General features: G+C 32.4%; 5 protein-coding genes across 6 annotated transcripts; 3 read left to right on the plus strand and 2 right to left on the minus strand.

Annotated features, from left to right (window-relative positions):
- Positions 1-8,184: 8,184 nt before the first annotated feature.
- On the plus strand, positions 8,185-17,226 carry LOC139516299 (putative uncharacterized protein DDB_G0282133). 2 transcript variants are annotated; one of them, XM_071306335.1, is made up of 4 exons: positions 8,185-8,276; positions 12,194-12,332; positions 13,705-13,783; positions 16,089-17,226. In XM_071306335.1, exons 2-4 carry the CDS (start codon positions 12,312-12,314, stop codon positions 17,162-17,164), a joined length of 1,176 nt encoding a protein of 391 aa, XP_071162436.1. In that variant the 5' UTR covers positions 8,185-8,276; positions 12,194-12,311; the 3' UTR covers positions 17,165-17,226. The 2 variants fall into 2 exon arrangements, with proteins under 2 accessions (XP_071162436.1, XP_071162435.1); XM_071306334.1 differs by lacking the exon at positions 8,185-8,276 and adding an exon at positions 9,848-9,969.
- A 7,041-nt stretch (positions 17,227-24,267) lies between these two features.
- LOC139516300 (uncharacterized) lies at positions 24,268-34,311 on the plus strand. Its single transcript, XM_071306336.1, has 5 exons — positions 24,268-24,661; positions 24,914-24,966; positions 31,952-32,107; positions 32,922-33,029; positions 33,713-34,311. The coding sequence occupies exons 1-5, from the start codon at positions 24,543-24,545 to the stop codon at positions 34,180-34,182; spliced, it is 906 nt and encodes a 301-aa protein (XP_071162437.1). The 5' UTR covers positions 24,268-24,542; the 3' UTR covers positions 34,183-34,311.
- An 11,725-nt stretch (positions 34,312-46,036) lies between these two features.
- Positions 46,037-66,990, plus strand: LOC139516301 (leucine-rich repeat-containing protein 74A-like). Its single transcript, XM_071306337.1, has 13 exons — positions 46,037-46,168; positions 50,518-50,579; positions 51,890-52,277; positions 53,360-53,550; positions 56,168-56,275; positions 56,780-56,923; positions 57,656-57,823; positions 58,883-59,077; positions 60,151-60,246; positions 60,928-61,197; positions 62,206-62,291; positions 66,046-66,421; positions 66,627-66,990. Exons 3-12 carry the CDS (start codon positions 51,890-51,892, stop codon positions 66,134-66,136), a joined length of 1,737 nt encoding a protein of 578 aa, XP_071162438.1. The 5' UTR covers positions 46,037-46,168; positions 50,518-50,579; the 3' UTR covers positions 66,137-66,421; positions 66,627-66,990.
- Positions 66,991-69,705: 2,715 nt separating this feature from the next.
- On the minus strand, positions 69,706-92,132 carry LOC139516302 (techylectin-5B-like). Its single transcript, XM_071306338.1, has 9 exons — positions 91,685-92,132; positions 88,276-88,365; positions 87,484-87,573; positions 86,318-86,407; positions 83,881-83,970; positions 78,036-78,166; positions 76,449-76,545; positions 75,415-75,579; positions 69,706-69,989 (listed from the first exon to the last, which is right to left on the minus strand). The coding sequence occupies exons 1-9, from the start codon at positions 92,052-92,054 to the stop codon at positions 69,745-69,747; spliced, it is 1,368 nt and encodes a 455-aa protein (XP_071162439.1). The 5' UTR covers positions 92,055-92,132; the 3' UTR covers positions 69,706-69,744.
- A 7,449-nt stretch (positions 92,133-99,581) lies between these two features.
- On the minus strand, positions 99,582-108,877 carry LOC139516303 (ryncolin-1-like). Its single transcript, XM_071306339.1, has 4 exons — positions 108,777-108,877; positions 102,396-102,492; positions 101,409-101,573; positions 99,582-100,504 (listed from the first exon to the last, which is right to left on the minus strand). The coding sequence occupies exons 1-4, from the start codon at positions 108,801-108,803 to the stop codon at positions 100,263-100,265; spliced, it is 531 nt and encodes a 176-aa protein (XP_071162440.1). The 5' UTR covers positions 108,804-108,877; the 3' UTR covers positions 99,582-100,262.
- Between the last annotated feature and the right edge of the window lie 13,653 nt (positions 108,878-122,530).

Below are 122,530 nucleotides of genomic sequence, written 5' to 3' on the forward strand. Positions count from 1 at the left end.
CATACTCTAGGTTTATCTTCTTTTCATAAAAAAACATTTATATGCTTTTATGACAGATATACATTTTTGATAAGTAAAAATATGATATGGGAAGGGTTGGGTACATGCTGGATCCAAATTCTCATGGAAATAATGTTGTACGTCATATATAATTATATAAACGGCCGCCCGTGTAGTCCAAATAATTACGACTACTTGGAAGGCTATTTTAAATTTTGCTTTGACGCCTTCCGTCAATAAAAGGCGTAAAAGAAAAAAATACAATAGCCTTTCAAGACGTCATAGTTATTAGGACTAATATACACGGGTAAACCTACAAAAATGTAGTTTTTAATCAGTAATATGTTAGGACTAAGCTTTTAGATACGCTTCTCTTGGTTACGACTGCATATTGTATAAACATGTATTACTGAGTAAATCCTGGAATTCCAGAAAATTTTGGCAATAGTGAAAATATATCCATGGAATTTTTATTCTTCCATAAGGGGGTGGCTTATTTCTGGAATAGCATTGTTTTCTCGATAATAATAAAATCACTAATCGGTCATTAATCAATCACTAATCCATCAGTAATCGGTCTTAAATCGATCAGTAATCGGTCTTAAATCGATCAGTAATCTAATCGATCACTAATCGATCAAACTCCTGAGAGAGTTTGATCGATTACTGATCGATGACTTCAAGTCATCAATCGATTACTGATCAAATATGATCGATTAGTGTTCGATTACCGATCTGATCGATTAGTTAAGTCTGGTATATATTAGGTTTATTGAACTGAGTTGTCAAATGTTTATTGTTAGTAATGTTACAAAACAGTTAAAGAACGAGGGGCTCCCTTGCGAAGTTCATATCCTATCATTATTGTTAATTATGTTAGAAAATAGTAAAGTAACAGTAGGTTCCCGTGCGAAATCTTATTTGTTGAAGTATAATTTGAATCATATAGTTGCGGTATTTGGTACCGGTACTAATTACCCAAATTCTAAAGGTGTAATCAAAACTAAAATCACAAAATAACGAACGCTACAAAAATTCAAAACGGAAATCCTTTAACAAATGTCAAAATCAACAGGTCGAAAATAAACTCATCATAGATACCAGGACTAAATTCTATATATAAGCCAAACGCGCGTTTCGTCGACAAAGGACTCATCAGTGACGCTCGAATCCCAAAAAGTTAAAAAGGTCAAATAAAGTACGAAGTTGAAGAGCATTCCCAAAAGTTTTGCCAAATACAGCTAAGGTAATCGAATGGAACACAACTGTCATATTCTTGACTTAGTACAGGCATTTTCTTGTGTAGAAAATGGAGGATTAAATCTGTTTTTTTGGGGCTAGCTGAAACTCACACTTGTATGACAGTCTCATTAAATTCCTTCATATTGACAAACGATGTTCAAAAAAGTCATCTTCGCTTGAGAAGACAATTCAATCTAAGAATAAATCAATCAATTAGGCACAATTTCAAATTGTTTGCCAAAAGATATTTTACATTTAATGACAGACTTTTATAAATACAAATCATAGAGATCGAAATTATTATTAGAAGAAGAACAAAAACACATATACTTTACTAGTCAACAAAAGTAACGATACACAACTATGAAATCCAATTTAACATATACTATAATAATTATAGATTATCGTTGATCATCTCAACGAGATTGATTTTCTCGCTTGAGCTGGTACAGCGAAAGTGAGAAAAGCAATCGAGTTGAGATGACCAATGATAATCTGTTTATCACTATTTTACCTATGATGACGTTGTCAATTTCATGTCAATTTTGTTAGCAACGCCACGTGGCCTCCTTAGTTACTAGCGATAATTTTTCCATCTCAAGCGAGAAGCATGATATGAAAATTATCACAAAAAAAGATCAAAGGAAAAATGCACAAAATAGCGATAATACGAAATATTGATAAATTATAAAATGAAAAACAAACATTTACAAAGCAAATCCTTATGATTAAAAGAATCTGACCAAAGTGGAAAGTGAAAAAAACGTGTTATTGAACACAGGGGTTGAATTTATTTTGAGAAACTGATAATAAATGTCGACACTTAATTTTAAAGTTGAGAATTGTGTATTCAAACATCTGCAAAGGCATTCTATTTTTCTTTAGAAAAAATATGTTTCAGTTTATAGTGTTGAATTCTGATTTATTTATTTTTTGTTTAAATACCAATTTTGAATGATCAAATATTTCAAACGGAAAGAATCGCGTATTTACCATATACAATGGTGTCGATAAGAAATTAACGCTCTATAAATATTAAAACAATTGAGTAATTTTTTACCTAGGTATAGAGATTTCATTTCATTATATATGAAAAATACAGTGCCTTGTATCGTTTCTTTTGTTGAAAAGTAGATATGGTGAGGAGATAGAGATCTGACAAATTTAAAGAAAAGGTAAGATTATTAATTAGACATCTGGAGGAAAAATAAATTCAAGATCTGTCGTTAACTTTCCAAATAAATATCAACAACGAGACGATGATGAACCGTTTAGTATTCTTTGATAACACCATGATATGATATTATTGCTAATATGTTTGTCAAAATTCAAAAGTCATAATGCGATAAAGCAAAAACAAACCCGGATAACAAACTGAAACTGAGAGAAACACATCAACTATAAGAGGACAACGACGGAAAAACATCAACTTTCAACTACAACAAAAGCAAACGCCAACATACATAGAAACGGATTGTAGACATCAAATGCCATATACCTTACTTAGTACAGGACTTTTTAGAAGAAACAAAAAATGGTGGATTGAACCTAGTTTATATAAATTTAAACCGCCTGCTTAAATGGCTATGTAAAGATACCGCTAAAATGACAGCACTTACACTTAAATTACACTTCATTGCAATTATAGTTTAAAAATATCTTAAGGTTAAAATGACAAATGGATCAGACACAATTATGAAAATGTCACTAAAAAATATAAATTTATTGTTATTGTAAAGAGTCATTCGAAACAACAAATGTCATGTCACCTGTGTACTGTGTTCTATATATCGTTTGACGCTTCCTGTTTTCCCCTTTTTATAATGTATGTGGGTCTAGATATAGAGACCATAAGGGTCTTCTTTTCTGAATTCTTTTTTCTTTTGTGCCATTTTATCTATACATTTAAAGTGGAATATCTCTCATTTAGCTCGAATTTAAAAGGGGATCGAGATTTTGCACTAAAACTGTAAATATCTTTCTGTATTAAGTAGAAATTGGCTCAGATAATTTTTTCAGAGGGTAAACATCTGAGATAAATATGATCGGATAAGTAAAATATAATGTGCACATATATGTTGAATACCAGTAAAATAATAATAATAATAATAATAATAATAATAATAATAATAATAATAATAATAATAATAATAATAATAATAATAATAATAATAATAATAATAATAATAATAATAATAATAATAAAAATAATAAAAATAATAACAATGAATACTTCATTTAAGGTATCACTTCAGTCTAACAGTGATTTTTTAAGATATTTTGTTTATCACATAATTTTGAAGTAAATATTTAAAAAAAATCAGAAATACCAAAGTCATTATCACATCAAAACCGGGAGTTATTGGATAATGAACTTATGTAAATAAAAGCACATGGTAGTTAATCTAAATATATAGTCATTTAGGAGGGGCTAATATGTCAATCATCTGTTGATACCAGTGTCCAACTGTTAATCCCTGACCACAAGATAGATAGTATGGTCTTATCTCATTGTATAATGTGTATTGCAACAAAAGACATGTATATTACATGGAAGTAAACAGAGAAAAGGAAAAGATATGAAAAGGGGAAAATCTAAATGGAAAAAATCTAACCAAAATGAACAAAAGTATATGTATGGATAAGATAGTGAAAGTATCTTTGAAAGCCTCTGACAAACTTTTAAATAATGTTCTTACTATAAACAAGAAGAATATGTCCTAGAACCATCTGTTAAGATTTTAGACATTTTAACCAAATTAAAGTTTATGTGAAATTTATTGATTCCATAAAACTCAAAAGTTATGTGGAACAGTCTATTTTTAGGAAGGGTATGTCTTGATTTTTTTTCTGAACATGTCTTTTATTGCATAATTTTAATGTTCTAGGTAATTTCATAGTATATTTCTTTTAAGAATACAAATGAAAATCATTCTTTATAGTGATAAGCCTCGGTCACATCTTACCGGAAAGCACGAATGGACGCCTAACGGATGGAAATAAAAATTGTCCATTGACAAAATTGGTATCTGCTGGGAGTCCGTTGATGTACTGACCGAATTAAACGGATGTGTAATAGATGGATAGCGGACACACACCAGATATGCAACGTACGAGAAACGGACAAGTACCGGACAGAACGGATGTCGAACGTACATCCAACGGACGAGTACCGCATAAAGTGGACACATAACGGAAGCGTAAACCGGATGAACAAAATATACGGAAAAATCAAAGGCGACACTAATGATACATGTAAATCGCTTAAATATTCAAAACGTGTCTGTGTAACCGGTTTTTGGTTTGTTCTTCTTCAAACTTCCGCCAACGGGCAGTGTCTGGCCTGAAAAAGAACTGTTTGATTGTGTTGACGTGCCTATACTCTAAGATCGATTATGAATAATAAGAATTCATGAACCTTAAGAAATCTGACATACCAAGAATTGGCATTTCTGACGCGAAATTTTCAATTGCCATTTATCCGTTTCAGATCCGTTCATCATCCGTTTTATCCGTTATACGTCGGGAAGACGTCCGTTTCTTATTTGTTCAACATCCGTTTTTTCCGTTAAACGTCCGGTAGAAGTCCGTTGGTGAATTTATCTTCCAGACCTCCAACGGATGTATAACGGACACGTAACGGATACAAAACGGAAACGAAACGGACGAGTACCGTAGAAAACGGACGCCTAACGGACGCCTAACGGACGCCTAACGGACGTTCAACGGACGTTCAACGGACAATTTATCCGTTGGACGTCCGTTCAAAGTTTTGAACATGCTCAAAATCTTTCACCGGAAAGAACAGACGACGACGGATAAAACGTACGCTTAACGGACATGCAACGGATATTGACGGACGTCTAACAGATAAGAACGGACGTCTAACGGACATGAACGGATTGAAAAAAATTTGTTCGTTAGGCGTCCGTTCGAGCTATCCGGTAAGGTGTAACCGAGGCTATAATAACGATGTTAAATATTAATTATATGCAGCTGGTGATTCTTGTTATTCTCTTATCTTAGATTGTCTGGAAAACGGCAGAGTTTTGTCTATATTTAATCACTACATCACAGACGTTGGTTAAATCTGTGACGTTAAACTCCCGCCAAATGCCAAGTTAGTGATGGTCATTTTACACATAATGCGAAATTTACAGTATTAGAGCATCAAAGACGCTATGTGTTCTATTGGTTCTATTGATAAAATAATGGTGTCAGAACATTCCTGGGGTGTTCTCAGTGGGATATTTGTATTTATGTAGCATTTATAGGGGTTCTAAGGGGGAAATTCAGTTAGTAGGTCATTTCTCAGAACAATTTTTCATGATAATTGTAAGCAAAAAATTGAAATATAAACTGTATGGGTACCCCTTTTGGTTTGACTTTGATATATGTGATTAAAGGGAGTATTTAATTTATCTACTATACTGTGTCCCAGTTTTTGGATAATTTGTTTCTAAATGAATTTATAGTTGTCAAAAGATGAAAGATGAAATGAAGTTTGGCACCCAGCAGTTAAATCAATATATCTTCTTACTGGAGGCATATATCAAAAATCTGAGAAATGGTTTCGTAGTTTGTGAATGGTTGATTAAAGTGATGAAAACAAATTTTTACTACCATTTGACCTGAATGTGTCATTTTCATCCAAGTTGGAAGACCTTTTTTTTGGCAATTAATGAGCTATATTTTGAGATTTATCATACCAAAAAAAAATGTATCTACAGTTTAAAAGTAGCTTTAAAATGAGTTAAAGAATTTAAAAATCCATTGAGTAGTTTTGGAGAAATTAATCTTTAAAGACTGTTGGTTGGAGTCAGAAAAATCTGACTGTAGTGCTACCTTAAAGAAGGTAACATCAGTTAGTACAATTATACTTATTTCCCCTGATGCCCCCTGACTAATTCATTATAACAATATATTATAAATAAATTCAGCAGAGATAGTAAATATATGTATTTACATACATACAACTTTTTACGCAAAACAAATGGCAAACAACATACAGATTTGTTTCATGAACATATTTTGTTATAAATATCAGATATGCAAGACAAATATTTGGATTAAAAAAATATATAGTAGATAAATTTCATCTGATAATTACATTACACATGTTATACATATTTTGTTTGTGCAACAGTGTGCAATATATAATAGATATTTTGTATTTAGAATTTCCCTATAAAACATTTTTTTTAAATGTCACGATTGGCTTTTTAAAAAAGTAAATTTTGTTTAATATATAAATTTTAGGAAATTATCGAGATACACTATTATAAATTTTGTAAAGTTACTTCCGTTTAGGTGTGACTGAAAGGAAATAATTTGTAACATTTATTGACAAATCAATCCAACGACTTGAACAATCGGTTTAAATAGGTGTTTGATTTTTGACCTTTGACCAAAAACTAAAGTAGACAAGATCATTTCAATAGTAATTTGACAGGTGTTCCTTTTTCAGAAAACAAAAGAAAACAGTGTAATGATGTTATGTTGGGAAAAGCATTATTTCAATTTTTAAGAATATAAAAAAAATTACCTTGTTAAAATATTTATGAAATTGAGATTTACTAGAATGGAAACGTGGAAAGTGTCAAAGAGCCATAACTCCACCTCAAATAATTGGTATATTTTTTATACAAATTGTATTGACTTCTATATATGTTTGTTTTGTGTCAATGAATTGGTTTGCTGCCTCGTATACACATTTTCTGTTATACATGTATACATTTCAGAATGTCCAAACTCTTCAAAAATACATAATACAAAAGGTCAAATAAGTTTGACAGAAACTGGACGTACCTGTCAGAATTAGGAAAAGCAATATCAACAAAAACCCAGGTTGATCAAGCTTAAATTGGAACAGAATTTTTGTAGAAATCCAGACAAAGCGGAAAACCATGGTGTATGGTTTGGTGGTGTGATTTTATGCCTCACCTACGATAGTAGAGGGGCATTATCTTTTCTGGTCTATGCGTCCGTCTGTCTGTTCATCCGTTCGTCGTACCGTTCATCCGTCCGTCCGTTCCTCCGTCCGTTCGTTCCGCTTCAGGTTGAAGTTTTTGGTCAAGGTAGTTTTTAATGAAGCTGAAGTCCAATCAATTTGAAACTTAGTACACATGTTGCTTATAATATGATCTTTCTGATTTTAAAGCCAAATTAGACTTTTAACTCCAATTTCACGGTCCACTGAACATAGAAAATGAAAAAGCGAGTTTCAGGTTAAAGTTTTTGGTCAAAATAGTTTTTGAAACTTAGTACAGCATGTACAGATGTTCCCTATGGTATAATCATTCTAATTTTAAATCCAAATTACATTTTTTACCCAATTTCACGGTCCATTGAAGATGGAAAATGATAGTGCGAGTGATGCATCCGTGTACTTTTGACACATTCTTGTTTGAAAATCTTACTTGACACACAAAAAAATTAAATAGAACAATTAAAATTACGGCATATGTGAGATAACTTAAACAGGGCGAGAGTCACGAAATTTGCACTGCACATACATATAATAAAAGTTAATTTTGTTTAATAGGACATAAACGCTTTTTAAAGTCTCTCATGTGCTATTTTGGTTCTTTACTATGCAGATAGCACGCAACTCTCCAACACGGACAAATGGTCCATCCTTTACATTCTGTAACCAGTGTGTATGTATACATTCCAAAAGGCCAAACAACCAAGCCTTAACATGAATGGGTTTTACTAGCGGATGAAAGAAGTCCATATATAGACGTATTAAAAAGTGTATATCAATAAAATTTAACAGCCCCCCTTCCTTTTATATTTAGCAAAATCTATTATCAAATCGTTATGCTATAATACTACTTTATTCGCAAAGTGATGTACTATATCAAAATATTTTGCTACATTAATATGCAAAAACATTATGATTTCATAAATAATTATCACAATTGACTTAGAATCTGACCTTTCATTTTCAGTTTAAATTTAATTTCCTTGTTTGAAATTATATGTAATTCATTCCGTTTCCGTTCAAAATGTTGTTTCAGAGTTTAATGATGGTAAGTGCAGATATTTTTTGTACATTATTTTTAATCTTTGTTGATGATTATAAGTACATAGCATTTAAATTCTAAAAATTAGTGAAAATTGAACATTATGCATGATGCAGTATATTCAGTCTGTATGTCAAGTCGATGACGACAATTGTGCTTGCAATACAATACAATGTATATGTATAAGTGGAGGGTTGACTTATCATTACAACACAATTGGAATATCATTAATCTAACAAATGTGTTTATAAGGAGGGATAAAACACTTACATATATGTTTACAAACAATGTTTATTCAAATTCATACATGTATACACGACTGAAAGACTCGTATCTGTAATACACCGAAACGGATAATTCTATATACCAGTAAAGTCATGTAAGAGGTAGAATCACAAACACATGTGCAAGCGCCTCCCAAACGTTAACGTTGGTACCTCTTTGATTGTTTTAGATCGAGTGATTAAAAGGTTCCAATAATTCAAATTTCATTAAACACAGATGTTTACCTCTATATTGTGTTTGGGCTCCTCTTGTCCTGGGCTGTTTCCTTATTGACGACGCAGAAACAAATTTGTTTTTATTTATCCGGTGCGTATAATGATCAGACCCTTGTGCATCTCCTTTATATCATTTTGTCATTGTTTTTAGTTAATGGAATATCATATATATAACTGAAGACAACATTAACTAAATATTTTGTATATCGTTGGACTAAAATGACCAAGCAACAGACCATACACTGTATATGGATATACGCAAATACGGGTTTACGCCTATTTTCTTTAACTTATCATGTATAATGTTTCGAAGGCTAATTGTGACTGTTTGATTAACATAAATATCGCCGAGTTAAATCTGAAAGACGTCATTAGGTCGAATTTCGTTATTCATGTATTCTTAATACCTAAAAAAAACGCCAAATTCTGAATAGCAGAAAACATCAAATTCTTAGAACCTAATTCGTCCAATTTAGAAAAGCTTAAACGTCACATTCTGCTAGCTAACACATCATATTCTGAATACTTGTAGCTATAACGTCCAATTCTAATTAGCCCTAGGAAGTCATATAATTCTGAAAAACTAAACGTCATCAAATGAAAACATGTAGCTAAATCGTCGATACGTACGTCATACCAGTTATCTGAATTGTTAAAAAGACAAAAAAAAATGTAGGGAACTGACCAATTGTGTTCGCATTTACCTATCCCATACCTTTTAAATATCAAAAGGTAAAACAAATGATCAAGCAAAAAATTCTCTAGTCACACGTCTCAGTGCAATTGATCATCGAATATCAGCTCACTTTCAGGAAAAAAAAACAATCATCAATTTAAATCTATAATTTTTAAATTGTTTTAATGAAATAAAGTAAAATTTTGATTGGTATCTTTACAAGATTGCCCTTATTGCAACACCAACAATATTCAACCTTGAATGATTAACACTTGAAAAACAATGACGGTGACCCTTATTTATCTATGTCACTAGAACGGAAATTTATCTGGCACCAACATATCATTTTTTCAAAAAGTCTATGGATAGGTATAGGTGAGCAACAGAATTAATATTGATGACTTGTATCGAGTTTACGTACAATCTAAACTAATTCATATACATGTATGTTCAAAGGTTGTGTTAAGTTGACATTCCTCTAAGCAATGGGAACCAAGAACGTGAGGTTATTTTCATTTTTGGGGTATGTACAATGAATTTACTATTGTCCTTACATTCTGAAACGATGATTTGGTTTGCAAAACCGGCAAAACATATCTGAAACCTCATTAGAATAAATACAATTGTTTCGGTGACTCTTTCCCTGAAATCAATTCAATCCATTTCGACGATTCTTTAATAGTATCATTGCAACCGTCTTCTATGTTAATCAATGGGTTTAAGTTTTATATAAAACAGAGACATGAAGGGTGTAATGAAAACTAGTAAAATTAAGACATGTTACATCCTGCCCAATAGAAAGAGACGGACAGACAGTTCGTTAGACATAACAAAAAAATAAACTAAATACATGTAGATACAGATGTAGAATAAAATTTGCATTAAAACCGGAAGATATTATAGGGAGCAGTAATTGACCTTGACTTCCCATGAAGTTCTTGCACGGTCGCTAATCGAAGAAACAATCATTACAAGTACTTTCCTTTTGACAACCACTTGTTACATCAGTATTCGAAATAGACTATATATTTCTTTTCATGAGTAAGTGCATATCAAAGGTTGTGTGATACACTTAATTTTTTAAATGAATGACTTGTTACTTTTGAAGAACTGCTTACATCAAATCCTGTTTACAACTTACTTGTTGAAATATTAGATAAATAAAATTTCTTTATATATGATCTGTTATTATTCATGTACATCTTATCATTCAATTTGGCTGTAGTTAAATTTTACTAGAAATAGTTCAGGCTTTTGATCATGTCTGTCCGGAGTGGTATTGTAAGTAGCTTCATTTACTTATAATTGATTTTAGATGTAACAGGTCTTTTAAATGGCAAAAAAAATGTTTTGTCTTTAAGCCCATAGACATAAATTTGTCTTTTGATCGTGACGTTATCAAGTTTTTGTCTCACGATTTACTCTTTAAAACATGGAATTTCGAATTGATTTTTTTAGGAAATATTAATATTTTTTTCGTCTCTCGGAAATAACAACACACACAAACATTTTCAAATCAACCGTGTAAGTGTGCACCACATTGTTGATGTTATTTCTTCATAGAAAAAAAAATATTACAGTCATTCTTTAATGAATATACATTCACAAACCTAATCCCAATGGAATAAAAGGAGTTGTTGGATATATTTCCATGAGACACACTAACCTTTTTGTGTTTATTTCATACATATAACGTGTGTCTGTACTTATACATCCTGTTTTTTTATGCTATTGTAAAACAATTTGTACTCATATTTTTTTTTTCATTTTTCATTTTTGCTAATGTGCTTTGTCTATTTGCCTTTTGTGTGTCCTTGATACTTATGACATGGCTCTGTACTTTAACATCCCGCCATCGTGTTATTGTGCTATAGTATATTATTCGTATTATTGTCTTTAATTTTTGCTAATGTCCTTTAACTTGTCTTTATATCTTGAATGCGTCTTTGTTACATATTTGTTTGTTTTATAGTGATTAAGATTATAAGACCATGTTGACTGCTGCAAAATTTTTGAAATGTTTACCTTTTATGTCTGTTTTGTTGTCAATATCATGGAATTTGGTGCAACTTTTAATCAAGTGAGAGGTTTAGCTAGCTATAAAACCAGGTTTAATTCATCATAAGCAACTGTCAGTATCAAGTCAAGAATATGACAGTTGTTATTAATTCGTTTGGTGTGTTTGAGCTTTTGATATTGCCATCTGATAATTGGACTTTCCTTATAGAATAATCCTCGGAGTTCAGTATTATTACTTTTTACTGTGATTTTACTTTTTTGCATGATTTTCTCCTAAAATATGGAATACAGAATTAAATTATAAGGAAAGACTGTATTTTTTTTTTTTTGTGTATCCAAAATGACCACACAAATGTGGTGTACACTTTATTTAAGCGTGGTACACATTTTTTTTTAAAAACACTGGTTGGTCTAGTGGTCCAAATAGTTTAATACATGTATCACTAGCCTGTCAACCCCGAGATTTGAAATTCGATGCCTGCACGTGAAAGGTGCACTCTGCTCAAACATGAATTGACCAAGGTAGGGTTTTTTTCCTGTTGAAGGTCGTTGGTTATTTCTGAGCACACCGGGAACCTCCTTCAATACTTAAAATGGTAAATCCTTCTAAAAGTGCCCTTTACGCACCAAACAATCAATCAATCACATTGCATCTCTGTCGCTTTATGTTTGAAGGTTTTTCTTGATATTATGGTGTTGCTTATAGAATGTTTTTTTTTTAATTTCAGATAAGCACTACTAACGAAATACCGGTTGTTTGATATTGACTACTAATATCATAAGAATGTATAGGACCAAACAAGTCAGTCAACAATAATTACATTGCTATATGGATAATACTTCGAGATGAAACCTAATAATATACATTTCAAGCACCTTAAGCTTTTTTCAGTCAATTTTAAGCGCTAATTTGGCGCTGTCCAAAGTTTGAAACCTCGTCATATATATTTCGTTAGAAATTGTGTGTAGGTCTGTTTGAATTTGAGTCATTTGTGTTGTGTGTAATGAAATATGTTTACAGATATTTACCTGCTCGATCAAAATTATTGATACATTAACCTAATTTGTTTGTTTGGGTTGCTCACCCAAATTCTCCAATACAAAATAACTATCAACTACTGTCATACAAGCAGGAGGTAACGCTATCTACGAAGCAATGTTTTATTCACTATACTTTTCGGAAAGTTACCTGTAGCAAGTTCGGGAAATGGCAGTTGAATTCAATTCATTCAACTTTTTAATCAAGTTTCACGTTTTATTTTGTCTGTTTTTATGGACTACTGTAAGTGTTCCTTCCTTTTTGTTTGCTTTGGAGTTAGGTACTTTTGGTATATCATCTTTTTTTAAAGTGTATGATATAATTGGTTAAGACACTTGTCTTATTTTGAAAATTTCTTTAGTTTAAAACTACCTATTTGTTCAAAGTGACATAGATATATGATGACATAAGTTTAACAAACTTATCACTTCTGCTTTTCAAAATACAAACATTACTATAAGTATGCAGAGCATGCGAATTGCTTAAAACCCTTAACGGTTTTATTGATTAGGAAATGTAACACACAGTGTAAAGGGGTAAAACTCACCAAATTATAAAAGAAGAAAACAAAAAAAACAAAAACGAAAACAAAAACAAAAACAAAACATGAATAAATGAATGAAATAGCGTGGACCCTAAAATGTTGTTTGTTTGTATTTGATTTTATCAAAATTATGTTGGTCTGTAGATTCTTGTCTGTCTCATTGATGCAGAAGCGGATTAAGAGAGAACATCGGGCCCGGGCTCTCCATATGATGCAACATATATAATGAATGCATAGACGATGACTTGCCAAGGTCACCATTTTCAAAATAGGGATCATCACATGTGTTAAATTTCCGTATATATATATCTTTTGAACCTTATAAGAAATATTGACTGAAAATCTACACATTTGATGCAGCTTTTTAATTGTTTTAATTGAATATAACAGAACTGATTTATATTAATTCAACTGAAAGAAAATATTCATTAAATGTAACAAAATAGGTGCCGAAAAAAAATAATTCCCTGAAAGCAAGGACATTATAACCATATTTAATACTTTTAAAATATAATTTAAGTTCTAGGAAATTATTGAATTAATTGCGTCAAGTACTATTTCCTGTCAATATTTAACATTTAACATTTGCATGTATGTTAATATTAAATTATATATTCATGATATTTAAATCGTAATTGTCATTTTTCATTTTTCAGGTAGCCATGGAAACATTGAAATCAGGAGATGACATCACAAATTTTTCCTCAATATCTACCAGCACAGACTCTAATATAAGTAGGCTAATAGTATTATTAGATCAGTTAAGAAATATTTAACAACTTACTTACTTATTGATTGATGACTGCATGATGTCACGATGTAGATATTCCGTACTTACATAGAATTCAACCGACATTTTACCACACTCAGGTCAAGGACGCCAAACCAAGTCGGTTAAAACCACTTCAAGACAAGCGTTTCTCGTTTGTCCGTGTTATACATCACATTAAAGTGACTTTTAAAAGAGTCATATTCCTGTGCAGTTAACATTATTGTGTATATTTAAATAATGTATCCTTTGACTATTATATATATTTTTTTTAAATTGTTTATCCACTGTTTTATTTCTAAGAGAATGTATGATAAGCGCTTTAGATCTCCATCCAGAGCGAACCATGCTCTCTTTTCCAAGTTTTTGGTTTTCAATGTTCATCTGTTAGAAAAGTTTTGCATTCTTAAACAACATTCATGTATTGCATTTCCCAATTGTTTCTTTTTCTAACTAAAGGTTTGGCATTGTTCAAGATGGTATGTAGATCGAAGTTTTCGTTCCAGTTTGTGCTTCATTATACAACTTTTTGGAATTTTGAGTCCTCAATGCTCTTCAACTTTGTATTTGTTTGGCTTTTTAACTATTTTGATCTGAGCGTCACTGATGAGTCTTATGTAGACGAAACGCGCGTCTGGCGTATAAAATTATAATCCTGGTACTTTTGATAACTAATTATACACCTCTCCAAATACCAAAAATTAAGTCTTCATATTTTTGTAATTTCGCTTCTTTAATTTTCGTCCATCTGTCGACACGTGTTTATTTATTTATTTATTTATTGATAGCGCTGTCCTTTTTGGGGGTTACTACGCCTCGCGAAACAATTATTATTTTAATATCAAAAAATTTAAATATGTATAAGAAAATGCCTGTACCAAATCAGAATTATAACAGTCGTTTTCCAATCGTGATGTGTTAAGTTTTCGGTTTTACCATTTAATAAGGGAATTTCCGAATTTCGAATTAAATTTTCCTTGACGTTCGGTATTTTTGTTATTTTACTTTAATGTTATATATGCGCCAAACATTGGTGATTCATTACAACATTGATATCTCCAATGTCTCCTAGACGTCTGTATTGTGATGATTTAAAAAAAAATGTGCTATTTGACAACAAATGGTATATTCAAGATTACAAGATTACAAATCAGAAGAAGAAACAGGTAAAACATCGGTAAAACAAAAAGACCAGCAACAAAAAATAAATAGTCTTAGAAATACTACACAGAAACCTAAATAATATTTTACACGTTCGATCCCCCACCTCCCTTTCTAAAAAAAAAAAGAACAATAAACAAAACAAACCAAGGAATGATCTTAAGTTCAACGGAAGGTGTACTAGTTCCTACTACACTAATGGTACCAGTCGTGTTATTCAGGCCAAGTTTATAAGTTAGGTTATAATTCGCATTTAGTGATTTCGTTATCTTGAAAATTGAAAAATATTCATGGTTATATGTGCCCATGATACAAACATATTCCATATCTCTTAATCAAGTATTGATGGCGTTGGTACAATGTTAAAAGGATTAATTCATTTTTACCATTGCGAACCCGTGGTTTCAATAAAAGATGCAATAAATATTTAGTATGAAATTCAAAACAGTGTAGCTGTGGCCATTGATTGACACATTAAAATCATTCATTGACTGGGACAATTTAGGTGAACGTTTGTATGTAACGACCAATGCTCACTATGTACTTTTTAAAGACACTTAAACTATGGGGTCACCAAAGGTTCTCAACACCTAAATAAAGTAATTCGAAAAATTAATCAGAAATAACACGATATTTTGATTTATATCAATTATATAAATCAAAACACAAAGGTTATTCCTGATTAATTTTTCGAATTATTTTATAATTAAAGGCGTTAAGAAACCTTTGTTGACCCCACAGTTTAAATGTCTATCGTAGGTACGTCATGAACAGTGGTTGTTACATACAAACGTTCACGTAAATTGTCCCAGTCAATGGATGATTTTGATGGGTCAATCAATGGCCACAGCTACACTGTTTTGAATTTCATACTATTTATAAGAAAAACAGATAACACCATTGCAAAAAAAAAAGACACAGCATAAATCGGTGACAGATTTTGAAATAGAAGTGCAAAACTACATGCTTATCTGTGTTAAAGAAACGACAATAATTCAAAAAGAAATATACAATACACATGTTATTAAAAAAAAAAAAAATCAAACAATTATATATATATATAAATATTTATCTCCGGCATTCTTATCATTTAGCTTATTCTCCTTTCAGGTACAGCGTCTTCCAACTATGTTTACTCAATCACCATATATTACATAGGTGCATTGGCCTTTACGATGCTCGTTGTCATGACAGTAGCCTTTATAATCATGTGCCATGTCTTACGTAGACTGCGATATAAGACCCGACCTCCAGAACCGGTTAGAATGACTAGTAATAATGATTTCAACATAAGAATTTCTGATGTATTTGATGGCGGAAACAAACGGAGGATGTCACGTGCCCCAGGACAGTCGAGGAATACAGCGTACTTCAGACAAGATTCGCAAGAAGCAAGTCGATTTGATCGAATGTCGGTGGTCCCATACGCTGTTTCTGTTGTAAATGATAATTTGAATCCACCGCCTATCATTGGCGAAACGCCAAAATCTGAACACTTGGTAACACAAACAATGGCTGAAACAACAAATCACAGTGTTACGCAGGTCACAGACTCGACCGGTGTTAATTTGATGCATTCAACACAATCATTGCCAAACTCAAAAAGTATTCCCGCCAATGGATACTTGACAAAACAAAACCAATTTATTTCCCCGCCAACATTACCAAATAGTATTCTTGTGAATGAAAGCACGACGCAACAGAACAATTTTATTGTGTCGTCAACACTGCGAAATAGCAATAAAAATGGGGTGCATGGGAATGAAAACATGACACAACATGTGAATGATAACATGACACAACATGTGAATGAAGACATGACGCACCAAACCAGAGTTATTCTGTCATCAACACTACCAAATCACAATACAAACAATATTACTGTGGATAAAAACATTGCGACGCAACAAAACAAAATTGTTTTGCCCTCAACACTGCCAAATAACGCTACTCAACACAACCCTGCAAATGAATTGATAGTACAAGAAAAAATGGCCAGAACAGATCGGCCAATTCGTACAACCAATGAGTATCAAGTACCTACGTCAGCAAAAGTGGTAAAAGACAAAGATAAAACTCATTACCAGATTCCTGGAAACCATTATCAAACTCCTAAAAGTCCTATAATGTCTAAAAATCCGAATTATCAAACACCTAAAGCCCCTCGGAAAGTGATAGTAGTATAATACATATTGACATATAATTTAACCATGATTTCAGTTATTTATTAAAGTGAGAAATTAACAATTTCATGTTCTTTCATTGGAATATATTTGAGTCAAAGCCCAAAAAAAACACAGAAAGCAGGGAAAATTTGAGGTGTGGGAAGGATTTCTTTTGTGTTTCAAATTTATTTCCAATTCCTCAATCATTAATGTAAAAAAGAATTCTTTAACAAATGCGACTGTATATGTTTACTTGAAATAAACAACAAGACGCATGCCATCAGGGGAATAAGGTCCGCTTACCTTTCGTTCACATCTGAAATTATTCTCGGTTTTTCGATGGAGTTATATAGTACAGTTGCTCAATTCAATATAGTTTCAATAATAGTTCGAACAGCGGTATACTACTGTTGAGTTTATTTCTGTGTATTGTTTAGTCAGAATGTTGTTTGTCTATATATATAGGTCGGCGCATTACGTTTGCGCGGATTGGTCCTACAATTGCGCGGAAAAAATCCACGTTTGCGCGAAATTCACCTTTTGAAAAGTAACTACATTTGCGCGGATTTATACCAAAACATATTAAAACAAAATCCATAACTTTTAATAAAAAAAATACTTAATATTGTTAAAATGATCTGAAATAAATTTGAACAAATTCACTTAATGAAAAAAAAAAATTAAAATTAATTAATTAATTTGAACTATTTAATTCGTTCACCGTTCATCAATTTCACAAATTTCAAACTGGTGACATTTCCCGTCAATGCTATGTATCTCAAATCGCTAGGATACAAATACCAGGCACCGACTGATCTATAGACGATCTCCGTATAGATATCATCCGCATGTATACTTATAGATTATCGTTGATAATCTCAACGAGATTGATTTTCTCGCTTGAACCGGGACGGCTTAAGCGAGAAAATATGTTTATCGCTATTTTACTTTTGACGACGTTGTCAATTTCATGTCAATTTCGTTAGCAACGCCACGTGCCTCCTTAAATTTTAGCGATAATTTTCCATCTCAAGCGAGTAGCATAATATGAATAATTATCACAAAAAAAGATAAAAGGAAAAATGCACAAAATATCGATAATGCGTTTTATTGACATGACTATATACTATAAATGTTCTCTTCCATGATAGTCTCTGTATTTTATTTAGAACTTTTCTTTTACATAAATGTAGTGCCTTTTAATGTTTATATAAACAAATAAATACTTGCCTTGTATATGTTTATCATTCAATGTATGAAATAACAAGATGTGGTATGATCGCTAATATATGTTCAAAACAATAATCGAAAAGCAGATTACAGGTAAAAATAACCTCAGGTAAACTACAGGTAAATTCGCGCAAATGTAATACCATTTCTCCGCGCAAATGTAATGCGTGTCATTTAAAAATCCGCGCAAATGTTGGTCGCCCATATAGGTAACAGGTAAGTGTCATTTTTCTGTTTGTCCATGGTATCGCCTGTTTTTCCTTCGACTTAAAGATTTAAGAAGATGTGGTACGAGTGCTAATGAGGCAACTCTTCATCCTAGTCACAATTTGTAGAAGTAAACCATGATAATAGATTAAAGTACGGCCTTCAACACGGAGCCTTGGCTGACATCTGACAGCTAGCTATAAAGGGCCCCAAAAATGACTAGTGTAAAACTATTCGATAGGAAAACGATTGGTCTTATCTATTTAAAAAAAAACGTGAAAAGATATACACATATGAACCACATAAAAAAAAAGACAACCACTAAACACCAGGTTTCTGACTTCGGACAGGTGCAAACAAATGCAGTAGGTTTAAACGTCTTTATATGCGCCAACCTTCACCCTTACCTGAAACAATAGTGTAACATCACAACATAGAAAGACACACTATAAAATATCAATTGAAATGGATTAGCTCAATCAAAAGACATAATATATATGTACAAAAACAATTGAACATACACTGAACGAAAAGATTTGATTTATGACACAATGTAAATACAAAATTGATAAAATAAGGGGTTTAAATGTAAAACAGCATCAGAAAGACAACTGTAACCTTGGACAAGATCCTGCCCAAAAGAATAACGTACACTGGTAAATAAAAGTATTGTTGTTGTAAGGTATACATGGAGTATGGAAATATTTTTACAAATCAATAATTTTGTTGTTCGTAGTACGAGAACAGAAGTGAAAATTTATTATCATACCAAACACAAGTCTTATCAAATGTGGTATATATTTTAAATAGCGAGACTCGTTATAACACTAATTATGATTATTTAACATTAAATTACAAAAATGCACTATTACAAATTGTATGAATTGTCAAATTAACATGAAAGTACGATTTGAGAGTACTCGCAGCAACTGAAAGCTAGTTAAAAGCCAAAACAATTATAATTAATAATTTAAAAAAAAAAACGCATCAGAGACTAAATTAACTAATTTAAAAACACATTCCAGGGATTTATTATTTTAAAGTAATAAACAGTCAAAGAAGACAGAACTTGTGCAATGTTAAAATAAAAGAATCGTCAGGCAGCAGGATAGTTATATAAAAAAAAAGTAAAATCACAAAAATACCAAACTCCAAGGAAATTTCAATACGGAAAGTCTCTAATCAAATGGCAAAATCAAAAAATCAAACACATCGAACGAATGGACAAAAACTGTCATATTCCTGACTTGGTAGAGGCATTTTCTAGTGTAGAAAATGGTGGATGAAACCTGGTTTTATAGCTTACTAATAGCCTATATAAACCTATCACTTGTACGACAGTCGCATCAAATTCCATAATATTAACAACGATGTTATTATTTTAATCACTATAAAAACAAACAAATATATGTAAACATTATATAATGTATAATGTTATATATAATCTCTAGATATAAGATGAACTTGGATGTGTATTTACACATTCCAAAAACCCGTTTGATAGGAAAACAAATTTAGTCATGTCTTAATTTGGTGATGACAAAATCGATTGTCAGTGTCAATGTAAACTATAATCAAAGATCTAATTACAATATTACCAAGTTAACTTTTGCTAAGAAGTTTGTTTAGAGATGAGTTTACATGGATCACATATCAGTTCCGCTCTAAGTACAATATAACTGTAAAATTTAGGATTTGAATTACATTTTTTAATGAAATAAATTACAAACACGACCAAATTTACTAATCAAATATCCTATCTGTATCTATGAAAAAATTTAGTAAAAGTTTTAAGAAATTAACGGTCGCGAAATCCCTGTTATTATGTATGTTAAAATTTATGACATTACTAACGAGCATAACGAACGAGTTGGGATATATAAACACTATATGATGGAGCAAAAGGAACATCGTCGTCTAAAAAGAAAAAAATGAATTTTAGTACGGAGGTAGTACCCTTGAGACATTGCAATGTCTTAATATAGAAAAGGACAAATACAGTACGAAATATATATATTTATGCATAAACAACAATAAATGAATATATATAAGTAAAACATGAACATAAAAAACAATTTGAAAACTACTTTGTGAGTGTTTGAATCAGAATAATGAAACACAAACGTTCTGTGTTACAGTTAACTATGATCGTTTTACATACATGAAGCAAAGGGACAAATTGTATGTAATCTCCGACCTCCGACCCATGCTCACACTTCAGGCTAATAAAAAACGTTAAATAAACAAGGTTTCCCCAGTACACAGATGCCCCATTAGCACTATCATTTTCTATGTTCAGTGGACCGTGAAAATGGGGGGGGGGACTCTAATTTGGCAATAAAATTAGAAAGATCATATTTTTAGGAACATGTGTACAAAGTTTCAAGTTAATTCGACTTCAACTTCATCAAAAACTACCTCGATTAAAACGTAAACCTGAAGCGGGACAAACGGACGGACGAACGTACGAATGGACGGACGAACGGACGCACTGACAAGAAAACATAATGCCCATAAATGGGGCATAAAAGAATGTTTAACATTACACCGGGATCGGGTATACACATCGAAAATAGGAGAAGGCAGTATAACAATTATAATTCTACTGTAACATCATAATTCTAATCGGGTGTTGCTAAACGGCGGAAACGGAAAACGGAAACAGAAAAAAATAACATCTTTATTTTTTGGTTATTTTATCTACATAGGCATGTTTGATATAGTATACTATATGTTTACAAGAAAGAAAAACAGAAGAATAAATTTATAAAATAAAATATTTAAATAATTAGCAGGAAAATTAAAGATGAGACTATGTTTTTGAAATATTTGATAATGTCATGCGTACGTCGTTCATGCGATTTAGTACAGTCTGATAGACTTTTCTTATTTCAAAAAAATGTCAAAAAGATAGTAACCAAACAACACTATACAAATGTACATACAGCAAAATAGATAGATTGAAGTAATACAATTTCGGGGTACCTTTTCATCGTTTTTTCTTTGTTTCTTTTTTTAATTGCATTGAAACTGGATTAGTGATTTAGTGTATCTTGTTTCGTTATTCTGAATTGGAACAGAGAAATTTTTAGTTGTCTTGATGACATACCATCAATATCTTTTATTTTATCTTGTCTCCTTGGTGACTTTCGTTGTATGTCCTTAGGCCACACCAATTTGATTCCTTGTTCGACGGACCCGCCCGCACCTATTTTTTTTCAAAACAGATTTTTTTTAAATTTTTTATATTCCCGCTTCCCGCATCCGGAAATGTAATCATGTCCATTTCCCGCACCGTTGTTTTTTTTTGTAAATATTATAAAAAGATATCAACATTTGTTTTTAAAATCACAGTCTAGCCTGTATATAACGATTTTGAACATAAAAGCACCCCACCACACTGTGTAAATATATTTGAGAATATTTGTTTCAGCATGAAACCTATTTATCCAAAGAGGGAGTGCTCCGATATATAAAATTTATAACAGGAGCGGAAATACCTGTAAAGAACAAAAAAATGTTTTTTCCCCCTTACTTATATTCCCTATCAAAATATGTTCGTTGTTAGAATAAAGTACAAAGAACTTCTGAAGGATTTGCCTTCAACTGCAATTATATTGTATGCTGGCGAAACAAAACTATCCATAGCCGCTGCATGTTTATGCACCCGTCCTGATTGATTCAGGGGCCTGTCGTTCAGCAGTTATCGTTTGTTGATGTTTTTCATTGGTATTTTCCCGTTTGGATATATAAATTAGATCGTTGGTTTTCCTGTTCGAATTGTGTACGCTAATAATTTTGGGGTCATTTATAGCTTGCTGTTTGGTCTGTATCAAAGCCCTGTGTAAAAGGCCGTACTTTGACCTGTGTTTGTTATTATCAGGTTGAGAACAACCCTCCCTCAGACAAGGGGTCATTTTACTGATGTAGAAATGAAAAGGGTATAGAAATACCAAGGATTTGTATAGCTCTTCTATACAAAAGATTTGAAAACTTGGAATTTTGTACTCAAAAAGAGGAGAGTTACATCATATTTTAAACAACTTTTTCTAAAAAAGGGGTTCACTTATTTTGAATAATTTAAACTGTTAAAGTAAATGAGTTAACATGGTTAAAGTCCAGGAATATTACAAAATTCTTGGACATGTTTTGACCATTTAATACCAGATAGATATATATATATAGTTCTTTGAGAAAATATGAGCCCTTTTGTACAAACAAATATATTATAACTTAATATATTGATCCCTCATAAAACTTGTAAAAGGGATATTTATAACATTAAGGGGTTGCCCCCAAACTGATTATGACTTGGATGGAGAATTGTCTCATTGTCAATCACACATACATAGACAAGATTTAATTATTTCTTGGTGAACAGGGAACAAATACTTCAGAAATTAAAGAAAATTAATGTCAAAGTACAAGTGATAAATCAAGTTTTAATATTGTCAAAACCTAGTATTTTATGTTAACAAAAAAAAATATAATCGCTCGCCTTTACTTTTTCAGCTTCGCCTGAAAAATTTGTAAATTAAATATTTTTTTGTTAAAATTTTCAAATCGCTCGCTCGCCACAAATTTTGGAGTCCACAAATCCGTAGAACAAGAAATTAAATTGGTGTGGCCTTATCAATAATTTTAGGCGCAGTTTTTCATGACAGCAAATAGTTGCAACTGAGCTATTTACGAAAAGCATTGATGATAAGTTATATCGTAATAATCTATCCGGTTATGAATTATGTTGGAGCATACTATAATTATGTTAGAGCATCTTGCAGAGAATACATGTTTGAGATATTTTAGCGCAAATACACAAATGTCTGCTGTTGTCCATTTATCAGGTATGAAGCTGGTATTAATGATAACTACGATAGCTGCTTATTCATTTTTTTCTTATCCCTACTTACTCGGTTAATGTCATTTCCCCCCTTAAATTCCGTCGATATAAAAATTTTCTTCCCGTCCGTTTACGTTCCGTTTTCCGTTGTTTTAGCAACACCCAATTCTAAACATAACTTTGTTACAAAATAAGAACGTTTCATAATGTTTTTCCTATTTTATTTTATTTTTTGACGTGAATACGTCATTATTAAGGCAGATTAATTAAAACATGGGTTGCATCAAATTAAAAAAAAAACATTAATAATATTTTTTTCTTAATTTAGAGTCGGCGTCAATTCATAACATCAAGATCGTAAATTATTTTTGTCGAATGAATGAATTAGAAATTTTAAATACTAAATGTTAATTATTGATTGATAGTTTTAATAACACTTGTTTCATTTAATCCATATTGGTGTAGGAAGTTTGTAATTCTTTTTTTTTTTCTTAAACATTTTTATTGGCTCAAAATTTCAAACTCGAACAGGCTCAGATCCAAGATGAACAAAATTTGCTTACAAAAAGCACTTATCAAGATATTATACACATTACATCATTGTTCTATATTTATTTCATGACTAAGCTTATACGCGGAAGTAGAGTGTGGGTTTTTTTTAACAAAGAATTCCGTTCTATATATAGAATATCACAATCAATACTGGCAACAATTCGTACAATATAATTTATTTTTAATTCTGATTGAATAGAATATAAAATCACATTTCATGGGTTTTAAAATACCAATAGTATTTCCCTCTGTGTGTCCCTTTGAAGACAAACAATATAATATGATACATGATATAGTGTATGAAGTAATTTATTTAAGTAGTCTAATCCGGCAACTTCAAGTATATCAGGAAGTTCACAAGTCATATTTGTTTTGTAAATGTTAACGTCATAATATATATATGATTTATAGTTATATATTTGTTTCTGATTATTCCAATACAGTTATAGTATGTAGAAATCAATTTTCACTTTCGTTTTGAAGAATTTCCAGAGATTTTATGCACGATTGATAATGATATATGTGTCTGATACACGGACATAATATTAATCAGCAATTTAAGAAAAGAGTATGGGTATAAAGTATGGACACTCCTTCATCATGTTCATATTACTCTTCATATACGGAAACGTAAAAGTTTCTTATCAATTATCTACAAATGACAAGAATGCTTGTAAATCTGACACAGGGTAAGTTATATTTTTTTGAAATGGGCGTTGCATGAACAAAAATCTAATTTTAACAAATACAGGCGGATATTATACATATTATTTCATTATTATCTCTTTTATCAGACTACCATAGAATTGCCGTGATTAGAATATATAAAGATGATGTGTTAACTATAATATCAACTTTCTCTTTCAATTTATAATTACTCGTTTACGGTAATGATAATTATGACGTCATTATATATTGATCAGTTGTATTTTTTTTTTCAGGATAGAATGTTGTTATGGATTTATATTATCACAGGATCAATCAAAATGTGAAGGTTTGGGATTTTTTTTTGAATTTTACTTATCATTTCATACAAAGATTGCATTGCATCCTATTTACGATACTTACATTTCTATAAACGTCAAATCTACCTTTTGTATTTGATTTTTCGTCCAGTTTATCTAAATATAGCAATGTCTTAGATATCAAGTTTGATTGCCAATGAGACAACTCTCCACAAGAGACCAATCAGGGCCGTAAATTGCCTCACCTGGAAGGGGAGGCACCCAGTTATGCGAAGCAAGGCGAAAACAAATTTGGACCCTTTTTAGACAAAAAATGATATTTTTTAACGGTTTTTTTCCCTGTATGCAATGCACAAAAAATGTACCTCCCCAGAATCCACCACTTGTTAGAATTTTGTTACATTTCAATAATTAAGCGCCTAAAAATATTGAATACAGTTGTCTGCTCTATGGTCGGGTTGTTGTCTCATTGACACATTCCCCATTTTCATTCTCAATTTTATAATTCAGAGTAAAAGATTAGGTGTAAAGTAATATTTTTTTTACGCTTTATACTGCTTTAATTATGACTTCACAAGCCATTTTTACTCAGTTTTAGTGAAACAATTTGCGAACTTAAAATGAAAGACTCCCTGACATTGCCAACTTGAGCATTTTTTGTGGTTTATCCTGCTTTTGTCTGTTTAAATCGAGCTATTTTAACTTCGCTTCACAGACACAATTTACAAACCTTAAACTGAAAATTCACATGTAATTTTACTCATAATTTTGATCATAAAATTCAAATTAATATAAAGTAACACTGTTTCTTCTTCTTCTTCTTCTTCTTCCGAATACGGGAGTAGCTAGACTCCTAGGTAGAAGTGTAAAACTTCCCGGAACTTGTGTGCTATGTACATAATTATGGACTTAATTTAAAAATAAATGACAAAGAAAAATCGTTAACAATAACATATGTACATTATGTACAGTGGCTTTGTAGTTTAATAAGTTGTTGTGGATCCTTCAAGTGTTAGATTGGATATGCCACTTTTGAAGGATTCCAGGGTGTCAGACATACCTATTGCTTCAGGTAGTGAGTTCCAGTCCGAAATAGTGCGAGGGTAGAATGAAAATTTATAGAAATCTTTATTTGTTGATATTTGCCTAAATTTATGTCCCCCCCCCCCCTAGTACGTCTATCAGATATTATTAAATTGTCCTCATGAACTTCAACTAACTCCCAATTTATTTTATACAGCATAGTTAATCTAGCTTTTTTCCTTCTTTTTTCTAAATTTTTACATTCCAAAGATTTAATTAAATTTGAAACTGTTTGTTTATACTGAAAGTTTTATTTGGTTATTAAGCTTTATCAAATGCCAAGGTGATTTTTCTGTTACCGGATGAATCCCATCTCTTGAGCACTTCTATACATTCAATATTGCCAACATTGTCACTTCTATACATGTATGTGTAGCATAGCAAGACCACACAATCTGTTTTCCGTCTTTGTTGGCCTATTCCATGTTTTAAGGCACCGTACCGCAGAAAACAATCTTTCACAACTGCAAGACCCAACTAGCAAGGCTAACAGAAGCAGTAGTATTTGCCTTATATTTGGGTAAAACTGCGTGTGTTTGATTGCTTGCTCTATTGTACATTTTGACCCAATCTCCTTAATCGACGTGAAAGTTTCCCATAGATGTGAAATTCTTGTGGCAAGTCATCAGGGTAATGGAATAAACTCATTAGCAATAGAGCCTATAATGTCTTCCGTTAACTTACAAAAGTACGGTGGTACATGTAGCAAGTAAAATCCGTAAAGCATTGGCTTAATATCGTCCGGAAATCTGTCATTGAGATGTTTAATGATGTGATCAATCAGAGGTATAAAAATGTTGATCCGTTAATGCTGTTCTAGTTTCAGCTGCTGCATTTGCCCTATGGCGTTGGCGTCCAGATGTTCGCGGTTTGTTGATCGTAATGTCGTTCTTATTTGCGATTGTAGATTCTCTTTTAAAAAGCCCATCAAAAGCTTCTTCTGCGTATTCCCGTATCTCGAGAAAAGATGCAGCTAGTGAACGAGCTTGAACGTGTGCTTCCACAAGATCACAGTTTTCAGATTAAAGTTCTATGGATAAGGGTCTTAGGTATTCTAGTAGGAACTGGGTTACGACCGCTACTACTAATATTTCAAAGTTAAGAAGAGTCATTTGGTAAGATGTAGCATCTGAGTTGCCGACGGTTTTGTTTTGAATTTCATCAAGAATATCAATCACCTTGTCATAGTGTTTCAACAGCCAAGTTAATGTTACAGTATCAGTTCGTGATGTCCATCGAGTTTCTGCTAGTGTTGGTAGTAGTTGTTTTTCCTGGCTGAATAAACCTTCTTCTTGATCATACATCAAATCAAATTGAATCGCGATTTGACATTCGTCTTTCATTACAGATTTCATAATATTTTTGCGTTTACTGGATGCACTGATAAACCATGTGATTTCCCCGACAACTGCGACTGACTGACAACTGTTAACAGCGACAAGACGACAAGATTAATACAGTGCTATCGACAGTGCACGAAATACTTCGCATTTGAAAGCTCTTGAGTAATACTCGTTTTGACACCAAATACTTCTCCAGTCATCGTAGAATATCAGTCACAGATAACCTTGTCCTCTTAAACGGGTCAGGTCGAATCCACATTCACGAAGTTTATTTAGTATGCATGTTGATATAGTCTCTGCGTTTGTTTTAACTAGCTCTACAAAACCACAGAAATCTTCCGTTACATACATTTTTTGTACCAAGCATCGTTTTCTGTATAACAATACCGAATACAGATAGAAAGCTACGCTTGGTTCGAGCAGTCTGCGTATTCGTCTGCCATCACACTGAAGAAATTAGATTGATTAAATCTGCTTACAATTTTACTTCTAATTTCCAATTCGCAACAATGTATGAATTCATTCTGAGCCAATGGTGACAAGTATTTCCCATCAGAATATTTCTGTTCAATATGTTCCTTAAGGACCAAGTCAAAAGAAGATTTCCAATTCCCCCGTAATGCTTTATTCCGTTTACCTAGGGTGATTATTACGTCTATCAGAGATGAAAGACTAGCTCTATTTTTTTCAACCTTGTCACTGTATGCTTTGCTAATAGACTGGACTATAGATGGCCTTCTCTTATCCGAAACCGATAGTGTAGTGAGAGACCACCTTTTTCAAGTGCTTTCAGGTGACGCTTGCTATTGGAATTGAGCGCAAGACGACTTCTCTTCTCTCCTAATGCGTTTTTCCAGTCATTGTAAGGTATGGTAACAAATTGTATCGTGGATTTTTACTAGGGTGATCCTGAAAAGCAATACATAGAGAACAGTAAGCACCATCTTGTGAAGGAAAATATCGTAGCAAGGAATAGTCATTTTCCCATGATTTGTTGTAGCGACGATTTTTGGTTATTTTTAGGATATATATATAAGAATTAGACGATGGTATCCATTTTGTCTTTAGTAGTTTCAGTCGATCTTCATCTGATAGAGAGCGCTTGTTGAATTGGACGGGATCAATGTAATCGATTGGCGATAATAGTATCTCAGAATATGTCGAAGGCGTGTTTTCACTGCATGCTAGCGCAGGTTCTGCTTCGGTATCTGATTCATTTGGGGATGGATTAATAGCTACTGAATTTTCATCGATGTCTCCCGTTTCTTCATTTCCCGTTTGTCGAGCAACTTTAAAGTATGAATCCAAACTTCTTTGCTTGTTACTTGTTTGGCGTTTTGACCTGCAATACAATTTCCAATTGTTTAATTTCTAGTTTTTTATTATATGTCGGGCCTTCAATGATATGTAATTCCTGCAAAGAAGAAAAAAAGGGGGGTGTCAACAAAATGTTGCCATCCAAAATGAATACATCGGTTGTCAAATTAAAAAGTGGGTCCAACTTGCTGACCCAAACCCCGGATCAGCAACTGCGTTCACATAGCAATAAATTCATACAAGCGACAAACTCAGTTTGTTTGGGTAGGAGTTTATTTTAAATATCGGTTTGCGGAAAATGTGCGCGTTTGTCAGGATGTTAAATATATAATGACGGGATTAACGGGGGGTTTCAAAAGCAAGTGACAAAGTACAGGCTGTATTATGGAAAAGTCTAGAAAAAATCGCTCGGCACTGATCAGGACCGGTTATTATAAATTATATCAACTAAATAGAGGTGTCATGGAACCTCGGCTCTTGACATAAAGTCACAGTTATACTTACATTATTAACAAGTTGGTTAGTCTATGCACACATTATGACGATTCTTATAGTTGTTAACCATTTTATGTTGCGCAATATCAGAACCAGTGGTCCAGTTTCAATCAACCTCGCAATTTGCTCCTCAGTCTGATATGGCGAGACAGCAGGATTTTTATTATGCCTGCGAATGAGACACAGGAAAATCCCGTGCTACAAAATTGGCGGGAAATTTCTACATGTGCAAAGGAGTTGGTTACCGTTCACGATATTCACCAGATTTAAATATCGAACACACCCTGCAATTATGATTAATCCCCTTGGTTGTCAATTAATAATCGGTGCCGTTAAAATAATGCATGATTTTAACCATTTATTTTAATTTTCTGGTGTTTTTTTTTCGTATTTTGTTGGGTTTTTTTTTTTTTGGGGGGGGGGGGGTCAGCCCGCAATAGGAGGAAACTGCCTACATGCCCCCATGTAATTTACGGCCCTGCCAAAGGACACAATAATTATTCCGTAATGTGTATTTTTGCATGTTATTTCTTTGTGATATCTTTTTTTTAGACTACAATCGAAATTCCATGGTTTGAACATAATAGACGTATTAACTTATATATCAACTTTCGCTTTTGTCCGCGTGAGATTAACCTGAAACAAGCTTGTGCATGAAACTCACGTGAAAAAATTAAGTCATATGAAATTGAGCTCATTAGAAAAAAAAATAATGTAATTAATTTGCAGCCGAAAAATTGCAAAATATGTTATTTTCTACCAGGAAAATGATCGCAATTTAATGACGAAAGAGAAAAAAATATTCAGAAAAACATCATACTAGTATTATCGGGTACACATTATCTTGGTGATAGAATCAGTAGTCTTTGTTGTTAGTTATTGATTAAAAATATAAAGAGATTCCAATTGAAATCATAACGAAGGAGTATATGTAAATTAGTATATATTTCAAGTCGAATATTTAGTCAAATGGAACACCTGTCATGTGGAATATCTGTCTTATAGAATATCGTCAAATGGAAACGTCATGTGGAATATCTGTCTTATAGAATTATGAATATCCTAAAATGGAACACCTGTCAAGTGGAATATCTGTCTTAAAGAATATCCTAAAATGGAACACCTGTCATGTTGAACATCTGTTTTATAGAATATCGTCAAATGGAACACCTGATATTCACTTCGGCCAACATATTCACTTCGGCCGTTAGCCTCAGTGAATATCAGTTTTTAAAAAATCAATGCAACTACACATTTACCTCATCAAAAGACAGTAATTGTATAATGGCACACCTGCCAGGTGGAATATCTGTCTTATAGAATATCCTAAAAATGGAACACCTGTCAAATGGAATATCTGCCTTATAGAATATCGTTAAATGGAATATCTGTCAAATGTAATGTCTGTCTTAAAGAATATCGTCATATGGAACACATGTTAAGCGGAATAACTGCATAATATAATATCTGTCAAATATTACGGCAGCATAAATTAATGCTCATGGTTTTAGTATTATTCAACTAGGATGTTTTCGCCTAAATGGGCTATCGAAAATACAGCTGAACGGATTAATCCTGCGCTAAAATGGACTCTAATGTCTGCGCTAAAATGTCCCCTATAGTAGTTTAACATTGTTCGCTAAAATTATCTGCGCCCATCTGTTTTCTTGTTCATAGCTGAGATTAAATTTCCTTTTGTTTATGAAATTGGCAAATTTGATTAAATTAATGTTATTGTGGTTAATTTTGAATTTGCTTTCAACTGTTGATTCTTTTAACATTTAATACAGGCGATGAAACAAACGATTCAACTAATAAAAATTTTATTCGGAAATTATCAAAAGCGGATAAAAGAATAAGCCCTTGACACCATTTGCGAGTATGATGGTCTTGTGAAACAATAATGATAGTTAGTCGGAAGGGGCGATAAATGACTGACCCGTGTTAAGAGAGAGCAATATCTCTTGAACGTAAAAGTCACCCTTGTAGATTTCGAAAAGAGCAGACAAAGGCTACAAGGAAGCACTCGCAACCTCAAAGTGGAAACGGATTAATATAAGTTGTAATAATTTGTTTCTCAATCCACTATAAATAAATATGTTTAAACTAAAAGAAAAAGCAGCAGAAAAGACAGTGGTTTAAACTTTTTTTTTAAATAACCTGTTTCAATCAAAAGAAAGAGAACATATCTTTGCTCCAAGGTGATACTAATTTAAACGAATATTATTTTTCTGTTTTAATTTCACTGTACTTAAAAAAATATGTGCCGCTTTTGCATTTCGGTTCTATACTTAGCAAGTCAAGTAAACCGCTCATATAAATTATGCTGTATGATTGAGCTGCACGAAATGAAAAGAGTACGATCGACGTTATTTATACAATGCATGAAAAATAACGTCAAACTAACGTTACCAAAACTAACACCAACACCGTACGCGACGTCTATATAAGTTAAGTTTTGTTAAGATATGGTTTTATGTGTAAAGTCCGAGTTTAGGAAGATAAAGAAAATTAGAACGGGAAATATAGTCTATGCAGTTGAATTTAATATTTGTCGATATTTCAATTTAGAACTTAAATATGCTAATATTGAGCGAAACAATGTGAAAGAAACCGTAAATTTGACCTAGAAACCCTGAGTTCAATATTCATTTCCAACATTTGCTTTCGGATTTTGGATTGTTATTTGCTATATTTATGTTTGAATGTGCATAATCAATGATAACTTTTACACCTTATTTAAAAAAACAAAAATATATTCTGTGTTATTTTTCAGAGTGTCCAGCTGGTCTATATGGTAACAGCTGTTCATATAAGTGTCCATATGGACAGTACGGGCTCCGTTGTAACTCCAAATGTCCTAAGACTTGTTCAGGGAGGCTGACTTGTGATAGGGCCGAAGGGTGTCAATTGAAAAAAAGTTTTAGGAAAGGTATGATGAAAATTAATTGCTAAACAATATGCAGCTTAAAATTAGATGGCTGAAAGTATTCAAAAGGAGATATGAAAATGGACATAAACATGATAAAGCAACAAAAGAAAATATTATAAGACTTAAACATCTCATAAACCACACCACAGAAATCATACTATTATTATAAAATAAAATGCATCTCTCTAAATAACTAGAGTGAACTCAAGTGTATTTGAGAGGAAAAGTTCTGCCTGCAGCCAGCATATTACATTCAATTAAATATTGTTGCTAAATTTGTAGATTATGTTGTAAATGTACATTAACCTTTATTAGAGCAAGTAAAACGCAAAGAGTGACCGTTTTGTCCAGACGTGGTCACGTGATTATTTTAAAGGAACCAGATGATCTACGCAAAACAAACTTTTCGACTTCGGCAAACATCGGCGGATAATTTGAAACCTTCTTCCTAATATTTCGGATCAAATCAGTTTACATGAACCGTTTGATAACTATTTCATACATGAAAAGCTGAACTATATTGTTTATGGGACAGCTGAAAACCGCCTCCTGTTGCAGCGTTTTCTCTCTGTGCTTAAAATCTATACCTATTTGTGGCCTTGGGCTTTTTTCTGCTCTTTGGTTGGGATGTTGTCTTTTTGACATTTCAAGTATGCATGAAGATAGATGAGTAATCTAATACTATTTATGTTGGTATTTACAAATATTAAGATACCGACACCTTCTAGTCAACTTCTCTCTCAGACGATCCATCCTTCCAAAATTTATATCATTACGTTTTGGTTAAAATATTAAACATGTTAATTTTTTTAAGCTAAATTAATTGTAACCACGAGCGAGAGAAAAGAGAGGTCGACGCCACTTCCTACGGAAAGCCGAACGACAAAGAGACCCTCAACGGCAATACCAGAGGGAACATCAGGTAATATACTCATGATACGTCTTACACTTTACTGGCTGTTTTAAGGTCAAGATGAAGCAAAATTATATATCGGTCCTGGAATTCCAAATTTTAAAATGCTAATTGATCATATGACACTAGCCCCGTGTGTGCTAAAACATTTGAAGATATGTCTCCTTTTTTAAAATGAAGTGTTTTATATAGAGTCACTTTTTTATAACTTAGAGACTATATACTAGATAAATCTGTATAGTTTTAAATACATAGATCGAATAAAATGTAAATACAAATATTTATGTCATCTACAGTTTGAAATTGATTTTGTTGGTCAAAAATGTAAGCTTTGAACTAATTATATAATCATATGAAAAATTAGATGGTAATCTACCTTGGACACGTGTTATTCTATTAATTAGTTATTTGTTTTGTTATCGTTTGTTTGTCTCTTCATTTCGAGAAAAGCCCGCTATAATTGTTGGTTTGTATGGTCTGTTTAACCGTCATATATTCTTATAAACTCCATTTATCTTTTTTTATGAAATTATAGGATGTTAGGAAATGCTTCTGTATTTATATAATTTTTGTACATCCTCTTTTTTATATTAATATACAACTTATGTATCCAGTCCAAATGACTCAATATATTATAATATATACAGACTAATTTAAAGAAGTTTCTAATTTGAAAGTACATTTTTTTTCAGACATCAACACAGAAGTATTATACAGATCACACAATAGAAATGAAAAAACAAGAGTTGTTTATGTTATATATAGTAGCGGTGGTGCTCTTGCTTTGGCATGCATACTTCTTTTCATAGTTGGAATGATCTTCGTTTTCAAACGTATGGGCAGGTCTAAAATTGTGCCTTTTTATAATGCTGACCAAATCATTTATGATGAGATACCAGAAGATCTGATACCAAGTGACGTGGCGGTCAAACGTCCAGTTGTCAGTCCCCAACTATTGGGCTACTACAACGATAATACTGACGGTCTGTTATCAAAACAACATTTTGGGAATCTTGAGGGCTCCGAGCCTCCACCATATTACAATGAACAGAAAGAGTACGACTATGCGTACCAGAAAAACAATGACTATTACCTTAACCCGTATAATGCTCTTCAACCGACGGGGTATTCAGACCACTTGTATCATGACTTAAAAGAGTAAAGTGGGTTAATTTTTTTTCTAATGTAGTATTATTGATTTATCTATTTTAGCTGTAGATTATTATACTAGAACCACAGCTGGAAATATTTCGTCTTATTCAATAAAGAATATTTCAAAATTAACGAAAAATACGGTATGAATTTAAAAACAAAGTGTTGGCGTATTTTGACTGAACAAAAAGTCCACTTTTACTGTTACATGTATTATAATTAATAAGTCTTGCCAATTTGAACTCTGTCCAGTTATCTGAATTTATGTGTATATTTTGTATCGCTTTTTTTCCTTTTGGAATATGTCCAAAGAAATTGGTTAGCGCGTGTACGTATTTGAGTATATTTGATTAAAATGAAATCTTGAGATCAGAAAACAACCGAAGCCCACAAATGGGTCTTTAACACAGCGAGAATATCCACCACCCGGAGGTGGGCTTCAAACAAAAATGTGTACCTCTAGTTCAATGAAAATGAACGTCACATTAAACTCCAAAACATACAGATGGACTTAAACTAAAAATCATACAAAACTTAAAGAGGCCAGAGATTGCTGTGTTTACATTTTTCAAGTTAAATCATATGATTTTCGTTATTGTGCATGCCCGTAAAGAAATCAAAATCACTAGTTACGCTTTTTTTGTTGTTGCTTTTTTACGAAAACCTTGACGTTGGATCAAAACCTTGTAGAAGTTAAAAAGATAATATTAAAATAATTCAATTCAAATCTTTACTGCCATAACACTACATTTTATACTATGTGAAACAATATAACAAAATAAAAATGTGATGATTTTGTATCTACGGTTAGATTGTTTACATTGGTTACAGTTCGGTAGAAGCATTATTTTATGCATTGTATTGAAGACCCAGTGGTTGCCTTCGGCTGTTGTTTGCTCTATGGTCGGGTGGTTGTCGCTTTGACATATTCACCATTTCCTTTCTCAATTTTATTTAATAAAACATAGAAAAGAGTAAGATGTTTCGCGGGTAAACGTTGGGTCAGGTCAGGTCAAACGTGAAGGGGTGTTCCAAAGGAAACTGTCAGTACAAGTAATGAGACACTTTGGAAGAACACCCCTCCTATAATAATGGTACGGCTACCATTAGAGTATTTAAGCAGGAGAGATTCCTAGCCAGTCAAGGTCGTTAAAAACTTCCATTTGTTGTTGCTCAGGGTCGATTGTCATAAGTCTTCGGAGACATAAGACCAAGGTACGGTACGTTTTAATATTCGAGATCGCTGTCTCTTATATATTAGATATTGTGTTAATATTACTAAGTGTAATAAAGAACAGGTTGGTTCCTGTTAGAGATACGGAATTGTACGTTTACAAGCTGAACCGTATTGTACCGTATAGGACAAGTGTGAGTCTGTGTGACCACCTTATAAAGTGCATAATTGTACCAACGGAACAAAGACAAGTGTGTAAACTTGTAGGGTGCATTATTGTACCAGGAGGACAAGTTTGTTCCTGACCCAGGACAAATTTGTAATAGTACAAATTTGTACCAGTGTATATATTTTGAGTAGAATAGTTTATAGATAGTTTATTAAAGATTGCAAAGAGCAGTTGTACATATTTTGGTTCATTGACGTTAATATTTGAATAAACCTTATTTGTTATATGTTTTGTAAATAGAGCAATTTTGGATCCAGTAACGGACTCATTCTAAATAGAAACAGACACGCTTACCCTGTGTACACATTACATAATTTGGTGGCTAGCGCTGGGATCCAAATAGTTCATTTTTTAATCCATAGTGAAATATTATATATCCAAATTTGATCATCTTATAAACTTATATCCAAACTGTCTTGTCAGAATTTACTGTTCACTTTTGCACAGATCGTTTTTGTCGAAACTGTTCACTTTTGCACAGATCAAAATTGTCCTGTTAACGTTTTAAATTTCCCACGGTTTAGTTGCGACTATTATTTGCATTAGGATTAACGATCGATAGTGGTACAGGCAATATTTTGATTGACATTTATTACATTGTACATTTATGACACTGTGTATGCATGGTTAAATCGCAAATTAAAGTACAAACATGTCTTTTGATGATACAATCGACGAATACACAAAACAAATATATGATATGGAAGAAGGAACAACTTATAGAAATAGTTTTGTTTCTTCAACACCCAAAGATCAAGGTGTTCGTCCAAAATATAATATTGTATCAAGAAATGATTCGGGTCTGGGATCAAGAGGGTTAAGAAAGGGAGATAATGAAAAAGTTGATTTACCAACATTCAACAACCCGAATACACACAAAACTGTAAAATTTTCCCAAATTGATTTAAAGGAAGGGGATACTTTGCCTTTACCCATAAATAATACTTATGATAGGGAAAGAGACAAAACTGACAAATCAAAGTACCGACATACTGATCACACAGATAATTTTGGTGTAAAAGTTAAACCGTGTAAATATGACGGTAGCACATCAAGGATGGACTATTTGTCCCATTTTGAAATGTGTACACTTGTAAATAATTTGTCAGAAAATCGAAAAGGGTTATACTTAGCGGTATCGTAAATGGGACAAGCACAGGCTGTACTTGGAGATTTACCAAGTGAGAAAAGACAAAACTTTTCTGATTTAGTCAGCGCACTTGAAGAGCTATTCGCGCCTTCTAGTCAAACTGAGTTATATAGAGTTCAGTTTAAAGAGAGACGTCAAAAAGCCAGCGAATCACTTCCCGAATTAGGCCAGTCAATTCGGAGATTGTCCAACTTGGCATATCCTACTGCCCCATTAGACGTACGTGAAACTCTCGAGAAAGAGCAGTTTATTGACGCACTCGTTGATTCGGAAATGCGACTTAGAATAAAACAATCGCGACCGAAAGGTTTAAATGATGCCGTGAGACTTGCTGTTCAACTAGAGGCGTACAATAAAGACGAAAATAAAGTAAGAGAGGGACGAGGTTATTTACGGCAAACTTTGAACGATGACGAGTTAGGTAGGGAAGAAAAGATTACAAAAAGTGACTCGCCAACGAAAGACATTGCATTATGGATGCAAACAATGAAGAGAAGTCTAAGTACTCTTACGACTGAAATGGCAAAATTAAAAATAGTGGTACAAATGAGGGGTCTTCTTATGCTAAAACGAAATATACCCAAAGTAAGAGGACAAATAAGGGTTATTACAATTGTGGCAAATTTGGTCATTTAGCAAGGGACTGTCGCCTACCCCGAAGAAATCAGAACAATTATAATGGAAATAAGGGGGATGGGTCTGTAAAAACATTAATGAAAACTAGGAAACAAAATAACCGTAAGACAAATGAAGGTGCGGTTACAACAGCATATGAAGATGCTGGTATGTATGTCAAACAAAATGTAGGAGACATTGCAGCCAAGTTTGTGGTTGATACAGGAGCAACTTTGACATTGGTATCTTCCAAGTTATACGATATGTTGACTCCATTAGATAAATCATATCTAAGTTAAGTAAAGACAACTGTTAGGTCAGTGTGTGGCTAGAGCTAGAGCTTCGTGGAAAAGGGAAGTTCAATCTGCATTTCGGTCCAAATATGTTGCAATCTGAAGCTGTTGTGACTGATCTGCAAGTTGACGGAATACTTGGTTTGGACTTCATAAAACGACATAATTGTTTAATTGATGTTAAGAATGGGCACTTTTGTATTGGGGATTTTAAGGTAGATTTGTGTTTTCAGGGATCAATAGGCCGTTACCGAGTGGTTGCTTCAGAAGCGGTTGTCATACCGCCTAGGTCAGAAATTGTCATTAATGGCACGGTTTGCTTAGCAGAAGGTCAAAAAACTACATTTTGACTGCTAGAACGTTGGTAAGGTCAGGCGAAAAAGTCCCTGTTAGATTAATGAACACAGAACTAGATCCTAAGACAATCTATCCTGGTACAACTATAGCCCAAATGTCTGGTGTTGATCAAGTACTAGATGGTAATATTAGTTCAAATAAACAGAAACATGACGGACTTAGACCAGATTTACAAGATCTGTAAGACAGGACATCAGATGAATTGACTTCGAAAGATAAACAAAAAGTAAAATCTTTGTTGATAGAAAATCAGAACTTGTTTGCTTCTTCTGATGTTGACTTAAGCTTGGGAAGGACCAATCTTGTAAAACACGAAATCAATACGGGAAACGCAAGGCCATTTAAAGAACCACCTCGTCGTACACCTTATCATTTGAACAAGGTAGTAAATGACAACCTTGACAAAATGTTAAAAAAAGGGATTATTGAACCATCCCACAGTCCCTGGGCGGCAGGGATAGTCTTAGTTAAGAAAAAGGACGATAGTTATCGCTTTTGCGTAGATTATAGACGCTTAAACAGTGTGACCCTTAATAAAGACGCGTATCCTTTACCGAGGATTAATGATTCGTTAGATCATTTAGCAGGAAATAAATGGTATAGTACTCTGGACTGTTGTTCAGGATATTGGCAGGTGGAGCTGGCCGAAAATGACAAACACAAAACCGTTTTTGCAACGCGAAGGGGTTTATTTCAATTTCGGGTCATGCCGTTTGGGTTGTGTTGCGCTGCACAGACATTTGAGCGTTTAATGGAATTAAACCATACTTGCTGGTTGGAGACATGTCTGGTTTACATTGACGATATAATCGTTTTTGGAAAAACACTAGATGGTATGCTTGATAATTTAAGAGACGTTTTTGCTAGGCTTAAATCGGCTGGTTTAAAGCTGAAGGCGAAGAAGTGCACCTTGTGTACCACCAAGGTTCGTTTCTTAGGACATATTGTCTCTGAGGAAGGAATATCAACCGACCCTGACAAGATTAAGGCTGTAAAAGAGTGGCCCACTCCTACAAATATAACTGAAGTTCGTTCCTTTTTAGGTCTTTGTGGGTACTACAGAAAATTTATCAAAAACTTTGCCCACATTGCTAAACCGTTACACAAAATTACAGAGAAAGAAACTAAGTTTGTTTGGACTTCAGATTGCCAAGAGGCTTTTGATCAATTAAAAGGTAAATTAATAAACGCACCAGTTCTTGCATATCCAGATGTTAACTAAGAATTAATTTTGGATACTGATGCAAGCAATTTGGCAGTCGGAGCTGTTCTGACTCAGACATCTGATGAAGGACTTGAACATGTTGTGGCTTGTGCTAGTCGTACACTTTCAAAATACTGTGTGACACGCATGGAGTTGCTTGCTGTGGTTTGTTTTGTTAAACATTTCAAACCATACCTCTACGGTAGAAAATTCACAGTAAGAACTGATCACGGATCATTAAAGTGGTTACTTAACTTTAAGAACCCACTTGGTTCATTTTAGATGCAAATTCAACATCGACCAGGAGTGCAACATAGGAATGCAGACGCATTTAGTCGCATTCCTTGTAAACAATGCGGTTATCATTCCGGTTTAGAAAAAGAGACTGAGACTAAAGACCAATATGACACTGTTAATGCTATCACCCGTTTTGATGATAGTAATGACAAAAATGATGACAGTGAACATCATGATTTGTCTCTAATAGAAATTCAGAAAAATGATCATGACCTGAAAAAAGTGACAAAATGGGTAGAAACAGACGAACGTCCGGATTACAAAGATATTTCTGATAAGGGATTTTTCTTGAGATCACTTTGGAATCAATGGAACAACTCAGACTTAAGAGACGGACTTATTTACAGACGATTTGAAGACCCTGCAACCCAAATTGTAAAAATGCAGGCTATCATTCCTTTATCAGAACGCAAAAAGGTTTTACAATTTTCCCATGATGATAAATGTTCTGCTCATTTGGGTATCCATAAAACTTTGGCAAAAATTAGACAATCTTATTATTGGCCTGGATTACAAAACGACGTCAGGACTTACATAAACGGATGTGACAAATGTGCAAAGCGAAAAAGTCCACAAAAGTCCAAAAGAGCTCCAATGGCTATAATAGAAGCTAATGGGCCAATGGAAAGGATAGCTTCAGATATCCTTGGTGAGTTGCCAGAAACAGAGAGTGGTAACAAATATATCTTGGTAGTTTCTGACTACTACACAAAGTGAACAGAATCTTTTGCTTTAAAGTGGGCTTGGGAGCTTAATGAAAAGTTAGAAATCTCCCACAGCTTTGTCAGAGGTAAAATAAAAGGGCAAATGCGAAGACAGAAACATTATCACGACCTCAAATTGTCATAACAAAATTTCAGAAAAGATGACGAGGCGTATGTTTATTTCCCAGTTAAGAAACCTGGGATGTCTTCAAAATTGACTAGTTTCTGGAAAGGTCCTTTCAAAATTCTCGACAAATATGGTGACCTTATATATAAAGTTGATTGTAGATACAGAGGGAAACCACAAGTCATACATGTCGACAGACTTAAGATAAAGAACAAACAGACATTAAGGACAGAATCAGATAATAACACTTTTGTTCCATTAGACACTGAAAATGATACAGCTGAAAATGACACTATAGAGACTCCTTATGTTCAAGACATTGCTGTTCATGTGTCATCGTTGCCTGTTGAAGAAACTGAGGAAAGTAGTGCTGAAGGGCGCCGTACAAGGCGAAAACCAGCTTGGATGGCAGATTATATTGTTAAATAGTTTTTGTACATTTAACTAAATTAACATGTGTATATAGTATTTCTATGTTTTGTCCGTTTTAAAGTTAGTTTTAGACATGCGGGACGGATGTGTTTTTGAGGTGTGGGTTATGTGATGATTTTGTATCTACGGTTAGATTGTTTACATTGGTTACAGTTCGGTAGAAGCATTATTTTATGCATTGTATATATACTTTAATAAAACATAGAAAAGAGTAAGATGTTTCGCGGGTAAACTTTGGGTCAGGTCAAACGTGAAGGGGTGTTCCAAAGGAAACTGTCAGTACGAGTAATGAGACACTTTGGAAGAACACCCCTCCTATAATAACGGTACGGCTACCATTGGGGTATATAAGCAGGAGAGATTCCTAGCTCAGGGTCGATTGTCATAAGTCTTCGGAGACATAAGACCAAGGTACGGTACGTTTATATTCGAGATCGCTGTCTCTTATATATTAGATATTGTGTTAATATTACTAAGTGTAATAAAGAACAGGTAAGTTCCTGTTAGAAATACGGACTTGTACGTTTACAAGCTGAACCGTATTGTACCGTATAGGACAAGTGTGAGTCTGTGTGACCACCTTATAAAGTGCATAATTGTACCAACGGAACAAAGACAAGTGTGTAAACTTGTAGGGTGCATTATTGTACCAGGAGGACAAGTTTGTTCCTGACCCAGGACAAATTTGTAATAGTACAAATGTGTACCAGTGTATATATTTTGAGTAGAATAGTTTATAGATAGTTTATTAAAGATTGCAAAGAGCAGTTGTACATATTTTGGTTCATTGACGTTAATATTTGGATAAACCTTATTTGTTATATGTTTTGTAAATAGAGCAATTTTGGATCCAGTATTAAACTGGTAACGGACTCATTCTAAATAGAAACAGACACGCTTACCCTGTGTACACGTTACAAAAATAAACAAAAACAACAAGATCATTAAGGTAAATATTTCAAGAGTCCCCTGTCCTCAGTTCTATAGACTGTTTTAAAAAGGAGCATAGCTTATTTACCTGAATGTGTGAAATTGGGTGGAGTATATATCTTATGTTATCTATTTTATTTAAATTTGGAAAATGCATTTTCTCATAAATTTATCAAAAAATCAAAATAAACTTTTCTGCTGTTCCTGTTACTTTTACAATATAAAATGTAAAAAGGTAAAATATTATCAGCAGAGTTTTCGGTGCCCGTTGGTGTGCCTTACTGTCCAAGGTATGTGTGAACAATGATGAAATGTCGTTGGAAAGGATAAATGTAACCCTTCAAAATTATAAGAAATATAGAATTGAATATGTTTAAGCAGTAAATCTATTTTAGATATTTCTGTGTAGGTCGTTAACTTTCACTCACAAAGCAAGAGTCCTTAACTCTTTCTGACATAGAGAGTCGGCTAAATTAACCCAATTTGATGAAAATCAATATTAAGATTACTTTTGTGAATGCATCGCATGTATACATAATAGATATGAATAACCTCTTTAGTGAAAATGAAAGAACTGTACCATTATTCGACAGTAAACATGAATCGCATAACAATACACATCATAGTGGAATTAACTGAATGACAAAATCTGATTTAACTACATTAAGTAGTACAACATTAATAGCTGTGCACAACTGGAGTGCTGTATCTGCGATATAAACATGTGTGCATCTATTTTTTACAACAAAATATTTTGTATATTTTATTTTATTTTATTAAAAGAATCATCAATTTGTGTTTATTTGTCATTTTACATCAAAATACATGATACATACAGCAAACATGTTTTTTCATTCTCACTTTTAACACACTTCTAGTTGTTATAACCAATCTGAATTAGTTTCTACGATGGCAGATCTTCAAAAGCATTGCGATACAATGTAATCAGTTCTTTCTTGTTCTTTGAAATTCTTCTTGTAATGTATATTAATTGCTACGATATTTTGTATTATATACAATTATTTCTGATATGTCCACCAAGCAAAATTCATTTTGGTGATGTCCACCATGCAAACAATTCATTAGGGATATTATGTCCACAAAGCAAAACATCGTTTGGGATATGTCCTCCAAGCAAATAATTCATTTGGGATATGTCCACCAAGCAAAACATCATTTGGGATATGTCCACCAAGCAAAACATCATTTGGGATATGTCCACCAAGCAAACAATTCATTTGGGATATGTCAACTAAGCAGGAAATCATTTGGCATATGTCCACCAAGCAAACAATTCATTTGGGATATGTCCACCAAGCAAAACATCATTTGGGATATGTCCACCAAGCAAAACATCATTTGGGATATATCCACCAAGCAAATCATCATTTGGGATATGTCCACCAAGCAAACCATCATTTGGGATATGTCTACCAAGCAAAACATTATTTGGGATACGTCAACTAAGCAGGAAATCATTTGGGATATGTCCATCAAGCAAATAATTCATTTGGGATATGTCCACCAAGCAAAACATCATTTGGGATATGTCCACCAAGCAAAACAACATTTAGAATATGTCCACCAAGCAAAACATCATTTGGGATATGTCCACCAAGCAAACAATTCATTTGGGATATGTCTACCAAGCAAAACATCATTTGGGATATGTCCACCAAGCAGGAAATCATTTGGGATATGTCCACCAAGCAAAACATCATTTGGGATATGTCCACCAAGAAAAACATCATTTGGGATATGTCAACCAAGCAAAACATCATTTGGGATATGTCCACCAAGCAAACAATTCATTTGGGATATGTCTACCAAGCAAAACATCATTTGGGATATGTCCACCAAGCAAATAATTTATTTGGGATATGTCCACCAATCAAAACATCATTTGGGATATGTCCACCAAGCAAACAATTCATTTGGGATATGTCTACCAAGCAAAACATCATTTGGGATATGTCCACCAAGCAAACAATTCATTTGGGATATGTCCACCAAGCAAACAAATCATTTGGAAATAAGTCGACCAATCATTTGAGGTAAGTTCACCTAGCAGAAAATAATTTGGGATATATCCACTAAGCAGGAAATCATCTGAGATATGTCCACTAAGCAAACAAATCATTTGGGATATGTCCACCAAGCAAACAATTCATTTGGGATATGTCAACTAAGCAGGAAATCATTTGGGATATGTCCACCAAGCAGGAAATCATTTGATTTGGGATATGTCTACCAAGCAGGAAATCATTTGGGATATGTCTACCAAGCAAACAAATCATTTGGGATATGTCCACTAAGCAGGAAATCATTTGGGATATGTCCAGCAAGCAGGAAATCATTTGGAATATGTCCACCAAGCAAAATAATCATTATGCAACATATTAACATTTCGAAATATGATAGAACATTTATGTCTGTTAAACAACTTGTCTCCTATACGGGATTATTTTAAAACTTCTGATTGAAAAATGATTTTGACCAAAATATTTAAGCAACGATGCTCACAAGATATATTTTCTTTGGTCATACTCGATGTGCACTATATTGAAATAACAACAAGCAATTTATCATTTAAATTTTGAATAAAACTTTGTATATATAGAACAAGTTTGAAATGTATACCACTTAATAATCTTTAAGACTTTCTTACTTGCTTTTATCAAATGGACAACACATTATACATTTCTTGCGTCCGAATCACTTTTCAGTCTTTGCCTTTATCAGTAATCCGCAAACCGAATCATTTAAAGATACCTGTATATGTGAAGAGGTATATACACACAAGATGTTCACCACTCTTGTTTCGGTTGTTTAGTTTCTATTAAGATCCGCATGAGGTCACCTATGCAGAGGAAGCTGATAGAAATATTACTTTCGTGACAATCTAAATTTCGGCCACAATGTGGATACCGGAAGTTGTGTGCAATTGACAGAAAAAACATACATTAATTTTATATAATGATTATTACATTGAAGATATCTGATAAAACGTCACAATATGGTTGCTTTCCTAATATTCTTAAATTCTATTCTTTGTATGTTCGTTTCTAAAGACAATTACAACCATCTTTGTCAATGAACTATTGTCCGTCAACCCTGGACATTCATTTCCTTTGACCATGGCTCTCATGAAAATTACATCTAGCAAGTTTTTAATCTGACTGTCCATTTCTTATAAGAATGTTACGGTAGTATCCATTATGATAAACAAACGTTCAACTTGGATGATTTATAATTGTAATTTCTATTACAAACGATTTTCCACTTTTTTATCTGGTTAAATAATTTTCCCGAAACTTATTGCCGACTTCATGGTATTGGTTTTTTCCAATGTTGAAAGTAGTATTGGTGCCTATAATTGATTGCATCCAATTCTTTTGAACTTTGTTGAATAGTTGTCCCATTGGCAATCATAATTTACAGGGGCGGATCACGAAATTTTCAAAAAGTGGGTCCCCTGAATAAAGGGGGATAACAACCATATGTCCCCATTCCATTCCATTAATCGTCAATAAAGGGGGATTCAAACCACCGGAACCCGCACCTTGGATACGCCAGTGGTTTCCACACCTTCTTATTTTTTTATGCGTATCTGTTAATCTCTTATGGGTATTGTCTTGTTTATGTTGAATGTAATTAATATTTGATAAACTTTATTTAGTATGATCATAACTTGAAGGATTATTACGCTGTAATTTGTAATCCAGTGTTTGTAATTTTACACGTGAAAAATTCCATAAGCTCGCACTATTTGACGTAATTAACAGTCAGACTTTTTCATAATAATATCATAACACTTACATGTAACAAGTTGTTTAAGAATTTTTAATATTAACATATTAAAATAGAAGATTTTCATTTAAAGGCGGTTCATTTCCCTTTACATCTTAAGTATTCTTATTATTTACTTTACTTTAATTATTGCAACATCCCATGCAGAGAGAGAAAGGACAGATAACTCTGCATGGGAGATTGTAAAGTGCAAAACTATCACAAGGATAAGTTGTTAAAATTGTCGCATATCGGTTAAAAGTAATATGTAAATAGAACACAAAGGAAACAAAAGTTTCAACATTTATTATAATATAAAGATTTCAATTTTAAATCACTTAAAAATTAAATGTAACATTATTAAATATATATTAACTTAATCAGAGTTAAATCTTTTTATGCTGTTATAATAATTGATCAAATTTGTTAAATCGATATACAGAACGTACTAATCCTAGCTACGAACACTCTGAACGACTATTAAGAAGATATAAATTATAACAAAAAGAATCGGTATGGGTCAGCAGACCTATTGTTATGTAGGGAAAGTTGTTAATTTTAATGTTTATTCAAATGAAAGATTAAGCAAAATGATACCCTTAATACTGACAATATGGGTTAGCAGTATTGAATTGATTTAGGTATATTATATTGAAATATGTGATGACAATTTTTCATCAAATTCATAAGATAAGGTAAGTCTAATTTGTATTATTTTACTTTTTAGTTTTTTTTACTATTTTATTCATATTAACTTGATTATGTGAAAAAGATTAAGAACTTTACATTTCAGAACAGTTTTATGCAAAACTTTTTGGAATTGTCGATCCTCAATGCTCTTCAACTTTTTACTTGTTTGGCTTTATAAATATTTTGATGTGAGCTTCATTGATGAGTCTTATGTAGACGAAACGCGCGTCTGATGTACTCAATATAATCCTGGTATCTTTGATAACTATTTATACACTCCCGACTCGATATGAATAATTGATGAGGGGTACTTGTCGATGAGACAGCAACCCAACGACAGAACAATATTATTATATAAATAAATACTTCAGATTCAATATTTATGATACATGTAGATGTACTCGAGTCTTACATGAGACAGCAACCCAACAACATGAATAACCAGAAGATATTTAAAGGATTCCATAAATTACTTTATATAGATATAGGAAGATGTGGTGTGAGTGCCAATGAGATAACTCTCCATCCAAATCCATATAACAATTTAAAAAAGTAAACCATTTAGTATGATAATGATAATATGCACATCTGTATGAATAAAATGGATAAGTATGTGCTACCCATTCAGCTTTTTGTGTAACGCTCAACGTCAAGTCATACCCTGCTTTATACTACACTAACAAGCCAAGTCATATTTATAACCCCTTTGTTAGAACACAAAGTAGTAAAAAATTTCATGATATTAAAGACCTGCCATTTCACCCAAAAACATTTTTTGACATGCATCCATTGCTCCGATTCATAAATGATGGTTTCTTAGAGGAAGAACAGCAATACGCTGTTTCAAATCCTTCGATTTGACCAGACCTTAGACTTCCTGCAACAACGTTGAACATACTGACAAGAATCTTAAAGTTGTTGTTATTTATACATAATAGATCAGCATATACTGTTACTAAATAGTGCTTTCGATCCTTCAATTCCATAGTTCTAGTATCTACGTTAATGTCCTAACAGAAGCACGACCGTTAACTGCAATGAAGTTTCCCTGTGCTGTCAAGTTCATCAAATAGCTTTATTTATATTAAACTATTGTTGTTGCGATACAACTTGATAAATAATGTCTGAGAGCCGACTCAGCATGTCATGTGGGAATGTACATTCTGTACTAAACCGCAAGGTATAAGTATATTCAGAAATAAAATAAACTTCCAAATATTATCTGCTACTTGAGTATTTTCTCTATATATGTAAGAGAGGGACAGCTAAACTCATACATAGAAAATAAACTTACAACGCAATGGCTAAAAATGAAAAAGACAAACAGACAAATAATAGCACACACGATACAACATAGAAAACTAAGCAGCACGAACCCCATCAAAAACTAGGGGTAACTCAATTGCTCTGAAAAGGTACCTGACGTCATAACGTGCTTACTGACATTTCAAATACTAAAAACACTATTTTTGCTTTTTGGCAAAATGTTCACCGTAAACTTATCATTTGGTCCATTTGGTACAGGTCTTGTAGTTTGACGCCTGGTTGACATATTTTAAGATATATGGTCAAAGAAATACAAATATTTGTGTCAAAGAAATACAAATATAAACGCCATAATTGGAACTCTTTTTGTATTTATAAAACAGAGAAGAAGTATACCAAAAAGAGAGTCAACTTCTAGATAAACTGACAACTCCACAAAAAAACGAAAGACTAATAGACAAACAACAGCATACAAAACACAACATAGAAAACTAAAGACTGAGCAACACGAACCCAAACCAAAGTATGGGGGTGATAGCAGGTGTTCTAAAGGGTAGTCTTGCTCTGAATGCGACATAAGGGTCGTTAGGAGCCATACTTTCGGTTAAAAGATGTTTTAATCTTCGGAAACTGAATCGAAAAATAAATAACTGTAACTACATGTACTTCACTGAATAAACACATTTCTAATAACCACAAAAATATTGAAATATCTGAGTTTCAAAGACAATAAAGCATATATGTGTTATATATTTCATAACTTTAACTGTTTACCATTCTACTGTTGTGTTTATCCAAATAGGTAGTCGGGTACTTGTCTCTGATCAAACAACCCAATGAAAATGTGAAAACAGAAATGTATTTTTTGTTTGTTTCAAGAAAACACTAAATTTAAATATTTTTCCAATGAAACTTGACTCAATATTTGTTAAATCATTATAGGCATTTAGAGTCAAATGAAAACAATACGATTATTTAGGATCAATTGTCACGTTATATGACCTCTGTCACCCAGTACATTTCACATTAATAAGCTCATTAATCATGCTTAGGTGAATAATTATCGTATAATGTGTTAGTCTTTATACGGAAGAATTTATTAATAAACCATATAATTGACAGTTCAAAGGCCGTTTCCTTTAATTGTATTCATTCAAAATCAGGAAAATAATTGCGAAAAATTAACTGAACCCTACGCACTTTTTTTTTTGCCGTTGAACACCTCTTGATTTTATCGGGAGATAGAATAAATGTTTTCCTTCCACTGAAAAAAATCCATCGTACTTATATTCGCCGTTAACTCTTGTTCTTATAATAAGCGGCTTACAGAGACTATTCTAATTATAAATGTGCATTTAAACAAAAAAGTACTTATCTTTATATTGCATTGTATGTAAGATTATGTTTAACTGTACTAGTTATGACCTACTTTGCTTGAATGATTGTGCATTGCTGTATATTCAATGGCGAATATTTCACGAGAACAAACTTATGAGTATCGACCGATGCCATGGAGGGCCGTTTGATAGGAGCAGTGTTTTATTTTATTTTTCTATTCAGTATATGATAAAGTTCATTTATAGAAAAAAACAAAGCGAAATCCTATATTTAAAAAAAAATCGATTTATACCCGCGAGACCCCTTAAGTCAGAAGGACATTTGATAGGAACAGTCATTTAGTCTTGCAACATGACACCCATGTACAAGCTAATATGTACATCTCAAAAAGATGTTTTAAAGAATCTTAATTTTAGTAGGTCTTATATAAATCTTCTGAGATATACATCAGCTGTAAAAAGAAAAGAAAAAAGGAAACATGATTTTCGAATTCGTTTTCATAAAATACGAGCCTTCTTATACAATCATGTTCCTTATTAATATAACGTGTTGTTGTAGCCTGAAATACTAACAGTGTAGTGTTACGCAGTTTTTCAAAACTTAATAGTTCGCCAGCTGGGTTGAAGCATAGACTGGTAAATTCGCTAAAAACAAGGTGTTTAGGAGTAAAAGCAAAAATCGATTTACTCGGAGTCAAAATAAATATGTCTAGCTAGGGTGACAAGTCTTACCTTTTGAACTACTGTACTACGTTGATTATCCAGCTCAACTAGCTTACTTTACACTATCAAATGATAATGTGTCAGTCTCACATGTTCTCAAGCGTCGTATTAGGTTGCATGGTTGTCTTTTCATATATATAAGTTCGACTTTTTATTTAACCCTATTCTGTTTTTATAAACATCCCTATAGTCATACCCACTTCTGCTCGAAAGCTTGAACCTCACAAGTGTTTGTCTTGTTTTTATCCAAGTCATTTTTTATTACAAACAAAACAATCTTTATACTTTCTGTTTAATTCAATATAAACTGCTTGACGTCGGAAATCGTAATGCGCTAACTTGTAGGTTTTTTCCTTTTTTGTGTTGTTGGTTTTCTTACTCAGAGATGTGTTACAGTGCCTAACACTAAGTCTTTTTATTATCTTACCAGAAATATATATATATATTTTACAGATCACCTTATTTTCCATGTTTTATAATCAATATAAGACATAAGACTTAATCAAATATTTTAAGTGCACTTTCGAAAAAAAAAAAATCTCAAGTCAATAGTTCGGCTACAGCAGGTTATTGCAATTAATGAACAAGTTTTAATCTAATATCAGAATTCTATCAGTCTTACATTTGTTAACATTCTGCATTTGATTTGGAAAGATAACGTTCAAATGTGAATGCACTACAGCAAAAACAAAAATGTTTGACAAATGACTATTTTGAATTAATATTATATCTTAAAATTGGATGTTTCTGTTTACGGCATATTAAAACGTCATACAGCTTTCCATTGGTGATAAACCATTTTAGACAAGAAAATTACTGACGAAACGGAAGTATTGAATCTGTTTATCAAAGATCAGAGGAACTCTGTTAAAAGGTTTATTTCAAAATAGACAAATCGAACTTAGATCAATAAGTGAGACTTTTTTTTTCAGAAACGGCGGTTTAAAAGTAGATAACATCCTACAACCACACACTTATGATATTCTAAGGATTTAATAATTCTGATCATGATTTTTTTTCTCTCGTAGAAATAGATGCTGTATCTTCAGAATGACTTAAAGTGTGTAAAGTTAGAAAAGAAATTTGAAAGGTATGCATATTAAGAGTTTAATAAAGTTGAGCTATTTATTACATAAAGGGTAATTATAATGATGTATAGCATTGTAACAGGCTTACATATAGCTAAGTGAACATATAATAGGGGAAACTTACCCGTTAGTGAGATAGTTGTCACTTAACTCGCCTTGACACATAGGATTTTCTCGTTATTTTACATTGTTCAATCATATCAAATTTTATGTAGAACACCGTATGTAATAGGGCGATAACTCGCAGAAAATTAAACAGGAGTTCAGATTATTTTCTTCATGAATTAAATTAACACAAATATTTCATTGCTACTCATATTAAATGTATTTTACTTACTCAAAATTGGAAATAATTGATAATGTTACTTCTGGAAGTGTTTAACGACCTTTACTGGCTGTTCAGCCCTCGTACGGTCCAGGGGCGGATGCAGGAATTTTCGAAAGGGGGGGGGGTGCTAACCCAGGGCAAACAGGGCAAAGGGGGGGTGCAAAACATATGTCCCGATACAAATGCATTGATCGGCAAAAATAAATGGGGTGCGCACCCCCGGAACCCCCCCCCCCCCTGGATCCGCCACTGCGGTCGGTTTGATAATGTGTGATAATCCGTTACTATAGCAATGGGCCAATACCGCTGCTACATGTAGTTGACTTTGAGTCCTTAAGGTAGTATATGCTTAAGTATTCCGTGAATCGACACTGACATGATTCGTACCTTTTTTTTTACCCCCCCCCCTTTTTTTGAGAAATTACGAAATTCAATTAAGAAATTCTAAAAACCGAGGTTCCAACTCAGGAAAAGACAACTTTAGATGAATTTGTTTATTCTTAAGTTTGTATGACAATGTTATCTTTGCATCTAGATAGTTCCTACTTTTCTACATATTTATATATTCCTGAGTTTTAAATTGTTTAGATCAGAGCGTTCCTGGTGGAGATAAATCCAGAAAAGCGTTTTAGACACCCGATATTTAATCTTTTTTAAAAGTACTTATTTGGTTTGTATATATTGTTTAAAAATGCATTCATTTACTTCGTTTTTTTTCCATATACATTTTTGTCGAATAGCAGGGTATATAAATCCTATCTATAGCTCTAAGCTTTAAGAAAAAAAGACCAATTCCCAATTCCCATTTACGAGCCCTTTTCTCTCACCAAATGCCTGTTGAAATTATTACATGGAACTTCTAAAATATTTGTCTGTCTCAACCCGCTAGTTATATTATCAACTATATTCTAAACAATGTATGCAGTATATGTTTCAAGCATGCGTACTGTCATTGAAGTACATATAAGTATATATTAATTTCAGATGACGGAATTATCGGAAGATAACCTCCTTAACCACTTAGCCACACAACATGGTCATTTCGAAAAAAAGAGGACAACGAGTTTTAAGAGTGATAAAGATTCCGAAGAAAGACGGACTCCTACACAACGCGGAAGTGCTAAATTGAAAAGAATTTCATCATCTGCAAAAAGTGCGCATTCCTTATCGTCTATTGAAGACAAATTTAGTGCATTATCAACATTAATACAAGATAGACTGCTTATAACTGAATTTCCCGGTAGAAATTCAGCTGCAGGACGTATAAATGACGATGATGCGTTTGAAGAAGAATTTCCCGACGAAACTCCGCCTTCCGGTCGTGTTACTAAGGAAGGAGATTATGACACTGATTTGGAGATGGATTATGACGGTAATTGAGTTTTTCAAAATATAATGAATTCTGGGTATTTTTTTTCAAATAGCCTAAAGTGCTCGAAACCATTATGATAGTTTAACAATAAAGAACGTACGCAATAGATTACATATTATTTGAATTCTGTTTTACGAAAAATGAAATATTCTTTCATCCTTAAAATTTTGAAAGTTATGAAAGAGGTTCGAAAGATATCAGAGGAACAGTCAAACTCATAAATCGAAAATAAACGGACAACGACATTGCTAAAAATGTAAAAAAGACAAACAGACAAATAATATTACACAACAAACAACATAGAATACTAAAGACTGAGCAACACGAACCCCACCAAAAACTGGAGGTGATCTCAGATGCTCTGGAAGGGGAGGCAGATCATGCTCTACATGTGGCACATGGGGAATCCATGGAACGATGAGGAGAAAATATGTACGTTGAAATCGAGTACCAGTGCAAGGCAACTCCCGCATTAATAGTATTGTTCTACTGCCTTCTATATCTATATTTCTTTTGGATTTGCATGCACAGATTCTGAGAAGATAAAATTGAAAATGGAAATGGGAAATGTGTCAAAGAGACAACAACCTGACCATAGAACAGACAACAGCAGAAGGTCACCAATAGGTCTCCAATGCAGCGAGAAATTCCCGCACCCGGAGGCGTCCTTCAGTTGACCCCTAAATAAATATATATACTAGTTCAGTGATAATGAACGCCATACTGAACGCCAAATTATACACAATAAACTAAAGTTAAAAATAATACAAGACTAACAAAGGCCAGAGGCTCCTGACTTGAAACAGGCGTAAAAATGCAACGGGGTTAAAAAAGTTTATGAGATCTTAACCCTCCCCCTATACCTCAAGCCAATGTAGAAAAGTAAACGCATACCAATACGCACATTATACTTTGAATATCATAATTATAATTCTTCTTGCAACTGAGCTAAACATAAGGTAAAATAATGTATAACCCTTTAAAATTAAAATTAAAGATGTACAAACTATGTCAATTAGACAGCAAACTAACCACACATATTAACGAAAACTATATGATATATCAATATGTATTTTTTTCAGATTGGTTACACGCAGAAAAAATACTTATCGAAGAAGATAAAACCGGTGAACGAAAGTATATAGACATTTGTAATAAAACGGGTGTTATACCGGTTTCATACTTTGTTCGACACATACAGAATAAAGAATTCGAAATGAAATATCATGGTCTTGGACCTCTTGGTGCTAAAGCTATTGCTCTTCCGCTCCGGGTATGTATGAACTAAAAGCGTTATAATTGCACGAACTTATAACGAACTAATTATTAAAATCATTAAACACGAAATGACGAGAACGGTTTCTGTCTGAATCTTATATGCATCTTTACTTTATAAGCCAAAATTCCAATCTCCCATACAGACAGTTGTCGTTCTTTCCTCCTCAATCTGTCTGTACGGGAGATTCGAATTTTGGCTTTAAACCATTTTCAGTAATTGCTTCACGTACTCTTACACTGTTTTAATGAAGAGTCGAGCAGGGACTCGGTTTACAAATACAAATTTTGTTTATCAATGAACAAAATTTTAATCTGCTTAACCGAGTCCCTGTGGTGTCGGGCTCTTTTCAAATCAAATTACTTTAATTAACAGATTGATATAATGCTGTACAACTTGAACCCATGGTAGCTGTCTCAGGTTCTAAGAGAGTTGCACGCTCTTAAGTACATGCAATGATATCACTCGTACGTAATTGTTTAACATGTCCTAGATGAGGAACCTTTGGTCTAGTGTGTTTTTCTTCCGGCATCAATCATGATTGTTTTTCGTTTGATTTTATGAGCTCAAGAAAGGGTTTTCTGTTAGCACTATGGAATTGTTTACATTTTGTTACCCCGGTATCCTCTAGCTTCAGGTATGGATTTTATTTATTCTTGAAGACCGTGCAGTGACCTGGAGTTGCTTTCATCCGTGTCTTCTGGTCTTGAGTGGATAATGGTTTTTTGATTGGTGAATCATACTAAATTAAGCTGCTTACTTTTATATTTGTCATTGATTATTATAAATATATGAAGAGTGTCCTCTGAATGTTTGTGTCGGGTAACGGATAGGAGAATAACAATGCCAATTTCACCCGTTGTTTTCTTACGCGTGTTTACATTTGTATTACTCACGTATACGTGTGTTCAAAACTATGTGAAGTGATTACTTGACGAAGATCAAAAAAATTCCAGTGTCATCAAAAACATTAGCGGAGGTTCTCGATAATTAATAAATTATGTCGATCATTAAACGAATGAAGGAATATTCACTATAAAAAAATAAATAATACAAAAGTTCTGTTGGTATTTTTCTTATTCTATCAGTTACAAACATGATTTTTGTGTCGACCTAGAATTCTTCCCAAAGTGAATATCAATTTAGTTATGTTGTTTATATAATTCTGCAGCCTTAATTTATGCAACTGTGTGTGTTTAATGAAAAACCAATGATGCCAGATTATGGAACCGTTCCTCACGATGGAACCATGTGTGATATATATAATACAATGTATCCTTATTTTCAAGTTCAAATTACCTTAGATACACGTACCCGTCCTTGTAATCTTTTATTTTTATCTTTTTTCGGTTCTTACGGGTAAAAGAAAAACAGTTTAACACGTTTGCAAAATAATACTCCTTCTATAAATGAAAACGTTTATATGTTTAAAAGGCAATGATCTTATGTGTAACAATTAAAATAAATGGAAGTTAAAAGAAAGATAAACCCAAAAAGATAAAATGTTCAAGAGGTTAATATACGTTTCTTTTGTTAAAAATGCCTTCAAATTAAAATGCTTGTAACTAAAGAGTTAATTTTAATTTCATTTAACTTTTAGTTTTATGAGATCTAACCCGAAAAGATAATTTTCCAAGAGGTTAATGTATGTTTCATTTGTTAAAGTCACTTTTGATGGCCATTTGGATATACACAAAATGCTTTCAAATTAAAATACTTATCGTAAATAAAATGTTAAAATTTATTTAGCTCTAATTTTATGAGATCTAACCCGAAAAGATAATTTTTCAAGAGGTTAATGTATGTTTCTTTTGTTAAAGTCACTTTCGATAACCGTCTGAATATATACAAAATGCTTTCAAATTAGAATGCTTATCGTAACCAATGACAAATTATACAACATAAGATATCCCTGTCGTAATTTTATTAAAGAGTTGTAATTCATTAAGATGAGATTTGTATGTTTCTAAATTTTTAAATTAAAATGTTTGTTGTTGTCGCTTTGACAGATTCCCCATTTCCATTCTCAATTTTATTCTTTGTTAAAGAAATTTTATGTAAAACATATAGTAACTGTAGAGTACATAAAAAAATACATTGATATACTCAGCTGTAGTCATAGAGGTTCGATAAAAAAATGCATTTTCCATTTCCTACCGTAAAAAGAATTTTAAAAAAACCAAGAATATCATAACTATATCAATAACAAATATTTGTATAGAATATGACAAACTATCTCGCCTATTTAAGAATTGAATGCTCTTTTTTGTAAATTTATTGGGGTGTAAAAGCGTTGACCGAAGTACATTTTGTATGAAGCGCGGTCAACGCTTTTACAACCCTATAAAGTTACAAAAAAAAGCATTCAATACTTATAATTACATGTTTACCTATAGGATCATGAAAACACGCCTTTTATCAAGTTTTTATTTCATTTACCTGTGCACTTTATTGTGGGACCTCGTGTCATCATGCATGAGAAGTTTTATTGAGTGATACAACTGCTTAAGGAATAACACATGATGTGCAGTTAGCCAATCAGAATAACGTGTTGTAATGAAACATACATCTAATGTAAGTATAATGTAATAACAATGTTGTTTTATATCTTCAGTCAAATAGAAAGATAGAAAAGGTTAATATAGAAGGAAATTGGATAGAAAGTCAAGGTGCAATATACTTAGCTCAGATGTTAGCAAACAACATTTACCTAACAGAACTGGTAAGCTTTTAGATAAAATGCGTCCGTACAACCAAACAGTATGTGTATTAGGGGCAAAAGGGAGAAATGAATTCGGCCGATATTTAGTAACAAAAATCAAAAACCAAATACGAAAGATGAGAATATCTTCCAAACTTATGTGTATAAATTATTCAATTTCATTATCATTTATTGCTTTTTATAAATAAATTAAATATTAAATAAATACTTTAATTTTTGACCAAACACGTCTTCTGATCAGTTGAAAGTTTTTTTTCCATCAGCTCATAGTCATAATTTTTTCATTTTCTACTTCTTAAATTCGGTGTGTAACCCATGTTTGATGTTATTTCGTAAAAGACACAAAAAAAAAACCACATCATTCATTGATCAATATTTTTTTTTCGTTACGACTTGCGAGATATATTTGTCATCGAACGTAAAGCAACCAACACTCAATCAAATCATAACTTTTGAATGTTTTTTTTTTTTTACTTATTCGATATGTTTTTTGAAATATTATAGCATTTAGCAGAAAACAAGATAGGGAACGATGGAGCAAAGGCAATAAGTGAAATGTTACTGAAGAATGATATGATTCATACTGTCGACCTCTCTGGTAATGACATCGATGACAATGGTGCAGAAGTCATTTGTAGTACTCTTATGGTAAGTTTGTTAAAAAGTTGCAAGAGAGTTATCTCCCATGTTGTCATTTTTCATGTTTAGAATTTTTAAGTTAATTTACTTTGAAACCCGCTAAATTTATTTAACCTTAGAAATCTCCTATTTAACTGACCAGGACAGTATCGGATATATAAGAAGTTTTTTTTTTCTTGGTTTAACGGCATAAAATTTTACTTCTGTCCAAATTGTTATTGGCAAACAATTTCTGTTTATTAAATAGTTTTTATTGTATTCCTTTGATTTTTTTGGAAAGTATTTATTAGGTTTGAATTTATAGTCCAACAACCAAAGATTGATTTTCCCTCTATTTTTTATTATAAAAGCAATTATCGTCCTGAATATGGATGACATATTTTCCGAGGATTTGAAGCAAAAAACAGCCATTCAAATCATAGCTTTTTGTATTTTCATGTTCCCCTTCTTATTACTAGAAATCAATTCGATTGCATAGAAAAACAATAAATAGAACTCATCTTTTCCCTATAGAAATAAATAGATAGTACCTGCTCAAAAGAAAGACAACTGCTGCAATACAATAAAAAGTCGCAAAAATAAAACTATAAATATGAAGCAAGAGTCATCTTTTAAAAAATTGGTTATGAAGTGAATAGCCATTACTTTTGAGATATTGATGAATATGTCACAAATAGTTTCCAGTCATTCTTGAGTTGTAAAATTTTGCGAATTGCTAATTTTTGCTCAATTTATTTCCAGAAAAACACAACAATCAAGCATGTGTATTTAAGCAAAAACTCATTTGAAGAACGTGCAGCTATAAGTTTTAAACACGTGTTATTACACAACGAAAGCTTAGATACAATAGACCTTAGTTGGAATCATATCAGGACCAGAGGTGCTAGTGCTATAGCGGAAGGTCTACAGGTATGTTCTTACTCCATTAAGGATGTATTCTGACTTTTCAGTCTCGTTCAGTCTCGTTGAAATCTCGTTCTTGAATTATTTCCAAAACATGTGATACAAGTGGAAAATATCAATGAATTTTAAAAATATTATAATCAAACACAACTCTGTTGGCTCCTCAGAGGTGTACATCCTTAACTTCACCTGATCGTCTACTTCATTTCGAACATTCATTCAGGAAAGGTCATGTGACTTATATCTAAAAATCTGACTTATATCACTCTACCAATATATTATCAAAGTAGTAGATGCATTAAGGGTCCTTCTGCCCAAAACAAGTTGAGTGCATTGTTTGAAGACGAAACTATAATATCCATGACTTTTAATGATATATTTGCCACTGGACATTAAGCAAGCAACACTAAAGTCTTAATCAATTGATAACGATGAAAAATATTTCATATTGATGTGTATCAGAAAGAGAGAAGTAAAATAGTGTCCACGTATGTATTCATAAAGTTTTGTAATTTAAACTCCAAATAGACTAGAAGAAGAGATATTTAGATGAAATTTGACACAAATTGAATCTTCTCTGTCAAGGTTTCGATCATGAATCACATATCTACAGAACTAGCAATTACTGTAGACAGTATTGAATTGAATGAGTACAAGGAAATCGAAAGTAACTGTTAAAACAAGTGTTGTAAAATTAATTATTTATTTAGCTTAATAAAGTTGAGAATGGAAATGGGGAATGTGCCAAAGAGACAACAACCCGACCATAGAAAAAACAACAGCAGAAGGTCACCAACAGGTCTTCAATGTAGCGAGAAAATCCCGCACCCGGAGGCGTCCTTCAGCTGGCCCCTAAACAAATATATACTAGTTATTGTTTTTGTGTGCAAAATGAAGTGCCACTCGAATAATTGAAATAAAACATCAATCTTAATTTGCAAATATACATTTACTTGTACAATTACATGATTATTCATATATAAAATGTATCTGTAATAGTTGAAAACCTCCTTTTCGCAAGCGATGGTACATGTTGTTCATTGTATATATATGATACTTTTGTAGGAAAACTTCGGTTTAAAAACCATTAATCTTGCTATGAACGGGTTCTCTTTGATGGGATCGGAAGCCATTGGAAAGGCAATTAAACAAAATAGAACTTTGAGATCTCTTGACATCAGTCACAACAGAATTCCACAAGATGGTGCCAAATATATTGCCAAAGGACTTTCAGAAAATGATGGATTACAAGAGCTGAAGGTATTGTTTCGGTCATAATGAATTATGATGATGCAAGTATTTAACTACATTGACTGGCTTTTCAGCCCTAGCGTCGTCGGTTAATGAAATATATGTGAATTCCAAGAGGGTAAATAAACTCCTATACGACGATTTATAGTAAATACTTCGTTAGAAAAATGTTGCGAATGCCGATTAACCTGTTTTGCTTCTTGGCGCTAAAGGGAGCGAACAAGAGCGTTTGAGCTCTTAAATTAAAGGTCATTCCTATCCTATTTCAAACAAATGCTTTAAAATGATATGTGCAAATGTTGTGTGGCATTTAACTACGTTTTGCTAATTGTTGCTAGCTTTACTGATCGATATAGAAACAGAGTGCCAATAGTAGTGCTTTTAGTACATGTAGTTAATGAATTTAACAAAACTAGAATAAGTAAAATTTGTGCTCATAATTTTGTTAACATTCTAGTTAGTAATCGGAATATGTTAGCAAGTAAATGGACTAAAGGTTCAATGAATGACATGACTTGAAAATAAAAGGTATGCTCTTCCAAACAGATAAACTTCGAAAAGCATATTTACTTTTTAAAATTGATATTAAAATATAGATTTTTTTGTCGTAAAATACAGACTTGAAGGGCATTAAATATGTTTCTCAAATTCTATGGAAATTTATCCCTTTCCGAAAACATTGTTTGAAAAAAATTAATCAACGTGTGGTTGCCGGTGATCTCAAAAGATCATTGGATGCCTTTAAGGGTCATAACCTCTTCAGCTAAGTGGATGAATCAAAATATGCTTACAGATGTAAATGAAATTGACAACTTCATGGAATGTGAAAGGCACTCGAAGGGGATTGTCGTTAAAAATAAAAAGAAAATTTATTTTTTAATCATTAAAGAAACAGATCATTACATAGTTACTCGTGAATTATCGGATTTATCCAATCTCGATAGTTAAATTATAAATTTTAAAGTGCTCGCCGAGGCTCGGGATTGATAATTTAACTATCTCGATTGAATAAATTCGATAAACCACTCGTATCAATGTAAGAATCTATATACATACAATTCTTTTTCTTTATTTTTTTTTAGATTGGCAGCAATCCGCTTGGGTCTGAAGGCCCCTTGAATATTCTCCAGGCAATCGAAAAAAATGACATTTGCACTGTTACAGAACTAGACTTATCTGTATGTATAGGTATTATAGCAACAATTTAAACCACTTCATAATCAACCAATTGTAAAACAGATTCATGGACAAACAAATTTGGACTCATAATGGTCTAACTGTATTTTCGTTTAACAAGTTGCATTCATGTAAATAAGTGTGACACATAAAGGGTTTAGAAAATATCTTAATGTTTTGTATTATACCTTAACAATATGAACCTCAAAAGGTCTCGTTTTACCGCCTGACTATTCAATGAATGGTATCAAGGTATGCCTATTAAATCGTTGTTAGGTTCAGGATTTTTGGATTACAATTACGTCATCGGTACGTAACGGATGTTAAGAACAGCCGCTTTCATCCAGTGGTCATTTGACTTCCGAGATTGCGATACGATTTTTTTTTTAAAGATTAATTTTCGATTTGCGCCAGACGCCCGTTTAGTCTACAAAAGACTCATCAGTGACGCTCGAATCCAAAAAAGTTTAAAAGGCCAAATAAAGTGTGAAAGACCCACTAAACACAATATATTTAGCTCATTATTTGTTTGTCTGTTTTTTTGTTTGTCGACTAATTTTTTCTTTGAAAATAATTAGGATAATCTTTTTAAAACTGTACATAAACGAGATAGAGATCAATACAAATTGATTAAACAAAAGGTTAGAATAAAAAGACGCAACATGTGTAAGCTTATTTTTCAGAATGTATTGGTCACTGAAGAGTTCCAAGAGCTACAAGACAAATTAGAAAAAGACAGAATTCTGACAGTTACACACGGTGGTATAGCCGGAGAATTGTATAATATACAATCAATAACATTTGATCCTTTACATGATTTTCGGAAGAACCCGGTCGGAATGCTTCGGGATATTGCAAAAGAGGCTGGATATCGAATGATCGACTTATTTAAGGATTTCGATAAAGATGGAAACAGTTACATCAGCAAAGATGAGTTCGTAATGGGTATTAAGGTAATTTTTAAAAACAAAGCCGAAAACTTTATATTTTATACATTTGTTCTCTTAATCGGTGCGCACTCAAACCTTTTATAAAAAGTAAAATCACAAAAATACAGAACTTTGGGAAAAATTAAAAACGGAAAGTCCCTAATCAAATGGCAAAATCGAAAGCTCCAACACATCAAACGAATGGGTAACAACTGTTACATTCCTGACTTGGTACAGGCATTTTCTTATGCAGAAAATGTTGGATTGGACCTGGTTTGATAACTAGCTCAACCTCTCACTTATACGACAGTTGAAAAATTTCATTATATAGACACTGATGTGTGAACAAAACAAAGAGACATAATAGGTACACATGTCAAAATAGTGGTACAGCAGTCAACATTATGTTATAATCTTAATAACTAAAAAACAAACAAGTAGGTTACGAAGAAATTGTAATATTAATAATGGATACAAGATCCTATCCCCAGTATAATAGTATAATGAATATTTTCTGGATTCACATTTTTCCAGATTTTACAATCTCAGTAAAAATCCCGAATAACATATACTATGATAAATATCATTAATATATTATAATATTTCGTATGTTAAGAGTACCACGAATAATACCATTCCCCATAACGTATGTGTTACTAGTACTTTAATATAAACGCAAAGTTTCACATGTTATACAAATGTACAGATTTTAAAAATAAATCAACAATATATCGCGGATCGACTACTATCCGCTAAAAAGATTAAAATGTTTAGACAAACAAGGACACGAATTCCGTTAATTCGTAAATGCAGAGAGAAAATTATAATAACTTTTTAAACTGTATATTCTCGAACTTCTTTTAAAAAAAACAAGCAATTACAAAAGCCTCACAATTTCAATTTTAATATTTCTTTATTTTTAATTTATCTGAGCTCTGTTAACATTGAGGATAAAAGATGCGGAAAAAGATTTTATTTTTCTAAGTGGTAAATTTTACTTATTTCAAAATTTTCATCATTTTTCACTCACAGAGAGCCGGGATGCAAGTCAGTGTACGGCAGATAGAAGTGATAATGGAGAAACTGGACACCAATAAAGACGGATGTGTAGACTATGCGTAAGAATTTCACTATACTATAATTGATCTATACTACTTGATTACTAAACTGTAGAACTTTATGAACTTGACCTATATGGGCGAGACAAAATCACCTGCTAACCATAATGCATTATCCAATTTTTTTTAAACTTTACTATTTATAATGACCTATACTTCTTCACTGTAATACTTAATGAATTTGACCTGATTGGGCGGGGCAAAATCACCTGCTAGCCGAATGGCTTACTCATTGAATTTTTTACCTTTGTGAGATTTTGAAGAATTACATAGTAATTTATTAGGGGTTTATCGAAATGATTCCTTGTTCGATAATTTATCAAATTATTAACAGGTGTTTATATTTACTTTATTCGGGTTTTATTCACATGTGTTGATGTCCTCTGTATTCGAATTTTATTAACATGTGTTCATATTCACTTTATTCGAGTATTATTAACAGGTGGTCATATTAACTTTATTCGAGTTTCATTATAAACACGTGTTCATATTAACTTTATTCGAGTTTCATTAACACGTGTTCATATTCACTTTATTTGAGTTTTATTAACACGTGTTCATGTTAATTTCATTCGAGCAGCAGGTACATTAGGAAAATCTATTGAAATCGACACGATATAGTTTAACGATCACTATCTTGAATTGTTTGACCTACAAGATGTCTGATACTTTCAGTGTCAATGCATTAGGTCTCGCTCGCTCGCTCCATTTGGAATTTAAATGTTTCTAGGTTGTATATTTTTTGTGTGACTTAAAATGAGAATGGAAATGTGTCAAAGAGACAACAACCCGACCAAAGAGCAGAACAACAGTCACTAGGTCTTTAAAACAGCGAGAAAATTCCACACTCAGAGGCGTGCTTAAACTAGCTCTTAAAAATGTATACTAGTTCAGTGATTAATTTATATATTATAAATGAATTTATGGCCTTTGAACATTGGTAAACTACTGTTCTTTCTTACATGTACTTATATAGCCGTTTAATTCTGATATAGAATATCTACAAGGTGAATGTACACATTACTTAGCAATACGTTTTGATGACCGTGAAATAATGGATGCACATGAAAACAGACGTATTTTAAATAATATTCAGCAAAACTAAAACACCAGAATTTGCTGCCCGCAAATATTTTGTTTAGGCTAATTTTCATTTTGTAACAAAATTATTCTAAACCAATGCTGTATTTATAGAGCTACGAAGGCAAAAAAGGATATAACAAGAACAGCTTAACACAAATAAATCGCTTTTGATACACGCACGTAACTTGTAAATTTAAATGACTCTCTTACATTTTTCTCGAGATAAAATATTGATTGTAAAATTGAAAATGGAAATGAGGAATGTATCAAAGAGACAACACCCCGACCATAAAGCAGACAACAGCCGAAGACCACCAATGGATCTTCAATACAGGGATTGATTGTGTAAATCTATGTCTGGATTTAATACTTGACTGCTTAATTTTCAATATTTTTTATGATAATACATTTCTTTAATATTGAATATTAATTATTTATGTGTTTAAAGAGAATTCTTTTATGTAAGTACTGAGTGGATGTTAAACTTTGATGTTCCTTTGTAAATTTGTTATCCTTTAAATGACCTTTTTTGAACTTTCTGCCTCTTTTTGCAATGTACATCTGATATTTTTTTCTTTCCTACCAAAACTTCAAAATATATATTTTTGTTTCAGCTGAAACTGCTCTGTGTAGTTCACTTTCATGTTGTATTTATATACGACTATAACTCTATCAGTGTTAGTGTTACCTGGGAATGATTCCTTTTTGGCTTGACCTTACAATTTTGTTTTGGTAACAGGAAACCATTTATTTGCAAACTAATTTCTTATATTTTAGTTTTGTTTGTATACAGATTGCACTATCAAACCTTTGATTTGTAAATGACTCTGTCAACTATTTTTTTCCCCTGTTGTTTATCCCCTTTCTTAGACATAAAAACCTTTTGAACATTGATGTATTTTCTTAATTGGACAAACACTCACACTGTATAAAATAATCTTCCTCTTATACATTAGAAAATTTTATTCAATTATCAGTTAATTTTGGATGTAACACGTCTTCTGATTTGGCTGACAGCATTTTGTCTATCAGCTCATAGACATAATTTTGTCATGTGACCGTGGTATAATCAACATTTTTCATGATTCACTTCGGATTAAAAAGGAATCTTTTTTAAAGTGAGCGCCACATTTTTTATGTTATTTCTAATATACAGAAAAAATAGTACAGTCATTTCTCATATTTCAATTCCAAATTTCATTTGTAAGGAGGAAATTTTTTGAAAAATGTTGCTGACGTGTTACTCCAAAGTCAAATTAGATATGACTGTAATATTTTTTCTATTTACTTGAAAAAAAATATCCAAAATGTTAGGCGAGTTATTCAGTGTGCACCACATATTGGATGTTATTTCTTCAAAAACAAAAAAATATTACAGTCCTTCCTGACATAATTAAGTTTGGAGTAACACGTTTTTCAAAACTTACTCCTTACAAATGAAATAAAGAATTGAACTATAAGAAATGACTGTACTATTTTTTTTTATTGCTATCAGAAATAAAATAAAAAAATGTGGTGCACACTTTAAAATAACTCACTACGAGGGTTATTCACTGTGCACCACATTTTTTATGTTATTTTTTTCATAGACAGAAAAAAAAGTACAATCATTCCTTGAATAAAGATATTTTTGTTTTAAAAAGTACAGGTTTGTTATTCTTTGGTATATATATAGATTATTACATTGATACATGTTGATTATCGGATTTATCCAATCGAGATAGTTAAATTATCAATTTTAAAGTCCGAGCCTCGGCGAGGACCTTAAAATTTATAATTTAACTATCGAGATTGGATAAATCCGATAATCCACGCGTTACTATGTAATAATCTGTTTCTCTAATGATTAAAAGATAAATTTTCCTTTTTTCTAAAACAAAATTCCCTTCGAGTGCCTTCCACTTTCCACGAAGATTTTTTTTTATACAATGGGTTCGGAAAGGGATATATTTCCATAGAGTTAGAAAATATATATATATATATATATGCTAACCTTCATACAAAGACCCTGTGCATTGTTTACTCAAATAAAATAATTTGAAAAAAGGAATACCTCAATTTTGAAAAATGATATAAAACGTATGAACACAATCATGATTGTGAAAAAAACCGCGATAATCTATACATATCGACCTCATATAAAGGCTATAATTGTATAATATCTAGTAAATTATGTTGTATATTAACATAGAGGTATTTACGTAACAGTGTGGACAACGGCAAATCTTATGTTGGTAATAATACTAAATCATTTACCATTGACTTGTTTGTCATCGGCGATCTTTTTTACGTTGACTGAAGTATGTCAGAGGCGTTCCAGTGGGGATTAAAAACGAATAAAAGAGTAAAGTTCATGCATCTGCATGAGGAGAAAAAACGAATGTTTAAGTATTTAGCACTAAAATCAACACACAAGGTTTAGTCCTCTGCTAGTTATTCGTTTTATTTGATTCGTACGTTTTTAACCTTTTGGGAAGCCACAGTTTAAATATCTATAACAAGTACGTTGTGACAATTCCACGTTACAGTGGCACGTTCACCTAATCTGACCCACTTGCCATTAATAACATGAGAGCGTCCATACTGGTATAAAAACGATTTTAATTAGTAACTTGTATATGATATTTCAAAACTCTTTTTAATTATCATGTTACTATCATTTTTATTACAGGGAGCTTATAGCCGCAGAACGAGAACTTCGGAGAAATAAATTGGAGCAGAATAATCCAAAGTTAGACAGAAAGAATTCACAACTTGTATAAAAAACGAAACAAGTCTGATACAGTTTTTATCTTATTTTTTCTTAAGAATTGTTGATCATGGAGGATTTAGCATTAATTTTATATCACAGTTCAACAAGGTCTTTTTTAAGGGAGTTCGCTTCTCAGTTTCAAAATAATTAACTTTTAAAAACACTAGTTTATATTGATAGGGTATTAATAAAGAAAACTAAAAAGCAGAACAATACATATAGGTCACCGTGCTTGTTTTTGAGATATTAGTCATTGAAATTTTGGCGGGAAAATATTCTCTCTTGACTTTTCATAGCTTTATCATTGACAAGTTAAAGTTCTCAAAAACTGTTAAAGAATAATTAAAATTTTATAATTCTTTTACAGATGGCTTATCATTATACATGTAAAAGATTTGTAAGAAAAAGATTGGGGGTCAATGGGCAAAATTTTTAGGGCATTCAAATGGATAAAACCTGAGGATGACGAAAAGCTGACAAAAATCCCAAAACATGACAAGCGAACTTCTTTAATACTTTATATCATTGTATATTTTGATTACTGTAATCATACATGCTATCTTGCACTTTCATCCTTAATCAAATTATCTTTAAAATGACTTTGTATGTTTTATATTATATCCACTAAATCGAAAGCTTGTCACATGCGAAGCAGGATATGCTTGCCTACGCGGAGAACTTGAGATCACCCATTATTTTATGGTTCGTGTTGCTCAGTTTTTGGTTATTTATGTTGCATGTTTTTTGTATACTGTTGTTTTTCTATTGATTTATTTTGTTATTTGGCATGACATGTTTTTTTCTACTACTAGTAATGTTCTTTTGGTATCTTTCGCCTCTCCTATATAAATCTTCAAAAGATTTTATGTCAAGTATGACTTGTAACTGACAGCTTTGCGATTGTTTACCACCAAGATAAAGATAAATTTCAAACTAAAGGACACAATTAAGAGTTATCACTTCACATTCCGGATAAAGTTCCATTTGCGATGTACAAAAAAAATGTACATGTAATCGTCATTACTTTTTCCGAAGTGGATACATGTATGGATTTCACATGTCTTTCATGATGTATACAAGCTAAAAAAAAAACGTTTTGCCGAATGTAAATCATAATGTGTTTTATATGCATAGAACTCGGAGGTGCGATTGGAACTCTGAGGTGCGACGTTCACGCTGAAGTGCAATGACCTGTTCGCGGATGCGCGATGGTCGATATTACGTGTAATGGCTAGTTTAAAATTTACAAATGTTCAATTATTAGGTCTATGGGATGAATATGTGTTTAATAGTTACCATATAGATGTGCATTCATTATTGGCCATGCATTATTTTACGTTTGACAAAATAAAATCAAAAAAGTCCATTTGACCAAAATCCTTGTGGGCTCGGCGGCCAAAACGCGTCTAGCGTATATACTAAATTTAGTCCTGGTATCTATGATGAGTTCATTTACAACCACTGGGTCGATGCCACTGCTGGTGGAGATTTGTTTCCCTGAGGGTATCACAAGCCCAGTAGTCAGCATATTTTGTGCTGACATGAATTGTCATTGATATGGTTATATCTATAAATTTACTGTTTACATTTTTTTTAATTTTTTGAAATACTAAGGCTTTTCTACCTTAGGCATAGACTTGCTATATGTCCCTTCCTAATTATGTTTTTTCTTTTTTTTTCAATTTTGCCCCTTTAATAATTTTACTGCTACATTTGTATAACTAGGAGATTACAATTATACTGACATCTGCAGGAGGAAGGTTTCTCCAAGGGCAATCAGTAGGCTGGCATTTATCAGTAAACATATAAATTAGTAAGAGAGAAATAATAGAAAGGGAATTGTAGCAAGTCTACCTCAGGCATAGAGTACCTTAGCTGTATTTGGCAAAACTTTTAGGAATTTTGGTTCTGAATGCTCTTCAACTTTGTACTTTATTTTGCCTTTTTAACTTTTTTGGATTCGAGCGTCACTGATGAGTCTTTTGTAGGCGAAACGCGCGTCTGGCGTATATACTAAATTTAGTCCTGGTATCTATGATGAGTTTATTTAGGCTTGTGAGTTCGAACCCTGCTGGTGTGGATGCACTCCAATCTAAATTGACAAGGATTGTCAGTTGTCCTACTGGAGGTCGGTATTTTTTTCTCCGAGCACTCCGGCTTCCTCCACCCATAAAACTGACCACCAAGAAATAGCAAAAAAACCTTAAAAGTGGCCCTTAATAGTGGCGTTGAATCACCAATAATCAATCGAAAATCTCCGAGTTTACCACATGATACTTCCGTCATCAGATGGACAACATATACGATTCTTAAAAAAGAAAGATCATACACAGTGCTCTTTTTTAGGGAAGCTCTACACAAACAACAAAAACATCGCTCTGAATATTCTTAGATTTCTTCATGTCGTCATTCTATAAGCACAGACTCATCTTGTTTTAATACTCTGATATTAAAAACATAGATTTAATATCTCTGATATTAAAAACACAAATTTAATATCTCTGATATTAAAAACACAAATTTAATATCTCTGATATTAAAAACACACATCACAAAGTGGGAAACAAATGATGAAAAATAATTAATATAATGATAAATAAATAATTTTTATAACACGTATCCTTAAACAGTATCCAATCCTCACCGTAGCTTAAACGGCAATCAAAAAATTTAATCAATCACGTACCCTTAAACATTTCGATTCAACTTACAATCATTTTTTATTGTATTTTTTGTTGAGAAAAGATGTAGTTCTATATCTTTCCATCTATATCAATGATTTTGAGATTCACAAGGAAGACTTTTAAAACGCATATTCCAAACAAAATTATTAAATACCAATCAGCAAAATGTATACACCCGAGAAGTGAACAATTTTCTCGTCACGTTTTCTACAAAAAAGTTTTTTGTCGATCAGCCCTCACTCTTTTCTCAACAATTGTTACAATAAAAAGTAATCGTTATAAGTTATTTTGAAATCTCCAAGCAATCTATACAATGTTTTGATTCCCATTCAACAAAAGGAATGGATATGGATATGTATTATCAAAAATATTGATGGATTACTGTAACAATCATTTTTTATATCATTTTTCTCACTTTGGGAATTGCGTGTTATTGATATCACAGAAATGAAACCAAGATGATTCCGTACTTTAAAATTGTCTTCTATGAGTTGCTTTCATCCGGTACGATCGTGATCATGTTGATAAAAACTTCAATAAAAAAAATAATATGAAGGATACCAATATTACTGCTCAAGATGCGTATTTCGACCACAATTGTCACTTCATTTAAACACGAGGCCAAAACTTGTACAAACGTTTAAGAGCTTAGCATACTAATACGGATCTTGAGTATTTCGAACGAGAAATCGGAACTGAGCATAAGGGAGATATATTCCTTGATTTAAAATCATATCTAAAATTATATAATAACATATTTCATTCAAACAATATTCGCAAAAACACTGGGCTGGTAATATCCTCGTAGACAAACAATTCATCAGCTGAAATATAGACATCAGAAGTAACGAAAAATAAAATAAAATAAAATATTAAAATGAGCACCATTAAAAAATCGACAAAAATGATTTGTTTTTAAAAGGAAAACTGTCTTTTACAATCCTATCCTACGTATCATCATCGATGTTGTCTTCATGGACTGACTTCTCCTCCATTTCAACCATCGCATGCCTTTGTCGTCATGTTTATTTCCCAAATACAGCCCATTAAGATTACTGTGATTACACATGCCATTCCACCCAGCTCCTTTGTATACTACTGCACAATTCCTGCTGTAGCTGTCATTATCTTTATCTTTCGTCGAAAAAGGTCGATTGTTATGGTACTTGAGAGAATCGCCTATGTTTGTGTAAAATGAGAAAATGTAAAATCGGCATTGATATAAATTAAAACAAACATCAGTTTAATTTATAAATTGGTATTCGTTAATGATGGTTCGATACATTGATTTAAAAATATATTTATCATATATATATATATATATATAAATAAATTACTATTAAATGTAGCGCAACTATATATATATTGTCTGTAATCCCGTCATTCTAAAATCAAACAGTTGGCATATATTTGTTTCTTTATTCCTGATATGCATTTCGAACAGTATAACTAGAATATAACTGTATTATGCGGATATACAGATTGAGTTTGTATTTTGTTTTTTGGTGACCGCTCTATGAACTGGTGGGGACGATTTGGATCTGGATATATATTTTTTGGTACATTGCTGTACATTGGAAACTTACATGCCGAGTTAGACGAAATACAATAAGGTAGTAGACGGGAACATTCGTGTCGTACCGATTTATTAAGCTTATTTTTAAATACATACATGGTTCTAAGAGTTGGAAAAATGTTAGAAATTTAAAACCTAATGTTTGAATTTGAGTCTCTACTGTAATTTCAAAAAAGAAGACAAAAAAAGAAAATAAGTACACTCATTTTATTTAAGATTTTTAAATATAACACTTATCACCTAACACTGCGAAAATTTTCATTTCACTTATGGATGTGGCCTGTTATCTATTTCTTGCCTGAGTAGACAATTCTCGTAACATACTGCACGGGGTATGATACAAAACAGTGAAATCTGCGTAAATTTGATTGATTTAACCAGTATCACAAGACGATATTACATCATTTAAATTGGCTATTCGTTAGGTCATTAATGACTTTCAAAGGTTAGGACGATGAACATTTCGTCCATGGCAACGGACATATCATATGTGATTTCTTCAATAATATACAAAACCCCTATACATTTCACCTGAACGTCTATTTTCGTCAAATTCTACTACTTTCTGAAGCGTACAAAAAGTCTGAAAATGTCTGATATCAAAGTTTGACACCGGATAAGGACATGTGCCGTCATACAGGAGTGTGTAAAAGACTAAATCATAATTTTGCGGAATTTTTAAAATTTGACACTGAGTGTTGACCATATTCTCATAACATACTGCACGTGGTATGATACGAAACAGTGATACGAAAATCTGCGTAAATTTGATTGCCTTAACCAGTATCACTAGACGATATTACAGCATTTAAATTGGCTATTCGTTAGGTCATTAATGACTTTCAAAGGTGAAGACGATGTACATTTCGTCCATAGCAACGGACATATGTGATTTCTCCAATAATATACAAATCCTTCATACATTTCACCTGAACATCTATTTTCGTCAAATTCTACTACTTTCTGAAGCGTACAAAAAGTCTTAAAATGTCTGATATCAAAGTTTGACACCGGAAAAGGACATATGCCGTCATACAGGAGTGTGTAAAAGACTAAATCATCATTTTGCAAAATTTTTAAATTACACACTGAGTGTGTTGACCATAAGAGAAAAAAGTTTTGTGAAAAGAGAAAATCGCTTGATATCAACACTCGTTATTTAATTTGAGGAGTCTCGTTTATGATTATATTGAAATTTAATAACTCGAGTTAATATAAAGTGATATACCATTCTCACTCGATATGAAACCTATGATATATATTAAGCAAAATAAGTATTTATAAAAATATATAAATCTCGGTGTTTGACAAGTTGACGACATAGAAGTTAGGTTAATAACTATAATTATACTAAAAACAATTATGTTCTCATTTTTTAATCCCATGTAGAAGAGTAATCTGATAGTTTGTGTAACGGGCGCAATGAATTAAATAGTGCCCAGTGCTTTCAATACGATTACCTGGGCAGAAATCGCAAAACCTATTTAATGTAAGATTATATTTATACAAGTGGTCATTAAGGGCACTAAGCTCTAAGCGTAATATAGTATGAATCTTTTTCTCATAACCATGTCCTCGTGAATATATGTTGTTACTACACAAATTGAGATTCTTCTTTAACAACATTTTGTAACTCTCCAAAGATGTTGCTGAAATTAGTTCAGCTTACAAACTATTCCAGTCTCTAATCGTAGCCAGAAGAAAAGAATTATAGTATGTTACTGTTCTTGACCTGATGGGTATCAAGTTGGAATGTCGTCTTAAGTTGTAGTTTTTGGTATTATGATGGAACAATGGATGAAAATTACAGAGATAATCTGGGACAAGATGATTTTTGTCGAGCCTGCAACTTTTGTTGCAGAAAGCTCGACATAGGGATAGTGATCCGACGGCGGCGGCGTTAGCTAACTTCTTAAATGGTTTATATTTTAGAAGGTGAAAGACCTGAATGCTTCATACTTTGTATATAGATGCCTCATGTTACAAAGTTTCCGTCAGTCACATGTCCAATGTCCTTGACCTCATTTTCATGGTTCAGTGACCACTTGAAAAAAAAGTTCAGAATTTTGTAATGTTGAATTCTCTCTTATTATAAGTAATAGGATAACTATATTTGATATGTGCGTACCTTGCAAGGTCCTCATGCCCGTCAGACAGTTTTCACTTGACCTCGACCTCATTTCATGGATCAGTGAACAAGGTTAAGTTTTGGTGGTCAAGTCCATATCTCAGATACTATAAGCAATAGGGCTAGTATATTTGGTGTATGGAAGGACTGGAAGGGGTACATGTCCAACTGGCAGGTGTCATCTGACCTTGACCTCATTTGCATGGTTCAGTGGTTATAGTTCAGTTTTTGTGTTTTGGTCTGTTTTTCTCATACTTTATGCAATAGGTCTACTATATTTGTTGTATGGAATGATTGTAAGGTGTACATGTATGTCTAGCGGGCAGATGTCATCTGACCTTGACCTCATTTTCATGGTTCAGTGGTCAAAGTTAAGTTTTTAAGTTTTGGTCTTTTTATCTAATATTATATGCCAAAGGTCATATATTTGGTGTATGGAAATATATTATGATCTATATGTCGGTCCCGCAGGTTTTATTTGACCATGACCTCAATTGCACGGTTCATTGCACAGTGTTAAGATTTTTGTGTTTTGGTATATTTTTCTTAAAGTAATAGGTCAACTATATTTGTTGTATGTAAGCTTTGTTAGCTGTACATTTCTGCCTGGCATGGTTCATCTGACCTTGACCTCATTTTCATGGTTCATTGGTCTTTGTTTAGCTATTTTGGTTAATGTTAAGTTTATGTGACCGTTGTAATAAAGCTTAATACTTAGGACTATCAACATAATATCAATGATTAGTAAAGAAGGCGAGACATTTCAGTGTGTGCACTCTTGATAATTTTGTACAAGTATGTAAATCTATGATCTTGACGGCATGTTTTAAGAAGCTCAAGGCCAACCACTTTCAATAAAGTGACATGTTTTGTGATTCTGATTGCCCCACTAGCTATAATGCAGGCACGTCTCTGTACAATGTTTGCAGAATCGTCGCTAGAGCAGTTATCGTAGATGACATCTGCATAATCTAGTAATGAACGAACAAATTTTTTATATAATGTTTAATGCATAATCTAGGTAATATATGTCGCATCCTCAAGATAGTGTTCAATTTACTGTGACATTTATTACAAATATCAGCAATATGATCGGTCCAAGAAAGTTTATCATTCAAGATCAGACGTAAATGTTTATGGTGTGTAACTCTCTTTTATATTTACATTATTTAAGATCAATGGAGAGTAATGGGGTATTTATTCTTCTTAGAAATAATAAGATACTCAGTTTTTTGTGCATTGAATGTTACACACCATTGATGGGCCCATGTGTTCAACGTGTCGAGGTCACTGTTCAGAGTTTGAAAACAATCAGAGATGTCATCAATTTGTTTGACATGGGAAGTATCATCAGCAAACAGTTTGATATTGCTAATAATTCCATCTTTAATATCATTAACATAGATAAGAAAAAGCAGCGGACCGCGTGCAGAGCCCTGGGGTACACCAGCATAGGTGTTTTGACTCAATGATGTCTGACCATCAATAACGACTCTTTGATTACGACCTGAGAGGTAATTCTCTATAAGAGACAAAAGTGAACCACATATGCCAAATTGTTTAAGTTTGAAAATGAGGCCTTTGTGCCAACCCTTATCAAAGGCCTTTGAAACATCTAAAAAGATTGTACATACATCTTTACCGTTATCTAATGACTTGTAAATTTCATGTGTAATAGTAACTAGTTGATTAACTGTTGAATCGTTTTTCTTAAAGCCCGAATTTTCAGTGATGAGTAAATCATTAAATTCACAGAACTCATAGATAGCCTTGTAGATGATTTTTTTCAAGGATCTTGGACACAGATGATAGTACAGCAATTGGTCGATAATTTTATCGCCTTTATTTTGTACACTTGGCACACATTAGATACTTTCCAGAGAGATGGATATACACCAGAACGAAGTGAGAAATTGAAGAGTTTAGTGAGTGGTTTATACATGGAATGAGCACAGTACTTTAGAATATGGTTTGATATACCATCTGAGCCACATGACTTATGTTGGTTAGATTGGCGTAAATATTTAAGAACATCTTGTTTGACAGCCACTATCTTCTGAAGACGCTCTACTGTTAGAAAAGATAATGGCGGTAGAGCGGGCAAATCATTTTCATGTTGACCTAAGTGCATCTGAGCAGAAAAATAACAATTAAGGAGTTCTGCTTTCTCAAAATCATCAGATATCAGATTCATGTTATCTTTTAAAGGGGGGATAGTTCTATCTCAATTGTAACCTAACACAGATTTACTAAGGGACCAAAATGTCCTAGGATTAAAGTTTTCTCTAGAAAATGAGCGAATGATATTAATTTCATATCTTTGCTTTGCGTCTCGTTTTCAGCGATTGACCTCTCTCCTAGCAACTATGTGATATAACTTGTCTTCGTCTCTTCGGGTCCGTTAAAAATTTTTAAAGCAACGAACACGCTTACGAATCGCTCGCCTAACATCGTTACTCATCCATGGTTTTTCCTTATGACGAATAGTTACTTTTTTATTCGATATGAATTTAGAACAAGCGGAGGTGATAAGGTCAATCGTATAAACTTTGGTAAGTCTTCGTTAATAGTTAAAAGCAACCAAATATTAGTGGTAGGTGTTTAAGGCAGTGAATGATCCATAATGATTACTTGTTTACAATCGCCAATCGCCAATTCCAGTTTTATTTGAAATAATTTTTTCAGTTGTGCACTTCTGCCCATAAATTCCCTCTGTGTATAAGTCGATAACATACATGTTAGCAATACAAATTTAAATAAAATCATCTATCAGATTATATTGTCCTAAATTCATTCTTTCACTGTTAATGAGAATTCCTATTTCTGTTAACAAAAGCAACACAAAGCTAAACTAAAAATGGTTTATTGTCCCACAATCTTTGAAAATTTGTAAATATTACCTGCGGTCCCACTGTAGCCATTTACGGTCAGTATGTAGTTGGTTGACTGGTCACCAATGTTGAAGGTAGAATACTTGGCATACGCCTTATCGCCATTAAAATCCTCCAGATCTACCCTGAGTTCATAACTTCCTTGAGAGGTGAAATCATGAAGGTTGTCATTACCTATAAACGAAAAATCAAATCACAGAAAAAGAGAAAAACATATTTAACTTAATCATTGTTCATCCTGAATGCTAATATAGAATTTTTGTCTTGTTTGCCTTCGTGGATGATCAAAACAAGACATACATAGTAAAACACATATAAGACATTTAGACGAACATGACTCAAATGTACCCAGGTTTTTGCATTCGGTGTTTATAACCGCATGTTTGCAGTTTATTTTTGAATGCTTTTGGTATGAATAATTCTTCTCATGTTTTTAACTTCATCAAATCTATAAAAACATTTGTTTCACTTAGTGCTGTGTATTAAAGTTAGTGATTTGACGGAATCTAGGTTTGCACTCTCTAAATACTCTCCACATATGCTTCATCTTTTTTTTTCCTTAAACTATTTCTTGTTTAAAACCAAGCTTGGAATCCCTTTATAATCAACATATAGGGAAAAAAGTTCACAATAAATAATAAGTTATCCATTTTTTTGCGAAAACATTATCAGATGTAACAGATAATATAAGTGTATTGAACCGCTTCGATGGTCTTCTTTTTGGACAGTTAATTTGTAAAACAGCACGTTAAATATTAATATGCGTGTAGACAAAGCCGAAGTCATACTTATATCCCATTGACTTGTTCTTGTCCTTAGATGCTTGTAATACTTGCCACTGGTATTTACAAATTCAATCTCTTATTTCATATTTTCGTCGATTTTTTTACTTTCAACTTATGTCACATACAAGTTAATGCACTTATCTATTCTGTTAAAAAGTTAGAAATAAGAAGGACATTTTCGATTCATTCTTGTCAGCCGTAAAAAGTTGTTCACATATTTTTGTCTTTACATAAATTATTCAGACTACATGAACTGACCTAACCAAAATTCTGTGTTGACATCACCAAATCCTTTTACATACTCTGACCAGCCGCGATAGAAATCTACTTTACCATCTTGTCTGTGCTGAAAAACCTAAGTTATGAAATGTTAAAACTAATAATATGAAGAATAAAATGTATTTGTGTGAAACATAAATTGTTTTTCCCAGGTAGTATGACAATTGCTATATGGTTATAATGGGAGATACTTATAGGTACAATATGTCACATACGCATTAACAGAGATAAATTACAATATGACAGTCACACTTATCTAGGCGATTATCATATAATAAAAAAATGACCATTGAAAAACTCGAAACAATTTGATCAATGGCTAGGAGTTGATTAACGAAATATTTAGTTTCTTGTGGGTTATCTAGCAGCTATCTTGATGCGAAAAAAAACCTTCCATTTACCATAATTTGACATATCTATAATACTATTTGGTGGGGGTTCGTGTTGTTCAGTATTTACGTCTATGTTGTGTTTTGTGTACTACTGTTTGTTTGTTTTCTTTTTTAGTCATGGGGACTTATGAGTTAAACTGTCACTCTGGTATCTTTCGTCTTTCTTTTATAAATTATTTAAGCACTTCTTTCGAGCAATGTTAAAATTGTTCGAGCTAGATGGTGGATTTTCCCTAAATATGAATCATATATTAAGTAGATGGAAGGAAGGACTTTTGGAAAACATTTTAAAAATCCATTCTATTCTTCAAATAATCCAAACCACATAATCAAAAGTTAATTTAACAAACTATAATATCCGAGCTAGCTTCAAGGCACGAGTTAAGATAGATGGGTTGAGGGAGTGGGAGGGTTTAAATTAAAATCTATAGATTCCTTTAGTAATTTGTTAACACGTACTTTATATCATTCTTCTTTCAAAAATATATGAAAAAGTGCTACAGGTTGTGCAAAATTGACATCAAGCATGGAAAATTCAATTTTGAGTGATTAAAGAAAATTACACCACAGAATTTTAAGGTAATATATGAAAAGATAGCTCTAATGATATGCTATCAGAAAAATAGACATAAAGAATTGGTCACCGGACTCGTTTTCTTACTACAAAATGAAATAGGTAAATTCACAATACATTCTATTTTAAAAGTTACTGTATCTGAGTTATATCACCTTATGTGGCAAAGTTTAAAAAAAAAAGAATCAAACAATTTTTTTAAAATTTTTTTTTGTACCGAAAATATGATAAAACACACAATTTACTATATTTATCAAATTTACACATTTCATTAGAAATCGATTGTTATCTGCTATTTCAAAACACCGCAGCTACCTCAAAGTGACTAATTAAACAAACTGATAGATATAGAATAGACGCATAAATTTTTTAGAATTTGGAAGTTTTGTAAGTAAAACATTTAGGAGCATTAAACCTAAAATCGATCTAACCAGACACGTTACACAATACTTCACATAATATTCAAAGGGTGTTACGTAGTATAGAACGGAACGGAAATGATAGTTAAAATACAAATAACAAGAATAATCTGCATTTCAACGTGAAAATATGTCCTCATATAAATAGACAGCCAATTAGAGAAAGTCTTGAAAGCCATACCGTCCACCCTCCCCCGTCCGTCTCCATATCACAGTACACGTTAAATCCAGCTCTTCCTTCCCGGAACATTTTGTACACTCCACTTCTAACTTTTTTTCTATCTAAGTCGGAGCAGTCCCAATGAATATGAGCTGAAATTCGTGTAGAATCAAAATCATTGTTTCAAAGTACATTGTACTTTAGTAAGTATATACATAAATTATACCAGAAAAATATGTAACCGGAAAAAAATCAGTGTTTACAATGAATAATGAACAGTGTATGTAAAGTGCGGATCCTAAAATACAATTTTCACTGTATATGCCATGCATTTCTGATGTAGAATGGTAAATAAACAGACGAAAAACATATGATTTTTGAAGAAAATGAAGAAAATTATTCACATGTATTATATTTAGTAATAAATAATACAAGTTATACAAAGTAAGAGATGGGAACGGGTTTTTATCGCGCCGAGAAGCATCCATACGTAAAATATATACCGAAATAGGTGACTATTTAGGACGTTTTACGAAAAAATCGTACAGGTGATTGAAAACTAGCAGGAAAGATGTAGTTTCATAAAATATATACCGAAATAGGTGACTATTTAGGACGTTTTACGAAAAAATCGTACAGGTGATTGAAAACTAGCAGGAAAGATGTAGTTTCAAAAAATTATTCAATTACAACACAATTATTAATGTTGTATAACGTAGAATAGCTTTTGTTATTCAGTTTGCCCATATTTTATTGAATTCCAATATGATGCTATCTTTATGCGAGTCATGTTCACTGTTGAATAATGATACTTTACTTTCATTTTCACTGTAGACCGATTCATTAGTATTGTATATGCGGTGCATTTTCACTGTATGAATTTTATTAGTTTTTATGCATTAAATTCCAAATTCAGCCGACTTGCTCAAACAATAATTAAAGTAAGAAAAGGATTTGATAGTGCTGAATTTGACATGAAAAGTTTGAATGAACACTCCAATAAATTTAATAAAATTAATATTTATTTCAAATAAAACACATCGTTGTCATAATATAACAATATGTGGATTATTTCAGAGTTGAAAGTGTTTTTAGATAAATGCAAAATATTTTCAAATGCATGCCAATTTGATAAAATTCATGTTTCTGCAGTAGTCATTATACGCATGTGCAAACAAATTTTAACATTGGATTTCGAGTATGGGTACCAATCGGAAGAAGCATGTCACCAGAATCTTTATTTAAAGTGTAGTTATATTTATCCAACGCATTGAAACTTTATCACTGAATACGTACATCCCTCATGTCTATCGAAATAGAATGGGATAAAAAGGGATAAAAACAACAATACTTTCTAATATTTTTTTATAAATCACTTCTTGAGCAATTTCAATGAGGTTTTGAAGTAAGATTTTTGATTTTGGGTCCGGTTTTACATTGGCCCACAGGGTCCAAAATAAAATTTGAGGTTCTTTGGTAGGCTGAATCCATACATGATTGTGTTTATTTTATTTTTTTTAATTTTTGGCCCATTTAACAAGTTTGTGGGGTCCAAACTGTCAAGAAATAAATTCTTTTGGATTTCAACAACAGTTGAGTATTTGGGGTACTTTGGAATGCTGAATCTTACCGTGTTTTAAATTTGGTATTTTGGTATTTTGGGCCAAGTTATCGAAATGGTCCACATTGAGGCCCAAAGGGTCCGAAATTCAACATTTTTTTATTTCATCAAAAATGAAGTCTAGCTTGAATGTTGTGTACATACCTACCCCAAACTGTTCAGGGTTCGTCCTTTGTGGTAGTATCAAGGGTGCTCCACAACACGTGCATCCTGTTCCAATGCAACTTTATCAGTATACCTTTTTGACAGATAAAGTTTACCCTACACAACTTGACTTGCATTTCAAGCTTTAATGACTTTGGATAATTATGTGTCACATTGTCGTTTCATTTTATACAACAAAGAACATGCAAGCAACAATCGAGCTAAAAACTATCTTTCCTTCCGAATATGGATGTTGAAACATTTGGGGGCTCAACAATAGGGGAGGCAAGTGAAGATGAATCACAAAAAAAAGAACTAAAGTGAAGGAGGGGGTTTTCATACCAATGCACGTATTGTCCTTTCAAGACAAAATGGGTAGCTAGTTTTTCCAGGCATAAGAAGATCCACACTAATGGGTTAAACAAATGTGACAAGTGTGAATTAAAATTTTAAGACTTCTCAATAAGCATAACAACTGATAGCATGGAGAAAGCCTGATTTGTACTCATTGTTCCAAATACTTCAAAAGCAGAACTGGGCAGTGGCGAATCCAGAATTTTTTGTAAGGCGGGCACGATGGCTGACCTAAAAGGGAGGGGGCTAAAGTCATGCTTCAGTGATTCCCTATATAATTAACAAAATTTTTCCAAGGCCCCCTGGATACGCCTAGGCTGGCATAGCTTACCATATGAAGAAAGCAACAGGAACTTTTAATCACATCTGCTCGTTTTATAGTAAAACATTAAAAATGTTTCGCTTACCGCAAAGATTGAACCCTGAACAGTTGGGGCAAATTTGGACATAATATTAAAGCTTGATACTATCTGAATTTGGATTGTGATCAAATTTATGACGTTATATAGGTTTCTGACACAAGGTAAATGTGATCGAAGATCTTAAATCGTATGCGCAATACTGTGCACCTGAAGGTTTCTTCCCGCCTATAACACTTTGTTTTCCTTCTCGGATGAATAACCATCAAACCAAATCCCAGTTTTCCTTTCTGGTAATGAACCTTGTAGTACAATTTTAGAGAGGTCCATACCCTTGAACACAAGATATTGTCTGGAAACTAGAAAAATGTTTGTTTTGCCATTTCTTTTGCCCCTAATTTTTGCATGTTTGGGGCAATTATCCCCGAAACAAATCCCAGTCTTCCCTTTGTGATTATGCGAAAAAGATCCAAAAACGTACACACATTCAAGTAATTATCCGGAAACTACAAACATGATTGTTTTTTGTCCCTTTTTGTTCCTTCATTCCTAAACTGTTAGTACCATAACCCCAAAATCCTGACATTCTACTTGTGGTATTGAACACTGTGGTGCAAATTCAGAACAATCAAAATTCTTATACACAAGTAATTATCCTGAAAATAAAAACATGCTTCTTGTATGCCCCCTTTTCGTAAACGGTTGGAACCATCATCCCCAACATTATTCCAACCTTCCTCCTGTGGTATTGAACCTTCTTTAAAATTTATATAGATCCATTCACTTATATTAAAGTTGTCCTGAAACCAAATGAGTCTTCGGACGACGCAGACGATAACGACATCATAGCAATATACGAACCGGAAAAAAACATTGCGGGGAAACATTTCAGTTTACAGTTCACACATGTCAATACTGTTGTAAAACGTATAAATGGCCAGCCAGTTTCTATAGACATATACAAGTTATAAATAGATATAGATATTAAAGTAATCAAATAAGTTTTTCATTTGTTGCAAGTCTAATTATTATATTAATCTACAATAAAAATTCATCGCATTTTCGAAAATTCTACATCAGAAATGAATGCCATACAGTGATAATTCATCGCATCTATAGTGAAAATGGATCGCTTTTAATAACTGATATTCTATGTTATGTTGCTTTTATAACACATATTTGAACTTTAATACTGTTATTTTACATTTAAAAGACACATCATAATGAAAATATGTTAAAATTTAGTTTCAAATCAATTATTTTGGTATTTTCAAAACGTAAACAAATGAAGTTTTCACATGATCCTTTATTCTACAATGAACATGCTCGCATACAACAGTGAAAATGAACTGACTGGACTCGCACTTTATATACACTGATGAAATCAACGCCAGATTACTCAAACTAATTAAAAAATTATGTAATGTACTGTATAACCAAATGTAAATAGTGTTTGCATACTATATAAATCTATAAAAATGAAGTGAATAGAAATCTATCATTTTATATTGCCGATGCATAGGGTTTATTCCCGATTTTTTCCTTTTTTGAATTTTAAAGTTCTGATTGCCCAACATACACGATATGATTGTCTAACATTATCATATTAGTTGTGTTCATGTTTCTCTAACATTTGATATTTGTTATACAGGTAAAGAAATGGAGAAACGTGATTAGTTTGCTTTCGGGATTAATCAAATTTACCTGTAAAAAGAAAGAAACAGTAAATCCAGCATATATTAACTAATGAATGATCTAATGGATAAATAGGAAAAAAGGAAAAAAGGAAAAACAATACACTTACATCATACATGTCATAATAAAGCACTATGATACAAACCAGTGATTAACAACAAAACTATTCAGATTTCAATTTTGAGTATATCTAACTTTTTTCTTTAAAAGAAGTATTCAATCGTATAAGTATAAGGAAAAAATTACCACTTTATCTAAGAACTTGCGCAATCTTGTACGTCTGAACCAGTGACAACTTTGCGACATATTTATCTACTGGATCAACTGTGATAATGATACAAGGCTAAACAAACATTCTGTATCTATAACAACAGACCAACAATTTTAAATCTGTAAATTCGCGGAACAAGTTTTTGTTCTTCCATGGCTAGGATTCGAACTCGTGCTACTAAGATATCGTGGCATCAAATTGCCTTTCACTATGCTCGACGCGATAGATCACTCGACCACCTAGGCTCGACATAAACCAAGTTTTTGGCTAGCCGGGTGTTACCTTTCCCCATCAGTATTTATCTAGCGTCGTAACACAATTTATGATATATTAGGTATGATAATGGAGTATTACATATCACCTGAATTATCTATAGTAGCGGATCTTATAGACTTATGTAGGATACAGTCACAGAAAGATATACATATCAATTTTATAAATGTAAATATTAATTATGGAATTAATCATTTGTTGACATACAACTTAAACTACTTAATATTAAATTCAACGGTTGGAGACTACTTGTAACGGAGAAAAAACATTTACAATCACAATGTTAAATAAGCATGTTCTATTTTGTTACCTAGTTATAAGTTATCGGTTGTATACTGGATCTTCGATCAACAGCTGTAGTTTGAAAGGTCAAATAACAAAAATACAAAACATAGAGGAAATTCAAAATGGAATGTCCCTAATCAAATGGCAAAATCAAAATCATTACCACATCAAACGATTGGATACCAACTGTCATATTCCAGACTTGGTACAGTTACTCACTGACTGAACTGATGATAGGAATCATATTTTTTGTAACTTACTGGTAAAGTATTTCGCATTGTTTAATGCCGATTCGCGATTGGCAGTTGTTTGCACGTTTGTTCTCCTGTCTCATAGGATAGTTCATTTGTCTCATTGGCAATAAGCTAATGTAGCATGATCATAACTTCATTTAAAATTTTAAACATGATTACTACTTTATGTAGGATGTTTCGTTTGATCTTTCTAAAAAATATAAAAGAAACTAAGAATATCGAATATAATCTTCTGGTTGAAAATACGTCCATAATTTCACAGAAAGCCTTTCAATTCCAAACATACATACCTGTTACCTTCAATTTTCTGTGTTTAGGGGGGTTGTATTTTATTTGTAGGTATCAAATCAACATTTGCTTCTATTCACGCGTACAAGTTGTTTTATATTTTTTGTCAAACGAATTGTGTGATTCCAAATTTGTTGAAAACAAATTAAAAGTAGAGTATACCTGCAAAAATAAATCCAATCCTTGTCAGCTGCAACAATTTGTGCTTTTGATTTAAGTTTTAAGAAAAGTAATTACCAGAGAGAAAACATATGTTCCAACAAGAAATTAATGCTTGGTGGTTAAGCAGTTACCGTTAAGAAGATTATAATAGAGGAGTTACCTTCAGATATAGCATCAGTGAAATTCTGTTTCATATCATCAAAATAGTCTTTAATTTCCTTTTTAATGTTTTCTTCTGCAGTTCTACTGGCTGTAAATAAAGGAAATGTTAGTCATAAATCATTTAAACAAAATCAAATCACGTAACACGAAGCGAATAAACTATAAGAGGAAAACAACGGAACAACAGAAATACTGAACTGTTACAATTACAAACGCCAACCCTCATATATACGGAATATATTATAACAACTGCCATGTTCCTAAGTTCATAAAGGATATTTTGTGAAAAACATGTAGGTTAAAATTTGGTTATATGGCAAGTACAAATAAAGGCAATAAGTACAAACCACAGTATAACAACTGACAACTTACGACAGTATACCAGTACAACCGAATTATGAATTGTGCGACAATACAATGTATCAACGCCACAAGATGTGACGTATATTTTGGACACTTATTTTAGCACAAGTAAATTTCTAAAAATAGAATATCAAATTGTGATTGAGTTTGTAATTGTGCTATTCTGTGTATATTGTGAACCATTAAAAGATTAATAATATAGAACTGTGTTGGTAACGATGTTTTTATTTGTATTTTCAAACCATGTCGTTCTTCTTTTTAATCAAAACTGTATAAATACAAAATAATTCAAAATATATGTGTAGGACTCAAATCTGTGGCGGGTTCCAAATCTATGGCAAATGTGTCGTTACAAACGTCAAACAAATCAAATCTAACGATGGCCGAACCCATAGATTAAAACACCATTCCAGATGAAAGTATTTACCTTTACAACAATTTGCTGAGTTTATAAGGTGATGTAAACTATTATCCGGAAGAGGGACAAAATGTGCTGCACCGACCGGAGCCCGCGATGAATAAGGGCACAGCTGTTTTCGGATATTGATTCATCATTGACGATATTTTTGTGTTGCGATTTGGTTGACCATATTAATGACAGAATGTTTATTTCACAAATGTTTATAGACATGCTCCCATTGTTGTATATTTCAACTGCTATGGTTTTTGACAAATCATTTGTCGTAATTGATTGTTTTCTTTTTGCACAAAATTTGACATAAATTTGAATTTGGGAACAAAAAAAATCCGCTATTGATTAGGAAATTACTAAACTTGCCATAGATAAGGATTGTATAAATTTGGCCATAGATTTGGGATGGCATGACGTCATATTTGCCCTAGATTTGGAATTTGCCCTAGATTTGGAAACCATCATAGATTTGAGTCCAACATATATACTTGCTTTAAACTGAAAATCATATACATGTAAGTTCACTAACTGAATGATTATCAACACCTTTACATACATATAGAAATTAAAACGATAAAACATTGATATATATCCAATTAGGCTTAACCAAGAAACATCATAACTAAATACATGAATTTTGAATGAATGAATATCGAGACATGTCTTGTACCAATGCAAATTTATACTCGGCAAAACATTTATATTCGGGAATAGGTCACTTTCGGGTTTTAGCAGACTAGACGGCGGTAAACGACATTCTTAGACGTGCTAAAAATGTCGTTTGTTGGTTTAGTCACAGACACGTTGTATAGATCAACGATTTTATGATGATGTAATTTTTAATCATCCCTCCTCATAACTCTGTAAGGGCAATTTCTGTGCACGGAACACACTCCTGTAAACGAAGTCCGCATAGTCCTATCAAATGGCAAAATCAGAAGTTCTAACACATCAAACAAATGTATTACAATTTTCGTATTCCTGACTTGGTACAGTGACTCATTGGCTAAATTGTCAATAATTATCATAACTTACTGGTAAGGTGTTTCGTATTGTTTGATGCCGATGGGTGAAATATATGACTTGAATTAGTGCTGTCCTGTCTTACTGGATAGTTCAGTTGTCTCATTGACAACACGTTTATGTAGCACAATCATATCTTCATATCTTCATTTCAAATTTTAAAAATGATAACTGCTTTATAAATGATGTTCCGTTTGTTTATACTGATAAGTTGAAAGGAAACTTACACTGTCGAATCTTTAATCTACTGACTGTAGATACGTCCATAATTTCATAACAAGCCTTTAAATTACATAAGTATGTACCTTTTACCTTAAATATTGTGTGTTTTTTGGGGGTTTACATTTTGTTTATGATTATCATATCAAATCAATATTTGACTTTTTTCACGGGTACAATTCCGTAGATAACTTTTTTTCAATTGAATTGTGTCATTCCAAATGTATTGAAAACAAATTAAAATGTCGTAGAAAATACCTGCAAAAATAGTTCCAATCATTGAAATTTGCAACAATTTGGGATTTTGTTATAAGTTTAAAGAAAAGTAATGTCCAGAGAAAAAACAATATTCCAACAAGAAAAAAATGCTTGGTTATTAAGCAATAACCATTAATGAGAATATGATTAATGCAAGTACCTTCAGATATAGCATCAGTGGAATTCTGTTTCATATCATTGAAATAGGTTTTCATTTCCTTTTTAATGTCTTCTTCTGCAGTTTTACTGGCTGTAAATAAAGGCAACAGTAGTGATTAAACAAAAACAACTCCGGGTCCTAGTCCAAAACCTAGAGAAGCATATAAACAATAAGAAGAAAACAACGAAGCAACAGAAATACTGAACTACAAAAAATGTTTTATAATAACAAACGCCAACCTTTATAGAAACAGACTATTTGATAACTACTGCCTTATTCCTGACTTGATACAGGATATTTTGAGAAAAATTGTAGGCTAAACCTGGTTTTATGGCAAGAACAAATAAATGAAACATAGAACATACTACAGTATAACAACTGACAACACCTCCTATGAATTTATGACAGTATATACCAATACGATCGAATAATGAATTGTGCGTCAAATGAATGTATCAACGCCACAAAACATGACGTATATTTGAGACGCTTATTTTAGCACAGGTAAATTTCTAAAAATAGATTATAAAATTGGGATTGAGTTTGTAATTGTGTAATTTTATGTACCATTACAATAATATTAGTATAGAACTGTGACAGTCACGTTGTATTTATTTGTATTTTCAAACCATGTCGTTTTTTCTCTTAAATCAAAAGTGTATAAAGCAAGTAAACTCTATATATATGCTTGCTTAAAACTAAATAACAAATACATATAAATGCACTAGCTGAATGATTATCTAAATGTTTACATACATATAGAAAATTAAAAAAAAAAGAACTCATACCACAAACGATTAGACGTAACACAATATCCGATAATGCTAAAAAAGAAATATCATAACTAAATTCATGAATGTTGGATGTATAAATTTCGAGACATGTCTAATAGCAATTCAAATTTATACTCGGCAAAACAATAACCTTCGGTTCAATATGTATTATAATGAATTGTGTCATTCCAAATTTGTTGAAAACAAATACAATGTCGTAGAATATTTGCCAAAATAGTCCAATCATTGAAATTTGCAACAATTTGGTTTTTCGTTTAAAGTATTAAAAAAGAGTAGTGTCCAGAGAAAAAAGAACAACGTCCCAACAAGAAAAAGATGGTTCAATGGTGATTATGCAATAACCGTTAATGAGAATATAATGAATGCTGTTACCTTCAGATATAGCATCAGTGGAATTCTGTTTCATATCATTAAAATAGTCTTTGATTTCCTTTTTAATGTTTTCTTCTGCATTTCGACTGGCTGTAAATAAAGGCAACAGTAGTCATAAATCGAATAAACAAAACAAAGTTTGGTCCCTATCTAATACCGAAGGAAGCAAATACCTTATTCCTGACTTGATACAGGACGTTTTGAGAAAAAAATATAGGTTAAACCCTTACATTACACTAATATTAATATAGAACTATGACAGTAACGTTGTATGTATTTGTATGTTTAAACCAAGTCGTTTTCTCCTCAATTAAAAGTGTATAAAACAAGTAAATTCTATATATACTTGCTTAAAACTAAAAATAATATACTCATAATTGCAATAGCTGAATAATTATCTTGACTTTTACATACATATAGAAAAAAATATAATGTATACCACAAACGATAAGACATACCACAATATCCGATAATGCTTAAAAAGAAATATCATAACTAAATTCATAAATGTTGGATGTATAAATATCGAAACATATCTTATAGCAATGTGAATTTATACTCGGCAAAACAGTTACATTCGATAATAGGTAACGTTCGGTTAAATATGGAATTATTATGTTTTTTAAATGAATTCTGTCATGCCAAATTTATTAAAAACAAATTTGGGTTTTCGTTTGAAGTTTAAAAATAAGTAATGTCCATGAGAAAAAGAAACAATGTTACAACAAGACATAAATGGACAAATGGTGATTATTTAATTACCGTTAATAAGAATATAACAAATGCAGTTACCTTCAGATAAAGAATCAGTGGATTCCTGTTTCATATCATCAAAATAGTCTTTAATTTCCTTTTTAATATTTTCTTCTGCAGTTCTACTGGCTGTAAATAAAGACAACAGTGATAAATCGATTAAAGGAAAACAAATCCGGGTCCATTACCAAAATTGATGGAAGTATTTAAACTTGTAGAGGAAAACGACGGAACAACAGAAATACTGAACTGTTCCAAAAACAAACGCCAACATACATAGATCTGATACCAACTGCCTAATCCTGTCTTAGGTTTTATGCCAATTAGAAATAAACGCAAAACAGTACATACCACAGTATAATAACTGACAACAACTTCAATGAATTAATGACAGTAAACCAGTTCAGTACAATCGAATTATAAATTGAAACGAAGGTATCAACGCCACAAAACGTGACATATATCTCGTTCGGTTATTAGCAGATCAGACGACGTAGATTGTAAGAAGAAAATCGCCAAAATACTGAATTCCGAGGAAAATTGAAAAAGGATAGTCTCTGATTAATTGGCAAACTCAAAAGCTCAAACACATCAAACGAATGGATAACATGTGTCATATTCCTGACTTGGTACAGGCCTTTTCTCATGTAGAAAATGGTGGATTGAACCTAGTCTTATAGCTTTCTAAACCTCTCACTTGTATGACAGTTGCATCAAATTCAATTATATTGACAACGATGCGTGAACAAAACAAAAAGACACAATAGGTAAAAATGTCAAAAATAAATGTATAGCAGACTAAATTGTGTTATCATCTCAATCACTATAAAAACAAACAGATGTAACAAAGAAGCACAAAAAGACGTACATAAATTTTAACAAACTCATGTTGGTTTTTTTTTATCATAAGATTGTATTTATCCATATAGAATCATCCCATAAATTTTTGAAAGGTTTTAAATACTGATAAACCACAATCTAATTAGTGTATAGACACAGACACCTTGTATAGATCACCCATTTCGTGATGATGTTATTATTTTTATCTTTCCTCCTCAAAATCTGTTAGTGCAGTTTCTGCGCAGAGGACACACCTCTGTATACGAAGTCCGTATAGTGTGACCATGAACGAGCATGAATTATCAACTGATATAAGTTAACACCATTCGATGGGGTAAAGGGTGTATTACTGATTAGAAAAGGGAAATTGGTAAATGGGGAGTTGAAATCATCCCCTATGTGATATATATTAGTATGAAGTCGTCAATAACTTAACGGCACCAACTTTCCTGCACCAGATGCGCATTTCGACAATACATGTCTCTTCAGTGATGCTCGTGGCCAAAATTTTTGAAATCCACAGCTTATATAAAAATGAAGAATTATGATCCAAAAGGTCCAAAAGTAAAGCCAAATCTGTGAAAGGAATCAGAGCTTTACATGAGGGAGATACATTCCTTAATTTATAATAATTTCTTACATTGTCAAACTGTGTCAATATCGAGAAAGATATTAAGGCTGATTGAAGTCCTTTAATATCTGTAGAAACCTTCCTTTCAAGTTCACTGGGATATATTGGATGAAAATACTAACTGTAGTATGTAGTATTCAGTGATAGAACACCATTGATATATTTGAAAGTAAAATTAAAAGATTTCTCAAAGTGTTTTTTTTTTGTCTGTAAGAAGGTTCTCAATAAAGTCTGCTAAATAAGATTACTAACTAAACCTGCCGGTAGAAGTTCAAAATAAGTACTCATTGGCTAAAAGCGACTGTCTGTTGAAATATCAATCCTCCAAAATCAAACATATTTTTATTAAATGATACGGAAAAATCGGCATGTGCAATACTGGTGACGCTGTCTTGTCGATCTAAATCACGTGATCTATATTGCTTTTCGACCCGGCCCAATACGGAAAAAAGCGGTATTGGACAGGGCCAAAAGCAATATAGATCACGTGATTTATATCGACAGGTTTATACGGAGTTTTCACTTCCGGGTATAAATGTTTGACGACGACTCATGAAATGGAGAATGTTTTTTTTTATAAAAACGATTTATTTTTATCATACAATTTAATTCATAATAACGGAAAAATACTTATTTTGTTTATATGATTAGAATCGGAAATATTACACAGCCTTTCCGATTATCAGTTATCATCTTTACGTCAATACAAACAAAGCAGACGTTACGAATAAAATGTTTAACAGTTTGAATATCTAATGTATTCTTCCCTAAGTACTTTATGTCTGCTAGATACATTGAATAGAATAAGCATGTATAGTGTACTTGGACTAGAAATCAGAAATCTCAATAGTTTTGGCAGCGTGGAAGGATTTAACTGATCAGTAAGATTTCCCATATCCTGATTCTTTTTAATGGTAAATTCAAATCATTTAAAAAAAAGTGTTATGAACTGGCTGTTTCTGTATTGCCCTGGTATAGATTCGCGGTCAGTTTTATTGACCCTCGACTCAGCCAGTTAATAGCACTATAATATTATCGATCAAAATGTCTAGCGTTTTATTAATATCATCGGCAGCATTTTTTCTGACAGAGTCAATGTGGTTCTTTCCAAAATAAGAATTATAATAACGGGTTACCTAGAACAAAAAATGTATATCTACTATTCCTATTTCGTAGAGAAAGATCAGTTGGAATACATGTAATGTAATGCCAAACGAAAAGGTAAACAGTTTTAATGTTGCTGCAAAATTGCAAAGATAATTATCTACAGTAGGTTTAGCAGTAGATTTTTAGCATTTTTAAGAACCCACATCTGATTGACACCACTGGTGAAATTTATTTCATCACAATATATTTGAAGGTCATTTTTTTTTCTGTAGAAAGAATAGTAATCAGCACTTTAGAAATAGCTATGAACAATGTATCTTTTTTGGTGTCCAGTAGAACAACGATAGATTTGTTGTCGTTTTGTTTGATGTAAAAGCCACAAGAAAAAAAGACAGATTTGTGATTTTGTAAAATTTTATACTTTCTAAATGATGCCAAAGAATTTGCGGAAATACCAGTTTTGCTGCTTATTCCATGATATTTTGTGAAACGAAAAAAACATTATTGTAGTGTAAATTCTTCCAAAATTCAAGAGAAAGCCATTAAAAATCTCAAAATTACTTTGTTACAATGTACCTTAAATATTGTGTGTTTTAGGTTGTGATTTTGATTGTGATTTCAAGCTCAGTTAAAAACATACCTTATTTTCACGCGTACAATTTGGATTTTATGTTTTTTAAGATATAATGTGATTCCAAATTTATTGAAAACAACTAAAATGTCTTAGATGTGATTTTCAAATATAGTTGAAACCATTTAAAATTGTGATGATTTGTTTTGGAATAAATTTTAAAATAATGTATAAACAAAAAATGAATGGTTGGTGCGAAAGCTATTACCGTATATAAGAAATATAATAAATACAGTCACCTTCAGAAATAGCATCAGTAGAACTCTGCTTCATGTCATCAAAATAATCTTTAATTTCCTTTCTAATGTTCACTGTTAAATTTCCTTTCATATTTTCAATGTATTGTTTTACATCATCACCTATTTCTAATGACAGCAAAACCTCTTCTAATTTCATTTTAACCAAATTTGACATTTGTATTTCGAGAGCGTCTGAGATATATTCCATGATGCGCTTGTTTACTTTTGTCATGTCAAACATTGCAAGTAAAGGGACATTTTGGTTATCCACCACAGGCGTTTCTACCAAATCATCTCTGGTACTGGTTGAATTTACTCCTGCAAGTAGTACGGAACAAATTAATCCTATCAAAATCAAACACTTTTGCATTTTCAGTAATCTAACCGTCAGCTGTATTATGCAACGTTTTCTCTAACTTTGAAGTATCTATGATGAGTTTATTATACGTACTGATTCTTGTTGAAAAACTTTCAGATGGGGAATAACAACGTTTTGAAATAAGAAACAATGTTTGATTTGTGTTAATGATCTCTGGAAAACATGACAAGAAATCCGGAACTTATATTTCCTTTGATGGTTAAGTATCAGTATTCATTAAACCAAATATGCCTCTTACTGATAAAACGCTTTATCCACTTAATTACATATTAAATACAATAAAGTTACGTGGCGTTGAAGTGGAATCAATTATCAAACGAAATAGTAATTATTGAATATAAATCATCAAAATAAATAAGATTTTTCGAAAAGTATATTGTGACTGTAACAAATAAAATAACGCAAGTTTCTGTTTGATAATTCTCGTTCTAACTCCCTTAGAAATAATCGGTTATACTACATGTAGCATACCTACGGTAATGTCATTTACTACTTTTCTAACTTTATATAATATTATATTTAAACACATTGTCATGTGAACCAAATTTTGGATTACGTGAAATATTTTGAACATGCAGATTATTTGTGCTTGTTCGGACTGTTCTTTTTTGTTGTTTTGGGTATCCTTCGTTTTATCTTGAAACGTCCTGTACCATGGCAATTGTTATCAAAAAGTTTGTTTCTATTTATGTTTGAGTTTGCTTGTGGGTGCAGTACAGTGTTTCTGTTGTTCTGTTGTTTTTCCCTTATATGTGATGTGTTTCTCTCGGTTTTAGTTTGTAACCCGGATTTGTTTTCGCTTAATAAAATGATGACTATTGAACAGCGGTATAGATTTTCCTCTAAGTTCAGTATTTTTTGTTATTTTACTTTATACTAATGTTGCCTTTATTTCTTATATGTTTCATAAACAGTCAATATGATATTCCCTGTATTTATTTTGGTTTTTACCTCTTGCTAACATTCTAGTTCGCACGATGACTTATATTTGTAGTATTTATATTTTTATCCATCTGATGAGACAAGCCTTTTTTAACTGATTTTAATAGTTCGTTCTTATGTTGTACTGTTGCACCACTGTTCAGGGATATAGGTTGGTTGGGATCCCGCTGAAATGTTTAACCCCGCCACATTCTGTATGTATTTACCTGTCCCAAGTCAGGAGCCTGTAATTTGTTATCGTGCATTTTTCTTTTACAAAAAAATTGTTTTCTCGTTTGAATTGTTTTACATTGTCATTTCGGGGCCTTTTATAGCTGACTATGCGGTATAGGATTTGATCATTGTTACAGGCCGTAAGGTGACCTATAGTTGTTAATTTCTGTGTTATTTGGTATCTTGTTGAGAGTTGTCTGATTGGCAAGCATACCACATCTTCTTTTTCATAATTATAGTTGTGAATTTCTGAGTCATTTGTCAAGAGTTGTCTCATCATACGACAGCTTCTATTTAAATTAAACTTCTCCTGTATCGTTTCAGAACCACTTTACAAAATATCTGCGATCTGGATGAACACGGATGCGGATACATTCATTTTTGACAAAAACTATCTTAAAAGTGACATTTTTTGGCATATTTGATAGATTTTTCTAATTTAGCTTGAATCGGAGCGTTTTTAATGAGTAAATCAGTTAAAATCTTTCACATAAACTTACTAAAACAGACACTGAAGAGTTTAAAAAGTGTCAAAATCTTTCGTCAGATTAAGCTGTAATTTCAGGCCAAAATCAGCCTTACCGGACCAACTCCTTTACAGATATAGCTAATGTATATTTTAACGACTTACTGTATGATGAAGATATAAATTAAGAGGTATAAGAAATACAAAATTTGAATTGAGTCGATAAGAAAATTGCCGACTGGTGACAAATATCGTAGTTTTGGTTCAGGCTATGGTAATGAATATGGGTAAGGTCAGATGAGTAGAGATTTTGATAGAGAAATAAAATCAACAGTAGAAATATACCTCTGTTCAATACGTGTTTGTAGAGGCGGTCTTGATAGCGGAAAATGTGGTCGTGTTGGGAGAGGTCGTGGTAGCGGAAAAGGTGCTGGCCATGGTAGAAGAGGTCGTGGTATACTTGCTGATGACACTAGTCATAGCCTTAAGTATACATGACGGAATTGAGTAATAAAATGTTTTCGGTTTGAATCATGTTTAGGGAAAATCTGACAGAATAGAAATGATCAGAATGTTGATCTCTATTTATGGTCTTTAACACAAAAACTGTCAGACGACCTCTTACAGGTGATTTTGCTCTGAAATGACAATGTTTTGCATTTTTGTCTAATATATTTTAACTTTAATTTAAAAAAAAAGAAACATTAAATAGCAAAAAAAATCAGCATAAGACGATCACAAATAAATCAAACTGCTGTAATTGTTAGACGACTTCTCATTTGAGTGTTTACCTTTTAATCCTTATAGTTTTTATACTTTATCTTAAAAAAAATATAGAAAAGATGAAAATAGAATAAAACAAAAAGATTGCTCTTTAAAGATGAGTGTTCCCCACTAAAAGTTTGTTGGTCTATTATCTTATAGATAGATAGTAACTTTAACTGTATTTGTATTAGCAAGACAAGATCTTCAAATAAGTCAACAAGGACAAAATAGTCAATCGACTCCTTTTGAAGTGTTCGCTCTTTTATAGGGATAATCAATCTACTCCTTTTGAAGTGTTCGCTCTTTTATAGGGATAACCAATCTACTCCTTTTTTGGAATGCCCGCTCTTTTATGGGAATATTTATCATTCTTTTAGTTTTTTGGTTTTAATTTCATCTTGAATACTAAGAGAGATAAGTCGACACTTTAAATAGCAAAGATGATCAGCAAGACACTATCTGCATGGAACTAAAATTTTGTCGAAATCATTAGAAGACACTTTATTAGACTGGTTGTCCTTAAATGATGATTAACCCCCTCTTGTGTGTTTGGACAAAATTCAATGAGTTTTCATTCGCTTTTCGTTACCTTTTATTTCTTTGACGGTTAAGTTCATCTTTCGCATTCTTTTGGTGTGTTACTCGTACCTCGTTCGCTATTCGACTGTTTTTGGGTTATATTTATTTATTCATTTCAATGTACGCAATCCATTTTTCTGGAAAAAAAACCCTTAATTTATCGTTCATAGATGCAAAATGAGTGTTGGTCGTGATGATAACAGCATATCAGATTTTAATTTTCATGTTCAAATTATTTGTAAAACTTGTACATTAGCGTTACGCTCCTTGAAAATGATTGCCCTTTGAATAAATTCATTCATGAAGGTTGAAAGATCTTTATCGATGCTGTAATTGACATTGTTTTCAATTTGATACATAACAACTATAAATGGTTATACATAACATGTCCTGCACCAATTTATGGCAGTTATTATCAAATAAAATAGTTATCAACGGTACCAGGATTACAATTTAGTACGCCAGACGCGCGTTTCGTCTACATAAGACTCATCAGTGACGCTCATATCAAAATATTTATTAAGCCAAATAAGTAAAAAGTTGAAGAGCATTAAGGATCCAAAATTCCAAAAAGTGGTGCCAAATACGGCTAAGGTAATTTATGCCTGGGATAAGAAAGTCCTTAGTTTTTCGAAAAATTCATAGTTTTCTAAACAGGAAATTTGTAAAAATGACCACATTATTGATATTCATGGGCTGGTGATTATCTCGGGGACGAAACGTCAAAGGTACAAGGATTACAATTTAGAACGCAAGACGCGCGTTTCGTCTACATAAGACTCATCAGTAACGCTCATATCAATAGTTCGTTTATGTGTATGTTTGCGGTTGGGTTTTTTTGGTGGTTTTTTTTTTGCACTTAAGTATTTCTGTTGTTCCTTTGTTTTCTTCTTATTGTTAATATCTTTCTCTCTGTTTTAGTTTTTAACCAATATTTGTTTTCTCTCTATTGATTTGTGACTTCTGAACAGCGGTATACTATTGGTGCTTTTTAAAGGTTATTAAATTTCATGTCTGCCTTTTTGTTTTTCTTTTTAACATTACTTTGATTTTATGGAGATTAAGATGATTACACAACTTTTCAATGTATGTTGGATATAAAAAAAAGAAGATGTGGTATGATTGCCACAAGAGACCAAAATGACACAAAACTTAGCAACTATAGATCACCGTATGGCCTTCAACAATGAGCAAAGCCCACACCGCATAGCTAGCAAAAAAAAAGTCCCCGAAATGACAATGTAAAACAATTCAAACGAGAAAACGAACGGCCTAATTTATGTATAAAAACTGAACGAAAAACAAATGTGTAATACATAAACACACGACAACCACTGAATTACAGGTTCCTGACTTTGGACAGGCACACACATACAGAATGTGGCGGGGTTAAACATGTTAGCGGGATCCCAACCCTCCCCCTAACTTGGGACAGTGGTATAACAGAACAACATAAGAACGAACTATAAAGATCAGTTGAAAAAGGCTCATCAGATGAAAAAATACAAGTGGACGTGGACGGGTACTAGTACATCCCAACTACAAAAAGACACTTGATACAGATATGAGAGTACTCGCAGTTAACTGACGTTCAAAGCCTCTAACAACTTATAAAAAAATCATGCATCTAAGACTAAATTATCAATCCGTACACATCCAACATCCAATGGATGTCGTGTAAAGACGTCATAAACAGTCAGGGAAAAACATGACCTTGTACAATGCCAAGATACATGTATCGACAGATTGTAGATCCATGAATGTGTATATGTATGTAACATACAAGTAATATTTAATTTACTGATAACAAAATCAATATTTATACGAAAAAAAACAATATTCAATGATCTTATTACTGTGTTGAATTGGTACTCTTTTAGTATAAGTTTATTTAAAGGATCGACAAGTATACCAGGATCGTTTCTAAATTTTCGGGCAAGGTTAACAACATTTCCGGGAAAATGAGGATGTGCTATCCCGTTAGAAATAAGTTTTCTACAGTTACAATTAAACTTCAAACCCAAATCTTTAGATCTATTGAAAAAATAAGTAAAGGTTTTAAGTAATGTATGCTAACGAAATCTCTGGTTTACCAGTGATACATAGATTACGTTCGTTAAAATCAAAAACGTCACAACAAAAACCGGCATAGCGAACGAACTGGGAAATAGAAACACCGTAAGATGGTGCCAAAGGAACATCACCATCTAAAAATGGAAAATTATTAACAATAGGAACGAAAATCGTCCCTTTTGTCGTAAATTTTAGTGTGGAGTTTCCCGTTTAAGACCGAAATATCTAAATCTAGGAAAGGACAGTTCTTACCGTTTAAATTTGATTAATTTAAAGTAAGTTCCTTTGGGTAAATTCCAGTAGTATAACGAAAAAATATCATCAAGATAACGGTAAGTTTTTTTGTTTGTTTTTTTTTGTTTTTTATTGCGCTTCAGTGTTTCTGTTTTTCCGTTGTTTTCCTATAAATAATGTGTTTTTCTCGGTTATAGCTGTATTTTGCAAAAATTTAGGAATTTTGGTCCTCAATGCTCTTCAACTTCGTACTTTATTTGGCCTTTTTAACTATTTGGGATTCGAGCGTATACACTAAATTTAGTCCTGGTATCTATGGTGAGTTTATTTAGTTTGTAACCCTGATTTGTTTTTTATTCTATTGATTTATTAATTTTGAAGAGCAGTACACTAGTGTATGCATGGATACAAACATTAGATTTAGGTTCGCATTGCGAACGGGTTATCAGATCTAAATTTCAAGAAATTTAGAAAAACTCGTCAATTATCATAATGCCCTATGAAAATGGTTGCTCCTTTGAATATACTTACTCATGGAGGTTAAAAGATCTAAATAGGATCGGGCCTCGATGGCCAGGTGTCTAAGTAGTTCTACTACTGTAATAACAAGCCAGAAAACACTGTTGTTATGAGTTCGAACCCCGCACGTGCGAATGCACTACACTCCAAATTAAATTGACTAGGATTGTCAGTTTTCCTATCGAAAGGTCGATTGTTTTCTCTAAATACTCCGGCTGCCTCCACCCATAAAAGATTACCACCACGAAATGTGCCGCTTAAAAGTAGCGTTAAATCACCAACAATCAATCAATCAATCTAAATAGGATCTGTGAAAACTGTCTTTATCGATACTGATGACGTTGTTTTCAATTTGAAACATACAAAAATGGCAATACAGCTATTAAATTGAGTCAGACCTTAAGGTCAAAACATTATAATCGTTATTCAAACTATTTGGTGTTTCGAGCACGATTATTGTTTATAACTTAAAGGCACTTTACTCTTCTTAATTAAATTGGGTTTTTTTCATTTGTCATGTCGGAGTTTTTATTGCATGCAATGCTATATAAGCAGTGCTCTATAGATTCCAACTGCTATGTCATTTGTTGAAAAGTTGTCGCATTGACAATTATACCACATCTTTTTATTTTTATAATGCTCCTGAACCTCATACCGCACTATATAGTCTTCAATTTATTCATTTAAAGTTGATTCGATATTGAAAATGTTTCCTGGTGTTTTTCTTTTTTACTTTATAGCAGGAATGAAATTAGGATATCTATGTAATAGTCCGATTTGGTAAATAAAAATTCTTATGTTCAAACATTACATCTTTTATGATACATATTTCATAATTCGTAATATGATTATGAAAAAAGAGCACTTAGTCGGCAAACTTTTTAATGACAATACATGGACAAATCAGAGGATTCCGAATACCTGACAGCTTAACTGTACTTTCTGTCTATCCCGATTTCTACATAGATTACCATTTTCATAGGATTATTTTTATAGGATTTCATTCGGTTGATACTTTGGTTGTTGTTTTACATGCGGCATAGGATACTGATTTAGGATAATTGTTATCCAAAATATTTATTGACCATTGTAATACCTTTTCCTTGTCCAGTTTTCATCACTTTCGGGTCCATGTGTGTTTGTGTTATTGATCTCAAAGGTATTTTTACAAGATGATTCCGTGCGCACATAACGTGTTAAATAAGTAATGTGTATCTGCTACGTTTATAACCATATGTTTAGAAGAAGAGAAATATAACAACAAGACAAAACTCCCAGGTTTATTCTAAAAGTTAGATATCCATGAAACCTGAAAACACTAAATGTACATGTACGACTACTTATCCAACAAAACAAATGGAAAACATCTGACATGCTCATTAAATAGTACAGCATTTCCCAATTAAGGAGAATGGGGGGTTAAACATGGTTTTACAGCTAGCCAAATCTTACACTGGAATGGCAGTTGTGTATTATTCTGTTATATTGACAAAATTAGTTAAACAACCGAAAGGGATATAATTGGTAAATTGGATAATAATAGACGTATTTACACTTGTATGCAAATTTGTCCGCCATTGCATAAAATCTCACAGGTTCCCGTAAGCTTTGACATCATAATTTAAAACATTTGACGTCACCTAAGAAGTGATTGTTGCTTGACGTCAAAAGGTTATTCGGAGGTGATATAAGGTCATTCGGAGGCAAAATACAGCTAAAGACCAAAATTGTAAATACGTTTATTGCGGCCAAGCAGCCAAAATGGTGTATACATAAATTGTCCCATTAAAAAACATCGATATGAACTATGTATATTATTAATGGTATCATTAATTTTACTGCACCAGATGTACATTTCGATAATAAATGTCTGTTCAGTGATGATCGAGGCTAACATATTTGTAAAACCAAAACTTATACAAGCGTTTATGAGATGGTAAAATATAATAAAGACCTAAAGTAATGCCATCTCGAATAAAAAATCAAAACTAATCATAAGGGAGATACATTTCTTGATTTGAAATCATATCTAAAATTTTATAATAGCATATTTCGTTTTAACGATTTCCGCCAAAAAACGATGCATTTATACTGTACTCGTAATACCTCGTGGACAAACAATTCATTAGCAGAAATATAGACTTTTTAAGAAATATTTAAAATTTAAATTACATCATAAGATAAGCTTTACAACATATTGTATTGGAAATCCAAACTGCAACATCAACCAAATCAAAGAGCAGAAAATAGGCAACCAATGGGTTTTCAACATAGCGAGAAATTCCAATACTCATTTTCATTAATTAAAGTGAATATCATTCCCCAAAAAAACTAAAAATTAATAAAATCTCACATACGAAGTAGACATAATGATTTTTATTTTAAGATGAAAGCTGTCATTTTTACAATCATATTCTTCGTATCATCATCGATGTTGTCTTCATTGACAGAGATTTCTGCCATTGCATCCAACGCATGCCTTTGTTATCCTGTTTATTTCCCACATACAGCCCATTAAGATTACTGTGATGACATGAACTATACCACCAAGCTCCTTTCCAAATTTCTGCACAATTCCCGCTATCATAGCTGTCATTATCTTTATCTTTCGTCGAGAAAGCCTGTTTGTCATGGAACTTGAGAGCATCACCTGATGTTGATAAAATTCATAACTTTAAAATCAACATTGATACGAATTAAAACAGACCGCATTGCTATTCAGTTTATTTTAAGATGTGCATCCATTGTTGATGGTTCGACGCATTGATACCAAATCATTTTTTTTTAAATATTATTCATACACACAAAATGGTAAATAAATGTGCGTTAAATGTAAGCATTTGTTATTATTATAATAATTTCATGACCGAGCATCTTATTGCTCGGTGCCTAAAGAGCCCGTCATTATGTCATTCTGAAATCAAACAGTTGTCATTACTTTGTTTATTATTCCTTATATTGACCAGGGCTCGAACATTTGTGTATGCATTTATAATGTAGACTTACAGATCGAGTTTGTGTTTTGTTTCTGGTGATCTAGTTTGTCAGTATAACGGTCCGTAGACTTTTTTCATGAACGTTGTATTTGTCCAGACTTTTTCGTAACGCTGTAGATCTGCAGATAATTTTTCGTACCTCCATGTATATTGAAAACAAACAGACCGAGTTAGACTAAGTGTGATAATGCGGAAGACGGTACCACAAGTGTTGTACCGGCTAACTTTGTTTATATCGTAAACACAACTTACAATGTTCTTTTTGTTGAAAAATAACGTAACAAAATTTAAACGTAATTTTTCAACAGATTTTCTACTATAATGTGAAAAAAAGAAACCTAAGTATAGTCTTGTTATATCAGATTTTTTAAACATAAAATACGAGTAAAATTGCGAAAATGTATCATCTAACGTTTTCTGTCTATTGATGCAATATGTGTATTAAAGTGTCCTACACTGATTTAGTTATTGCTAAAAGAAGATCCCACTTTGAAATAACACTTAGAAATCATTCAAGTTCCTTGTCCCATAATCATTGAAAAAAAATGTCAATATTACCTGCGGTTCCGCTGTAGCCATTGACGGTCAGTATGTAGTTAGTAGACTGGTCGCCAATGTTGAAGGTAGAATATTTGGCATAAGCCTTATCACCATTAAAATCCTCCAGATCTACCCTGAGTTCATAACTTCCTTGAGATGTTAAGTCATGAAGGTTATCATTACCTTTAAACGAAAAATCAAACCACAAAAAAACAAAAAACAAATATATTTATAAAGATAAACATTTTAATCATTGTTCTCCCCTAAATGCAAATATAGAATTGTTTTCTTATTTGCCTTCGTTGGTGATCAAAACAAGACATACATAGTAAAAACACATATAAGACATTAAGTCGAACATGATTGAAATGACCTTGGGTTTTTTCATTCGTTTTTTCTAAAACCGTACATTAGCAGTTTGTACCCATTTAGCTATTTTAGGTATAAACAATTCTTCTTACTAAATGTTGTGTTTTAAAGTTCATTATTTGGCGGAATCTAGGTTAGTACTCTCTAAATACTCGCCAAATATGTTTTGTCTTTTTTCAGCTTAAACTATTTCTTGTTTAAAACTAAGCAAGGAATCCTCTCGTAATCAACATAAAAAACCGTTCACATTCAATAAAAAGTTATCTACCTGTGTTACAGAATCATTATTTGATATTAAAGTTAATTTTAGTGTCTTGAGCCGACTACGTGATCTTCTTTTGGGCAGTTTATTTGTAAAACAGCACGTTAAAATATTGATTTGCGTGTCGACAAAGTAGAACTCATACTTATATCCCATTGACTTGTTCTCGTCCTTAGAAGCTTGTAATACTTGCCACTGGTATTTACAAATTCAATCTCTTATTTCATATTTTCGTCGATTTTTAACTTACAAGTTACCTGTTCTGTTAAAAAGTTAGAAATAAGAAGGCCTTTTTCGATTCACTCTAGTAAGCCGTAAAAAGTTGTTCATATAATTTTGCCTTTACATAAATTATTCAAACTACATATACTGACCTAACCAAAATTCTGTGTTGACATCACCAAATCCTTTTACATACTCTGACCAACCGCGATAGAAATCTACTTTACCATCTTGTCTGCGCTGAAAACCCTAAGATATAAAATGTTTAAACTTATTATATGAACCAAAAATGTATTTGTATGAAACATAAAATGTTTTCCCAGGTAGTATGACAATTGCTATATGGTTATAATTGGAGATACCTATAAGTATAACATGCCACATATGCACTTATGTATTAATAGAAATTACAGTAAGTCACTCATCTCGGCGATTATCGGATAATGAAAAATGTCCATTGAAAAACTCGAAACAATTTGATCAATGGCTAGTAGTTGATTAACAAAATATTCAGTATATTGTGCTTCTAGCAGGGTTAGAAAAATACTTTCAACGCCTCAATTCGCCCCATAATTTGACAAATCTATAATACTATCAACCCCAAAGACGTCACGTAAAAACTAAAAAACGAATGACATATTCATTTTCAATATTCGACTTGTAACATGTGTAAACAAGCAAAATTCACATATCAATTATAAGTGTTCAAAGCAGTAAGATAACTTATTTGCTTCTACGCTTAAGCTTGTAGTTTTTTCAATATTGTGTCATGCAACACTGCTTAACATTCTATAGCATCTCAGATCACCCCCAGTTTTTGGTGAGGTTCGTGTTGCTCAGTATTTACGTCTATTTTGTGTTTTTATACGGTTGTTTGTCTGTTTTCTTTTTTTAGCCATGGCAACGTATAAATTTAAATGTCACTTTAGTATCTGTAGCCTACCTTTCATGATATGTTTAAGAAATTTGTTTGAGCAATGTTAAATTCGTTCTAGCAAGAAGGTGGATTTTCCCCAAATATAAATAATAGTAGATGAAATAAAGGACATTTGGAAAACATTTTTAAAAATTGTAAGAAAGTATGGGTAACTGGGTTTTTTCAAGCAACAGATTGTACAAAACTGTCATCACGCATGGAAAACCCAATTGTGTGTGATAAGAAGAAAACTACGCTATAGAACTTTAAGATAAGAAAAAAATGGCTCTGATAATATGCTTTCAGATAAGAGACATAAAAAATTGGGTCACCGGACTAGTTTTCTTGCTTAATGATAAAATAGGTAAATTCACAAATAATTTTGCTATAAAAGTTACTCTATCTTAGTTATCACCTACTGAACATGAGTACAAATATGATCAAACATAAATATTCTGATTCTAATACATTCGTAAATATGATAAAACACACAATTAACATTTATAAACAAGAAAAGTCCTACACATAAATTATAAACTACTCTCCAAATTTGCACATTTCATAAAATATCGATTCTTATAGTCGGCTTTTTTCAAATTCCAAGACGCGACTTATATAATCAAACTGATTGTTAAAGAATCGACGCATACAACCCGGATCTCCTACATATACGTTGATATTACATATGATAGAAGCGCAAATTTGGAAGTTTGATAAATAAAACATATAGGCGCACTAAACCAAAAATCGATCTAAGCAGATACGATACGCAACCCTTCACATAAGTATTAAAGAAATTAAGGATGGTCAAGACAGTATGAAAAAGATGTTTGAATCGAAAATTTACAGGCTAAAAATTATATTATATCTACAATTGACGAAAAAATTCGAATATTAAAAGATGATATTGATTTAAACATAGCTAAAGAATCGTCACGTTTAGATGATTTGGTGAACTCAGTTCAAACACTTTCAGTACGTGTTGGTCAGTTGAAAACTTTATTACTAATCCAACTGACCAAGGCTTTAACAATCAATATAATGATCAAGGTGTTAAAGGTAATACAAAACCAGTAGACCCGTTAAACGATAATGACGTAACGGTAATAGTAAAATATTTACCATTCACTAAAGGCGAGAATCTCCCAGACAATGTTCAACAGATAATAGACAGCTTAGACGAAGTTTCTTCTCAAATATCAGTGCTTTCAACAAAACGCTTGACAACAAGATTTCATAACAAACCAGGTCTCGTTAAAATCAGTTTTCAAAGTCAGGATCAGAAAATACTTATACTCAGACAGAAACATAAGCTGAAAGATATTCATTATTACAAACATGTTTACATCCAGTCCTCTAAATCCCTTATTGAACGATTAATCGAAACAAATACAGGCACGATTTTACGGGAATTACCACAAGGTAAGTCGTACAGAGTTACCGCAAACGGGAAAATTCTTTAAAAAATCGAATGAATCGGTTTCTTGTACTGACAATACTGACATGGAAACAAAGAACGATTATGACAACACCCGGAACAATGGTATTATTAGATTGGGACACTTAAATATTTACGGATGGACTCAAAATAATGAAGCATTACGTACAGCAATTTTAAAGGAAGTGAATGCAGACATTTTTAGTATCTGTGAAACGCATTTGAAAGAAATCGAGGAAACTGAAGTTGATGGTTATACTTGGAAAGGAAATAATAGACAATATATACATAGAAATGCCCCAAAGGCATCAGGTGGTGAAGGACTCTTGATTAAAAACTTGATTTTTGAAGAATATAAATATGAAACGATTGACATAATACGAGATGGCGTTATGTGTGGTAAACTCAGTCAAAACGCACAGATTTTAAAACTCAGTTTGGGGAAAAGACTCTCAAGGATATTTTTCACACATCTTATCTGATATATACGAACAATGCGATACGGACGTAATTTTTCTCTGTGGCGATTTTAACTCAAGAATAGGATCACTGTAGGATTTTTCGGATTTTGATGAATTACCGCCGAGATTATCGCTTGATAAAACCGTTAACCAACATGGAAACACCTTCTTGGAATTTTTGAACAAATCAAAAATGTGCGTCTTGAATGGAAGATTCGATCAAGATAAAGATAACTTCACATTTAGTTCAGGTAGAGGGAAATCCGTGGTAGATTACATTTACTACACAAGATTATCTAGACCAGTGTATTTCGTTTGAAACAATCACAGAAAGGGCAAATCTTTACAACTTCCTTGGCGAACATAGAAAACATCCGGATCATTCAGTCTTAGTAACAGAATTTAGATCTTTAAAATCCACATTTACCGACAGCATTCCAGACAGCCCTACTCAATCAACGAAGCGATTTAAGTTGAAATTAATACCAAATGATATGTTTTCTTCTGATATGTATAAATTTGCATTGAACAAACTAGAGAAACTCAAGAAAATAAAGATAATATATACATAGAACTTTGTGATATAATAATACAGGAGATGAACGATAAAATTCAAGTTTTAAACACAAGTGGATCCTCGAAAAACGGCTTAAGGTGAAAAGGCAATTTTTGAACAACGACCTACAAACATTATGGAATTATATGCATTTAAAAGAAAAACAGTACTTGAAGTTCAAAGGACGTACCAATGTGAAAAATGAACTAAGAACAAAGTTTCAGTTAGCGCAAAAAAACTTTGACCGCAAGCTACGCCAGTATGAAAGGCAATAGAAACAAAGTATATGCACTGACATGGAAACTATGACGACGAATAATCCTACGTATTTTTGGAATAAAATCAATCAGCTAGGGCCTCGTAGACATTCCTCTATCCCAATGGAAATATATGACAAAGACGGTGAGATTGTTAGTGATGAAAAGGTTGTTTTAGAAAAATGGAAAACAGATTTTCAAAATATCTATAATATGGATAATTCAGCGGACGATTTCGATGGTAATTTTCAAAAATATGCCTCAAGTCATAAATACGTATTAGAAGAAAGAATGCTCGATCCTTTGTATATTGAAAATGAAGAGTTGAATTCAGCTATAACTATAGATGAAATTAGGCGACTTGTCTAAAGAACAACAAACGGTAAATCGTGTGGAATTGATAATATCCCTTATGAAGTATTGAAAACAGAAAACGTTATCGCCGTCCTATATTCCATGTTTCAACTAGTTTTCGACACGAGCATTGTACCATCATTATGGCACCAGGCCATTATCTGTCCAATACTTAAAGACAAATTATCAGATAAACGCATTTGACTACACTATCGAGGAATCAGTTTGTTGTCGTGTGTTTCGAAACTGTACAGTGGATTTATAAACAATAGAGTGTCTTCATATCTGGAGGATAATGATTTATTTTCTCTGGAACAAAACGGCTTTCGTAAAAATAGTTCGTGTGAGGATCATATATTCACCCTTAACAGCATAATAAAAACAATCCTAATGTTATTGCCACATTTATTGATCTAAAAAAGGCTTTTGATTTCGTAGATCGTTATATGCTGCTGTACAAACTGTTGCTTAATGATATTGATAGGAAAATATATATTCGATTAAACAATAAAATGTCCGATTGGTTATTATGTAACTCTGGTGTAAAACAAGGTGATAATTTATCTCCGACATTATTTTTTGTTTTTATTGATGATCATGAGATGAAATCAACCAACTTGGACTTGGTATTAATATTGAAGAATCGAAACTGTCTTTACTTCTATATGCGGACGATATTGTTTTGATGCCCGATAATGAATATGATATGCAAAAGATGCTAGATAAATTACATGATTGGTGTAAAAAATTGAGAGTCTTAACTAATACAGACAAGTCAAAAATTGTACACTTCAAAGCATCTCGCAAAAAACGGAGTGAATTTCAGTTCAGAATCGGAGGGAACATCTTGCAAATTACAGACAAATATAAATACCTTGGAGTTATTTTCAACGAGTAAAAATATTATACATCGAATGCTGAAAATCTTTCTGCAGCTGGTGGACGAGCACTCGGTGCTATTATATCGAAAATACACAGTTTAAAAGAATTTGGTATAAAGACTTATGAAAAGCTGAATGTCTTTTGTATTGTACCTATACTCGACTACTGTTCCTCAGTATGGGGTTTTAAAGACTTAAATTGTGTCGACACTGTTCAAAACAAGGCCATAACATACTTTTTGGGACTTCACAAGTTTGCTCCAAAGCTGGCTATCAAAGGAGATGTTGGATGGGTACCTTCAAAAGAACGTCGCTGGTGTAATATGGTTAGATACTGGAACCGATTGATGGATATGGACAATAGTAGACTTTGTAAAAGGATGTTCCTATGGGACTACGAACTATCTACGAACAATTGGTCATCTAGTGTAAGAACAATAATGTCTTTAGTTGGTATGGATGATAACTTTAAACAAATGCTAAAATGTGATGTTAATAACGTCATAAACAATCTTATGGATATATGTGCAACAAAATGGCATACAAACTTATCTAACTTTCCGAAACTACTTTCATATAGAACTTTTAAATCTACATATTCAACAGAAACATATGTTAAACAAAATTTAAAAACGTAGGGAAAGATCAGTACTGGCCAAATTTAGATATAGCATTCTTCCGCTAAGAATAAAAACAGGACGTTTTGTTGGTGAGCCAAAATATCAACGGATATGTAGAATGTGCGACTCCGGACTTGTTGAAAATGAACTATACTTTCTGACTGAATGCCAATTTTACAATGGACTACGTAATCAATTATTCTCTGGACTTAGTGAAACCGTATTAAATTTAAATAACAGTGAAAAGTTTAATTTTTTATTGTCAGAATATCCTCAAAAAGCAGCTCGATACTTAGAACATTTATTAACAAAACGCAGACAACGATTATATTTAAATAATTAACATGTATATAAAATTCCTGATGATAATCTGAATTAATACTATAGTATCTATTTGAAGTGACTTATAGGTCCATTGGGCCGGGTGTAATTTAATTGAAATATTTCAATATTGTACATAACTTGTTATACACAATGTCACTATAATAAACATATTTGTATTGTATTTTATTGTATTGTATAATATTAACATGAGTGCAAGGTGTAACGTAGTATAGAACGGAACAGGAATGATTGTTAAAATACAAATAACTAGAATAATCTGCATTTAAGGGAGCTCGCTGGCATTAATTCTGTTTGATAAAAAGAAAACTACACTATAGAATTTAAAGATAAAATGTAAGAAGATAGCTTTTAGAATTCTACATGTCGACTTCTACATGCTTTCAGATTATAAAAAGAAACAATGGAGTCACCCAATTTGTTTTCTCGCTACATATCAAAAGAGGTATATTCACAACACTTTGTACTATAAAATTACTTTACATAAGTAAACTCTCCTACTATATATATCTAACTTATTTCTCCTTATTTGGCACAAATGAAAAAAATGTATTGAACGAAAATATTGTGTTTTGTAAAAAATAAATCAGAAAATACGATTAAACGCATATTTTTTGGTAATAGAATTATACGTTTTAAAAATGAAATACACATTACACATTGCGCTTAAAAATAACAGCCAATTAAAGAAATTCTTAAAAGTCTTACCGTCCATCCTCCCCCATCCGTCGTCATATCACAGTACACGTTAAATCCAGCTGTACCTTCCAGGAATATTTTGTACACTCCACTTCTGATCTTTTTTCTATCTAAGTAATTTTTAAACACTATAAAATCTATGGTTTACACTTATCGATAACAAGTGAAATAATGAAATTGGAACTATATAGATCTTTTTAATGATCAATTTTGCAGAAGCCATTTAAGAACAACAAAATAAAAAAATGGTCGAAAAATATTTCATCAAAATGTGTATAAAATGCTTATTTTTTCCGATGATGCTAAAAGGTAAAACAAAAATATATCTCGGAAGTATCTTTAAACTAGAGGCTCTAAAGAGCCTGTGTCACTCACCTTGGTCTATGTGAATATTAAACAAAGGACGCAGATGGATTCATGACAAAATTGTGTTTTGGTGATGGTGATGTGTTTGTACTGAACATTCTTGCTGCTTACAATTATCTCTATCTATAATGAACTTGGGCCAGTAGTTTCAGTGGAAAATGTTAGTAAAAATTTTAAAATTTTATGAAAATTGTTTAATTATCATTTGATTTTAATGTTTGTAAATTAGATATATCTTTGCCAACACCTTAGGCCAAACATAAGGAAACATTTCTTCGATTTATGCTTTCCTTAATAAATCGACATATTTAAATACATGTTTCATGTAATATTTGATAGAAAATCGCTTAAAAGACGATATCAATAAAAACCAACAACTGCAAAACAAAACAATATAAAAAAAACAAGGAGAAGGGAAACCTGCATATCAATGGGTCACTTTTATCATATGAATATGCAATTTAAACCGTTTTCGAGGATAAATATTTACCATGAAATTGAAAAAGGGACCATTTCCTTTAAAAATTAAATACTAGTACATTTTGTAAACAAATGTATTTTTCTGAAGTTCTAGACAACAGTTCCCAATTTTATAAAGCGAAGTAAAGAAATGTATTTGAGCTTTTCATTTTGCAATTTAATAAGGAACCTTCCACTTCAATTTTTTCTTGTTGTTTTGGTATTTAATGATGCCCGGTAAAACTTTACAAGAAAATACCTTTTATTTAAGGAAATACTGTAATATTTTTCTATGAAGACATAACATCAAACATGTTTTGAAGAGTGAATAAACGGTATAATGAATTATTTAAAAGTGTGCGCCATATTTTTTAGGTTATTTCGAATAGACCGACAAATATTAGTCATTCCTTACAAATTATTCAAATTTCGTTTTTTAAAAAGTAAATCATGAAGAATCGTTGATGACATCAGGATCACATGACAAAATAAAGTTTATGATGATAGACAAAAAAAAACTATCAGCCAATCAGAAGACGTGTAACATCAATATTAAAATTATTAAACGCTAAAATCTTACGTCATTTACACGATATATGGACAACATTAATCCCAGAATCATTGAACCTACGGTGAGTCTGCTTCATACTGACCAAGCATTTCTGTGTTCTTAGCTCTATTATACGAGGCTATACCGACAGAAATTTATAAGCTTTATCATTTGTCAGTTTTCAAGAAGCTACGATATGAATATTTTCTGTATATAAACTTTCGACTTTTGCTCGATGTACTATTATAGACTTTATCCTCAACAAATGTACACATTACGATAAGGAATAGCGTCTGAAAACAAAATAGTTTTAACGGAAAGATAACGATTTGCGATTAGTGTATTAATGCTCCAAGTGAACTAGGAGAAATAAAAATGAAAACATTTGATATAAAAAAAAAAACAGAGGCTTTTGTTAACCATGCTATTCTGTCAACGAATATCTTTTCCGCCTTACACAAGTTCCAATCGAAACTTTGTTATAAACAATGTCATAATATCTGTTCCTGTTGTTACAAATATTCTCTAAAATTGAGAATGGAAATGGGGAATGTGTCAAAGAGACAACAACCCGACCATAGAGCAGACAACAGCAATACTCTTTTCTGCTAGGCACATATATTGTAATATATATTCCGTAAGGAACATATGCTGTAATATTTATATCGTTAGGAACATTTAGTGTTATATTTTTCCTGCGGAAAAGTCTATTAGAACTTATCTTATGAAGGAGCGATTGTTTTGTGACAATTCAAGTAAAACGTGATACATTTACTAGGATCAAAGACTTGCACGTTAAATGCAAGAATCACCTTGATTGCAATGATATACTATCAGTGCTCAATAATAAATTAAATACTTGTATTCGAGACATGTGTTCATGACAGCAGAATAGTCTACAACCTCGAACTTGACCCATGTCAAATATATTACTGAAAAATAATGTTTCACAAATCTTAGTGCTCGGCAAGTTATGAGTTTGAAGAATCGTTTAGATAAATGGCGTAATTTATAATATATCATTTGCATGTATGGGTGTACTTTGTAAGTACCCCTCCAAGTATAATTAATGTGCATTACATTGCAGTTATATTAAACAAGTTTATGGGTTTTATTCAGTAAAAGTCTGTACGCTTTTAAGGTGGGATTGCACTATAAATTAAAACTAATAGAATGTGTTCATATGTTGCAAAAAACGTAGTATATCTTTTGATATGTTTAAAAATATAAATAAAATGAAAGACCACTGAGCTTTTTCTCGAACAACAGGTTGAAAAAGACACCCTTCCAACCTCAAACATCAATAGTTTCGCCTTTGAGAGAAAACAAACATGTGCCAACACTTAAGGAAAGGAATCGATTAGAATATTATTTTAACAAATATCGATTGGAATATTATTTTAACAAATACTTATTATTATGCACCTAGTCCTACATGTAGTTCCTAAATATATGTCCATAACAATATCAAAATAAGTTTCAGAAAATAAATTTCAATTTTGTGTCTCTTTGTAACTCATGTTTTTTTTAGATACAATATGCACGAAACAATTTATTATTTTCATTTTCTGCATTTACCCTTGAGGGATACGTTTGATAGTATGCACCCAATTACAAATGCAACCAATGGAATAAATAATCCGAAATTCTGACTATATCGTCCAAATATGAAGAGGAGGGTCGTATTGTATTTATCTGTTTTATTGTTGGGATTCAATTGATAATGCAAAATCGCGCCTTAAATAAACATTATCTGAGACATTTTCAATTTCTTAATTGTACACACTTATGATAGTTTATAGCCGTTACAATGTAGCAGTATATGTTGATTGTATATCAACGCTTTGCATAGTTTGTTAAACATGCTTTGGACAATGCGTAAGCAATACATAACAACATCTGGATTATTCAACATATTTTCAACATATTTGTTTAAGTATACACCAATCATATATGAAGATGAAATTGACAAGGCATTTCCGGATAGAACCTCGTTCCAAAAAATAATTCCTTCATGTCATGCTCCATGCTCATTTTAACATGGGTAGGCATAATATTTGTCGAAATTTTACACTGAGCGTTAGCGAGGTGTAAACTGTGGTCAAATATAATGCCTACCCATGTTAAAATGAGCATAGAGCATGACATGAAGGAATTATTTCGATTCTAATAGGACAAATACAGTATTTTTATAGGTTGAAGCGTTCTAAAATACCGTAAAAATCTTTGGCTATTCCCGTTTCCTCCTCGAGGAGTCTGTACATTACATTTCAAATTTAATAGATTAAAAACTACGAGCAGGGAAAATATATGTCGTTTTATAAGAATATATAATAAAAGTTTATGTTAGCTGCTTAAATGTATATCTTTTAAAGGATAACGATGGAAATAACGTTAATATAAACAGTAAGTTCGTGCGCATGTGTCGAGCATAAGTTGTGCTCATTAGAACACGGCTTTGTTTACAAAGCGTAATAAGGACGTCATATTAGAACCTGTATTATAAACCAACTGGTAATACCAATAGGAGTGCATTACTAGGAAGCGAACTATCCAGCATTGATAGCGAGGAATTTATGACAGCTCCTTTAAAATCGCCATTGTTTGATCGAGACATTTTAGGAAATGCCTCTGTGTATCTTTTTATACTTAAATTCTCAAGTCCTGGACATCATAATAAAAGACAAGCAATTCGTGAAACTTGGTTATCGAATGTCAACAAGTTTACCAGATATACGTTTGTAACAGCATATAGCAAAAGATTCCATGAATTATTGGGAATCGAAATTCAAGAGAAAAAAGACATTGTTCAGTTTGATTTCATAGACACGTACAAATATAATTGGTTAATTGGTTAAACACTAAATCTTTACTCGAGACTCTCAAACGGGGTATGGTAAAAAGCAAAGTTGGTGGCAACTGTAAGTCACATGGTTCTCCTACTCGTGATCCGAGCAATAAGTATTTTATCCAAGAAGCCGTGTATCAGGAACATATGTATCCTCCGTACTGTTCAGGGCCAGCATATGTTCTTTCAACAGATATTATAATTCAGATTTTTAACATCTACAAACATGCGTCATTCTTTCCATTGGATGAAAAATAGATTTATAATTAGTGTTCATGAAATGTTGCCCGTGCAATTAAGTAAAATTTGGACAACACAATGTGAGGGTCTTTACCCACTTCAAAAACTAAAAGCTCTGATGCAAATGTATATTTGAATATGATCGATTTTGCGGTGGTATAAAGGGGGAACTAAACACCTTGACTATAATTAATATGGCAAGTTTAATTTACATAAAATTTTGACAAAATATTTACCTGAATATTTCAAAAAATTAAACCACACACTTAACTGGGAAAATATCATTAGATTTATCAATGGTGTTGAACTGATAATCGTAACTGGAATTACGACGATCCCAATATGGCGACGGCAGAAATAGGAAAAATCTTTTCAGCCATATTTCTCAAATGTATCCTATTGTTGTCAAGAATTCCTCAACTGCAAGGTTTTTCTATACCAATACATCCTATTTGAATCGTAACGGTGCACTATAATTGCCTAAGCGCCTAGACAGTTGCCGTCAAAACATTCGGGATGATTATCGTAATTCGATGGCATTTATCTTTTTTGATGATCGTAATTTCATTATCGGATGATAATAACTGAAAAATAATAAATGTGTCTTCCATCTTTTCAATGTTATTATTTTCGTGGTTAAACGATGACATTAACGCAACATAAAATAAATCAAACAACTTACAGGTTAATATCTAGAACATGTTTACTTATATATATCTCGATTTATAACTGACATCAATATGCATAAACTTTTGATATATACACGTACGTGTTAAACAGGTCAGGACCACTACCTTATATGGAAATGCATAAATTAGCATACTTATGTTCTCGCACATGTAATTGTTTATTTACATGTGACGCAATTTATTTTTACCTAGGTTTTTAACCAATCCAGTAAATGAGTCACAATGCATGATGGACTACTACGTGTTTACAATCAACCAAGAACACGTGTTATTTACTGAAATACAACACATTTTTTCGTGCAATGCGGGATTAACATTTTCGCTTAGTTTTTCATTTTGTGTATCCTCATTTATAGTTCGTGATATAAAGTATTACTTCCATGCTCAGATTAACGAAGAGTTGTTTCTATGCGAAGAAAAAAGGGTTTGAATTACCCGATATATAGCCATTAACATGTTTGATGATGGCACAGAGATTTCATGTATTTGTCCACCAGAAGCAACGAAACAACAGCGAAAAAACACAATTACCCATGAGACAAACTTACTGGTGTAAAGTTAGCCGTCGATAACAGCCGGTGCTGATATTCAGCAATGTTCGTATAGATAATTAAAGGCAAATGTGGGATCCTTGAATTTTGTGTTCGTAAAAAAGGCGAAGAAATATTTACATAGATATAGGAAGATGTGGTGTGAGTGCCAATGAGACAACTCTCCATCCAAATAACAATTTAAAAAAAAAAAGTAAACCATTATAGGTCAATGGACGGCCTTCAACACGGAGCCTTGAACAAGCTATAAAGGGCCCCAAAATTACTAGTGTAAAACCATTCAAACGGGAAAACCAACGGTCTATATATAATCTATATAAAAAAAAAACGAGAAACACGAATATATTACATAAACAAACGACAACTACTGTACATCAGATTCCTGACTTAGGACAGGTGCAAACATTTGCAGCGGACCTTCTCCCTTTTTCTGAAACAATAGCATAACATCACAACATAGAAAATCACACGATAAAATATCAATTGGCAGACTTAACTCAATCAAAAAACGTAAATTAATACACAATGAATGGCATACATGGCAGTGTTAAAAAAATCTATAAGTATTTTTCTTGGTCACATTTCAGTATATGGGACTTCCAAACTGTTCCCTTTATTTTGAAGGTAGTGAAGTCAGCAACTGTTTCAGTTTGTTCGTTTTTTAACGGGCTCGGACATTTGCCAAACTAAATAAAATCATTACAGCTGATTTCTTAAACCTGCAAAGTAAAACTTTGGTTGGCTTGCTTGCTTTGTTTGTATAGTTGTGTATACAAGCTTAGAAAATAAGATTGCCATCTTTAAACAATATATATATATATAGGCATAGTTTAACTTGTATATTTTATATTTTGTACAATATACAAACAAAGCAAGCAAGCTAACCAAAGTTTTGCTCCAAATGCATTAGAAAATAAGCTGTAATGATTTTATCCATATGTATTTGCGACAAGGTGGAAAATTTGATATGTTTTGTGAAAATTGCAGCGTTGGATCTATAATAAAAAAGAAGATGTGGTATGATTGCCAATGAAACAGCTGTCCACAAGAGACCAAAATGACACAGAAATTAACATTTATAGATCACCGTACGGCCTTCAACAATGAGCAAAGCCCATATCACATAGTCAGCTATAAAAGGCCCCGATATGACAATGTAAAACAATTCAAACGAGAAAACCAACGGCCCTTAATTACATGTATATAAAAAAAAATGAACGAAAAACAAATATGTTACACATAAACAAAAAGTAAAATCACAAAAATACTGAACTCAGAGGAAAATCAATTCGGAAAGTCCATAATCACATGGCAAAATCAAATAACAAAACGCATCAAAAATGAATGGACAAGAACTGTCATATTCCTGACTTGGTACAGGCATTTTCAAATGTAGAAAATGGTGGATTGAACCTGGTTTTATAGCTAGCTAAACCTCTCACTTGTATGACAGTCGCATCAAATTCCATTATATTGTAACCGATGCGTGAACAAAACAAACAGACACAATAGGTAAAAATGTCAAAAATAGTGGTACAGCAGTCAACATTGTGTTATCATCTTAATCACTATAAAAACAACAAATGTAACGAAGCACAAAAAGGCATACATCAAATTAACATCCTCATTTTGATTATATCAACCGACTTTTATTACTCAAACGACAACCACTGAAATACATGCTCCTATACAATATATATTTTTTTTGATGGGATAGATTTCTTGTCCTTTTTATATATTTAATTGGGTAGGGTTTTTTTTGTTTTTTTTTGTTGTTGTTTGTATTGTTTTACACAAGTAATTTTTGGGTCATTAATAGCTTACTTTTAAGCATTGGACCTATGACTGCTTACTTTACTAAATTTTGTCTTTGTTGGAAAGATGTCTCATTTGGCACTCATACCTCATCTTCTTATTTCTATATACAAAGCACGTTTTAGAAAAAAAAAATAATAGGCAATATGGCACCCACTATGATCCAGAGACTTTTAATATTTGAGATATTTGACATATGTCAACAGGACAGCAGCCGAACGATAAAAAAAAAACCTCTGAGGTATATTTTGTGATAAAATTAGCAACAAACGGATATTATCGATGGATGAAATTATAAAAAATTTATTGAGCTATATACCGTACCTGCTCAGTGACTGATCCAGGGGGCGGGGGTTCCGGGGGATGGACCCCCTTTTTTTTGACGATGAGTGCATTTGGATGGGGACATGTAGTTGGAACTCCCTCCCCTTTTGTCCAGGGTCAGGACCCCCTTTTTAAAATGGCTGGACCTGCCCCTATCGCTTTCATGACACTTATTTTTAGCATACTGAATATTATGATGTTCTTGATACTATTAGTTCAGGTCATGTTAAAAAAAAAAATACACATTCAATACAGAAAGAAGTGTTTCAATGAAAGTTTCGTGTTTTTCTAGGCAGAAATGATTTTGCAATAACATTATACAGGTTTAAAAGAGCTCAAATGATTTTCTTACTGGACAGTGGTCACTTCATTGGATATTTCACTGTGTCATGTCGTGAAATTAATGCTGGTTCAATTCATAACAATGCACAAAACCGGTTCAACTACTTTTGCAAGGCGAAAAAGAAAGTCGAATCGTGAAGCCAATAAACAATATTTTTTTAATCTGAGCATGCAAATTGAAGATTACGTTATATATTTTACATTAAATATATTTGCAGAATAAAAACTTTGGTAATGAGAGTCCCAGACAATATATTAATTGACTGTTTTCCCACTAATTCCACGTGTTTTAAGTAGTAGTTTACTCGTAGTAGCCCACAATGCATTGTAGTTCATTGAGTCGATTGGTCAGTTTTTTCAAGGCCATATTGGCCTTGTGTTTTTGAAATTACTATGCAAATATATTCTGACGTCAGAAAATCTAGAGTTCTCGACCTGTTAAAGACATGGACAATGAAGCTGTCGAGTCAGTTCTTGTCGTAGGTAGATATTTTAATTTCTTTCAAAGTTTCAATGTTGCGTGCGCGTATAAGGTTTTTAGGAGAAGGGAAAAAGAGAGGGGTGTATTACCAATATTCCATATTCCAAAAAGTGCAATCATTTCAAATCAATTGCTCCAAATGAAAGTCCCGTATACCACATTTTAATATGCCATATCTTTTGCCTCAAACAACGTATTTATCCAATCGACATAATCAATAAAAAGGGAAATTTTAAGGGAAAATCTTCGTAACGGCCCCTTTCATTAAAAACGCAGCATCTTGCAGTAAATTGCATAGGTCAGTATCAAGTAAAGTTGTCTGACTGGATTCATCTTTTATATTGGCGTGAGTTAAACTACTTGTTTTGTTACATCTTTGTGTGTAGGAGTCAACCTGTTTTCGTTTGAAAATAATCTTTGTGTCGCCTGTGTTTATTTGTAAAGTTATCTCTTGCTATTAACTTTTAAGTTGTGAAATAAACCAAGAAAATTAAAAGGACCTGAAAACTGAAGTTCTTATGCCTCGTCCAATTGTCTCTGCTCTTATACATACTAAAAGTTTTTCCTTCTTCATTATGGCATAATAGGGGATAGTAATAGCACATATAGCTACCTAAAATAAATGAATTAAAACAATATTTACTATATGTAAAATTGAGAAAGGAAATGGGGAATGTGTCATTATGTTTTTATTCAAAATAAATGTTTTTTTCAACAATCTAAATCACACATCTGATGTGGGATAACATATCTCATAACTTCTTTAAAGTTGCCTCTTCTCTCATTCCCATATTTTGTTACATTCCTAGTTCCTGGAATTTTCTGTATTTAAACATAGCTCGTGTTTCCCCATTTCCAAATTTCCTGATTTTTTTTTCTCCCTTCCAATTTTATGATTAAAATTCTACTGGTATGTAACTGTTTATATTATAACTATTAATCATATATGCACAAAAAGAAATGTCATAAGATGTTGGACCGTTTTCGTGATTATTTCAATACCATATTTTCATCATATGTTATCAGATAGACGTTTGAAGTGTCAATTCAAATCAACCACTATAAAGTTATGATTATCTTCTCATATTTTACTATCGGGATTATGATTATCATTTTTTCGAATTACGATTATCATCCCGAATTATTCGACGACAATTTTCTAAGGGCTTACACAATTATAGTGTTTAGTTACGATTCAAATATGATGGTAATGGTATAGACAAACCTTGCAGCGGGGTAACTCTTGACAACAACAGGCTGCATTTGAGAAAGATTACTGAAAAGATTTTACCTATATCTGCCATCGCCATATTGGGATCGTTGTTTTTCCAGTTACAATTATCAGTTTAACACTATTTAAATCGATATAAAATAATATTGTTTCATAAATATTTGAATGTACTGCTTCCGAACAGACACCGTTTTTTAATATTTAAAAAAAGCAAAATATATCAAGTAGGTAATTACGGACATCAGCGAAGAAAATACCCAGACAATACGATCCATGGTTATAATAAACTACAAAGAGAAGACAAATAACATTCTACTAAACAAAACTAAACTCTCTGTTTGCGTTCAAACTAATTGTTTAAAAAATCAAATAAAAATATATGTGTTGCTCCAGTTACCATACCTACCTTACTATTTAGTCTTACAAAAAGTCTACCCTAAAGATGTTTTGGTCATTTTTATAAATTACTGTTAAAGTCAAAAATGCTCCCATAGAATCAATGATAAATTACAAATGAATTTAAAAAACCCTATATCTACCGACCCTAACTTTTTTTTAACTAGAACCACACATACTATTTTTTATTTCGAATTACAAAATATATTAGAAAAATTAAAAAGTTACTTTTTTACGTGGACAATAATTCCACGTATAAAATTGACGATAAACTATAGAAAGTCTTACCGTCTACCCTCCCCCTTCGGTCTTTATATCACAGTACACGTTAAATCCAGCTCTACTCTCTGGGAAGATTTTGTATACTCCACTTCTGAATTATTTATCCAAGTCGAAGCAGTCCATAAAATTATGCGCTGAAATGTGCGTAGAATCAAAATAAATTGCTCACTGTCAAAGGGTTAACGTTTTTCACTTAAGACATAAATTAAAAAAATGAGGTGACAAAAAAGCCTATTGCAGAGAAAAAAGAGAAAATTTACAAATTATGTTTTATTACATTAATGATTCAGGTTTTTTTCGAAGATAAATGCCGAAATACAATTAACGCACGGCTACGCCTCGTAAAATCATTATGTAACTTATAATCAAAATAAATATTTTTCAGTATCATTGGAATGTTATAATTACAATTTATCTTAAACTAAAAGAAGCCATTAAATAAAGTCAAAACATATCTTATCTGCCTATTTTAAGACATCAAAAGTCAATACGATCGTTTAAAGGTCAATTGTGGCTACATCACAAAATCTTGTAAGGCACTATATTTGAAAACAAATCAATTGTACTGCACAAAAATGTGTACACATTGTTTGCGGTAATATATGTACAAATATATAATGGAAAGTTAATTAAATTTTATTGGATATACATATATAGAGTTAATTCCCGATTGACCACTTTATAACATTTTAGGGTTCTGATTGTCCCCCATGAAAAAATCTGATTATCCTACGTTTTATTATGTAAAATGTTATTGAATAACCAATGCAATTGATGTTTGTCTCATAATATCAGATATAGTTAAATAATGCATGAGCAGTTGCAGTTCTTTTTGCGCCAATTATTATATTTTAAGTATCATTCTCACCAAAATTTATTTATCATGGGGTATAAATTGCGCAATAATACGAACTAATTTGCGCTAAATTGCCTGTATGCATATTTCTCTTTACAATATTTGTGTTTAAACAAATTTATAACTATCTAGTAAAGATAAAAAAAACTTTGAGCAAATTCTGGTATTTAAATCCAATATGTTACGGAATAAATGGGACTGCAAATATAAGTGTAAGGTTTGAGACTGATTTGGACGGAGTAAAACATTAAAATCAAAATGTTACTTATAAATTTTACCACTGTGTCGAGTGTGGTTCAATATTTATCGAGACAGCTCAAGTTTCATATCTCAAACGCGAGTCACGCCGAGAGCTTTGATTATTCAAAATGATTAACTGTCGTGAGTGGATGAATTCCGTATTGCACAAGATCGATGGTGAAATATGTTTCTCTTATCTATAATACTAAAATAACGAGGTCCAATTTGTCAGCTGTCATCACGAAAAAACGACGAATCAAAGAATTCAACTTTATATATAACTAATATAGTACTAAGGGGTAGATTAAAAATTACACCACTCCAGGCCCTTTTGTTTTCCAAGTAATTAATATTGCCAATAATTAAGAAGTTCCGTGTCGAGTCCGATACCGATAACAATAGTATATTCACCTTTTACCTATACCTTATTTGTACGTTCCGCATCTGACAGGCGCACCACCAAACGGTGTATTTAGGATTATGCTATATACACGGGTCATAATCACAGGGTTGACACTACTAAATTCGATCACTCATTGTCAAATTGTTACTTATTGTAGTATTTTAATCAGTAAGACTTTCTATGATAACAATACGAATACTAAAAATCTGGACTAAAAATAAGGCGTATAGGTACAGTTTTCAATTTGTTAGCGGGCATGAAGTAAAACAGCGAATCAAAGAATTCAACTTTATTTATAACTAATATAGGACAATGCTGTTGATTAAAAAATACTCCATTCCAGGACCTTTTGTTTTCCAAATAATTAATATTACCAATAATTGATAAGTTCCAGTTCGACAGAAAGATTTGAAAGCAGAGAAAACTGTGTATCTTATAATCAGCATGACTATCAGATGACAATAATAATACTGAAATAAGGCTTGCGCATAGTTATATACTTTAATTCAGTCACGGACCCGCGATATCACGGGGTGTGTTCTAGTACCTTCTAAAACTTCCTGACTATTGCAGACTTTGGATCACACACTTTAGGTGTTCAAATCTGCGTCTGCCTATCGAAACAGGCAGATGGCAAAATATCCCGAGGCATGATAGAATATGTACTTTGTGTAAGAGTAATATTGGTGATGAATTTCATTTGTTATTTAAATGTACTTATCAAAATATTGTTGTATTAAGAGAAAAGTTTCTACTAAGCTACTACACAGTAAATCCTAATTATAAAAAAAGGAAGGTCTTCTTTCAATATGTAATGAACAACTGTATAAACGACTTTCTGTATTTATCAAAAACATTGCCAATATGTTCTGAAAATGTTAAAAAACAATAGTTGTATGTTATTGTTATATATCTTTATGCTATATCTATATCATTGATACCACATAATTACTTCGTCATGTTTATATAATGATATTATGTATGACCTCATGTTACACATGTATCTGTGTCTAAGTGTTCAAATAAAATCTTGAAATCTTGGGAAGGTCGACTTGTCGACCACAGAAATTTGTTTCTATCCATGGGGAGGTCGATTTTCACCGCATTAGCACAAAAAGGCTAGATGTGCGGCGACAGCTATTTCAAATATCATATATATATAAGTTTTAAAAGCAAAAAAAAAAAGCAGACAGTAAAAAATTGAAATTTTGCCATCTTTTGACTATAACATCTTTCTTAAAATATAAAACTTTCAAAATCCTCACCGGATAAAAACAAGCTTTCCAGTGTTGGACGGCAAATCCTTGGCATAACGCTCCCTACCAAAGGTCGGACGGGAAAACCTCACTGGGTACACTCAAGCCACCCCCTTTTCCCCCAGTGTCAGACGGAAAAATCCCACCAGGTACACTTGAATTATTAGTGTCGGACGTAAAAATCATCAAAAGTAACATTCAAGCCACTAGTGTCGGAGTCCGACGTGGATATCCGCTACAGGAACACTCAAGTCCCGCAGTATCGAATGGAAAAATTATCAGCAGGTTCAACATTCCGAAAAGCCGGAGGGGGATTCTAAGCATGTATTACAGCCCAATAGCCGGACGGAAAATCATCAGCACGTACACTCAAGTCCCCCAGTGTCGGACGGATAATGTCTTAGCGTGCACGATTATTTTATTAGTTGTTATTG

Source organism: Mytilus edulis, chromosome 3 (assembly GCF_963676685.1).
Source record: "Mytilus edulis chromosome 3, xbMytEdul2.2, whole genome shotgun sequence".
Classification (NCBI taxonomy): Eukaryota; Metazoa; Mollusca; class Bivalvia; order Mytilida; family Mytilidae; genus Mytilus; species Mytilus edulis.

Coding starts and splice junctions, on each gene's coding strand:
- LOC139516299 (XM_071306335.1), top strand. CDS start 12,312: ATGAAACCTAATAATATACAT. Junction 12,333..13,704: donor TGAAACCTAATAATATACAT/TTCAAGCACCTT, acceptor TTCATTTTTCAG/GTAGCCATGGAAACATTGAA. Junction 13,784..16,088: donor CAGCACAGACTCTAATATAA/GTAGGCTAATAG, acceptor TTCTCCTTTCAG/GTACAGCGTCTTCCAACTAT.
- LOC139516300 (XM_071306336.1), top strand. CDS start 24,543: ATGGGTATAAAGTATGGACACTCCTTCATCATGTTCATATTACTCTTC. Junction 24,662..24,913: donor GCTTGTAAATCTGACACAGG/GTAAGTTATATT, acceptor TTTTTTTTTCAG/GATAGAATGTTGTTATGGAT. Junction 33,030..33,712: donor AATACCAGAGGGAACATCAG/GTAATATACTCA, acceptor ATTTTTTTTCAG/ACATCAACACAGAAGTATTA.
- LOC139516301 (XM_071306337.1), top strand. CDS start 51,890: ATGACGGAATTATCGGAAGATAACCTCCTTAACCACTTAGCCACACAA. Junction 56,924..57,655: donor TCATTTGTAGTACTCTTATG/GTAAGTTTGTTA, acceptor ATTTATTTCCAG/AAAAACACAACAATCAAGCA. Junction 60,247..60,927: donor TTACAGAACTAGACTTATCT/GTATGTATAGGT, acceptor CTTATTTTTCAG/AATGTATTGGTCACTGAAGA.
- LOC139516302 (XM_071306338.1), bottom strand. CDS start 92,054: ATGCAAAAGTGTTTGATTTTGATAGGATTAATTTGTTCCGTACTACTT. Junction 87,574..88,275: donor CACTGATTCTTTATCTGAAG/GTAACTGCATTT, acceptor CTTTATTTACAG/CCAGTCGAAATGCAGAAGAA. Junction 69,990..75,414: donor TGGCTACAGTGGGACCGCAG/GTAATATTTACA, acceptor ACACAAACATAG/GCGATTCTCTCAAGTACCAT.
- LOC139516303 (XM_071306339.1), bottom strand. CDS start 108,803: ATGACGACGGATGGGGGAGGATGGACG. Junction 102,493..108,776: donor CGGATGGGGGAGGATGGACG/GTAAGACTTTTA, acceptor TTTATATCTTAG/GGTTTTCAGCGCAGACAAGA. Junction 101,574..102,395: donor CAACACAGAATTTTGGTTAG/GTCAGTATATGT, acceptor TTTCGTTTAAAG/GTAATGATAACCTTCATGAC.